The following is a 144179-nucleotide window of genomic DNA, read 5'->3' as shown; positions in this document are numbered from 1 at the left end:
TGTCCCTCACTCAGCAGCCGGTGATTGGCTTTTTTTCCCCCTCACGCTGTCAGCGCGAGGAGAAAAAAAGAAAAAAGAAAAAAAAAAAAAAAAAAGATTACCAAGCTTTGTTTTGATCACGTGATCAGCTGTCATTGGCTCTCAGCTGATCACGTGGTAAGGGGTTGGGACCGGCCCCTTACTTAGATCCGTGATCACCTGAGTCTCAGTGACTCGGTGACCAGAGCGCGCACGGGGCCCGCCCACAAAGGGGAGGACGTCTATTGATGTCCTCCCGGCAATTGGGGTCCGCGCTGTAGCCGTCATTCGACTAAAGTGCGGGCCCCTAGTGGTTAAATATGAAAGTCAATAAATCGATCAGCTCTTGGACGGAGTATAGGGAGCTGCTGGAATGGGCTAAAAAAAAAAAAAAAAAAAAAAAAAAAGGGGAGAGGTATGCGATCCTGCAATGAAGTACGTCTTCGCAGTCACAGACCTCCCAACCTACTGCCAGGTCTCCCATAGGGAGAGGTATACACCATTATCTCAAAGAATGACTTCTTTTCTTTTTTGCTGGGATCTCTGGGAGCCTTGTGTCACCCGGACAGGAGAGCAGGTACAGGCATTGGTTCATAGGAGATTTACCTTTTCCCCCCTGTGTCCGTTTCCTCGCTTTCATTACATGGAATGCACAGTGACCCATGGATGGGCATCACTGATTTCAAATTGAGGTAAATACAGATCCATGCAGAAGTTCTCCACACAATCAGATATTCAATGCTCCCTGCACATGCTCCATGCATACTAGCACATGATGACATTGCCTTGCAGGATTTTTTTTATTTTATTTTTTTAAGCACCAGCAGTTTATAGTTTGTAATGTCCAAAGCTCACTGAAAGGCACAATGATAAACAATTTAATCCTATGTGAATGACGACAGAACAAACCTGTTCATTGTAATCCTGAGGCATGTAACCAGTTCTGAAATAGGCCACCGCAACCTCGTATCTATCCCTAAAAATGACATTACACTCTTGTTAGCCAGATATGAATATCCATCATTGACAATTACTTACACCAATCCATTCTAAAAGGCATTATACATGAGGCATCTCATGTAACTGTAATCATTATTTCTATTACTATCCATAGATGGTCTTCTTCAATAAAATAAGATTGAACTAAAAAGGCTATTCATTTTATTTCTAAGATTTATTTATTTTTGCAAATCAGCGTGTAAAGCATTGCAACCGCAAATCGCAGGTGCAATGCTAAGCTCCCGCAAAGTCTTCAATTTAAACCAAGGTATGGGCTTTCAGTTAGAGTTGAAGGAAGTGTCAGTGCTCCATTGAGAAATACAAGTCCTGGTGGCAGTAGTTCATACATTCACATTTCTCGCACAGCCACACAAATTTCAATAGTGACAGGGGTTGCAGGGGAGAAGAACCCCCACACGCTGTCACAGGGTGGAGTTAAAGATTTAGGCAGCTCCCTATCCCCTTTTACAATGATCATTTAGATTAGTGTTATTTGAATAACCAAATATTATTTAAAACACAGATACTTACACATATAGGCGCTTCTTTTCATCTAAGGATCCCCTTTCATAGACATCTGTAAGACGCCTTCTGATGACTTTGATGTTTCTAAAAAGCAAAAATTATGTTTAATAAAAAAAATAAAAGGGAAGAGGAAGGAAATTAGAGATTTGTCAAGTATTTGTATTGCTGTGCATGCAGGCCTCAAATGCACGTAGCTCTGCAACACAGCACAGGCCTGGTTGGCAAGGAAGGAGACCTGTTTTTGCTCTGCTGCAGTTAAAAATCGGAGTTCCACCCACATGTTTCACTCCTCACCATGCAGCACGAATGTGATCCTAAAAATTAAATTGGCAATTTATTTTTATTTTTTTCTGTTCACTTAGCCAATTTAGGCCTATATCCATTTCACTTCCTCCTCTAGGGAGATCTTGGTCAGCTTGGCACGGCGTCTATAAAAATTCTTGGCCAGCTTGGCATCGCATGGCTTCAGTAACATTTAACATTGGCAGCTATGGAAAATCTTGGTCAGCTTGGCATGGCTGGGTCATGCCAAGCTGACCAAAATTGCACTGCACATGCGCAAGATCAACAGGTGCATGCTGGGTAGCCAGCATGCTCGGAATCCAGGAAGGAGGACACTGTGGCTTCAGATGCCCACACTGGAGATGGCCGCGCGATGCAGAAACTTCACAAAGTAAGAAAACAATGCTGCACAGATAGAAAACTGGGCATAGTTTGCAGCATACCTTTGTTACATTGCATGAGGCATGAGTATTCTAGGGGTATTTTTATCTTAAAAGTCAGATTTCGGACGGAACTCCCCTTTAAGTAACGCTTAAAAAAAAAAACACAACATATCAGCTGTGAAATATTACCTGCTCCACAGTTCATTCTCAATGCATCGGTGATCAAAAATGTTCCTCTGCATATTCTCAACCAATAACATGACAACAGCCCTGTGAAAAAAATAAAAATAAAAATAAATAATTTAAATGCAACTTTATATGAATCTGAACACGTATGTGATGAGGCTCCGATGGAAGAATTTACATGCTAGTTCTGGGGCAGAGAAACCAAACCTGCTCATATTGAGTGACTGCCCTAAATCCATTAGGAGTCACATGTGGGGGGAAAAGCCTTCAATCACAGCCTAATCACACAATGACAGAACTGGGATCCAATTCCTCACACACAGATTCTGCAGCCTGAGTGCAGGACAATACAGCTGAATTATTCACAATTCTCCTTCATGTGTGCATTGTGTGAGCACAGCACTCCCCTAGATCTAGCCGGTGGATAGAGCACAGGGGCCTGGCCGGGGGCAGCAGAGGGAAACTGGATAGGAGAGACGCAAAGGTGTAGGTGTACAGGGGGGCGCATTGGCCCCCTGAAGCATAGGTCCGGGTTGCAATTGCGACCCTTGCAACCCCTTTAGCTGCGCCCCTGGCCATAATGGAGATCTCAGTTTTGGGTGGACAGGCCCACTGAAGCATGGGTCCGGGTTGCAATTGCGACCCTTGCAACCCCTGTAGCTACGCCCCTGGCCATAATGCAGATCTCAGTTTTGGGTAGACAGATCCTTTAGCATTACAAGGCATAGAGAAGACACTTACTTCTGCGAGTCGTACAGTTCCCAGGCCTTTGCAATACCGCGGGATATCCCGAGGGACGGGTTGTTTGACAGAACTGGGATGCAACTCAGATTGCAGGACAATACAGCTGAATTTGTTCACAATTCTCCTTCATGTGTGCATTGTGTGAGCACATCACTCCCCTAGATCTAGCCGGTGGATAGAGCATAGTGGCCTGGCCAGGGGCAGCAGAGGGAAACTGGATAGGAGAGGCGCAAAAGGTGTAGGTGTACAGGGGCAATCCCTTGCGACCCTTGCAACCCCTGTAGCTACGCCCCTGGCCATAATGCAGATCTCAGTTTTGGGTAGACAGATGCTTTAGCATTACAAGGCATAGAGAAGACACTTACTTCTGTGAGTCATACAGTTCCCAGGCCTTTGCAATACCGCGGGATATCCCGAGGGACGGGTTGTTTGACAGAATTTTACAGGCTTCCTCCGACTTGCCCAGTGTCCTCAGGACATGTCTAAAAAAAAAAAAAAAAAAAAAAAAGAAGAAAAAAAAAATAACTGTCACATTGTGCATAACAGCACATTATGGCTAAAAGCTCCAGGGGTCCATTATTTGTTTTATTTTATTTTTTAAGTCCACAGTTGGCTGCACACTATACAATCTGATCATTTAATCACCAAATTGACCAAAAACTGTGTAGTATGAGGGCCTACCTAAAATATTTAATATATATATATATATATATATATATATATATATATAGTTGTGGGTACATTAAAGCGGATGTTCTGCCAAAAAAAATATTAAAAGCCAGCAGATACAAATACTGCAGCTGCTGACTTACCTGTCCTGGAGTCCAGCGCTGTCCGTAGCAGAGGACGAGCGATCGCGCGTCACCCTGCTGCTCCCCCCTCCATCCACGCTGAGGGAACCAGGAAGTCAAGCGCTCCGGCTTCACTGCCCGGTTCCCTACGGCGCATGCGCGAGTCGCGCTGCGCCCGCCGATTGATCCCAGCACACAACGGGGGGGGGGGATGTGATGCAATGCCCAACCTTTTGCCCGTGAATGCCGGGCCGGAAGTGGGTGCAAATACCTGTCTTTAGACAGGTATCTGCACCCCCCTCCCCCTGAAAGGTGTCAAATGTGACACCGGAGGGGGGGAGGGTGCCGATCAGCGCGACTTCACTTTAGGGTGGAGAACTGCTTTAACTACTGCATGCCCCATGCCTTTTTTTTTTTTTTTAACGCTGAACTCCAAAAAAACAGCTAAGTACAGCATTAAAATGTCACATATGTGAGCAATCCACCATGTAAAAACATAGTTGTATTAAATACAATGATCTGATCTAATCTTACCTGCTGAAGGGTTTATACACCTCTGGCAGACAGCACAGCAAGAGTGTGGCCCCACTTACTTTAAGGAATACACCGGTGTCACCTCCTTCCCCAGAGCCTGCACTCTGGATAGTGAAGAAACAGCTACACACCAATAAGTCACCAACCCTGCCCTCTCCTCCTGTCAGCAGGTGTAGGTTTTTGAGCCCCAATTAGCTCCTAGTGCTGCCCCTCAGGGATGCCAGATTCAGGTACTCATGTTAGATGCATGTAAAAATACATTTCATTTATTTAGGAACACAGAATTAAACTGTTCATTTGTAGCCGTTTGGTGTTCAGCTTTATGACACTTGACCACACAAGAAAGGAAATGCAAGAAATGTGCAAAAAAAAATAAAAAATAAAAAAAGCTTTCCCATGACATAAAAATACACCGTCATGCATGTAACCTTAGGCAGGCCATGCACTATACAGTGCGATTGTATAATCTTTTTTTTTGGAGTTACCAAAACTATGTAATGTGTGCACAAACCTATTCAATTCGTATTAAACTAGGTAGGCTCTTGCAGTACACAGGTGATGATAAAAATTGAACACTGTATGGTCATCATTCTTTATGAAGGCTTAGTTGGGGGTGTTCTGTCGAGAAGTGCCCCCCATCCAATAGTGCCCGCATATGCGCAGGACGGCGGCGCACTCCAGCCGAGTTGCCGATCAGCTAGAGTGACGTGCCTGGGCACAAGCGCACATCGTAGGAGGGATCTCTCGCTGGGAGATACCATTTCACGGCCACAATTGAAACCTATACAAACAGCGGGGGGAGACCCATAGTTCTCACGTTGTACCTCGCTGTTGCAGGGCGGCTTTACAGTGTGCTGATGGTCCGGTTTCCCCGCTGTTTGTATAGGTTTAAATTGTGGCTGTGAAACGGTATCTCCCATCGAGAGATCCCTCCTATGATGTGCGCATGCGCCATGATTACATCAGCCCCGCTGATTGGCAAATCAGCAGTTGTGCTAGGACGTACGGCGCATGCACAGTTAGTCTCGGGCACCATCGATGGATGGGGGGGCACTTTGACAGAACAGGGGCAAAAACAGTAGCCACTTCCCATGTACCCTCTCCAGGGATATGCAATTAGCGGACCTCCAGCTGTTGCAAAACTACAAGTCCCATCATGCCTCTGGGTGTCATGCTTGTGGCTGTCAGAGTCTTGCTATGCCTCATGGGAATTGTAGTTCTGCAACAGCTGGAGGTCCGCTAATTGCATATCCCCGCTCTATGCCCTTTCTTACTGATGAACAGCAGGCGTCCGCGAGGAGAGGCCTCCAAAACTAGCAGCGATGGTATTGATCTCGATCTGCTTCAGCGCCGTTGCCCCATCTTCTTTGCAGTCAAACATATAATCCGATCTATTGATGCCTAAAAACACAGACTAAGAAACATAAAAAGAGACAAGATTTAGCTACACAAAGTGAGAAATGAATAGACTGCCACATATGCAAGTTTTAGAAATTGGTAACATACCTGCGCCAGACCCTCGTCCAGCACGTGTCTGTAGACTTTAAAAAGCCGTTCGATAAAATCGTCCACTTTCATGGCACTGGAATACACATTGGATAAGAAAATGAAAAAAAAAAAAGTAAAAAAAAAAAAAAAAAAAAAACAACATGCCTTTTATTCCATTATCCAATAAGTGAAAGGCAATGTACAAAAGATCAGCAGACTTCAGCATCCAATCAGTATTAGGCTATAATTATTTTTACAAATGACTAAAGGTGACAATGAAAAGATGTTATGTTAATTAAATACTTTCAATAAAAATCTATTGTTAAAAAAAAAAAAAAAAATATGAGCTATAATTATTTTGAATTTAGGTACCAACGATCCGTTTGGATCTTACAAGCTGCTGTACTGGGTATACAATATGATCATACAGTTGTGAGCTCCATTCATTTTCTAAAATGACAGCAAGCCGCAACAAAGTCATATATGGAAAAAAAAAAAAAAAAGTCACGTTCCCAATAACAGATCACGTGTAGCGCGGTCACTGGTTACATACATGTGCCCGCCCTAATGCACACATTTGCATTTGTGGGTGAGTGCAGGACAGCGAAGTTGCTTTCCATTCCCCCCCCCCCCCCCCCCCCCACATTATAATTTTATATATTTATTTTCTTACCAGTTAAAGTGTTACTAAACTCAAAGGAGCCTGCATTCCCTGTATCTGGTCTCCCTCAATACACAGAACATGGAAATTCAATAGTTTTAGTGAATATAAACTCCTAGATACCTTTTCTCATCAGCAGTATATAGCAGTCTTGTGACTTCTATCAGTGTCTGGTTAAAGCTTATAGGAGGAGTTTTCATTGTACTCAGACTATTCTAGGAGGTTGTATGACCCCTGACCCTCTGGGCAGTGCCGATTGGCTCTGTGCTGATCACATGTACTCTCCCAAAAAAAAAAAAAAAACAACAACACACCAAACTGTGCATGTGCAGAGTGCATCCAAGGCTCTGTTTCATCAGTAGATGGATTGGGGACAGTGAAAGAAGGGGAGAAGGCAAGATCAAGCAGCCTGATTAATGCCCATTTTCAGCCTCACCATCTCTCATCAATGCAGCAAATCACTGAGCCGTCATCTCCTGTGTACTCGGCTCTCAGTCAGCAGTCACACACAGTACCTCCTCCGCCATCGGCATTGGACCAGCTCCTGTGATAGACAGAACTCTGGTACAATCCTGGTGGTGAAGGTGGGACTGTGTGTGACTGCCGAGTGAGAGCCAAGTAAACAGGAGATGACGGCTCGGTGAATTCTGGTGGTGCCCATAACGATCCCCCTCCTTGGTACACTATTGGCGTATATAACATGCACCCGTGATTTGCCCCCTATTTTCAAGGAGGAAAAGTGCATGTGATACGCCAATAAATACGGTAATTGGTTGTCTGAGAGCTTCACGTGACTAGGCTGGCAAGGCCGCTGACCTCGTAGATTAGTATAAGAGTTGTCACACTGTGATGAAGACTGCTGCAAAAACTTATAAAATAAAATAAAAAGGGGAGCACAGAAACTTTTTGAAGAACCCTTTGTGAATGGAGGAGCAAACCTGACCTGCCATAGTCCTCACAGAGACCCTCCCAGGGGTGGACTGACCATTTGTGCACTCGCCACTAGGGGGCCCCATCAGGGTTGCCAGCCTCAGTAAAACCAGGGACAGTATGTACAAATCTGTGTTTTTTTTATATCTGTCCCTGAAATATCCCTTACTGACATCCTTTTGGTCTAAAAATCCCAAGATTATAGCTGCCCCATAATCTCCTATTGCACAGGGCCCCATAATCTCCTATTGCCTGGGGGCCCCATAATCTCCTATTGCCTGGGGGCCCCATAATCTCCTATTGCCTGGGGGCCCCATAATCTCCTATTGCCTGGGGGCCCCATAATCTCCTATTGCCTGGGGGCCCCATAATCTCCTAATGCCTTGGGGCCCCATAATCTCCTATTGCCTGGGGGGCCCCATAATCTCCTATTGCCTGGGGGGCCCCATAATCTCCTATTGCCTGGGGGGCCCCATAATATCCTATTGCCTGGGGGCCCCATAATCTCCTATTGCCCGGGGGCCCCATGAGTTGTCAGTCCGCCCTTGGACCCTCCACCATCATTCATTATAAGAAGGTAGAATTTGATGTACCTGGTGAGCGTCTGTTCCAGGAACGTTGGGTTCTGACTGAGCCGATCCACCAGGAGATTAAAGTCTTCCTGTACAGACTTGGCTTGTTCAAAGAGAGATCTGGGCACTGGAGACGGGAGCAGAGTAAAAGGGGCAAAGTTCACAACCTAAGAAAAAAAAAACTATCAATAATTCAAGAACATATCACAAACTCATTTGTATCCCAACCTACAGCAATCACATTCCAGCCCTTATGCCGCGTACACACGGTAATTTTTCGGCATGAAAAAAAAACGTTGTTTTTCAAAATGATCGTGTGTGGGCTTCACATCATTTTTCAGGTTCTGAAAAACGACAAAAAAAATAAATTCGAACATGCTGCATTTTTTTAACGTCGTTTTAAACTACCGTATTTATCGGCGTATATCGCGCACTTTTTTCCCCTTAAAATAAGGCGCGATATACGCCAATAGCCGCTTCCCGCGCTCAGTTTGAATGGAGCCGCCGTCATATACCGAGTGCAGTACACTCGGGTACATTCGGCTAGGCTCGGCTTCGCTCGTGCTCACGCATAAACGTCACAGAGCGTGAGCACGAGCGAAGCCGAGCCTGGCCGAATGTAGCCGAGTGTACTGCACATTGGTATATGTCGGCGGAGGCGTTCGAACTGAGCGCGGGAAGCGGGGATTCGACTTGAGGCGCGCTGGAGAAGCCGGGGAGGACACCATCGAGGCCGCAGACGGACACCAAAACTGTAAGTAATAAAATCTTATAACATTTTTTTTTTACAGGAATTTCGGGGCAACTTTAGGGGTGCACGCTATACCCCAATAAATACGGTATGTCGTTTTTCGGATTGTAAAAAAATTATCGTGTGTGGGCTAAGACGACGAAAAAAAAACGTGCATGCTCAGAAGCAAGTTATGAGACGGGAGCGCTCGTTCTGGTAAAACTACCGTTCATAATGGAGTAATAAGCACATTCATCACGCTGTAACAGACAGAAAAGCGCGAATCGTCTTTTACTAACATGAAATCAGCTAAAGCAGCCCCAAGGCGAATGGAACTTCCCCTTTAAGTGCCGTCGTACGTGTTGTACGTCACCGCGCTTTGCTAGATCATTTTTTAAAAACGATGGTGTGTGGGCAACGTCGTTTTAATGATGAAGTTGGGAAAACTTTGTTTTTTTAGACATGCTGAAAAACAACGTTTTCTTTCATGCTGAAAAATGATCGTGTGTACGCGGCATTATGGTCAAAGTGTCATTTAGCTATAAAATAAAGATAAAAACAGCAACAAATTATTTCTGTAACAAGGTTTGAATTTCAACGCGTTACGTTACTAGACGCGACTTTCACTTCAACATGTATCTTTGCAATTCATTTCATTACAAATCGAAATTCATATAAAAAAAAATTCGTATATATAAAAAAAAAAAAAAAAATCGTTATTCAGATGTAGCTGAATTTCCAACTCACAGTAAGAGATTGAATTGTAATAAACTCCAACTACATAAAAAATGAAATTAAATAACGCACAGGAATAACGAATTGGAGAAATCTGAAAATAAATTTGGATTCCAAATGGAAAGATGTTGCAAAAAAATAAATAAAAGTGAAATAATATATGACTATAAAGAATGTAAGACTATAAAGCACCTAGAGGCGATACAGTATGCATATGTAGCGCTATACAAGTCATTCATTCATTCATTCATTCATTCATTCAATGTAGCCGTCTGAAAATGTAATCAATTTAAAACAAAATAAAGAAAAATAATATACTAACTCAATCTTAAAGGAAAACATTTTTTTGCCTAAAATGAATGTCTGCAAGGTAGACAGACAGAATAGTGTAATGATTCTATTAAAAAACGAGTAAATACCTGATAAATTCCTTCATCTATATCACCTCTGGCGTTCTAGTTTCTGTTCTCTCATTCACTTCCTGGTTTGCATCGCTCGTTCATGTAAGAACTACATTTCCCAGTATGCATTGCGGCACGCCCAGTAATTCACACCTCCTTGAAGTCTCTAACACGTAGAGAGCGTCCTGCCGCACAAATGTAGTTCCCAGGAGGGGGTGAGCACGTTACTGACCACCCCAGTAAAGCCTCCCTTCACGGTGGTCAGTAAAATCAGACAAGCAGGAAGTGAACAGAACAGAGAAGAAATAGAGCAACTTCTGAGCAAAAACTAACAATGAGGAAGTGAAAAGAGGAATGTCTGCAGGTAAAGGATGCTTATTATGAAAAAAAAAAAAAATTCCTTTACAACCCCTTTAAATATTCTAAAACTATTTTTGAAAAACAAATCAAATGTAACGAATATGACAAAACTAAATTATTTAACGAACAAATCCTAAACTAAACTAAATGTTTCCATCATGCACATCTCAATTTGCTCTCATAAAGGCTACAGACGTCACTTACATCAGAAGAGTTCGGAGTCTCTTTTGTCCTCATAAGAACGCCCTGCAACAAGGCGGAATCCACAGCGATGGGCGCCACCTCCTCTAGCAGCTGCGCGTTGCTGAATACATCCTCCCATAAACCAGACATTTTGGAACTGCAAACCACAAAATAAATACATATATAAATAAAATGAATCATTAATGGCAACAAGATACCAGTACTTGTGCAGAATAAAATAAATAAAACATGGTTATTCATCCCTCTGTTTAATCTGCACTCCGATTTGGGGGGGGGGGGGGTCTCATGCAAATTACAAGGGGCCACTGTTTATGTGCCAATTTGAGCTTCCGTACACCAGTACCCACTATTAGGCCCCTTGAGGGTGCACGGAGTGTCCGTTCAGGTCCGCCTAAAAAACGGACAAACTAAAACCGACAAGCTAAAAACCTGAACGGTCCACCCGTGTGAAAGGGGTCTTAGAGATCTGCTTTTGCATCTGACTTTTTTGATCTTCTACGTTACAGTTCTTCTTCAATATCTCATAACTGCATATATACACACATTTATTAAAGTGATTATAAAGTCTCTTAAAATTAAACATATTATACTTACCTGCTCTGTGCAGTTGGTTTTGCACAGAGCAGCCTGGATCCTCCTCTTCTCGGGTCCCTCTTTAGAGCTCCTGGACCCTCCTTCATGTTGGGTGCCCTCAAAGCAAGCAGCTTGCTATGGGGGCACCAGAGCCAAGTCACAGCTCCCTGTGTCCATTCAGACACTGAGCCATGGCCCACTCCCGCCCCCTTACTATTCTCATTGGCTAACTGACTTTGATTTACAGCGGCGGGAGCCAATGGCAACACGCTGCTGTCTCACCCCATGAGGGGAGTCCCAGGCAACCGAGACATTCCTACAACAGCGCTGAAACTAGATGGGGCGCAGGCAAGTATTAAGGGGGCTGATGCACACTGAAGGTTTTTTATCTTAATGTATTAAGATAAAAAAATCTGACTTTACAATCACTTTAAGTCATCATTAAGGATTTCATTATCTAATAAATCCTTAGATCAGGGGTGGCAAACAAGGCCCGCGGGCCGAATCCGGCCCGCCAAGCCTTGTCATGTGGCCCGCCAGCCTCCACCGCTTGTTCCAGTGCCGCCCGCTCTGTGGCCTGTTGATGATCAGGCCGCACAGCGGGAGGTAAGCGGCCTGGACAGGGTTAACACAGTTCGCGGCCGTCGCTCACCTAGCGCTATGCGGCCGTGCCTGTGTCATCTCCGGGCTGCGGCGCAACTACGTTAGCGGCTGATTGGCTGAGCTGTATGTCTCTCTCACACACAGCTCAGCCTCAGAATCAACACTGACAGTTCGGCTCGGACACTGCTCCTCCTCTTCCCGCCTCTCTGCACTGTGTGGCCCGCTCACATCCCCGGGAAAATGTGAAGGAAGATGCAGGCAGCCCACCCGTCATGGGACGGGTGATCTGTCTATCAAAGTGCCCAGGCAAGGGGGAGTGTCTATACATGACGAGGTGCAGCGGGGAACACACAGCTATTCAAATGAAAGCTGTTATGTTCCGCCAGCGCTGATCAACTAGATGTCGGCAGCGGCGGGGGGGGGGGGGACTTGGCTTTCTCTTAGGGGACACAAGGCTGCATCAGGGACAAGGCTGCATCTAGCGACATGGCTGCATCTAGCGACATGGCTGCATCTAGCGACAAGGCTGAATCTAGGGACAAGGCTGCATCTAGGGACAAGGCTGCATCTAGGGACAAGGCTGCATCTAGGGACAAGGCTGCATCTAGGGACAAGGCTGCATCTAGGGACAAGGCTGCATCTAGGGACAAGGCTGCATCTAGGGACAAGGCTGCATCTAGGGACAAGGCTGCATCTAGGGACAAGGCTGCATCTAGCTACATGGCTGCATCTAGGGACAAGGCTGCATCTAGGGACAAGGCTGCATCTAGGGACATGGCTGCATCTAGCTACAAGGCTGCATCTAGGGACAAGGCTGCATCTAGGGACAAGGCTGCATCTAGGGACAAGGCTGCATCTAGGGACAAGGCTGCATCTAGGGACAAGGCTGAATCTAGGGACAAGGCTGAATCTAGGGACATGGCTGCATCAAGGGACAAGGCTGAATCTAGCGACATGGCTGAATCTAGCGACATGGCTGCATCTAGGGACAAGGCTGCATCTAGGGACAAGGCTGCATCTAGAGACATGGCTGCATCTAGAGACATGGCTGCATCTAGAGACATGGCTGCATCTAGAGACATGGCTGCATCTAGCGACATGGCTGCATCTAGGGACAAGGCTGCATCTAGAGACAAGGCTGCATCTAGAGACAAGGCTGCATCTAGAGACATGGCTGCATCTAGAGACATGGCTGCATCTAGAGACATGGCTGCATCTAGAGACATGGCTGCATCTAGAGACATGGCTGCATCTAGAGACATGGCTGCATCTAGAGACATGGCTGCATCTAGAGACATGGCTGCATCTAGCGACAAGGCTGCATCTAGGGACAAGGCTGCATCTAGGGACAAGGCTGCATCTAGGGACAAGGCTGCATCTAGGGACAAGGCTGCATCTAGGGACAAGGCTGGATTTAAAAAAAAGTATCGGTATTCGGTATCGGCGAGTACATGAAAAAAAAAAGTATCGGTACTTGTACTCGGTCCTAAAAAAGCGGTATCGGGACAACCCCACTTGTATATCAAGTCAAAATGTATTTATACAATTTTCTTGTCTTGCAAAACGCTCTCAAATCAAGTTACTCTCATACCAAGGTTTTACTATATTTATTAAAACAAAGATGTGTCCGTCACTTTCACTGATGTTGGTTGATCTTTTATCGTTACCCATGATCCCTACCCACTGATATCACCATCACCTTGTTAATACAGGAGTTCCTCTTCAAATAAAATCGAACAGTTCTCTTTTGATTGATGGTCTCTTGAAAGCTCAGTTCAGTTCAAGCATTTAAAGGGCCCAGAATCAAGTAGAATTGCGCGATATTTGCGGGGGAGCAGGGCAACGATTTTTCCCTGCGCCCCCGCAAATATTTTGCGCTGCCCTCGATTCACGGAATTCAGTAGCTCCGTGAATTGCAAAGGGCGCGCCGGCAAATTTGCCCGGCGTAAGCGCGCGCAAGTTAAATGATCCCGCCTGGGGGGCGGGAATCATTTAAATTAGGCGTGCTCCCGCGCCGAGCGTACAGCGCATGCTCCGTCGGGAAACTTTCCCGACGTGCATTGCGGCAAATGACGTCGCAAGGACGTCATTTGCTTCTAAGTGAACGTGAATGGCGTCCAGCGCCATTCACGTTTCACTTACGCAAACACCGTGAAATTCAAATTTCACGGCGCGGGAAGGCCGGCTATACTTTAGCATTGGCTGCCCCTACTATTAGAAGGGGCAGCCTTGCGCTAAAAGTAGCCATACGGAAACTCCGTACCTGGCTTGCGCGGGGCCCGCGCAAGCTTGTGAATCAGTGGTAGTATGCAATTTGCATACTACACGCCGATACACAATGGGAGCGCCCCCCTAGCGGCCCCCGCAAGAATGCAGCCTAAAATCTGCGAGGCATAAGAGCCTTATGCCTCGCAGATTTTAGCCTGCAGTCGGTGTAACGAGGTTCCTGAATCAGGAGCACTCGTTACACCGGAGCAAGTAAGCAATTGCGCTGCGTAACCTATGGTTGCGCGGGCGCAAGTGCTTCTTGAATCTGGGCCAAGGATCAGACAATGGCCCTATGTGTAAAAATGTCCAGCCTTGGCAAGGAAGGTGATGGAACATATGACCAGTACTACCAAGACCGACAGCTAGCCAACAGATGACGTTGTTCCACCAATGTCCCCCCCAAACCCGGACATTATGGCATTTATGTTGCAAGCTTATACAATTATTTTTGGTAAGCGGATAGTGAAGATCAGAAAGCAAAATATTAGACTGTTTTTATAACCTTTTTGCACAAAGCTGTTCACAAAATTGAATAGGAGCTTTAACCACTTAAGACCCGGACCATTATGCAGGTAAAAGGACCTGGCCAGTTTTTGCGATTCGGCACTGCGTCGCTTTAACTGACAATTGCGCAGTCGTGCGACGTGGCTCCCAAACAAAATTGGCGTCCTTTTTTCCCCACAAATAGAGCTTTCTTTTGGTGGTTTTTGATCACCTCTGCGGTTTTTATTTTTTGCCATTAAACAAAAATAAAGCGACAATTTTGAAAAAAAAATGCAACATTTTTTACTTTTTGCTATAATATATATCACGAAAAAAAAAATATATAAAAAAACATTTTTTTCTCAGTTTAGGCCGATACGTATTCTTCTACTTATTTTTGGTAAACAAAAAAAACACAACGGAATAAGCGTTTGATTGGTTTGCGCAAAAGTTATAGCGTTTACAAACTAGGGGATAGTTTTAAAGGCATTTTTATTATTTTTTTTTTATTATTTTTTTTACTAGTAATGGCGGCGATCAGCGATTTTTTTTCGTGACTGCGACATTATGGCGGACACATCAGACACTTGACACATTTTTTGGGACCATTGTCATTTTCACAGCGAAAAGTGCTATAAAAATGCACCGACTACTGTGAAAATGACAATGGCAGTGAAGGGGTTAACCACTAGGGGGCGCTAAGGGGTAAAGTGTGCCCAAGGGAGTGATTCTTACTGTAGGGGGGTGTGGCTGGACGTGTGACGTCACTGATCGTCGTTCACTATAACAGGGAACAGACGATCTGTGACAGTGCCACAGAGAAGAACGGGGAAGGTGTGTTTACACACACACACACACACACACCTCTCCCTGTTCTTCAGCTCCTGTGACCGAACGCGGGACACCGGCGGCGTGCGGGTCCTGCGGGCGAGTTCACGGAGCTCCGGACTGGGTCGCGAGTTTACCGCCGGCGGCGCGTGCGCGACCCACGGTTGGACACTTAAAGGGCAACGTACCTGTACGTGCCTGTGCCCAGCCGTGCCATTCTGACGTATATCGGCGTTAGGCGGTCCTTAAGTGGTTAAAGCTTTGTGTTTTTTCACCTTAATGCATCCTATAACTAGACCCCAAAGTAGCTTTCCCCAAATGCCCACTTATGACCGGGGACAAGTGCTATATTGATTAGAAAGAAATCAGAGGGATCTATAAGCTAAATACTGAAAAGGATTAAATCAATCATCACTCCATTCTAAGTGGATATCACAGGCCAGTGGCTGCTTTGTGTTTGAACTCGCACATTCCTCAGATCCCCGGAGCCGTAAAACCAAAAGCAGGAGCAACAAATCTTTTATTGAACCTATGTATCTCTTATTTCTATACGCTATGATGACTTCTATGATGTACGCTGGGGAAAAAAAAATATTTGATCCCCTGCAGATTCTGAAAGTTCGCCCACTTACAAAGAAATGAAGGGTCTATAATTTTTATCATAGGTGTATTTTAAATGATAGAGACAAAATAACAAAAAATCCAGAATAAAACCGATACAAATGTTATAAATTGAGTTGCAGTTCAGTGAGTAAAATAAGTATTTGATCCCCAAACAAAACATGACTTGGTACTTGGAGAAACCCTTGTTGTGTGCTGTGAACAAGGTTCTTCGCCAAAAACAGTGGGCCGGATTCAGATACATTGCAGTATCTGCCGGCGCGGCGTAACGTATGTCAGATACAGTACGCCGCCGTAACTTGGGGCGCAAGCTCCGTATGCAGAAAAAACTTGCGCCCTTAGTTACGGCGGCGTAACGTATATGTGGCGGCGTAAGCCCACCTAATTCAAATGGGGGGATGGTGTGGGCGTGTTTTATGCAAATTCACTGTGACCCCATGTACTTGACGTATTTTACGAACGGCGCATGCGCCGCTCTTGAAAAAATCCCAGAGCGCATGCTCGAAATTACGCCGCAAGTCGTCATTGCTTTAGATGTGAACTTTACTTACATACAGCCCTATTCGCGAACGACTTACGCAAACGACGTAAAATTTTCAAAACTCGGCGCGGGAACGACGTCCATACTTAACATTAGCTACGCCTCATATAGCAGGGGTAACTTTACGCCGGAAAAAGCCTAACGTAAACGACGTAAAAAAAAAGCGCCGGCCGGACGTACGTTTCTCATGATCATCCTCACCCCATGAGGCCAAATCTTGCATGGCGTTCCAAAATGAGTTGTCGTTAGGAGAACCTTCTTTAAATTGACTAATCTGTGTACCAGAGGAGCTACATACTGTAGCCAGTCTTTGGGAGTCAGAATTATTGGCCCGGATTCAGGTAGATTTGCCCCTTATTTGCGCAGGGCAGCGTTTTTGCCCTGCGCCCCGGAAACTTACTGCGCTACCCGCGATTCACGGAGCAGTAGCTCCGTAAATTGCGTGTGCGCTGTGTAAACTTGCCCTGCGTAAGGGCGCCTAATGTAAATGATCCCGTAGGGGGCGGGAATCATTTAAATTAGGCGCGCTCCCGCTCCCGCGCCGAGCGTAGAGCACATGCTCCGTCGGGAAACTTTCCCGACGTGCATTGCGGCAAATGACGTCATTTGCTTCAAAGTGAACGTGAATGGCGTCCAGCGCCATTCACGAATCACTTACGCAAACAACGTAGATTTCAAATGTCGCGACGCGGGAACGACGGGTATCCTTTAGCATTGGCTGCGCGTGCTATTACGATGTGCAACCTTACGCGAAACCCGACGTACGCAAACTACGTAAATTGCGTACGCAGGGCTCGCGCAACGTTGTGAATCAGTGTTAGTATGCAATTTGCATACTATACACAGATCACAATGGGAGCGCCCCCTAGCGGTCATCGCTAAAATGCAGCCTAAGATATGCGTGGCATAAGAGCCTTATGCCACGCAGATTTTAGGCTGCAGTCTGCGTTACAATGTTCCTGAATCAGGAGCATTCGTAACGCCGGGGCAAGTAAGCAATTGCGCTGTGTAACCTATGGTTACACAGGCGCAATTGCTTCTTGAATCTGGGCCACTGTTGGTAAGTGGGGGGGAATCAAATACTTATTTCACTCACTGAACTGCAACTCCATTTATAACATTTGTATCGTGTTTTTTCAGGATTTTTGGTTGATATTCTGTCTCTATCATTTAAAATACACTTATGATAAAAAAAAATACTGTGAAGAGGCGAGACAAATCCTTTTCAGGGCTGTCCAGGTCATGGGTGCACCACCCTGTCTTACAAGCACATGGCTGGAGTTGGTCTTTTCACTGCTTACCGACCAACCACCATCATAATACTGCGGCAGGTTGGCTCTCCTGGGCAAATCGCCATAGCTGTACGGCGGCCCTTTATATAGCATTAGCTGCAATGTCTGCCGGGCACCCACGATTGCTTCTGAGAGAAACAGAACGGGGATCTGTCCATGTAAACAGACGAGAGAGAGAGTTAGAAACACTCCCTAGGTAACACATTTAACCCTTTGATCGCCCCCTAGTGTTAACCCCTTGCCTGCCAGTGACAACGCTGTATAAATGTCAATGGTCCGAAAAAAAGTGTCAAAAGAGTCCGACCTGTTCGTCACAATCCTGCAAATATATATATATATATATATATATATATATATATATATATATATATATATATATATATATATATATATATATATATATATATATATATATATATATATATATATATATATATATATATATATTTATTTATATATTTTTTTTTTTTGGATTGGTTTGCGCAAAAGTTGTAGCGTCTACAAAATAAGGGATGGTTTTATGGCATTTTTATTATTATTTTTTACTACTAATGGCGGTGATCTGCGTTTTTTCTTTTATATATATATATATATATATATATATATAAAAGAAAAAACGCAGATCACCGCCATTAGTAGGAAAAAAGAAAAAGAAAAATAATAATAAAAATGCCATAAAACCATCCCTTAGTTTATAGATGCTACAACTTTTGCGCAAACCAATCAATAAACGCTTATTGCATTTTTTTTTCCAAAAATATATAGAAGAATACATATTGGCCTAAACTGATGAAAACTTTTTTTTTTAAATAGCAAAAAGTAAAAAAATATAGATTTTTTTTCCCAAAATTTACTTTTTTTTTTTTTTTTTTTATTTTTTTTTTTAGTTAAAGCGGTTGTAAACCCGCGATTAATTTTTTTTTTTTTCACCTGAAAGGCAAAAGCCATAATGAGCTAGTATGCACCGCATATTAGCTCATTATGAAATACTTACCTCGGAACGAGGTGAGAGGAACTTACCTGGTCCACGCCGAGCGAGATGTCATCTTGCGTGTCTTCCGGGTATCGCCGCTCAAGCTCTGTGATTGGCTGGAGCGGCGATGACGTCACTCCCGCTCGTGCGCGCACTAGACTTCAATTCGGCGAGGTCCGGCAGCTGCCGGTACTTTAGCCGAGGATCCCCGCTGCGCATGCGCCACTGCAATCAGCGGCGCATTTGGGGGGGGAATATCTCCTAAACTAGGTTTAGGACATATTCTTTATACCTACAGATAAGCCTTATTATAGGCTTACCTGTAGGTAAAAGTCAAAAATGTGGGTTTACAACCACTTTAATAGCACAAACCGCAGAGGTGATAAAATACCACCAAAAGAAAGCTCTATTTGTGGGGGGGGGGGGGGAATGGACATAAATTTTGCTTGGGTACAGCGTCGCAACGACTGCGCAATTGTCAGTTAAAGCAAAAAATGGCCTGGTCATTAAGAGGGCAAATCCTTTCCGGGGCTGATGTGGTTAAGAAGTGTCTGTAATCATTAACTCACATAACAGACCAGAGTTTATTGTTACAATACTATATAATCCAGGAATATATTTCAGCTTAACTCCAAGCAACGACCCAGAAGGTGAAGGGGTGTCAGAGTCCAAGTATGCCATAGTGTGAAGGGGGGAGTCATTATGATTGGCTGCATACGGGTGGAGGGGGGCTGGGATTACAACAGACTCCATAAAGGAAGAACAATGGCGTCATATCTGGGGATTAGCAGTTGGCAAGACACCCGCCGTGTCCAAAACTAAAATTACCTGATTTTTTTATTTTTTAAATGCTGCTGCATAAAGCACAGTGTATTCCTATGCTAAAACATTAAAGAGGTTGTAACCCCAAAAAACAAACACACTTTAACCACTACTACAGGGCACATTCAACCCCTTTCTACCCAGGCCAATTTTAAGCTTTCGCACTTTGACAATTGCGCAGTCATGCAACGTTGTACCCGAAATATTTTTATTTTATTATTTTTTTTGAGACAGACAGAGCTTTCTTTTGGTGGTATTTAATCACCCCTGGGGTGTTTTTTTTTTTGCTAAAATAAAAAAAACAAAAAAAAAGTTTTCATTGTAAAATTTTGTAAATAAGTAATTTTTCTTCTTCGCTGATGTGCACTGATGAGGTGGCACCAATATGCAGCACTGATGGGGCTGCACTGATAACTGCCATTTCCTGTGTACCCAACACACCAATGATCACCACGTGCCTCCGTGGGCATACATGCGCAGCAAGAATGGGGGGGGGGGGGGGGCATCATATAACATCCTCCCAGAATGAGAGTGCTCCTGCCGACCGGTCATTTCACTATATGGCAGGTGGGAAGCAGTTAAAGCAGGTTAAACAGCATACTGCTTGTGCTGTCTAATCTGCCCCTTTCTATGCTGTAAAACAGGGGTAGGCAACCTGTGGCACTCCAGCTGTAGTGGAACTACATTTCCCATGAGGCATTGCAAGGTTGGCAGTTACAATTACTCCCAGAGGCATGATGGGACTTGTAGTTCTGCAACAGCTGGAGTGCCACAGGTTGCCTACCCCTGCTGTAAAAAAACTGGTTTATCCTGCCTGTTTCTGTGTCCCCCTCTGTAAACTGACCACGGTAATCATGGCTTCCGATGCATGACACCGTGGTCAGTTTATGTGCTTCTGTCATTCCGCAGTCTCTGCTCTTTCCCCCTTCTTCCTGCCTGTCAGCTCCTGTGTGTGCGATCTCCTCCCCTCCTGCCGCTATTAGCATCAGGCAGTAAATTCAGTGTTGCCGAATGCCCGTTTTGAAGCCTGCGGGCCTCGGGGAAGCTTGTACATGCTCTGCCGTTTTAAAATGTCACATATTGCATCCAACGCTGTATCCTGGCCTAGGCCAACAAGGCCCAGGCCTAGTGCAGCACGGAAAGAGTCCCCGCCGACTTGTGCTAGACTTTTAGTGTAACGCAAGCTGCTTCTAGTTTTGACTGTCCCATCAGCCTGGACCACAAACCTTCCTCACTGTGCTATATGTTTTCTGATGCACCATTGGCATGGTTATATCTTCTTAGTCCTCTCCATAAATTATCAGGAATTTCTGCTTAAAGTAGAACTATAGGCAACACTTTTTAATTCATTCAGGAAGTGAGAGGAAATCTATGCAAATTAAGGGAATCCATTACCTCCCCCCCCCCCAGGCCCTGAGGACTAGAGTCCCCACTCGGAAATTTTAAACAGAAAGGGGAGTGGCATTGACAGAAAGGGGTGGGTCATATTTAAATTAGGGGTGCACGAGTTTAGTCAGGCCTAGGGCAGCACAAAACCTAAATACACCACTGATTGCATCACCGAGAGATCCCACATTCCTCCCCGCTATGCCTGTGCAGCTTGCATGGAGGGTCACCGCTGGATGGAGGTAGGGAGCGGACTGTGCGCCGTAACAGGAGGGCAGAGAGTGGCCCGGCTAGTGATGTCTAGGGGTTGGGGGGTGAACATGGCGGGCTGTGCTGGGTTTTAAGCATATCAGAGCTCCCTCCTCACACTCGTCACAACCGATGTGCCTTTTGCCACTTCATGCTAGAAAAGGTTCTGGAGCTTATTTATCGAGCATAGGGCAGACCATTCAATTGACCTATGTGCGTTGTGCTAAAATGCACCAAAAAATAAAAACGCACAGGAAAGCTGGTTCCCCCTACATTAGTTGTGACTGGGGCCTTAGGACACACGGGTGTATTGGGTCCTATAACAAAATACAGACGCATTTTGGCACCCGGGAGCCACAGGTGTGGATACAGCAGATGTACGCAGCTCTGAGTGTAACGCCCTGGTGCCCAACCTGTGACCCGGGGGCTGCATGGAGACACTAATCTGTGTTTCACTATTGTCCTGGTATAGTGATTTCTATTAGTCTCATGTAATATGTCCCCAGTCTATGACTGTCTCCTGAAGCATGTCCCATTCTCCAACAACTTCTACAGCATGTTCTCAGTCTCACGTGCTACGCGTGCAGTCTCTACCCACCTCACGTGCCCCGTCCGCAGTCCCTGACCACCTCACGTGCCCCGTCCGCAGTCCCTGACCACCTCACGTGCCCCGTCCGCAGTCCCTGACCACCTCACGTGCCCCGTCCGCAGTCCCTGACCACCTCACGTAGTCCCTGACCACCTCACGTGCCACGTCCGCAGTCCCTGACCACCTCACTGCCACGTCCGCAGTCTCTGCCTACCTCACGTGCCACGTCCGCAGTCCCTGACCACCTCACGTAGTCCCTGACCACCTCACGTGCCACGTCCGCAGTCCCTGACCACCTCACTGCCACGTCCGCAGTCTCTGCCTACCTCACGTGCCACGTCCGCAGTCCCTGACCACCTCACGTGCCACGTCCGCAGTCCCTGCCCACCTCACGTGCCACCTCTGTAGTCTCTGACCACCTTCCCTGCCCCTTCTGCTGTCCCTGACCACCTCCCGTGCCCCCTCTGACCACCTCCCTTGCCCCCTCTGCAGTCCCTGACCACCTCACGTGTTGTGCCATTGACCCATTGCCATAGAAACATTTGTAAAGGGGAGGGGTTAGTAAGATGACCACGTCCTTGTGGGGGACACCAGAAATATTTCTGCACCCAGGCGTCTGTGTCCTAGGATCAGCCCTGAGCCCCCCCTGCACCAAAAATGTATGTGGTCTTGTGGGAGAAGGCGGGGCCTGTCACCATGGCAATCTGATGTTATGCACAAAGTGGATCAGGGATCTTTCTGCATCCCACTGAAATGAATGGGCTGCCATACACGCAGGGGGTTGCACCTGTGACTGCGTTCTCACTATAGCAATGCGTGAGCGCGTACAAAGCGGTGCGATTTTTTGCATGCATTTACAAAATGCGAAAAAAGTGTGATGCCATTCATTGTCAACGATCCCCCCAAACGCCACAACACTTTTTTTTATTTTAAGCGCAGTTAAAACATGCACAGCTCAGACGCATGACGACATGTAGGGCTGCCATTGGAACGAATGAGTGACAAGGCGCAGAAAACACATGATGCAATTTTGTGCGCATTCACAAAACACTGCAGTGTGAATACAGCCGTATATATACATGCAACATTCATTGAGCCATATATATATATATATATATATATATATATATATACACACACACACATTGGTGATCACCCCAATGAAATACACCAACAAGTTCTTATCATTTATAAACAGTGAGAGGGGCTGAGCTGTGCACTGGGGAAGGGATACGTCATATTCATATACAGTGCACAGCCACTGCATTGTGTGTCACCGCTATCTTATAATTATCAATCTTAGAAGTTAGAACTCACCTTCCGATCTTCAGATCTCTTACCCACAGCTCAGCTCACATGCACAGCCTCAAAGCACCTGGGCGGAGCTCAACTTACCCCCACTTCCTGATTGGACTTGAAAGGGAGGCTTGGAACGCACGTTGCCGAGACAAGAAACGCTCTTTCATCATGACTGTGCAGTAACCAGCCCGAGCCGCTGGGTGGGTGTGGTTAGAATGTGACATGCGGCCAATCAGGGGAGGAAATTCTCCTATGGACAGGAAAAGAGAGATGATCGTCCCATTCATGTGTGCAGATTATTATTTATTTTTTATTTGGGGAGATTCTTATCTCTGGCAGTGGAGGAAGATTACTGTGTACAATGTAGATTGTTTGGCAAATCTTTATGAAAACAGTGCGCTATAAATCCTGTATAATAATATAAATCTTGTATAATAATATAAATCCTGTATAATAATATAAATCCTGTATAATAATACAAACCCTGTATAATAATATAAATCCTGTATAATAATATAAATCCTGTATAATAATATAAATCTTGTATAATAATACAAATCCTGTATAATAATATAAACCTTGTATAATAATATAAACATTGTATAATAATATAAACCCTGTATAATAATATAAATCCTGTATAATAATATAAACATTGTATAATAATATAAACATTGTATAATAATATAAATCCTGTATAATAATATAAACGTTGTATAATAATATAAATCCTGTAAAAATAATATAAATCTTGTAAAATAATATAAACCTTGTATAATAATATAAATAATGTATAATAATCTAAATCTTGTATAATAATACAAATCCTGTATAATAATATAAACCTTGTATAATAATATAAACATTGTATAATAATATAAACCCTGTATAATAATATAAACATTGTATAATAATATAAATCCTGTATAATAATATAAACCTTGTATAATAATATAAATCCTGTATAATAATATAAATCCTGTATAATAATATAAATCTTGTATAATAATACAAATCCTGTATAATAATATAAACCTTGTATAATAATATAAACATTGTATAATAATATAAACCCTGTATAATAATATAAATCCTGTATAATAATATAAACATTGTATAATAATATAAACATTGTATAATAATATAAATCCTGTATAATAATATAAACCTTGTATAATAATATAAATCCTGTAAAAATAATATAAATCTTGTAAAATAATATAAACCTTGTATAATAATATAAATAATGTATAATAATCTAAATCTTGTATAATAATACAAATCCTGTATAATAATATAAATCCTGTAAAATAATATAAATCCTGTATAACCACTTCCATACCGGGCACTTACGCACTGTCCTGCCCAAGCCAATTTTCAGCTTTCAGCGCTGTCGCACTTTGAATGACAATTGCGCAGTCATGCTACACTGTACCCAAACAATTTTGTTATCATTTTGTTCCCACAAATAGAGCTTTCTTTTGGTGGTATTTGATCACCTCTGCTATTTTAATTTTTTTGCGTAACAACTAAAAAAAAACCGTAAATTTTGAAAAAAATTAAGGGGCAGATCCACAAAAGAATTACGCCGGTGTATCTATTGATACGCCGGCGTAATTTTAAATTTCCCGCGTCGTATCTTTGTTTTGTATCTACAAAACAAGATACGATGGCATCTGGAATCGATCTGACAGGCGTACGTCTTAGTACGCCGTCGGATCTTAGGTGCATTTTTTTCGCCGGCCGCTAGGTGGCGTTTCCGTCGAATTCTGCGTCGAGTATGCAAATTAGCTAGTTACGGCGATCCACGAACGTACGTCCGGCCGGCGCATTTTTTTACGTCGTTTGCGTTTCGCCTTTTTCCGGCGTATAGTTAAAGCTGCTATATGGTGGTGTACTCAATGTTAAGTATGGCCGTTGTTCCCGCGGCGAAATTTGAATTTTTTACGTCGTTTGCGTAAGTTGTTCGCGAATAGGCATTTGCGTAGAATGACGTCACTGTCGGAAGCATTGGCTTTTTCTGGTTTAATTTCGAGCATGCGCACTGGGATACCCCCACAGCCGGCGCATGCGCCGTTAAAAAAAAACGTTGTTTGCGTCGGGTCACGATGTAGTTACATAAAACACGCCCCCATCACAGCCATTTGAATTCCGCGCCCTTGCGCCGCCAAAGATACACTACGCCGCCGAAACTTACGGCGCAAATTCTTTGAGGATTCAAAAAAAAATAATAAGTTACGGCGGCGTAGTGTATCTTAGATACGCTGCGCCCAGGGGAAAGATGCGCGGAGGTACATGAATCTGCCCCTAAGTTTTTATTTTTTTCTGTTAATTCTTTTGTAAATAAGTACGTTTTCTTCTTCAATTACAGACACTGATATGGCGGCACTGATGGGCACTGATAGACAGCACTGATGGGCACTGATAGGCAGCGCTGGTATGCGGCACTGATGGGCACTCTTAGGCGGCACTGGTGGGCACTCATAGGCGGCACTGATGGGCACTCATAGGCGGCACTGATGGGCACTCATAGGCGGCATTGATGGGCACTTATGGGCGGCACTTATGGGTGGCACTGATGGGTACTTATGGGTGGCACAGATTGGCACTGATAGGTGGGCACTGGGCATGGATGGGTACTGAGAGGTGGTACTGATGGACACTGAGGGGTGGCACTGATGGCATTGCTGGGCATCACTTTTTTATCCCATATTATGCCAGTCAGTGCCCATGTTGCCAGTCAGTGCCCATTTGTGGGCACTGATTGTCATCTATTGTTCTCTTTTTTTTTCTTGTTTTTATATTGTTGCCCCCTTCCCTGGTGGTCCAGTGTGGGCTTCCCTGGTGGTCCATTGTGGGCATCCGAGGGGGGGGGGGCTGCGCTGATAAAAAATCAGCACGAACCACCCCTGTCAGGAGAGCCGCCGATCGGCTCTCCTCTACTCGCGTCTGTCAGACGCGAGTGAGGAACAGCCGATCAATGGCTCTTCCTGTTTACATCGTGATAAGCCGTGATTGGACACGGCTGATCACGTGGTAAAGAGCCTCCGCCGGAGGCTCTTTACCGAGATGCGGGGTGTCAGTCTGAGCACGCTTTGTGCCCCCACGGGCGCGCGCCGGCATGTTATCCTGCTGGACGTCAATAGATGTGTCAGACGTGTAGAATTTTGAGGAAAATAATACATTTAATCCATTTTGGAATAAGGCTTTAAGGTATAAAATGTGGAAAAAGTGAAGCGCTATGAATACTTTCCGGATGCACGGTACATTTTTTTAAGGTGGGCACATACAGTGGGGATCGAAAGTTTGGGCACCCCAGGTAAAAATTTGTATTAATTATGAACAACGAAGCCAAGGAAAGATGGAAAAATCTTTTGCAGACGCCATTTTTTTGTTTTCTGTAATTCTGAAAGTGTAAATGATGGAAATAAAATCTAACTTTTTTTGACATATTATAAGAATGTCTAATCTGTAATTTGATGCCTTTTGAAGATTTTTCCATTTTTCCTTGGCTTCGTTATGCACATTAATACAAATTTTTACCTGGGGTGCCCAAACTTTCGATCCCCACTGTATATAGTGGAATATTTATACAGCAGTAAATGTGACTGTTCATTGGTGGTGAATCAATCACTGTTAAAACACATGTGTGTATATATATATAGTGTGACAACAGGCAGGTTAAATTCCCTGATTGCGTCCAAGATGCCGTATATATATCTCCTAGGTTCAGGCTTTATGCCAGTTTATACCTCTAGGGGGAGTGCTGGGAGTCCTGCTGGGAGGACTTGATGAGCCCAGCTGAATTAGGTGGGCTCATTAGGTCCTCTACAAAAACTCCCAGCATGCTAAGAGAGATGCTTCAACCTGGAAGCAGATCTGTGTGGATAGGCTGGGGAGTGTGGGCTCTGTGCGGTGAGACAAAGCCTGTGTGGCTATTGCTAAGAACTTAAACAGCAGGGAGTCAGGGACTGGGGCAGCACAAGGCTGTGCCCAATTGTTAGTTAGGGACACCAACGTGTATAGCGAGCAGCAGGGCCGCCAGCAAGGGGGTATAGGCAGTACAACTGTAAGGGGCCCGGAGGTCCCCAGGGGCCTGGATGGCAACCCCTTATTTATTTTTTAGGGGTCCGGAGGTTCCCAGGGGCCTGGAGGCCCACAGGGCCCCAGATGGCAACCCCCCCCCCCCCCCCTTTTTTTTTTTGTTTTATTTCTTTTTTTTATATATATATATATATGCCCTGGGCCCTGGATGGCAACCCCCCTTTTTTTATAAAAATGTATTTATATATATATATATATATATATATATATATATATATATAATATTTTTTTAAAAGCGCTGAGAGGGCCCCATGTGGCAAACCCCCCCTTTCTTTTTCTTTTTTATAAATGTTTTTTTTTTTTTGTTTTTTTTATATATATATATATATATATATATATATATATATATATATATATATATATATATATATATATTATACACATTTTTTTTTTTATTAAAGGGCCCCGGATGGCTACCTCCCTTTTTATTATATATTTTTCTTTTTCCTTTTTTTTTTTGTCAATTTCTCTGTCAATTCGCAGCAGCCCCCCCCCCCCCCCCGCTTCTCAATTTCAGGCGGCAGCATCCCCCCGGTTCTCTGCTCCAGGAGGGGCCCATGCCTGAAGCTGTGTAAGGGGCCCCATAATTCCTGATGGCCAAGTTGATCAGGATTTATTTTTGTATTTCTTTTGTTTTCTGTCATATTTATTTTTGTATATAGTTCAAATAAAACTGCACCTTTTTGTTTTCCACCTGCCTTTGTCTGCTGTGCCCAAATTTTGGTGTGCTGAACCCATCTAGGTGGTCACACACACCCACTGCTGTGCTAACCCCCTCACACTAATTATATATATATATATATATATATATATATATATATATATATATATATATATATATATATATATATATATAAACACTCACTTTTTTACCCTGAAAATAAAGGGTAAACTGTGCCTGTGTGTTATACGCAGGGGGCTGTGTGAAAGTTATTTTCCTGAAACTTCCCTCTTAAAGTGTGTAGGATTTTTTTTTTGGGGGGGGGAGGGATATAATGAAAGTGTTTAACCCCTTATCGACCACTCGTCATTATATGGCGGCACTTTGAAGAGGAATATCGTTGTTGTGGTAGCAGCTTGCTGCCATAACCCAGGTATCCTCTTCTTCAGTGAGCGGTCCGCTTTCAGATAAAAGTGGTCTCTGCGGCAGATTCGCCACAAGATCACTTTTATCGGCGAGAGGTACACTCCGGAGCCTCCGGAGATTGGGTCCTGTCCCCTCTGTGGACCCCCCAACCGTCTCCATAGCATTGTAAGGTGGATGCATTGTTAAAACATAATTTCCATCCATAGCTCCCCTTTTTTTTTTTTTTCAGTGATATTATTTAGTAAATCAGCTTCACACTGTGTACTGAAAACCATTGATTAGCATGATTAGTGCAATTAATAATGTGACCAGTAGATGGCAGTAAAAACAAATCGGATTGGCATATGACAACAGGCTACATTTACAAAGTGTGCTAGACCACCCCGCTGTACTTGGGAAATATCATTTGTATGAACAATCTTTCCATTAACTTTAAAGCCTAACAGAACTTTTCGTTTAAATCAACCAAGACTTTCAGTTCCGTAAAATAAAAAGGTGTGCAAACTCTGAGGTCCCGTACACACGAGCGGTTTTCCCGTCTGATGTTTTTTTCGACAGATTTCCTCTCCAGCCTGTCTTGTATACACACGGTCACACAAAATTCCAGTGAACTTTTGACTGCCAAGAACGTGGTGATGTAAAAGGCTACGACAAGCCAAGAAAATTAAATTCTATGCTTCCGAGCGTGCATGTTTTTTCCGTCGGAAAAGCATACAGACGAATGGTTTTCCCACTAGGATTTTTTTCCGGCAGTTTTCCTGTGGGGAAAAAGTCACATACGGTCAGAATTCCCGACGAAAAGCTCTCATTTCAGTTTTTCAGACGGGAAAACTGGTCGTGTGTACGGGCCATTACAGTTTCTTTCCTTTAGAAAGCAGCCACACCCTGAGTGTATATATAGCCTGTCCCCTGCCACCATGCTGTAGAGAAGGACCCTTGTGTGGAAATAGTGGTCCCTATGCAAAAATCTAACACACCCCTTGCTGAGTCTAAAGCCTGAAAAGTAAAACTAATGGAGCCATCACATGTAAGGACTAAGCTGCAATAAAGTACTTTACAAACATTTTAGACTATTGTGAAACATGCTTTAAAAAAAAAAACAATGCAGTTAATCGTTTTTTTATTTATTAACAACATACAAAGTGCATTAATATAAAAAAATAAATCAAATTAATATTTGGTGTCAATGCTTGCCTTTTAGGGCTCCTTCACACATGTGGCCAAGGGGGCATTAAAAAAAGGTGACTGATCTGTGGTTTTACTGCCCCCAAACTGTCCACATAATCAATGAAATGCAGCGGCACAGATTGCGGTGCTGCAATAATTTTTTTTTTCGTGGCTGACGCAAAAATAAACAGGATGTCCCTTCATACCAGGCCCATCGAGTCTGAAAGCAGTAGGTGTTGCAACCCAGTGGCGGCTGGTGCTATTTTTTTTTTTTTTGGGGCAGGCAGCAAACAATCCAATCGTCATCAAACCCCCCCCCCCCCCCCCTGGTCGGTCTGTCACCAGCCCTGCACTTACATTTATGTAAGGCCCCTTTAACACTGGGGCGGGAGGCGCAGTGGCGGTAAAGCGTCGCTATACCGTCGGATTTGCCGTGGGATTAGGCCACTAGCAGTGCGGTATTAACCCCCGCTAGCAGGCGATAAAGGGTTAATACCGCCCGCAATGCCCCTCTGCAGAGGCAAATTGCGGGCGGTATTGCCGCGGTTTCCCATTGTTTTAAATGGGAAGGAGCTGTATACACGCCGCTCCTCTCACCGCTCCAAAGATGCTGCTGGCAGGAGATTTTTTTCTCTCCGGCCAGCGCATTTCCTCAGTGTGAAAGCCCTCGGGCTTTCACATTGAGTATGCAGTGCAGGAGTTTTTCAGGTGGTATTTAGGCGCTATTTTTAGCGCTGTGATAGACAGGGGGATGTAGTGGCGCTTGCAAATACTAAAAACCGACAATAATTTAAAACAATAAAATATTCTAAACAATGATTCCTAAAGTATGAGAGTGAGTCCGTCCTCTACTGGGGTAAAAATGTGTAACACTCGAGGTCTATGCCCAAAGAATACCATCCAACATCAATAATTAGATGTGGAAGGAACTGCGAGTGAATAAATAATGAAATCCAATGGATAAAAGTGCCTGACTGGCCGCACAGTGTACATGGGATAATAATCCTTTTTTAAAAAATATGTGTCATAAATCCTTAAAGTGCTTGATGAAAAACACGTGCAAAGTGCTAATAATTAAAACAATAATAGCAGTGAATGAAAGCTCCAGCTCTCCTGGAATGTACTTTTATTTTATGATTGCTATCTAATTGCATAGCTCTTTACTTGTGATGCCGGCGCTATAAAAATCATGTCCACACCAGCTGCCCTCTATCCTATGATTAAGCGACGTAGGGCTGTCGCGATACGCGTGAGGAGGACACAGAGGGCTTGCTGGTGAAGTCACCTGCTTTGCGGCCGCAGAGCGGTGACACTCGATTGTACACACGCTGTTTAACACAGCAATGTTTGTGAGTGTATTCGTTTTTCTTTATTAAACTGATATCCTGTGGTTTTATGCTATGGAGGCATTCCTGTGTTTCTTTTTGAGAGCCTGAATGGGGAGGAGTGTGAGCCGTCTTTGGATCCTGGATTGTATTTATGTGACTGCAGAGCAGCTCCTGTTACAGGCTTGGTAAAAGCCTCAAGAAGGTAAGAGGCTGGTAAAAATAATCCCCACACTGAGGAAAATCGGGCTGGTTTGATTCACAGACATATGAGCACAATGTAACAAGTCTTCATTGAATGAGCACAATGTAACAAGTCTTCACTGAATTAACCACTGATCATCTGAATTGTTGAATGGAGCACAGATGCACTTTGCACTTTGGACTTTATTTTTAATATTTCATTATCACTTGATTGTGCACTGGATATAGTTTTATTCACTATCACTAATCCTGCAGTGATATTGTACTATCTGTTTTTGGACTATTATTTATGATTTTTTTATTTTTTTATTTTATATTTTATTTTATTTTTTATTTTATTATTATATTATTATATCTTTTTCATTGCACAGAAAAACAACAGTTTTATGATTGAACCGTTTAGGTTTTTAGGACACTTGCATTTTTGGACTTCTTTTCAGTTGTTGCTTTTTCCTGCATGTGTTTGCTAATTAGTAATTAACCACTACTTTCCAGGAGAGCTGGAGCTTTCATTCACTGCTATTATTGTTTTAATTATTAGCACTTTGCACGTGTTTTTCATCAAGCACTTTAAGGATTTATGACACATATTTTTTAAAAAAGGATTATTATCCCATGTACACTGTGCGGCCAGTCAGGCACTTTTATCCATTGGATTTCATTATTTATTCACTCGCAGTTCCTTCCACATCTAATTATTGATGTTGGATGGTATTCTTTGGGCATAGACCTCGAGTGTTACACATTTTTACCCCAGTAGAGGACGGACTCACTCTCATACTTTAGGAATCATTGTTTAGAATATTTTATTGTTTTAAATTATTGTCGGTTTTTAGTATTTGCAAGCGCCACTACATCCCCCTGTCTATCATATGCTGTCAGTGCGTGAGCACTATTAGTTGTGGCTGCTGCTTGATTGTAACTTTTAATTTATTTGTACCACTATATATATTTTTTCCCGGGTAAGGCTGGTTTGCGCATTAGTTCCCCCCTTGTTTTATTTTTAGCGCTGTACCGCCTGAAAAACTCCTCAGTGTGAAAGGGGTCTAAGGGGAAGCACTTCCTCTGGGCGGCGTCTCCTCCTCCTGGTGTTTCATGGTGTCTTTCCCTGTGTCTCCTCCCTCCCTCCTCCTCGACGGCCAATAGGATCGCATCTCCTCTTGGCCAATGGGGTGAAGGGTCTCAGGACCCCGCTTCCTGATTGGCAGGGAGGAGAATAAGGAAGACAATAGTGAATATTAATTTGCTATTTTCACACAACAGGGTGTGCTTGCGGTGCAGTGATCTGCGCCCCAAGCACACCCTTTTTTAAGCCTATTAGAAAAAAAACACACCCCATTGGAATTCATGCATCCAGCACCCTGCAAGTAGATTAGGGGGCCGCACGCATGAATTAGGGGGCCGGATGCATGAATTAGGGAGGCGGCGGCCCTGCGCCCTGCATTACAGGCCACGACTGACCTGAAGTATTGGCTGCTTCCCCCTGATTAGTCCAGAAAACTCTGGAAATTAGTGGGCCAAAAGAGTCTACTCAGCAGCTAAATATTCATACAGCCCTGGACAATCCCTAGGGAGGGTCACCCAGATGGTATCTGGGAGTCTGTATAAATACCCTGGGACCGAGACCAATGAGGTCTTTTTCCATAGAAGGAGATCACAGCCTAAAGTTTTATTTTTTATACTGGCTTTTTATTTTTATCTTGGTATTTTGAGCTGGAGTTCTGCTTTAATGTGGCCACAGCTGATACTTATAAGAAAAAAACTTCATTTCTTATACCCCACTGTCACAGATCCAGCAAGATATTTCTGCGGAGATCACTCAGCTGCTTGTCTTTTCGGACATGCGCCACAATCCAGTTCATTCCTATAGACGTCTGAGTATGAGCTTTGTTTTTATCTTTAATGACAGGTTCACTTTTAGGTTACATATAATATTTTGTATGCCTAATGGTACAAATTCTTCTATGCTATACTGTCCACCAGTAAGCTCTCCCTCTGTTTCAGCTTTGTCGCTGCTTCCAGGGACTGGTGGCGGACCACCTGCACCGTCCAGAACAAAGAAGCATGGCATTTGCACTTGCCAGGCTACCATCAGAATGTCAGTGCAGCTATGTCAGGCATGTGTCCCTCAGCCCTCAGTTGTTCTATAGTCTTGATTTACTCCCAAAGCTTTTAAAAGAGATAAGGCCCTTGTTATAGGTCAGATTTTAAAACCCCCAGCATGGGGGGGGGGGGGGGAGCCAGATAAGATGCCAACACTTTGTCCGTGTTGTTCTTTAGCAGCATAATCCCAGGAGATCAAAGCCACATAGGTTACCAATGAGCTCTATGGAAATACATCATCGAGGGAGATTTAGGGATTGGTGGAGAGGGAGGCTGACAGGTGAGATGTGACAGCTGAGAGGAGGATATGAACAAGGGCGATTCACATTGGTGTTCTTGTTAGAATAAGACCTCTTTCACATTGAGGCGTGGAGCCGCGGTGACGGTATAGCCGCGCTATTTGTAGCGCCGCTATACCGTCGTATTTACCGCGATATTCGGGCGCTAGCGGTGAGGTTTTAACCCCCGCTAGCGGCCGAAAAAGGGTTAATACAGCGGTGTTACCATTGATTTCAATGGGAAGGCGCGGTATAGGAGCGGTGAACACACCGCTCCTATACCGCAGTAAAGATGCGGCTAGCAGGACTTTTGGAGCGCTCCTGCTAGCACACCGATTCAGTGTGAAAGCCTTCAGGCTTTCACATTGAACACTACAGGGCAGGTTTTTTCATGCGGTATAGCAGCGAAATTTTTAGCGCTGTACCGCATGAAAAACGCCTCAATGTGAAAGGGGCCTAAGGATCGCTTTATAGCAGACGTGCTGCTAATAGCTCCTGAATCTGGCAGTCGTTCACCATATAGGCTGGCAGGACAGTGGCTTAGTGGTTAACACTTCTGCCTTGCAGCACTAGGGTTCATGGTCCAAATCCTGTCCAGGACACTATCTGCATGGAGTTTGCATGCTCTCCATGTGCTTGCATGGATTCCCCCCCCCACTCCAATGACATGTTGGCAGCTCAGTCTCAGTGCCAGTGTTCTGCCAAGATGTGTCCCCCTGGCGGATTATGCCCGCCCTGGACTGCGCAGGTGCAGCGCTCTAGCTCTGAAAATTACCGAACATTAAGAGCTGGGCATGAGCTGTAGACTGCGCCTGCGCAATGAATAGGGCATAGTGACAGTCAATGCTGCACGCTGCGGATGCTTGCTCCACTCTGCAAGGGGGGCGGGTGTATTACAACTATATCGTGTAAGGGGCGGATGCCACAAAGTCGCCTATCAACAGTGAAAAACTCGCCCTAATTTTCATACACCCGCCCCCCCCCTATCAGACGATATAATAGTAATACACAGGCCACGGGGGGGGGGGGGCGTGTGTATTAATATTTTATTGTCTGCAAGGGGGGCGGGTGTATGAAAAGAAGGGCGAGTTTTGCACTGTTAGGCGACTTTGTGGCATCCGCCCCTTACAAAATATAATTGTAATACACCCGCCCCCCCCTTGCAGAGTGGAGCGAGCTTCGGCAGCGTGTGGCGCAATATTGTGCTCAGTGCGCATGCGCAGTGTCCAGGCGATTGAGAGGTGTGTTGAGGTTCGATAATTTACGTAGGTCTGCTGCACCTGCGCAGGACAGAGCGGGCAAAATCCACCGAGGGACAATTCTCGGCAGGACACCGGCTCTACTGCAGGAGGGAGAAGAAAGCTGAACCATCGCTCCAGACTTCTGATAGGACTGACATTGCAGTTACTCCTGTCGAAGAGTGGCATGAACGGCCAAATTGCAATTGCACCCCCCCCCAACACAGCACCCCCCATGCACTTGGGGCCCCTGGGCAGTGCCCAGGTGTGCCCATTCATTAAGATGGCCCTGTGTGAGGTAGTATCCAACATGTTTTTGGGGGTCCAAAACCACTCCCTTCCGGGTTTGCCAACTGTCAATAAATTTACGAACAGTTTGTAAAATCTGTAATTTTTGCATCTGTTCATTAATTGTTCGTTAAGGACATGCAGTCTACGGGCCAGATCCACAGACGAAGTACGCCGGCGTATCTACTGATACGCCGGTGTACTTTCAAATTTCCCGCGTCGTATCGTTGTTTTGAATCCTCAAAACAAGATATGACGGCTTCTGGGTTGGATCCGACAGGTGTACGTCTTCGGATCTAAGATGCAATACTTCGGCGTCCGCTGGGTGGCGCTTTATGTGTCGGGTATGCAAATTAGTGATTTACGACGATCCACGAATGTACGCGCGGCCGTCGCATTTTCGAACGTCGTCTGTAGTCGGCTTTTTCCGGCGTATAGTTAAAGCTGGTATTTTTCGGCGTATACATAGAATTGCCATGTTAAGTATGGCCGTCGAAATTTGCGTAAGTCGTCCGTGAATAGGGATGGACGTAACTCACGTCTAAGTTCAAAAAATGACGTAGTTGCGACGTCATTTAGCACAATGCACGGCGGGAAATTTAGGAACGACGCATGCGCATTTCATTCGGCGCGGGGAAGCGCTTCATTTAAATGAAACCCGCCCCCAACCCGCCCAATTTGAAATACACCGCCAGAAATACACTACGCCGCCGTAACTTACGGAGCGAAATCGCTGAGGATTCGAAAATGCGCCGGGTTACGGACGGCGGCGTAGTGTATCTCTGATACGCTGCGCCATTCTACATGTATGTGGATCTGGCCCTGCATGTCTATAGTAGGTTTTCATGGACAAATGCAAAAAATGATGGATTTTACAAATTGTTCATAAATTTGCTGACCGTTGGCAACCCTGCCCTCTTTATCAGGACTATAAAAAAACATATGGACAACTCCATGTCACTACAATATCATTCCAGTATCCCCTCCTTCAGGTCATAGTTAAAACCAAAAACCCAACAGCCAAAGGCGTTATGCCTTGTACACGCCATCGTTTTTCCTGACATGTAAAAAGCCTTAGGGCCAGATCCACAGAAAAAGTACGCCGGAGTATCTGCTGATACTCCGGCTTACTTTCAAATTTGCCGCGTCGTATCTTTATTTGTCATTCACAAACAAAGATACGACGGCTTTTGGCTAAGATCCGACAGGCGTACGGCTTCGTACGCCTTCGGATCTTAGGTGTAATTTTCCGGCGGCCGCTGGGTGGAGTTTGCGTCATTTTCCAGCGTCGGGTATGCAAATTAGCTGATTACGGCACTCCACGAAGATACGCGCGTTCATCGCAATCTCTTACGTCGTCGCTAGTCGGTTTTTCCCGTCCGGGTACATGAAAGTACATTACGCACCTCGCCGTTCAAAAAACACGTCGGGGCGCCGTAATTTCGCTCAAAGCACGGCGGGAAATTTCCAAACGGAGCATGCGCAGAACGTTCAGCGCGGGAACGCGCCTAATTTAAATGGTACACGCCCCATTTGAATTAGGCGGGCTTGCGCCGGACGGCTTTACGCTACGCCGCCGCAAGTTTACAGGCAAGTGCTTTGTGAATCAAGCACTTTCGCCGAAAACTTGCGGCGGCGTAACGTAAAGGGGATACGTTACGCCGCCTTAGATATTCGTGAATCTGGCCCTTAGTTTTTCCCGACGTGATTCCTCTCCAGCCTGACTTGCATACACACGTTCATGCAAAAAAACGTCTGACCAAAGCGCAATGACTTACAACACGTACCACAGGACTATAAAGGGGAAGTTCCTTTCAAATGGCACCACCCTTTAGGCTGCTTTTTGGGCTGCATACTTGATTCTGAGCATGCAAGTTTTTTTCCCCTCGGAAAAGCATACACATGACTGTTTTTCGCTATGAGAAAAAGACTGACGGGAAACACGACGAGAACAAAGAGAGCTGGTTTCAATTTTTTTGCGGCAGTTTTTTCGTTGAGAAAACTGCTAGGGAGCATACGCACGACCGGTTTTCTCGACCAATATACATTGGTCTTGTGTACAAGACATCAGTGGCGGCCCGTCCATAGGGGGTGCCCGGGCGCCCCCCCCCCCCCCCTCCTGTAGTCATAAAAAAAATCAGAAAAAAAAACGGGCCCTTTTAAGGCTTTTAAAAATTCGTTTTGCAGCGCCGCGCAAATAACATACACTCATGCATTGCATGAGTGTATGTTATTGTGGCCAGCCTATTCAGATAACCGGACATTGGGCGCCGATTATCTGAATAAGAACAGCTGGTTGGCTGTGCGGAAGTGCCTATCAGAGCCAGCGGCTTTCCCAGTACAGCCCTTCAGCTCCCGGATGTCCTATCATCGAAACGTAGTGGGCTACATCCCTTGGATAAGACTGACGGCCGTCTCAGCCAATTAGGTTCACTGATTCTGGTTATCAGTAACCCGATTGGCTGAAGCGTCATCGAGGGCGGCAGAAGACATCGAGGGAACGTGGAAGGAGGGTGGCGAACCCCAGAAAGGTAAGTGCCGGGCGGGGGGGGGGGGCAATCTGACTGGCAGCATTTTACAGGGCACAGTGGGGACAATTGATGTGGCACAGTGGGGGACAATTGATGTGGGCACAGTGGGGGACAATTGATGTGGGCACAGTGGGGGACAATTGATGTGGGCACAGTGGTGACAATTGATGTGGGCACAGTGGGGACAATTGATGGCATGGCACAGTGGCTGCGTTTGGCATGGCACTGTGGTGACAATTGATGGGGCACAGTGGTGACAATTGATGGCACAGTGGCTGTATTTGATGGGCACAGTGGCTGCCTTTGATGGGCACAGTGGCTGCCTTTGATGGGCACAGTGGCTGCCTTTGATGGGCACAGTGAGGCTGCAATTGTCTTTTTTTTATTTTTTCATTTGTTTGTGCCCCCCTAAAAATTTTGAGCACCAGCCCCACTGCAAGAAATTATACAAATCCTCAGACAAATGTAAATCAGAATAATAACACATACCATTTCAGCTCATCAATTGAATTAATAGTAATAATGTAATACTGAAAGTTGCTTAGGCAATGGGCAATGCAACGGGAAAGGTTAAAACATTTCCTTTGTCTCCTCCAGAGAAAATATCATTGTCTGGAACAAGATGAAGGGAGGAAACGTGATCTGAGCCATCGTCATCAGCATCCCTGTGTTAGTATAACATGGACCTCTCTGGAAAGGGTAAGCCACAATTCATGTTCTGGATGACTTGCATAACACCCTCAATTAGTACCTCTAGAACAATGTATGCTGTTCACGGCACCCCTGCCGTACTCTAATTCAACCTTTTAGCTGCCACAAGATCTTGCAGTGACCTCTTTTAAAGGTAATAATCTTCTCTCAGTCAGTTTATATCCACTTGTCAAGGTCTACCAGAGCGTCTGTTGAACTTTCCGATTCAGAAGTCTACATAGGAACATTCCACCAGTGTATTTCCTGGATTAAAGCTTGGCATGCACTACCGTTTTTCCCCAAAAATAAGCCCGGGTCTTATATTAATTTTGGCAACAAAAGACACAGTAGGGCTTATTTTCGGGGTAGGTCTTATCATGCCATGTGCTGTCTTTTCTTTCCCTGCCTGTCAGGAATCCCCTATGTAAAAGTGCTTGTAAAATACTAGAATCCACTCCATTACATTATCACACATTCAGGGATGGACTGGCCATTGGGACTAACGGGAGTTTCCCCGGTGGGCCGATGGCTCAGTGGGACGGCTTCAGTGACAGCAGACCGCCGCCCCCCTCCGCTCCTCTGTCTCTCCCTTCCCGCAGCACTCACCTCCTCTCCCTCCCTGCAGCGCTCACCTGGGGGGAACAGAGAAGCAGGGGGAGGACCAGAGGAGCGGGGGGGGTGACAGAGGAGCATGGGGGAGGGGACAGACAGCTGACTCAACAGCTATGGCCTGGGAGTTTCTCACTTCTGCCTAATCTTGTCCCCTAAGGGGGGCACCAAACTGATTCTTTGCCCCGGGTGAAATAATGTCTAGCTTCCCCACTGGTACTGCCTATAAGAGTACCAGTACCAGCCGTTCTACTCTAATAAAGTAGAACGGCTAGTGAAGGGGGAGAGGGGGCTTGGGTGGCCGGGAGTTGTCCAGCCGCCATGGGAGAGACCTGTCAAAGTGGGCCAGTCTGGATGAAGTCCAGGGCCAACTTTTTGTCCCAGTCCAGCCCTGCACACAATGCAAATAGTGTATGTTTCTGCAATCCAACCGTGCCGCATACCTTCTTATAACACCACTGGGCCCGCCGGAGCTCTGCAGAGGGAAGGGGGCCGGAGATCCCCCTGCTAACAGCTTGGAGAGGGGGAGATCAGCTGAGCGCAGCTCGCCACTTCCTTAGCCCACCAGAGCTCTGCAGAAGGAAGGAGCCTGAGATCCCACCGCTGACAGCTTGGAGAAGGTGAGATCAGCTGAGCACAGCTCGCCACTTTCTTAGCCCACCGGAGCTCTGCAGAGGGAAGGGGCCTGAGATCCCCCTGCTAACAGCTTGGAGAGGGGGAGATCAGCTGAGCGCAGCTCGCCACTTCCTTAGCCCACCGGAGCTCTGCAGAGGGAAGGGGCCTGAGATCCTGCCGCTGACAGCTTGGAGAAGGTTAGATCAGCTGAGCACAGCTCGCCACTTTCTTAGCCTGCCGCTTCCTTAGCCTGCCTCTTTTTTTGCCTGCCAGACCTCTCCTCCCCGCTCCAAGTACTGCAGGGGGAGGCAAATCCTGCCCGTTGACAGCTGGGAGGAGAGAAGCAGAAGATCAGCTGATCGCCGAACGGCTATTCTGAAGGTATTTGGCACAATTAGATCCAAACCCACACAGTCCACACTATACATTATTGCAACAGAGTGGATTCCAGTAAATCCAGCAATTTTTTTTGCAACTTAGGATCCATGGGAAAGCAAAAGTTGACTTCCTTGGTACGCTAGATTCGCTCATGTGAATGCTTGCCAGTAAATTCCCAGCAAAGAAGAGTGTATATCGGTCCCCTAAACCAAAAAACCCAAGGCGAGTTTGCCTTCAGATGACCTCTGGTATCCCAGTAGGATCCAATAATGTTCCTGCTTTTATGAAGTTATGGAGAAAGAATCCCACCCCCAGTGTTGTCATCAACCTAATACGGAAGTAGTCAACTTCTTTATCAGACTACAAACCTGCAGTTTCAATTTTACGGGGAACAAGTGCATTTATGTATAGGTTTGTGTGTCTATCACATTTTGGCAGTTTTAGTCTGGTGAAAGGCAAAGAATGTGGGCAAATATTGACAGTGTTACCTCTTGCTGGTGAAAAGCTGTTTCGGACTTTACAAGGAACCATTACCCCCTGAAAGAATATTCCCATAATATCCTATACTAACCATAGGAAGGGCGAGGGCAGCTCTGGATAAGATGAGTGTGTGGGGGATTTCTGTATATCAGCCTCTGCAAACTATCTTCTACCTTCCACCTCATATTTTATGAAAGAAGTTGAAAAATCTCTTCCCTGTCTCTCACCAAAGCTGAAATGAGCATCCAATACAATGGTGGAGGCTATTTTCCAATCCCCTCATACCTTCTGAAGGTAAGCACGATGAGGCCCCACTTTAGGGTGAAAGGCTGTTTTCTGATCAACTATAAATATAGACCAGGGGTCTCCAAACTTTCTAAGCAAAGGGCCAGTTTACTGTCCTTCAGACTTTAGGGTGCCGGACGATGGCCATTGGGAGTAGAAAATGTCCCAGCATCAGTGGGGGAAAAATAATGCCCCATCATTTGATGCAGTGGGCGTAATTGTGCCCCATTATTGATGCCAGTGGGAGGAACTGTACCCCATCATTGGTGTTTTTAGGCTCCATTGTTGGCGTCGTTGGGAGGAATTGTACTCCTACATGGGCATTAGTTGGGGGGAATTAAGCCTGAGGCCCTGTACACACGATCAGTCCAAACTGATGAAAACGGACTGAAGTTCGCTTAACCGATGAAGCTGACTGATGGTCTGATGTGCCTACACACCATCAGTTAAAAAACCGATCGAGTCCAACGCAGTGACGTAAAACACAACGACGTGCAGAGAAAAATGAAGTTCAATGCTTCCAAGCATGCGTCGACTTGATTCTGAGCATGCCCGGGTTTGGAACCGATGCTTTTGCGTACTAACCATCGGTTTTGACCTATCGGTCAGGCGTCCATCGGTCCAATTTTAAAGCAAGTTCTCTGTTTTTGGACCGAAGAACAACAGACTGATGGGGCCCACACACGGTCGGTTTGGACTGATGAAACTGAACTTCAGTCCGTTTCGTGTACAGGGCCTGATTGTTGGTATCAGTGCATGAAATAGTGCCCCAAGGGCCATATAAAAGCATGCAAAGGGCCGCATCAGGCCCCCAGGCCGCAGTTTGGAGACCACTGCTATAGACCATCAAAAGTTGACATTGAGCAGTCTCACCTCTCAGAGTAGTACCTTAAATAGGAAAGACTGTTACAAGAGAGCCACTGCTGGTAAATGGGAGGCTCTTGTTGGCAGTGCCCAACTTTTAAAAAGTTCAATCAGTGGGGAAAGTGGGGTTTGAAGAAGCAGAGTAATTAAATATTTCAGACTTACTGAAAGTTTTGGGGGACAGCTACTCCACAAATGAATCGCGGCAATAACAATGGTCTAGTGCTGCTATTTTGGTAGGGCATCCAAAAGCTCAACTTCTTCCTATACTGATGGCAAGGAGCTCTTTCCATCTAATGGTAAGCCTTATTAGAAAAGTAATGTAAAGTTTATCAACTTTACAGTACTGTGCTAATAATAATAATGACTGTAATCTAGCAGAAGAGAACAATGAGATCATAGCTATGTTGTTTCAGAAGGCTTTGTCATTTCTCTTTATAAAGACTTTCTTGTTTCGAAGATTTGTAGAGATACTATTTGTAGCAGGACAGAGAATTGAAGATTATGCTTGGATTTATAAATAGTCGGCCAGCTGGTGCTGTCCGTAGCCCGAGACAATGCTATTGTCTTTTTATAAGCACTTACCACCGTGTTAGAACTACATAAAGAAAATCTAGTCATGTTGGTATCATTTGTATAGTATTTGGGCCAGATTCACATAGATGGGCGTACTTTTGGGCGGGCGTAACGTATTTGATTTACGTTACGCCGCCGCAAGTTTTTCAGGCAAGTGCTTTATTCACAAAGCACTTGCCTGTAAAGTTGTGGCGGCGTAGCGTAAAACACCCGACGGAATTCAAATTCGGCGGGTAGGGGGCGTGTTTCATTTAAATGAAGCGCGTCCCCGCGCCGAACGAACTGCGCATGCGCCGTCCCTAAAAAATCCCGGCGTGCATTGCTCTAAATGACGTCGCTGGTTTTGACGTGGACGTAAATGGCGTCCAGCCCCATTCACGGACGAATTACGCAAACAACGTAAAATTTCAAAATTTTGACGCAGGAACGACGGCCATACTTAACATAGGATATGCCACCTAGGGGGCAGCTTTATCTTTACACCGGCAAAGCTCTTACGGAAACAGCGTATATTTACTGCGACGGGCAAGCGTACGTTCATGAATCGGCGTATCTACTAATTTGCATATTTTACGCCGAACTCAATGGAAGCGTCACATAGCGGCCAGCGGAAATATTGCACACTAAGATACGACGGCGCAGGCCGTCGTATCTTAGGTAGGTTTAAGTGTATCTCAGTTTGAGCATACACTTAAACATGCAAAAGGCTTCGATTGCGAGTTACGTCGGTGTATCTACTGATACGCCGGCGTAACTCTTTGTGAATCTGGCCCCTTGTGTCTGTTCTGTCCATGGAATAGTAAAATTATAGCAATGGAGGTCATATGGTGCACAGGTTTCTTGGAAAAACTGGCATTTTAAAATTGTTTCCAGTGATGCACTTTTGTTCTGATAGAAAAAATAATTTGGACATTTTTTCAAGTTAGATAGGGGGTAGGAAAGCATGGGGTGCAGTTAGTTGTGGCCTAAACAGGAAGCCATTTTTAATGGCACCCACAAGGCATTGTGGGAGGCCCAAGGTACTGACCTTACTGTAGCTGCTAAGCTAACGCTAACCATACACCGTAATGACGCGTACACACGATCTGATTTTCCGTCAGAAAAACCTTGGATGGTTTTTCCGACGGAATTTCGCTCAAGCTTGGCTTGCATACACACGATCACACAAAGGGTCTCTGAACTTTCATCCATCAAGAACGCGGTGACGTACAACACTACGACGAGCCGAGAAAATGAAGTTCAATGCTTCCGAGTTTTGCACGTCGGAATTGCTACAGACGATAGGAATTTTTTCCGTTGGAAAATTTGAGAACCAGCTCTCAATTTTTTTTGTTGGTGGAAATTCCGACAGCAAAAGTCCGATGGAGCATACACACGTCGGAATTTCCATTCAAAAGCTCACATCGGACTTTTGCAGTCGGAATTTCCGATTGTGTGTGCCGGGCATTAGAATTCTCTTGCAGGGCTGGATGAAAGAAATCATTTGGTTTCGCCTACTGTGCTAAACGGTGTAGATGGACCAATCTCTCCTGTCGGGCTATCAAATTCTGACAGCCTGCACCTGCAGCTGTCAGTATATCTAACTGGACAGTGGGTGCATCTGATTGGAGGCAGCTGCTGTTTGCGTGATAATTTTCCGCCCAGCTTTTTCAATTTTCAGATTGAAGACAGGAGGGTGTCGTCAGGGCCATTCATGGCTCGAGTTTATCAGGAACCAGCTGAAATTCGCTCTGTGTATGGCCAGTTTAGGAATTTAGAGAGGGTTTTGCCCAGGTTTGCCTGCTTGGTAACAAGCGAAAAGTGTTGAACTCTAGACATGTGCATTTGTTTTCGTCTGAATGTATTTTTGTCTGAATTTCGGGTGTTTTCATTATCGTTTTAACAAACGAAAACTAACGAGCAGAATCCGAAATCTGAAAGTTCCAACATTAAAAAAAAAAAGGTTTATTTTAATTTTCGTTGCTACAACAGTTTGATATAGATAGGAGATTCAACATGACGCTGACAATAGCAATCTGTGTCTATTGAACCTGCGGTTAAATGTGCCTAACCTAACTCTATTAGTCCAAGATTATTCTACATAGAGACAGTGTTGGGGTAGACCATTTGACATGAACTACGAAGATTCGACGAAGCAGCGAAAAACATACAAACGTCGAATCTGTCATTGAAGGCTTATGGTGTCCGTCGAAAGTTCTAAGAAGACTCGACAACGTACATTTTCGGTCAAATGCTTGGCCCATAGGCTATAGAAGAATTCTCATGTTGGTTGACTAGTACTAATAATGTATAAATATACCGTATTTATCGGGGTATTGCGCGCTCCGGCGTATAGCGTGCACCCCTAATTTTGACCCTAAAATCCTGTAAAAAAACATTTTACTACTTACAGTTTTGGTGTCTTGCCCGGTGTCCATCGGCGGCCTCGTCCGGTCCGGCGTCCGTCTGCGGCCTCGGTGGTGTCCTCCCGGCTTCTCCCACGCTGTCTTCATGTCAAATCCCCGCGCTCAGTTTGAAGCCTCCGCCGACGTATACCGAGTGCAGTACATTTGGGTATATTCGGCCAGGCCCGGCTTCTCACGCATAAACTTTGCAAAGCGTGACTACGAGCGAAGCCGAGCCTGGCCGAATGTACCCGAGTGTACTGCGCTCGGTATATGTCCGCACAGGCATTCAAACACGGCGCGGGAAGCGGGTATTGGCGTATATCCCGCACCCACGATTTTGCCCTGATTTTCAGGTCAAAAAAGTGCGCATATACGCCAATAAATACGGTAGTTATTGCTAGTGTCATACAACATTAGAATCCTACTATAGCTTGTGGGCGGAACATTCGATCGAAAATGTACGATTGCGGCGTCGTACAGTTTAGCTGCTCCGTCTAATCTTCTTAGAACATTCGACGGACACCATAAGCCTTCAATGACAGATTCAACCTTAATTCGGATTTTCGCAAAATAAATGAAAACTAATTTCGGGAGTAACTAAATGTATTTTTCGGACGGGGGGATTGAGTAGGTAAGAGTTAGAACCCCTTAAGCTTTTACTGCTGTCTATATCTCTTTTGGTAGATTGATCCCGAGAACCATTGTCTCTGACCCAGAAAGTGATGAGAAATCCAAAATATTGGAGTTGCCACCAGACTAAGAGGTAAGAGAAAATCTTTCAAAACCTGTTCAAGTGACAGCTGTCTCTTCTATGTTTCAAACCTCCAAGTCAGATTTGAATCTGAGAAGGCTGAGAATGTAGTAAGTAGTACTGACATTAGGTTTAATTTTAGGACTTCTGTTCTGAGTCTGAAGTAGGTGAGCTTGGGATTTTCCATTCTGCATGATACCATGATAAACATGCGTTCTCATTATTCAATTAGGTCTAGATGCCAGTGGAGTGGACTGGTGCCTGGGTGAAAAACCTAAATACAGCTCTGTTTTCTGTATGTACCGTATTTATCGGCGTATAACACGCACCCTAACTTTAAGAGGGAAGTTTCAGGGAAAAAACCTTCCAAAGCCCCCTGCGTATAACACGCAGGCACAGTTTACCCTCTATTTTCAGGGTAAAAAAGTGAGCGTTATACGCCAATAAATACAGTAGTTCAAAGTTTGACTTTTAATGCAGAGTGGAGTGTACCCTTACATATCTGGTTTGGTAAAAGTTGGGAATGAGTGCCTGTGGTTTCTTCTGCTGATCTCCGAGTAATTTCTTTGTCCTGTAGTGATGTAGGGGTCGGAGGTTGAAACCACAGTACACAGCGGGGGACACTAGCCTCCATTTCTCCCAGAAGTGTCAGGTGCTGAAATGTCTGATGCCAGGTGTAGTGCTTCAAAGGAGGGAAATTGGAGATACAAGCTGCCGGAGAGGTAAGTATAACTTTTTTTTTTTTTTTGTTACTATGATGAGCATCCCTTTTTTCTTGGTTCCGGGACCATGCTGGCCCGGAGCAACTGAAGCTATGGCGGGGCCCCAGTGATCTACTGGGTCCCCCACATTCTGAGAGGAGGTCCCAAGCGAGTTGTGCTGTTCGGTGGGGAGTCGGTCTGAGGAGAGCCCGGAGGCTGGCGATCCGACAGGGCTTTGACAAGCCATCGGGGATCAAGGTGACCGGACATTGAGAGTTTGTCTGTTGGCAACCTGTCAGTCGGTGACCATTTGAAAGACTACCTGAGGGAGATTCAGGCACTAAATGTACTAAGGAGGATTTACCTCACGATCTACATTCTGGAGAAGGGGCCGGTGGCAGAGGTTCCGTTCTGACCTTTATTTCTACTAAGTCTGTGGCAGAGACTTATTCGCTCCTCAAGTTTTCCGAGTGATACTCTGGCTGCCAGGTCGGTGTGAGAGGCCTGTCCAGGTGCACTATACCCACTCCGGCCTGGAGTGGCGACGAAGTAAAAGTGCCGCTGGAAGCAGGACTGCTTCTATATTGTTCAAGCCTGAATCTGCTACTCTCCTCCTCCTTTTCACCCATCTTCTTCCTATCCTACCTCAAGTTACTGTTTTGCCGTGTTGGGTGAAATAAAGCTACAAAAAGACACCTGCTGCTTGGACATTCCGTCATTGCTCTCATCATCATTACCCCTAGACCAGTGGTTCTCAAACTTTTAGTGCCGTGACCCCTTGATACAATTTTCCAAGTTGTGGGGACCCCTAACAGTAAAATTTTCGTAGCGTGCGTTGTCAGCACCCAAGGCAAGAAAAGTAATTTGCACCCCTGACCCACGGAAATTTTGCGCTCCCTGAGTCCCCTCCACTCGTACAGTATTAAAACCTCATATGGTACATTTTAGGATGTACTACTCTTTCTCTTTGTTCTGCTTTCTTTACCTTTTATCTCTCGCTATCCTAATTTCTTGTTTTTTCCCCCATCCCTCTCTAGCTGTCTTTCTTGTTTTTTCTCTTATTCTTTCTCTCCCTTTTTTCTTTCTTCCTCCTCCTCTTTTCCTCTCCCTTCCATGTATTCTCTATTTTTCTTTCTTCTCTTACTCCTTGGGAGGGGGGGGGTGGGGGGTGGGATGAGGGGTTGGTCTGGGGGGGGGGGGGGTGTTCTGATCTGCCGACTTAGGTGCTCTTGATTAAGGTCATCTGCTGATCTGAGAACTGTAGTGGGGACTTTTAATGGCAACTATAATCACAGGTAGTGTTACTCACTGTGTCTCTGACTTTGTGGTGTCTCGTAGCAGTGACACCTATGCTGAAATCAGAAGATAGGGTCTCCTCCAGCCCCTCCCACCTGACAATCCTCACCGGTCAGCGGACCTCTAGCCTCTGCCCCCCAACCATGCCGTGAACTGAATGGGCGGCTGAGTGGGCGGCCGTGGGCTCCAGGAACATCCCAGCTGGGTGGCCACAGGCAGTGGCGTCTCCAGCTTTCATATTTAGGGGGGGCACATGGGGGGACAGGGACAAAAGTAGGGGGGCCAACTATAAAATGCAATTATATATATATATATGTATATATATATATATATATATATATATATATATATATATATATATATATATCCTGGGGCCCTTTACTACGATCCCACTATGGGCCCTTTCACATGTTCTGCAGTGAGCTCCCTTCCTACTATACTGGGGCCCCCCAGGGTGGCAGAAAACAAGAGATATATGTCACCAGCACACCAAGAAAATATAAGGGTCCAAAGCAGTGGGAGAACTCTCAGGTTTGCAAAGGTTGTCTTGCCACCGGGCCCTGGTGTTCTGCCACAGTGGGGATCCCCAGCTGTCCTGTCCCTGCTATTTACAGAGCTGGTCTGGCGTCTGTCTCCTTGGCAGCGGCGGCAGTCTATTAGGACCTAGTGCTGGTGACATTATGGGTGCATGCATGGGAAGGCTGGCACTATTGGTTATAGAGAGCCGAGCCCCCAGCTGGTCACCTAGCAGCAGTAATGCTGTATAACCTTCTCTGTTGACATGCTGATCGGCATGTGATCCAGGTAATGCTCCCAGTCAGATCTAATAAACACAGTATTTATTAGCATCAAGAGTACAACCACATAAATATAATCAACCGTATGATCAGCAGCCATGTGGGCTCTATGCCTGTAAAGTGTGGGCTTTGATCAATAAAATCACTGATATTTATGACTAGGATTTGACTAAGAGCATCACCTGGATTGCATCCCGATCAGCATGTCAGAGAAGGTTCCACTGCTGCTAAGCAACCTGCAGGGAGCTCAACTGTCTACAACCAATAGAGATGGGCTCGGGTGTGTTTGAAATCCCACATGCCCGATCACACCAGGAAGCCGACATAGTGCTAATCAGGGCTGGACTGGGGCAAAAATTTGGCCCTGGACTTCATCCAGACTGGCCCACTTTGACAGGTCTCTCCCATGGCGGCCAACAACTCCCGCACCCCCCCCACCCAAGCCCCCTCTCCCCCTTCACTAGCCACTAGCCGTTCTACTTTATTAGAGTAGAATGGCTGGTACTGGTACTCTTATAGGCAGACCAGTGCGGAAGCTAGACATTATTTCACCCGGGGCAAAGAATCAGTTTGGTGCCCCCCCTTATGGGACAAGATTAGAAAGAAGTGAGAAACTCCCAGGCCATAGCTGTTGAGTCAGCTGTCTGTCCCCTCCCCCATGCTCCTCTGGTCCTCCCCCTGCTTATTTGTCCCCCCAGGTGAGCGGTGTGGGGAGGGAGAGGAGGTGAGTGCTGTGGGAAGGGAGAGACAGAGGAGCAGAGGGAGGTGGCGGTCTGCTATCACTGAAGCCGGCCCACTGAGCCATCAGCCCACCGGGAAACTCCCAGTAGTCCCAATGGCCAGTCCATCCCTGGTGCTAATCAATGTATGGGCTGCCTAAGAGCTAAGACCAGCCATAGACAGTTTAAATCTCAGCTGGTTCAGCAGAAACTGGCTGAGATTTGAACCATTAATGAGCAGATTCTCTTATAATTATCACTAGTGGTTGCTGTATAGTCACTATTGATAATCACTGTTTGTCGGGAGAATATAATTGCTGGGCAGGAGGGATATTCCCCTGTCACCAATGTCTGTGTTGATGGGGGAATCATGCAAGTTTCTTTCCTGCAATTTGTGGATGCAGGAAAGAAATTTGCACCGTATATTATCTGCCTAAGTGAAAGTGAAAGTAAATTGTGAATGTTTTGAAAGAACAGGAGAGGGGGAGGGAGACAGATGAGGGGGAGGGAGACAGATGGGGGGGAGAGAAGGGATGGAGATAATGTAGTTCAGTGATTACAGTGTACTGCAGTCTGCAGTGCACACACTTAAACACGGCCCAGGCTAGAATATCTGGTTGTGTGAGCGCTCGCATTATGCAGTGTCGGCGAGCACAGAGAGGGGGAGGAATCCCTCGCAGAGCTGACTGGGGACGCTCCCTCTCGGGGAGCAAAATACAAAAATTGCAAAAAAAAAAAAAAAAAAAAAAAATTTTTTTTTTTTTGGGGGGGCACATGGTGGGGCACAGCATGATGTTGGGGGGGGTCAGGGCCCCCTCTGGCCCCCCCCTAGGGACGCCTCTGGCCACAGGCTCCAGAGACAGCCCTGCTGGGCAGCTGCAGAAAGGCTGGGAGAGTGGTGCGGGCTTCAGGAACAGCCCAGGATTTGGTGACCCCTGGCAAATCATCATTTGACCGCCGAGGGGGTCCCGACCCCCAGGTTGAGAACCACTGCCCTAGACGCTCACAGAGGTAACACGCCATCCCTATTCTAACCAGTGGCTCGTACACTTGGACCATGGGATATTGTATTGGTGTCTTTAACTGTCCAGCATCCACCAAATTATAATTTCTGAGTGTTCTAAAAGCAGCACCTAAAGACATTACGCCTTTTTGCTGCACTGCTAGATGGATGATAAGACCCCATCCCCAGTAATATCCCTTAACATGTCTGAGTCTATTTTAAGATAATCGGAAGAAAAACAAACCTAAACCGGTGGATTAGAGTAGAATTTTTCTTCCTAGGCCTCGGCCTGCACAATTAGCAGCACCTCTGTATCGGCCTGGCCCCCTGGTATCCCACGCATGCTAATCTACAACAACTGAACCTTTTGTACTGATGCTGCCACCGGCCTGTGGAATCCGGACATGTGCTGACTCTTGTCAAAATAACTCCTGGACGATGGCAAGGGATTTGACTCCTGTCAAGGCCGCCTCAGAAGACTTTAGACTGAGCCCCTTCTGTTACATCTTCTCTGCATTGTCACCGAGAAGCGGGATGGATTAACTAAGTGGCTCTTCTCCAGCCTTTGAAGTGGCAAGGAACCATATGAAGTGGTGCGATCAACTCTGCCCCCCCTGGGGTGGATGGAGGGCTACGTTTGTGGCGTATGAATGAAAAGTGAAGTAAATTGCGGTTATCTCTGTCAGCAGTTCACAGTCATTAATATTTCTAATAAATCGCACCAAGCCGCAGATGGCTGCCTCCTAATTGGGGGTTTAAGGCGCTCTAACCTCAAACATTTTCATTGTCTAATCATGTTACAGAAAATGAAGACTATATACACTGGCCCAGATTCAAGAAGCAATTGCGTCTGCGTAACCATAGTAACGCAGCGCAATTGCTTACTTGCGCAGGCGTAACGACATCTCCTGATTCAGAGAGCTCGTTACGCCGACTGCAGCCTAAGATATGCGTGGCATAAGGCTCTTATGCCCTCATATCTTAGGCTGCACTCTTACGCAGGCCGCAAGGTGGCGTTCCGGTAGTGGTCAGCGTATAGTATGCAAATTGCATACTAACGCCGATTCACTACCCTACGCGAGCCCTGCGTACGCAGTTTATGTACGTCGGTTTTTGCGTAAGGCTGCCCCTTCTAATAGCAGGGGCAGCCAATGCTAAAGTATACCCGTCGTTCCCGTGCTGCGAAATTTGAAATTTACGTCGTTTGCGTAAGTGAATCGTGAATGGCGCTGGACGCCATTCACCTTCACTTTGAAGCAAATGACGTCCTTGCGACGTCATTTACCGCAAAGCACGTCGGGAAAGTTTCCCGACGGAGCATGCGCCCTACGCTCGGCGCGGGAACGCGCCTAATTTAAATGGTTCCCGCTGCCCTACGGGATCATTTAAATTGCGCGCGCTTACGCCGGTCATTTTGCCAGAGCGCCAACGCAATTTACGGAGCTACTGCTCCGTGAATCGCGGGTAGCACAGAAAATTTGCGGGGGGTGCAGGGCAAAAACGGTGCCCTGCGCCTACGTAAAAAAAGCGCAAGGCTACCTGAGGGCCACTGTGAATTATTGTTGCAATTTTTCTCTAAAGCCCAATTCCAGACGACACTGTTTAAAATTAAAAAAGGCCTCTAGCGCCTATTTAAAAATAAAAAAAGCAGTTCAGGATGCAATACTAACCTTCAATCTGGAGTTTTCCCCTACATACTGTACTTCTTTATGGACACAAGATGCCCTCAGTTTTTAAGGTTAAAGTGGATGTAAACCCTCTATACACCCAGTGAAGTGAACAGCCTCAGATGATACACAGAAGTGAACCAAATCGCCCTACATACGTTTTACATGTATATCTGCTGTCTTCACATTATTTATATACTGTTTAGAAAGTTGAGCTTGTGTTAGGAGATTTACTCTTCCTGGTTAACGCAGAGTGTGATGTCTGGGCATACAGCCAAGATAGCTAAAATTGCTGATTGGAGGAATGGCACACACCCCCTCTCCTCATAGGCAGAGACTCTCAGAGGTGTTTTGTAACAGGGCTAGCTCCCTGCTAATTCTATTTTACCAACCTCCCCTGACAGAAATTTCAGGCTGCTTTTATCTGATGTGTCAGAGAATTTGTCAGGAGTTATCAGGCTGATAACAGAGGAATGGTTCAGGAGAGAGCTACGGGACTTGGCTCTTTGAAGAGAGATAACAAAATACTGCAGATATATGTGCCCAGCTCAAATTTCATGAATCAGGTTTACATCCACTTTAAGGCCCCTTTCACACCAGCGGACTAATTGGGTCCCCCTGTCTGTTTTGTTGTCGGATCAACCATTGTTCTCTATGGGGTGTCTGCTGTCACCCGCTGACATTCAATCCAATACGCTAAAAACTGACGATACGTTTGCCATCCATTCAGGGGAGCAGATTGGATGACAGTCGGACGCAAATGGACATGCAGTCCGTTTCCATCCGACCGCTCCATAAAGAACAGCGAGCATGTCATCCGCCTGCTCAGTGGGGATCAGCAGAGAAACCCCCTCCCCCCGCTGAGCAGGTGGATCCGCTTAGACGGATTCTTCCCCGTGGGAAAAGGGCCCAACTGACACCCAGTTCAACCTGGAAGACACAAATTACACAGCATGTTAAAGCGGATGTGCCACGGGAACAAAATATTAAAAGCCAGCAGCTACAAATACTGCAGCTGCTGACTTTTAATATTAGGACACTTACCTGTCCTGGAGTCCAGCGCCGATCGCAGCAGAGCACGAGCGATCGCTCGTCACTCTGCTGCTCCCCCCGCCATCCACGCTGAGGGAATCAGGAAGTGAAGCGCTGCGGCTTCACTGCCCGGTTCCCTACGGCGCATGCGCGAGTCGCGCTGCGCCCGCCGATTGGCTCACACGCTGTGTGCTGGGAGCCGAGTGTTCCCAGCACACAACGGGCGACAGACGGGATGTGACGGAATGCCCGTCTTTCGCCCGTAGCGTGTGGCCGGAAGTGGGTGCAAATACCTGTCTTTAGACAGGTGTCTGCACCCCCCTCCCCCCTGAAAGGTGTCAAATGTGACACCGGAGGGGGGGAGGGTTCCGATCAGCGGGACTCCACTTTAGGGTGGAGGACCGCTTTAAGGAAAAAATTAAACAGCACATTACTATCAATGGGTAGTGCCAATAAACGTGACCCATTAAAGTGTATAGGGCTGTGCCAAACCCATGGGCAGGGCTGCTGTTAGAAATCACAGGGCCCCATACAGCTTACCTGGCAGGGCCCCCCTCAAATATATAAAAACAAATTTTTCACTAAAAATATACTAAAATCATTACTTTACACAAAGATATCAGAGAAGCTGTGTGAATTAGCCCTTTTTAAAACATTTTTTTTTTTTTACATTTTTGAGCAAAAACATTTCATAAATATATGTTTTTATTAAATAATGTTTTGAATAAAAGATATTTAAAAATTTTTACAAATTATTTCTTTTAAAGAATTTTTTTTCCAAGAATTTTAAATATACTAAAATCATTCTTAGCGGACACAAAGATAACAGACAAGCTGTGTGAATTAGCCATTTTTTTATTTGTTTTTATACATTTTTGAACAAAAACATTTCATAAAGTTTTGAAAAAAAAAATTGTTTTTGAAAAAAAAAAAATATTTTACAATTCTTACTAATTATTTATTTTACAATTTTTTTTTTTTTACAAGAATTTTATAAAATTTTACAAGGGATTAAAACAATACAGGGTTACAAATTTGTTAGCAGCTGAAAGTCGGCGGGAGGGAGAGAAACCGGTTTCCAGCTGCTGCAGAGAGTCACATAGGGCATCCAGTAATTGCCCCTTCCATCCGACCGCGCTGATTCCCTCTGCTGTTTGGGCCCCCCTGTGTGCCCGGGCCCCCTACAAGAGGACTGGTGGTCCTCCCCTATCAGCAGCCCTGGACAAGGCAATCAGCTTAACACAAGTACACGCAGCCCCCTCCATCCGACCGCGCTGATTTCCCCTGCTGTTTGGGCCTCCCTGTGTGCCCGGGCCCCCCGGTGAGCCAGGGCCCCCTACAAGAGGACTGGTGGTCCCCCCCTATCAGCAGCCCTGCTAGTAATTACCCCCTGCCCCATCAATCACCCCTCCTGTAGATAACCTCCTTCCTCCTGCTGCCGTGCCCCTCGTGTGACTCCTACTGGTTACTACAGGGTATGGGGCATAGGGTGCACCCTGTGTGGCGCAGATTCCCCCTGTTTAGACTCCTGATATTTCACCAAAGCATCTGAAAGCTGATGGGAGGGAGCAGAGAAGCCGACTTTCAGCTATTGCATAGAGAACCATACAGGGGATCGGTTCCTGTAGTTTCCCCATCCCTCTCTCCACCGCACTGGTCACCCAATTCTGTCCATGATCCAATTCCTTCTTGTGCCTGTGCCCCCCCGCTACACTGATGCATCCTGGGACCCATACAGGAGGACCAGTGGTACCCCCTTATGAGCAGCCCTAGCTACAGCTCACTGGGGTAGATTCACGTAGGGACGCGCAATGATACAGTGGCGCAGCGTATCGTATTTACGCTACGCCGCCGTAACTTACATGAGCAAGTGCAGTATTCACAAAGCACTTGCTCGGTAAGTTGAGGCGGCGTAGCGTAAATGGGGCCGGCGTAAGCGCGCGTAATTCAAATGTGGAAGGGGGGGCGTGTTTTATGTAAATGTATGATGACCTGACGTGATTGACGTTTTTTACGGACGGCGCATGCCCTATTCGCGAACGACTTATGCAAACGACGTAAAAAATTCTAATTTCGAAGCGGGAACGACGTCCATACTTAACATTGGCTGCGCCTCCTAATAGCAGGAACAACCTTATGCCGAAAAAGCCTAACGTAAACGGCGTAAATACATTGCGACGGGCGTACGTACGTTTGTGAATCAGCGTATCAAGGTAATTAACATATTCTACACCGACAACAACGGAAGCGCCCCTAGCGGCCAGCGTCAGAATGCACCCTAAGATACGACGGCGTAAGAGACTTATGCCAGACGTATCTTAGGCAAATGTCGGCGTATCTAGCTTTCTGAATACAGAAAATAGATACGCCGGCGCAGATTTGAATTTACGCGGCGTATCTATGGATACGCCGGCGTAAATTCTCTCTGAGTCTACCCCACTGTACATTAGTGATGTTAATAGGAAGAATGTTCCTTATATTTGGGGTCAGTGGGAAGAATTCTCTCCTTACAGATCGCTAAAAAGATCAATGGTATCTGTGGTTACTTATCTGAGGGGCAGAAATTGGTCATTGCTCAAGGAACCCCTAGAAAATTCTGGAGGAACCTTTTGGGTTCCGCAAAATCCTTCTTTAGAAAGGCTGACCTAAACCATCCAATTTATTTGTATCCAATTAGACAGACCCTGGTACAACATACTAGATCATCTAAGCCCTGGTACACACAGGTGCGCGGCTTTGAAATCGCATGAATTCAGCACAATTTCAAAGCCGCAGATTAGTGCAATTTGCACCACCAATTTCATTGCGGCTTGCGACTTCATTTAACAGAAGTCTATGCAAGTCGCTATGAAATCAGCAAAAAGTAGTGCGACATAAGTCGTGGCGATATGAACGGTTAAATTGCCAGCAATGGAGTGCGACTAGTCATGCGATTTGGAACTGTCAAATCGCATGACAAAATCGCACCGGTGTGAATGGGGGCTAAAGGATTCTTACAGATTGTAATGTGTGCGATACGTTTTGGAGCTGTTACAGCAGACGGTCCCGCTGCCGCAGAGGGATACATTGTCTGGAATGTTCCCCAGTTGCAGTAACACGAGTCATTATTCAATAAACGAACTTAACAAAGACCTCGATGGAGGCTTGCTCAACGTTTTTTGCCTCTTAGAATAACACAAAGCAGAACTTCATTTATCTGAACAAGCAGACTTGGCACCTGTCGGGAGCATGACAGCTACACAAACATGATCTCACCCGTGACTTTAATGTATTCCCCTTAGGCTGGCTCTTATTCTAAGGCAGATTGTACTTGTTTGATAGCGTTCATGTCCCCAGCTGCTGTGGGACTACATGTCTCAGCCTTGCAGTACAGTTGGAATGATTAGCTCTGCGGCTAGCCATATGTGGGTACAATTTTGATTTATTTTATTTCTCAATTTTATGTTGGTTACAGACTATGAACTAGATGATAATATTCCACAAAATGCTAGGTGGCAGGAGCTGCTTGCGTCCTAGCCACCAAGTACACTAGGCGGCAGGGCCTACCTGCTTCCTAACAGCCTAGGGTGCAGGAGCCACTTGCATCCTAGCAACCTAGGAGTCACCTGCGTCCTAGCCACCAACAATGATGGGTATCAGGGGCTGCCTGCATTTTAGCAACCTATGGTGCTTGGTGGCAGGAGTCACCTGCATCCTAGCAAACTAGGTGGCAGGGGTCATCTCTTTCTTGGCAACTATGGATGCTAAACCGCAAGTGCCACCTGCATTCTACCAACCTAGGATGCTAAGCGTCAGGAGTTGCCTGCGTCCTAGCATGCAAGGATGACAGGAATCAGGGGCTGACTGCATTCTAGCAACCTATTGTGTTTAGTGGCATGAACCACCAGTGTCCTAGCAACCAAGGATGCTAGATGTCAGGGGCCACACTTGCGTCTTAGCAACCTAGGTTGCTAAGGAGCAGGACTCCTCTGCATTCTAGCAACCTAGGATGCTAAGCAGCAGGAGTCGACTGTATCGTAGCTGTCAATAACAATAAGCCTTAGGGGCTGTCCACATTCTAGCAACCTATGGTACTTGGGGGCAGGAGTCATCTGCATCCTAGCAACCAAGTCATTTGTGTCTAAGCAACCTTGGGTGCTAATCAGCAAGAGCCATCTGCATTCTACCAACCTAGGATGCTTGGTGGCACGAGTTATCTGCATCCTAGCCATCAAAGACGCTAGGTGGCAGGGGCCTCCTGTGTTCTAACAACCTATGTAATAGGTGGCAGGAGCTGACTGTGTCCTAGCAACCCAGGTGTCCCCACTGGACAATTTGCCCTCTATTCCTATTCTAGGGTCATCCTACACTTATCAGATTTTCTCTCACTTTCTTCCCTTATGACACTAGTCCCCAGAACAAATAGAGATTTTGGGCCAGATTCTCGTAGTTTGGCGTAACTTTGTGCGGGCGTAACGTAACCTATTTACATTATGCCTCCGCAACTTAGACGTGCTGTATTCTCAAAGCACTTGCTCCGTAAGTTGCGGCGGCGTAGCGTAAATAGGCCGGCATAAGCCTGCCTAATTTAAATTTGGAACAGGGGGGCGTGTTTTATGTAAATGTTCTGTGACCCGACGTGATTGACGTTTTTCACGAATGGCGCATGCGCCGTCCGTGGAAATCTCCCAGTGTGCATTACTCCTAATACGCCGCAAGGACGTATTGGTTTTCACGGGAACGTAAATTACGTCCAGCCCCATTCACGGACGAATTACGCAAACAACGTAAAATTTTCAAATTTCGTCGCGGGAACGGCCATACTTAACATTGGTACGCCGCACTTACGCCACCATATAGCAGGGGTAACTTTACGCCGGGAAAAGCCGTATCTGTACTGCGTCGGCCGGGCGTACGTTCGTGAATTCGCGTATCTAGCTGATTTACATATTTCGATGCGTAAATCAGCGTACACGCCCCTAGCGGCCAGCGTAAATATGCAGTTACGATCCGACGGCATAAGAGACTTACGCCGGTCGGATCTAATAGAAATCTATGCGTAACTGATTCTAAGAATCAGGCGCATAGATACGACCGGCCAGACTCAGAGATACGACGGCGTATCTGGAGATACGCCGTCGTATCTCTTTTGAGAATCTGGCCCTGAATCTCCATGGCGGGGAACATAAGAACCTGAACCTTTTCTAGTCCTTTTTTAAAGAATAGAAAATCACCCATGTATTACTACAGACAAGCAAGTGAACAGTTAAATGTCTGTTTCTGATGAGTATAGGGAAAAGTCGCACTCGGCGACACCTTGTCATTTAAATGTACTGACAGAACCAGCAATAATGAGTCAGTAAATAACCCCCAGCTGACACCTGTCACTTTGCTGCACTTGTCCTGTGTCTGGTGTCTCCTGGGTACAGGATCACTTGATGGACAGGGAAAAAGCTGACAGACAGGAGGATGACCTCCGAGTGAGCGATGGAACATTCAGTGCACTATGGCACATCTTGATGGATCATTGCATGGTGGGAGAAAGGAATTGCAATAAAGTGTATAGTTTGCTTTTCTGATCAGTCTGAATAAAATAATGCATTGACACATAACTTTATTTTGATAAATGTTTAACATATAGATGAAAAAGCCACAAGATAGCGCAGATTAGAACCACTTTGACGGAATTTGAAAGCATGTGGGCCTCGGCGGACTCCCTACCCCATGCGGTCTCAGCACTATATGGGATGCTGGGGGATGCGTCACCTTCCTCTGCACCCCATTTTATAAGGGAATGGGAGAGGGACTTACACATTGAATTTACCAGGGAACAGCTTCATCACTTACCATTTTACTCACTCGAGCTCTGTGGACTCCAAGACCCAAGAAAATAATTATAAACTACTGTCACGGTGGTATAGCGTGCCCACTACGCTTGCAAAGATTTTTCCTACTGCCTCTGAGGTGTGCTGGAGGGGATGCGGACAGAAAGGCACGTTCCTCCACATTTGGTGGAAGTGCCCGGTGCTCTGGCCGTTCTGGAATATGGTTGGCAAACGCATCTCTGAGGGCCTGGGTGTGGATATCCCAGCTCTGCCTCAACATTTTCTGCTCCATGTCCCCCCCGTGCCACTGTCTCGTTATAAAAGAAGTGCTCTCGCCCACCTCCTCAATGCAGCTAAACGTCTCATACCAATTCATTGGAAAAGCTTGCATATCCCTAGCGAGCAGGACTGGTTGGGGAAGGTGGGGGAGATCATGGAGGCAGAAAGCTGGCTCGCAGACTGTAGGGACACCCGTGAACGATTCAACACAACTTGGGTAGAATGGAAGGCTCACATCCACGATACTGCCACGTTCTCGTCTAGTTTAGAGGAGGCTCTGCTTGCCCTGGCGAACCCCTCCTTTGGGAGACTCGTCCAGGCGCACCGTCAGTCGACTAACCAGGAGGCCTCCTGACTACGGATACATCTCACCTATGGCGTTGGTGAGGGCTGGTTCGTATGCTTCCGTTTCTTCTGCTTTCTTCCCTTCTATTTTCTCTCTTTCTCGCTTTCCTTTTATCACTCTAACTGAGTGAGTGAGAAACTTATATAGCGCAACACATGCGAACTGAATCGCCTCTGGGCACTTGGTATCCATTCCCTGGGCCCTCAGAAGAGATGGGTCTTGATCTTTCTCCTGAAGGCCAGGTGGTTTACCTCCAATCGGATGCTGGTTGGTAGAGCGTTCCATAGTCTGGGTCCTTGGACCGCAAATCTTCGTTCTCCTTTGGACTTGTATCTGGCTTTGGGTATCTGGAGTAGATTTTGGTTGGTGGATCGCAGAATGCGATTGGTGTTGTGAGCTTTTAGTTTCTCGCATAGATATTGGGGGGCATTTCCCAGAATACACTTATGCGTTAGACAGAGAGCTTTGAAAGTGATTCTGTGTTTTACGGGCAACCAATGAAGGGATCTCAACAAAGGTGAGATTGATTCCCATGTTTTTTTCCCAGTCACGAGTCGAGCGGCCGTATTTTGAACGACTTGTAGACAAGTGATTTGGTATTTTGGGAGTCCAAGATAGAGGGCATTTGCGTAGTCCAGTCTGGAGTTGATAAGTGTCCCCACCACGACTGCTATGTCTTTTTTTGTGATAAAGGGAGTGAGTCTGCGTAGAAGGCACAGCAGATGGTGCGATCCGATGACTACTGACCCTATTTGTGCATCCATTGTCATGAAGGTGTCAAAGATGACTCCGAGATTTTAGACTTTGGTGCTAGGGGTGATGGTTTGACCCAGAATGGGCGGGGGCGTCCATGTTGTTGCGGGATGAATCTTCCGATTGGCCTGAAACAGGAGAAGTTCTGTATTTGAGCCATTGAGTTTAAGGTAACTCTTTGTCATCCACTTTTCTATCAAAGAAAGGCATTTCTCTAGTCCGAGATAATGATCCTTTTTGTTGCAGATGCGGAAATATAGTTGTGTGTCATCTGCATAAGAGTGGTACAGTAACTTCTGATTGCTGATAACTCCCTTGTCTCTTCTCTCTCTTTGTGTTAGTCTACTGTTTGTTTTTTGTAAGTCATGTTTAATGTTATGCCGGCTTGTGATGCTTAGGTGTCCAGCCTTGTTTCGGGCTATCGGGATGGTCTTTGAGTGTTTTTTTTTTTTTCTTTGACTGCCCCTGGCGCCTTTGGCTGTACCAAGACACATATAAGTATTATTATGGGAGTTCTACTAGCATTTGTATAAGAGCTGGGGCTTGAGGCTATCCCACTTCCCACTAGTCTGGGGGGGATGCCTGCCCAATTGGACCGAATGTCCGGGGCGGGCGGGATGCCCCTTTGCCCATTTCTATTTTGAGCCCCATCCCTGATGTAATGCTTGAGTGTGCCCGGACTATGTTATATATGTTTTTTTCACAATTGCTCCCCTCCCGGCATCCCTTCCCTTTCCTGCCATTTCTCTCTCCCCCCCCCCCCCCCCCCGCTTGTTTTGGTTATGTTGTGCTGTTCAACTGTCAATGTATTTTGAATTTAAAATAAAATACAATTATATAAAAAAAAAGAAAACATATAGATGAAAATTCTAGTACAGAAACTAATTTACCATGGAGTGGTTTGCTACCTCCCGTGCGCCCCTAATGGACGGGCCATCAATGATCCCAAGACACTTTTATACTTTGCCATTTTATGTAATTTATGCTATTTATAACTATATAACATAAAAATAACTTGTAGCAGTGTATGTTTTTTAATTGCCTTACTTAAAAGGCCTACTTCAGATCACGTATCAGCATTTCATTGGGCTTGAGGTCAGGACTCCCAACACCACTATTCTAAAATATGGAATCTCTCATGTTTGAGCTACTGTATTATTGAGCTACGCCCGTGTTTTTATTCATATCATATTGCATAATTGAACTCCTTTTTAGAGTTAATAATGTTTAATCAAAACTGTAAATGACTTTTGTCAGTACTTTTTGACAAATATTTTCAGTCTCCTGTAAAATTGAGTGTGCATCATTATCATGTGTGCTTTGCTAGTATATACAGGCCCGGATTTCCCACAAGGCCACCGAGGCCAGGCCTCGGGGCGGCAGGGCACAGAGGGGCGGCAGCGGCATGGAGTCCCCCCGACGGCCGGAACATACAGTTAAGGGTGGTAAGTTGCTTTCTAGCAGGACTAAATGTAGTGTGGGGGAATCTACTCGCTCGTTAACAAGTGATTGTGGCGATGTCGCTGAAATCACTGGTAAAATGTGTGCTGCCGTCCACATACCTCTCTCTTCGTTCTCCCCCTAGCTGCCGAGTCTGTCTCCTGTCCCTCCCCCCCCCGATGTACACAGTGAGAGGGGTGAGTTGTGCTCTTCCCATCTCAGCTGTGACAGGAGTTCTAGCGCAGTGCTAGGACTCCTGTTATGGAGGTGACAGGGTCAATAAAGAGAACCTGTCACCTCCAATTGCTATCACACAGGTAATTGTTTTCTCCTGTGTGATAGCAATAAAGTTAGGTAAAAAAAAAAAAATAAGAAATAATAATTACATTAATAAAATTAAAAAGAAATTAAAAAGTAAAGAATAAGAAAAATAATAATAAAAAAAAAAGAAAAGTATACAAAAAAAAAACGACAAGCTACAAATAAAAAAAAAAAAAAAAAAGTAATAAAAAAGTAAAAAAATAAATAAAAAATATTTGAACTAACCGTGTCGCCCTGGTTACCATTCTCCGTTGATTTGGGGGGGGGGGGTGGTTTGGTTGGCAGGGAGGGGGTGCATTGCGGAACCTGGCCTTGGGGCAGCAGGGAGAGCAAATCCGGCCCTGAGTATATACGTACATATATAAATATATATATATATATATATATATATATATCCAAAGTCAGAGCGGCAACAGCTGAACTCAACCACATGTGCATGTTGCCACAGTTGCAGTGAGATTACAAAGAGCCATGATGGGGTTAAACATGTGCCGCTTGGTCCTCTTCAAAGGCACTTAAAGACAGCACCGAAGAGGATTGCCAGGAATGTAGACATTACGCTTCTAATTAAGAACTGCAAGAGGCCCTCGCAGGCCCCTGTACAATGTGCTGTAAATCAAATGTGTGCTGACTTGGCTTAGCAGGTTGGTCGGATGTATATTTAACAGATTAAAGGTGGACACAGACGGGGTATAGCGATTCTTCCTTTTGATGCAGCAAACAGGTTTACAAAGATCCAAAACATTTCTTTAAAGGGTCGCTCCACTTTCGTAGGGAAAAAAAAATAGCAAATACAAAAATATACTCCCAATAGGGAGACCTAGCAGCTGTCCTCATTAGAGCCCTGCAGGTGCAGCAGCTGGTTGATAATTATGAAACCACACCCATTTGATTCACACAGGGATTTTTTCCAGAATAATAAAAGGTAGGAATCTGCAACAAAGTTTGTTAAAATCCCTGCAATGTACATAGATCACCCAGAGGGAAATGCTAGCTCTTTAACCACTTAAGCCCCGGGACCATTATGCAGCTAAAGGACCAGGCCCCTTTTTGCGATTCGGCACTGCGTCGCTTTAACTGACAATTGCGCGGTCGTGCGACGTGGCTCCCAAACAAAATTGACGTCCTTTTTTTCCCACAAATAGAGCTTTCTTTTGGTGGTATTTGATCATCTCTGCGGTTTTTATTTTTCGCGCTATAAACCAAAATAGAGTGAAAATTTTGAAAAAAATGCAATATTTTTTGCTAAAATAAAATCCCCCAAAAATATCTAAAAAACATTTTTTTTCCTCCGTTTAGGCCGATACGTATTCTTCTACAAATTTTTGATAAAAAAACGCAATAAGCGTTTATTGATTGGTTTGTGCAAAAGTTATAGCGTCTACAAAATAGGGGATAGTTTTATGTAATTTTTTTTTTTTACTACTAATGGCGGCGATCTGCGATTTTGATTGTGACTGCGACATTATGGCGGACACATCGGACACTTTTGACAAATTTTTGGGACCATTGTCATTTTTACAGCGATCAGTGCTATCAAAATGCACTGGTTACTGTGAAAATGACACTGGCAGTGAAGGGGTTAACCTGTAGGGGGCGCTGTAGGGGTTAAGTGTGCCCTAGTTTGTGATTCTTACTGTAGGGGGGCGTGGCTGGGTGTGTGACGTCACTGATCGTCGTTTCCTATGACGGGGAACAGACGATCAGTTACAAGCCACGGAGAAGAACGGGGAAAGGTTTGTTTACACTCACCTCTCCCCGTTCTTCAGCCCTGTGACGCGATCGGGTCCCTCGGGCGTGGTCACGGAGCTTCGGACCGGGTCGCGAGCGCACCGTCGGAGGCGAGCTCGCGACCCATGGCTGGGTTCTTAAAGGGGACGTACATGTACACCCTTGTGCCCAGCCATGCCATTCTGTCGACGTATATCGTCGCGCGGGGGTCCACAAGCGGTTAAATGTTCCCATTTATACAGCAAACCTAAATTAACTTTCATGAACACTGCAGCTCAAAAACACCAGTTTTACAGGCATTTAACTTTTTTATTTTTTTTCTCTGCCCCTAAATGCCCCGTCATGTTAACCATGCACACATAGGGCTAAATTCAGCAAGCATTTACGTTGGCGTATCTCCAGATACGCCGCCGTAATTTCAAATCTGCGTCGGCGTATCGTTACGCCGATTCTCCAAGGCAGATACGTCTAAAAAAAAAAATAGGCTTCCTCCGCCGACGTAACTTGAATGCGGCGGCGTATAATTGTGTGCAATATTACGTTGGCCGCGAGGGGCGCTTCCGTTGTTTTCGGCGTAGAATATGCAAATTACCTAGATACGCCGATTCACAAACGTACGTACGGCCGGCGCAATTTATTTACGTAGTTTACGTTAGGCTTTTTCGGCGTAAGGTTGTTCCTGCTATTAGGAGGCGCAGCCAATGTTAAGTATGGACGTCGTTCCCGCTTCGAAATTTGAATTTTTTACGTCGTTTGCGTAAGTCGTTCGCGAATAGGGCTGGACGTAATTTACGTTCACGTCGAAACCAATACGTCGTTGCGCCGTACTTGGGAGCAATGCACACTGGGATATGTACGCGGACGGCGCAAAACGTCAATCACGTCAGGTCATCATAGATTTACATAAAACACGCCCCCCCCTTCCACATTTGAATTACGCGCGCTTACGCCGGACCCATTTACGCTACGCCGCCGCAACTTATGGAGCAAGTGCTTTGTGAATACTGCACTTGCTCTGGTAAGTTACGTCGGCGTGGCGTAAATACAATACGCTGCGCCGCCGTAACTATGCGCGCCCCTACCTGAATCTAGCCCACAGCTAGTTTAGAAACGGGAGAGTTTAACGGCAGAAAAAAAAATCGCTTGCATGTTCTGAAGAGGAGCGTTTGGGCTGATAAAATCGGTCGCATGTTAATACATTCTAATGGCCAGAATAATTTAATATTCTGCCCAATAGAATGAATCGATGTCAAGCATTCAGAAATGCGCATGCAAAAATGCAGCTTTTCGCACATTTTTTTCTGCTGTTTTTTTTTTTAATAAGGAGAAAAGGCATCTAAAGGAATACAGTGTGTATGAACCCTAAAAATATCTTACCTTTTTAGTTGTTTTTTTGGGCGTGTTTATACAGAGGACTCTATAGGCAGCTTGAATTTGTTGCTGTGACTATCTCTGTATTTTTATTTCAGTCTCTTTATCTACCAGATTGGCAACTGCAGAGATGACATTTCAGGGTCCTAGACAGTGTACTGTTTTCAGTTAGTCACACTTGACTAGAATTGCACTGAAAAAGAGGAACAGTAAGGCCCCTTTCAGACTGGGGCGGGAGCTGCGGTGACGGTATAACGCAGCTAAAAATAGCGGCGCTCTACCGCGGGGATTGCTGCAGGAATCGGCCGCTAGCGGTGCGGTATTAACCCAGCTAGCGGCCGATAAAGGGTTAATACCGCCCGCAATGCGCCTCTATAGAGGCGCATTGCGGGCGGTATTGCCACGGTTTCCCATTGTTTTCAATGGGAAGGAGCCGTGAAGCCGCTCCTCTCACCGCTCCAAAGATGCTGCTGACAGGAGATTTTTTTTGTCTCCCGCCAGTGCATCGCCTCAGTGTGAAAGCCCTCGGGCAGTGCAGTGAAGGACTAAGCCTGTCCCTGGTTTTGTCCCTGGATTGGATTTGAACAGGGGCTGGGGCAATTTCAAAGACAATCCAATAAGTGCAGAATAAAAAAATAAAAAAAACTGAATTACACACCCCCACTACGCCGCTCCTACTAGCTTAGGGGGGGTGTATTTTTTTCCATTATCTGTACCCCTTTCTGATGATGATGTGCTGGTCAGAGCGGAGGGAATATTTCTTCAGTTTCGGGCGCATGCCCATTCAGCTCCGCTTGCATGTTCTTTTGCCTTGGCTCAAGTCCCAGCCAGTCACCTGCCTGCTTTTCTCCTTGCCTTCCCTGGTGGAGTGATCTTCCTCTGCTCCCCACCCAGTAGAGAGTAATGCCGCGTACACACGATCATTTTTCGGCATAAAAAAAAAACGAAGGGCCAGATTCACGAAAAATTACGGCGGCGTAACGTATGTCCTTTACGTTACTCCACCGCAAGTTTTCATCGTAAGTGCTTGATTCACAAAGCACTTGCGTGTAAACTTGCGGCGGCGTAGCGTAAAGCTGTCCGGCGCAAGCCCGCCTAATTCAAATGGGGCGGGGACCATTTAAATTAGGCGCGTTCCCGCGCCGGACGTACTGCGCATGTTCCGTTTTGAAATTTCCCGCCGTGCTTTGCGCAAAATTACGTCGCCCCGACGTAATGTTTTGAACGGCGACGTGCGTAACGTACTTTCGTATTCCCGGACGACTTGCGCAAAAAAAAATTGAAATTCGACGCGGGAACGACAGCCATACTTTAACATGGGCTGTCTATTGTTACACCACCTAAATAGCAGCCGAAACTTTGGCGTAAGGGCGCGAAATTCAAATGACTAAGATGTGGGCGTGTTTTATGTTAATTCATCTTGACCCCACGTACATGACGTTTTTTTTTTGAACGGCACATGCACCGTCCATGGGGGTATCCCAGTGCGCATGCTCGAAATCACGTCGCAAATAGTCAATGCTTTCAATTTGAACGTAATTTACGCAAAGCCCTATTCGCGAACGTTTTACGTAAACGACAGAAAATTCTACGCTGTCCATACTTAACATTGCGTACGCCTCATAGACCCAGGGGTAACGTTACGCTCGGACGTACGTTCTGAGAATCGACGTATCTAGCTAATTTGCATACTCTACGCGGAAATCAACGGAAGCGCCACCTAGAGGCCAGCGTAAATATGCACCTAAGATCCGATGGCGTACTAAGACGTACGTCAGTCGGATCTAGCCCACATTCAGGCGTATCTTGTTTTGTGAATACAAAACAAAGATACGCTGTCGCATCGTAGAACTTACGCAGCGTATCAATAGATACACTGCCGTAAGTTCTTTGTGGATCTGGGCCGCTGTCTGCAACTGCCTCCATTCTCTTCTATTGAAAAGCACCACAACCACACATTAAAGCAGTTAAATACCACTGGGCGTTTTTTTCTTTCTTTCTGCAAGGTAAAGTCATAATGTGCTAGTATGCATCGCATACTTGCACAATATGTGAAACTTACCTTACTTACTTATGGCGTTTACAGTGCATTTACGGTGCAGTTGCAAAGCATCAAAAGTGATTATTTCCCATTTTAGCCTAATAAAAAAATAAAAAAACAACACAAAGGGTGTTTGAGAAGTGTTGCCTGACACAACATGACTGCCTGTACAACACATCCTAAATGCTCATTAATGCTACAGGTTCGTTAGCCCCCATGACAAGTCCCTATTGTCCACATTGGAAGCAGTCAAAACGATTTTGAAAGTAGTTCCTGCACTATTTTTACAAGTTCAGGTGCGACTTGCATAGACATCTGTGTATGAAATCGCACTGAAATTAATATGATTTTAATGACGCAATCGGTGTGACCGGGGTGTTAATGTGCTTTTAGGCTGTTTTTTAAAATTTAACGCAAGTGTGAAAGAGCCCTTTGGGCCCTTAAGGCTAAAATTATCATTTTTGATGCTTTGTAACCGCACCTGAAAAGCACTGTGCATGCCATAGGCACATTTACAGTGTGTTTATGGAGCCTTGTGGTGCGTTTCAACAGTAGTGAATGGAGGCAGCTGCAAAGCGTTAACACCTGCCAAACTTTGCAGGAAGCGTTATTTTTACCTCACCGTGAAGCACCGCTAACGTTGCAATGTGAACATACGCTCCCTTTCTTAACAATTTTGTGCGGCATTGATACGCGTTCAGGAAGCGTTAAAAAACACGACCCAAACGCCTATTTTCAACACCTGTGTGAAAGAGCCCTCATGCGCCCCGTGTGAATGAGGCCTAAAAACTTCCAGATCCTGTTAGGGCTCTTTCACACAGTTGTTGAATTCTAAAGGAAGCCTTAACACGCATTGCACAGGCATTGCACTCCTCAACTGCTAAAATGGGAAATTATCACTTTTGGCGCTTTTCAACCACACCTTAAATGCACTGTAAGGCTCCATTCACACCTAGGCGTTTTTACGCCTGTAGCGCGACGCGCACAAACGCCAGAGGGACGAAAAGTAATGAAAGGCAATGGGGATGGTTCACATCTGAACGCCTAAACGCCTGTAGCTCAAAAAAGTTCCGGACCCTTTTTTGTCGCTCCTAGCGCGCGATATGCGTTGAAGTCAATGTAAAACGCCTGATACGCGCGTATTGCGCGTAAACACGCGCTTGTACAAGCGTTTTGACGCCTGTGTTGCTGAAATCCGGAAGAGGTATATTCACCCAGGAAGAGGAATAAAAAATTCCTAGGAGAGCAACAAGTGATGTCAGGGATGATCTTTTTTCTTATTGGCTAATATGGAAAAAGACAAAGTACAAAAACGTCGAACGCCACTGTGCGAAAACGCGCGCATACGCGCGACAAAAACGTCGGTAAAAATCGCCTGTAAAAACGCCTGTACGCCCTACGCCTAGGTGTGAATGGAGCCTAAATGCCATAGATGCGTTTTACAGCGCGCATGTGGTGCATTTTAATATAAGTAAATGGAGGTGTTTGGGAATCCCCAACGCCTGCTGAACCCTGCAGGTAGCGTTACTTTCGCCTTGACGTAGCAACCCTAATGCCGCGTACAGACGGTTGTTTTATGCGATGTAAAAAAACAACGCTTTTAAAAACGTCAATTTCATTGACCGTGTGTGGGGGAAAACGTTGCTTTATGTCTTGTAAAAAACGACAAAAAAAAATTGAAGCATGCTTCAATTTTATGTGTCGTTTTTCAAAACGTCGTTTTTTGTGTCACAGAAATTGACCGTGTGTAGCAAAAAACGACGTTTAAAACAACGTTTTTGAACCCGCGCATGCCCAGAAGCAAGTTATGAAGCTAGCTTCAATGGAAAAGAGTGCTGAACGTAACCGCGCTTTGCTAGAGCATTTTGAAAAAACGATGGTGTGTAGGCAACGTCGTTTTTGAAAATTGAAGTTTCAAAAACGTCGTTTTTTACTTCACAGAAAACGTCGTTTTTTTACATCGCATAAAACTACCGTCTGTACGCGGCATGACACTGCAAGGTGAGCACCTCCATCTTTTAATAATTTTAAGTGGCATTGATAGTCGGCCAGGAAGTGTAAAAACGCGACCCAACCAGCCTATTTTCAACGACTGTGTGAAAGCCTTTAAAAAAAACTTTTTACGTTCACTTCTGTTTGAGACAATTAGGCCGGCCATACAGCAGGAACCAGCCAAGATTTGAACCGTTAATGGGCAGGCTGAATGTACCAAGTTGATTGATCGATACTCTTGCAACTATCGCTAGCGGTTGCTATAGCCGCAAGCGACAACCACTGTCTTCTCCCAGCAGGGACAGCTTCCCCCCGCTAGGAAAAGGCAATGGCCCAGCAGGAGTGATTCCCACATCAGCACTGTCAGTATTGATGGGGGACTCAAACAAATTTTTTAGAGATTTTTGCAGTTTATGGCCGGCCTTATACCATTCTGTTGAATAAAGTGATCTTGAGGATTACAGTTTTCCTCCATTGTGGAGACATTTGTCCTCACTTCCTGTTCCAGTGACATGATAGAACATGAGGAGAAATGCCCTTAATGGGGACAGAGGGGCAGATTCACGTAGAAATCTGTTACACTGCGGCGGCGTAACGTATCCCATTTACGTTACACCACCGCAGGTTTACAGCGTAAGTGCCTGATTCACAAAGCACTTACCTGTAAACTTGCGGCGGCGTAGAGTAAATCCGCTCGGCGCAAGCCCGCCTAATTCAAATGGGGCGGCCACCATTTAAATTAGGCGCGTTCCCGCGCCGAACGTACTGCGCATGCTCCGTCCCTAAAATTTCCTGACGTGCATTGCGCTAAATGATGTCGCAAGGACGTCGCGTTCAGCGCCATTCACGGACGACTTACGCAAACAACGTGAAATTCTAAAATTCAACACGGGAACGACGGCCATACTTAACATTGCTTAGACCACCTAGAGGGCATGCTTAGTTTTACGCGACGCATCTCTACGGAAACAACGTAAATTTAGATCGACGGGCAAAGCGGACGTTCGTGAATCGGCGTAACTAGTCATTTGCATATTCTACGCCGTGCGCAATGGAATCGCCACCTAGCGGCCGGCCTAGAATTGCAGCCTAAGATCCGACGGTGTAACACAAGTTACACCTGTCGGATCTTAGGGCTATCTATGCGTAACCTGATTCTATGAATCGGGCGCATAGATACGACAATCGTATCTCAGAGATACGACGGCGTATCAGGAGATACGCCGTCGTATCTCTTTTGTGAATCTGGCCCAGAGACCGCAATCAAAACTTGACAGGGGTTATAAAACGTCCACACCCGGCTAAAAAGAAAAGATCTTTGAGGAAATTCTCCTCACTTTCCATCCCTGCAGCCTGACAGAAAGTGAGGGAAAATTGCCCCAGGGCACAGACTGCAATGAAAAACGTGACAGCGATTGTAACCTCACTTCACTCTGAGGAAAAAAATATATTTTTTTTTTTGATGATCTTTGTCTCTGAGGAATTTAAAGCTTTATTTCCTATGCCCAATTTTTTGGGAGATAAAGTTTCATTTTAATGACTGGAATTTGCAGATCATAAACACACATTAGCTGTACATTAGGCCACAAGACATTTATGGCTATAAAAGCGTATATTGCCAAATGAGCCTGGGGTCCGTCATACACGGAGGCACGTAGCAGTCAGCATTGCTGGTGGCTGTGGTGAAGTGTGTCGCCCCCCCCCCCCCTTTCCAACCAACAATTTGTGAGGTAAAAATAACCTCCTAAGCAGCGATAAGGTCGGGAGTTTGCCTTTTGTGTCGGTCTGGGCTGAGGGGGCCAATGGAGCTGTATGTATCTGACACATGGGAATTTCTCACATATCTGCCCTCTACAGTGACCTTCAGCCACACAATAAAAAGAGACTTCAGTGTATCTCAGGCACAGCCTCTCGGTCCTGTAGCCAAGGTTGGTAGCAGTGTGCTTGTCTGTGTGCTATGTACTAACCCCTGGAATAATGGCATTGCCCGGCGCTGACAGACAAAACTGAGCTGGCGCACTTTTTACATAGGTGCGTACTGTCCTGGATTTGCAGGAATTTTTCTACATCTTGCCTCTCTGCGTCTGGACGTTTTTTAGCTCTGGGTTTTTGTAGCTGAGCAACTAAAATGTAAAATTGTCTTTTTTTTTTTAGATTTATTTTAAGTTCCGCTCTTTTCTTTTCCCCTTTAACTTTCTTCCACAAACAGCATTTAACTGAGAAAAAAAAGTATCAATTTCAAAAACATTTCATAACCGCTTTTGTAGCATGCCAAGATAGTACCCAAGACAAATTAATTACAGTAAATATGTGTGCATGGAATGTGTGATTTTTTTATATTTTTTTGGAAAGTAGCTACTAACAAGGGGACCAGCTTGTTTTATATTCATTCACAAGTCGCAACAAGAACCAGGCTCTATTTTACCACTTCTCATATGAATATAACTGGTTTGTGTTCTGCAGCTTTCTATCTGTAATTTTTTGTACCCTTTTCCCACTTGACCCCAGTAAATATTTTTTCAAACATTTATTTAACAACGGTAGGAAGAGCAGGGATGTGTACTGATCCATAGCAACCAATTAGAAATATTTTTTTTTTCTAGGCTGTTTGCTTTAAGATGCAGGCAAATTTTTTGGATCTTATACACACAATTTTTTTTTTCATTCCATTACAATAATTATTATTATGATTGTTAATATATTGATTATTATACAGGATAAAGGGTAAGGAGGGCTATGCGAGCGTACATTCTAATTATGCCTGAAAACTGGCCATGTTGTGTTTGTGTTTTTGTTTTTTTACATTTTTAACAACATTTTAAATGATCTTAGTATTTAAAATTGTATACCTTTTTTTTATTATTATTATTGTATAACTTCTTTAATTGTATAACCTTTATATATATATATATATATATATATATATATATATATATATATATATATATATATATATATATATATATATATATATATATATATATAATTTTATACAGACAATTATTTTATTTTTTTAAATAAAAGTTTTTTATTGAAGATAAAGTAGTTTACATATTCAGACAAAAGTACTGGGGTACACTAGTTCAAAACATTAATAACAGTTGTGTGTAGATACACATGGAAACAAAAATAACTGGTCTTTAGGCTGCATTCACACCTTTGCGTATTTACGCCTGACGCCCGACGCTCGTGCCGCTGGAGGGGTGATTTTACATTCTTGTCTATGGAGATGGTTCACATCTCACGCCGTACGCCTGCCGCCTGAAAACAAGTCCCGGACCCTTTTTTTCAGGCGGCTTTCGGCGTTCGGCATAGACATCAATGTAAAATGTTTTGTAAAAAAAAAAGGTTAAAACATCTCGTTTTGTTGCGGCAAATCGCGGTACAATACGCCGCTATTTGTCGCGGCAAAATACGCTGTGTTATAGTGTGAATGCAGCCTAAATGTAACTTGGGCAGGAAGGTACAATAGTGCATGTACTCTATCAGTCTAAACACTTGCAAATAGTATTGTCCATAAACCGGTAGAGTAGGTAAGGGGAGATGTAAAGCAAAGGGGAGAAAGGGGGGAAAAAAACAAGAAAAATCAGTAAATCAATAATTAAAGACAATTCATATTTAACTAATTAAAGTTTACTTATATTTAAATATATTATATTTTGACAGCTATTCGTATTTTGCTCCCTGAATATTAAGGAAAGATAATTTGTTTGCAACATATAACTTTGTATGGATAATTATCACTGGTCAGTGGTATTTTTTTTCATGTTCATATTTTTATATAAATTATATTTTTTATATAAATCAATTCTGTATAAAGTTACAGAAAATTTTAAATACAAAAAATTCTATAGGGAATGTATAGGGAAAGCAGACAATGGAATCAGTAGGTATAAAAAAATGGCTGCGTGTATTCCGCAATAGGGAACTGTTTCCTTCTAACACTTTTTCTATCATTTGTAAAGAGAGATAAACAAGCCATCCTGGAACACAGCAAGTGTGTCCATGCCTTTGCACAGCCTCCCCTGCTTAGATGTAATATTATGTAATACTTCCTGGCAGTCTATTGCAATTAAACTTTCCTAGTTATTTATGTCTATGCAAGTTACTTGTGCCAAATCATTATTTTAGTTATTATTATGGATTTTTTTTCCAGATCCTTTTTATACTATAATTTATTCCATGTTTACAATCTAAAACAAATCAACAGCAATTAATGTAATCTGCAAAATACTTCAATTATGTTAATAAATGTTTCAGTTCTAATACATGCTCCTAAATCATTATTTTTATTATTGATTATTTTTTTCAGATCCCTTTTATAGTATAATATATATTTTAATGTGTACAATCTAAAAAAAATGAACAGTGATTATTGTAGTCTGCAAAATACTTTAGTTATGGTAATATAATATTATAATAGCTGTTGGTGTTAATTATTTTAGCTGCTCGCAAAATCAAAAATATAGGTGGCTTATATTTGTTTTAAGAGCTTTTTACATAGTTACTGTATTTATTGGCGTATAAGACTCACTTTTTCCCCTGAAAATAGAGGGTAAACTGTGCCTGCGTGTTATACGCAGGGGGCTATGGAAAGTTTTTTTCCTGAAACTTCCCTCTTAAAGTTAGGGTGCGCGTTATACGCCTGTGCGTGTTATACACCGATAAATACGGTACATAATTACATAGTTAGTCAGGTTGAAAAAGTCCATCCAGTTCAACTGTAAAAATAAATAAAATAAAAAATTTCATACAATCCCATATACCCAATTCTATACCCACAGTTGATCCAGAGGAAGGTGAAAAATTTAAAAAAAAATCTTTGGAACTATCATACAACTTTGACAAAAATCTGTGCGTTATTTTTTAACCAAGCAAACCCAGTATTTTTTTTTTTTAATTGATATTTGTTTTTGGATAGATTTTATTCAAATTTTTTGGTTATAAAGCTGTAAACAAATTTAGGCCTTTAGTCAATAGAACGGAGCCGTAGCCAACTATTTTTTTTTTATTAACTTATTATAAAGAAAAAAAGGGGAAATTTTGAGCGCTATGGCCAAAAAGTATTCTAAAAAAAAGAAGAAAAAAGCTTCTGACACAATACTTAGGTAATAAGTATATCAAAGTGAGTAACAAAACCATGCAGCGCTATAAATATTAGCTAAGTGTTCAAAAGTATGCGCATAAAAATACTAGAAATTATACACACAAAAATGTTTTATTTTATTTATTATAGTCAGATTGCCAAAAGATAGAATCGTATTGAATATTAAGGGTTCTTGCGACACTTTGGCATATTAAAAGAATAGTCAAGAAATATTCAATACAAATTTATTGAAAAATAAAAAAATAAATAAAAAAATAGTCATTCTGTTCATTAGATTGGAGAACACCATTTAAGCTCCAGTTGAAAATAATTCCAACAAAAATACAAATATATTATAAAATATTACTTTTTTATTTTTTTATACATGAAAATCAATCAGTATTTGTCAGCGGCAATTTGGATGTGTTGGAATGAAAGTTTTAAATTAAGCTTGTTTTCTCAGGTAGTTGCAGCGCCTTCATCTAAATGTCATATACTAAATATACAATATACTAAATATAATCACAAGGGGTGGCATTCCATGAACTGCAAATTGTCAGCTACTTTGAGCCCTACAGTACTTGGAACAACCGGGTGGGTAGACTACCATGTAGTTTGTTAGGTGGTATCCTTCTTTGAGTACTTAAAAGGTTACATAAAGCTAAACTTGAGGCAGGGTTTTTTTTTTAAACACAAATTAATGTAGTAATTTTTTTTTATAAAAAAATGTTAAATACAACCTTAGGTTGTACGCTCCTTGAGGGCAGGGACTGATTTGAATGTACAATGTATATGTAAAGCATTGCGTAACTATATAAGTACCTGAAATAAAAAAAATAATAATAATGAAACGTACTTTAATTGCAAGTAATATACTATCTGATGTAAGCCTTCTTTAGCCCCATGTACAGCACTGGTAGATGGGTGGATTGTTCTTGCATTCATACATGCCGAGCAAAAAGATTTCCTAATCAGTTAAACTGCTTCTCCTTCAATATCAAATCACAGGTTGGGAGCAGGGCGTGGCCTAACTGTGTTGCCTAACTGTAGCAGAGAAGTCAGGTCATCAGGCTCTCTGCAAGCAGGTTCTCAGCACACCGGGCCAACTATCTTTAAGTCTAAATTCACACCTTTGTGGTGCATTAACACAAAGAGCGCTAAAGTGGGTTACTTAGCACCATAGGCATGCGTGGGGGTATGCCAGGTGTGCCTGGGCACACCCTAATCACTGCATGCGGTGCTGATTTCCCCTATTGCCTGGGCTCCCCCACCCCCCATGTTGCTCTCCCAGAATAGAAAGTCAAGGAAGGGGCTAGTAAATATGTAATTTACCGACCCTTTCCTTTTCTAAATGAACACAGTGGACATACTCACTCACATTGTTTAATGTTGAGGATGTTCTGACACTCATTAGAACTGAAGAATTGGCTCATACAGAACATTTTAAACATCACAGAACAAGTCCAAATTTGGTTACCTACAACTAGTTGTTTTGCCCAAGATTGATCCACCTATAAACAAGGTGGTGGTAGCTTGTGGACATTCAGAAATGTATAATTTTGACAGGATCAAGAAATTATCCTGTTATATCTGTGGGTCCCTTGATGGTGATTACCCCAAAGATTCAGCAGGTTGGCTTAGCAGTTTATAGGTATCTGAAACCGGATGGGATGTGGGATCTGGGACCAAACAGAGATCCTCAAAGGGAGTATTAGGGCAATCGTTCCTTGACAAGATAGGGTGGTAAGAACATGCATAAGCTGTTGTAGCTGCCAACAAAACAGCTCCCGAATGACCGATGGAGCTTTTATCTCCCTACCAAACAATAAACGTCAAAGTCGAAAAACGCTACAAAGTATACGTTTTTTGAATCTCACATCTCTTAACCCTGGTAGAAAAGTAGGGTTGTCAATCACTGGTTATAATCGAGAGAAGGCAGAGTCTGAGATGACGCCATCCAGAAGACCCCCAGAATAGTTCCTATAAGGTGATGGCCACTGAGCACGTGCAAACTGGAAGGTTCACGCCAGGATAGACATTGTAGGAATGTCTGTGGAAGATTAATGATCAAGCCACTGTTTGAGGCCGTTGTCTCTACACCAGGAGAGTGCTCTACCAAGGTGAACGGCATAAAAAAAACACCTCCGTTTCGAATGACCTAAAACATACACAGTGCACTTGGAAGACCGTGTGATCTTTCCCAATGTAGGGCATAAGCAGCAGCTCTTTTATGATGAACCCAAACTAGAACGTGCCACCTTGAATGCAGGCAAGGGACAGACTGGTAGGTATACTCTCGGAGAACTATGAAAAGGTTGCTGTCACTTTTCCTCCTCTTTCCACAGATCCAACTCAATACAGACTAGATATGAAACCACCATAATGCCTTAAAAAAAACAGCGGCACTTGTTTTTATTAGGGTTGTCCCGATACCAGTATCGGTATCGGGACCGATACCGAGTATTTGCGGGAGTACTCGTACTCCCGCAAATACCCCCGATACTGAAATAGAATACTTGTTCCCCCCGCCGCCGCCACAAACCCGAGATTGGACGGATGATCTATCCAATCCCACGCAAGGGGGAATGTCTATACGTGGCGGGGATACAGCTATTCAAACGAAAGCTGTAATGTTCCCCGTACGCTGATTAACGGCGGCACGTGCGGCATCATCAAGGTATGTAGGACATGACTGCATTATGTGGGGGACATGGCTGCATTATGTGGGGGACATGGCTGCATTATGTGGGGGACATGGCTGGAATATGTGGGGGACATGGCTGCAATATGTGGGGGACATGGCTGTAATATGTGGGGGACATGGCTGTAATATGTGGGGGACATGGCTGTAATATGTGGGGGACATGGCTGCATTATGTGGGGGACATGGCTGCAATATGTGGGGGACATGGCTGCAATATGTGGGGGACATGGCTGTAATATGTGGGGGACATGGCTGCATTATGTGGGGGACATGGCTGCATTATGTGGGGGACATGGCTGCATTATGTGGGGGACATGGCTGCATTATGTGGGGGACATTGCTGCATTATGTGGGGGACATGGCTGGAATATGTGGGGGACATGGCTGGAATATGTGGGGGACATGGCTGCATATGGGGGGGACATGGCTGCATATGTGGGGGGACATGGCTGCATTTGGGGACACATTTAAAAAAAGTATCGGTATTCGGTATCGGCGAGTACATAAAAAAAAGTATCGGTACTTGTACTCGGTCCTAAAAAAGTGGTATCGGGACAACCCTAGTTTTTATGTATATCAAGATGGATTATTTTTCACTCAAAATGATCATTTGATTTGGTGATGCTGTCGTGTGCCCTTTTTAAGTGTGTTTTTTATTGATATGTCCAGTTTAAGGTATAGCCCCAAGTTATAGTAAAAGGTGATTGTCTTGACCTGTTTGGGGTATACTATATAATAATGTATATAATTAGGATTGGGGGCAGTCAGCACCTGTTATGTGATTGCACAGGGCACATTGTAGATGCCTTGTGAGCACAGAGGACAAGGTCAGGGCACACTATATAGTGGACATAAACAATGAGTTTAACCTCAGGGTTGAGCTTGGCTTCCCTGACAAGTGTGGGATTGGGTTACACAATCAGGAACATGTCAAGGAGCTGAGGTCATGTATGTGTCCCCAGCGTCTTGCTGTTTTAAAGAAATGTTTTTATTGTGTTGGATTACTAAGACACTTACATTGTTGTCTTTAACTCTGAGCCAACAGCTGCAGGCTCTAGAGGTTTCAGCAGCTTCAGTATCGGAGGTGCTGCTTCTGGTGTAACGGCTTGACAAAAACAAGTTTTATGATGGCCATGAACAAGTAGAATTTTGTTCAAAAAATTTCATTTTAAGAATGTTCGTTCAACTTTCTGATCGTCAGTGGGGTCATATTATCATCTGCTTTTTGAACAAAATTTACCAAAATTCTAACATTGAACATACGATAAAGTCTATTTATTGCTGTATTGGATTTCAAATGATAAACATAATGATAAACATTGCATGTACATATGAGAATTTGTGTGCAAATTTTTGTATGAATGTACTTTCAGTAAAAAATCTACTAGTATATGGCAAGCCTTATGCCCTGTACACACGGTCGGTCAATCCGATGAGAACGGTCTGATGGATTTTTCCATCAGTTAACCGATGAAGCTGACTGATGGTCTGTCATGCCTACACACCATCAGTTAAAAAAACGATCGTGTCAGAACGCGGTGACGTAAAACACAACGACGTGCTGAAAAATATGAAGTTCAATGCTTCCAAGCATGCGTCGACATTTTAACCGATGGACGTGCCTACAAACGATCGTTTTTTTTTCTATCGGTTGGGTATCCATCAGTTAATTTTAAAACAAGTTTCACATTTTTTAACCAATGGATAAATAACTGATGGGGCGCACACACGATTGGTTCGTTCTCATCGGATTGACCGATCGTGTGTACGCGGCATTAGTCTTTTATGAACTTTTTAGAAGCCAGTATAGGTCCGAATTACATTAAATGTGCACTAATATGGCTACAATCACCTAAAGCAGTGGTCTCGTAACTCCAGCCCTTTACTTGCCCTTTGGACACTATTCCATCCAATGACTCCAGCAATGGGACAGAATTCCTTCTAACAACACCAATGATGGGGCACTATTCCTTCCAATGACACCAAGAATTGGGCACAATTCCTCCCAATGATACCAACGATTGGGGCACAATTCCTCCCAGTGACACCAATGATGGGGCACTATTCCTCCCAATTACACCAACAATGAGACACTATTCCTCCCAATGATACCAACGATGGGGCATGATTCTCCCCTTATACCAAAGATGGGGCCTTATTTACTCCCAATGACGGCAATATATTTTCTACTCCCACTTGCCCGAGTCTGGTCCCCTAAAGTCTGAAGGCCCTTTGTTTAGACACTTTAGAGACCCCTGACCTGAAGCATTCAAATACATCGCAGCTTACTAGTCCTTAGATGTCGTGGCTGCATTCACTTTCATTTTTCAGGCTTTCTTTGCATTATTTTCACCTGGCGATCCTGTCAGTAACACACTTTTGCTCTAGGTTGACAACACTCACCCTTCTGTATCAGGGCAACAGAATCAATATAGGACTAGGCAATCCCTCTTCTTGACTGTATAAATAAGCTGAGGAATATCCTGCATTATATAATAATGGTGTAATAATTCCCTCTTTTTTAGGGGTGAGGGGCACTCTGGACGTTTCTATTTCTGGTCCTTTTTCATCTCGCTTCGTCTTCCATCATGTCTTCTCTCCTGGATATGACCGAGTTTGGGGAGGCTGCTGACTACTTGCGGAAAAGTGACGGTGAACTTATGAAGATTCAGACCATCGCTTTCGATGGTAAGTGTCAGACACACACAGCTAGATAAGTGTGAGGATACTGTATAATAATTTAATGAAAAGGTGTAAAAGGCAGGGATCAGCTATTGAGAGTGATATTTTTACATAAGAATCGTAAGGGGAGTTTCTACTTTTCATTGCTGGCTTCTCCTCCTGAACATACCACTTGACTGGCTGTCTTGTGCCTCCTGATCTGCATTCTTATTTCGAATAAATCCTGAACGTATAAAGGTCAGTGAATCAACATTACAGCCAGTCAACCAGTTTTTACAGATGGATGCGTCTTCTGGATTTAAGCCTAACTCCATCTTTGGCCCAAACTAACTATTTAACTTATAGCAAAGCTGGACTTGGGCTTTAAATTTTTCTAGTGAGGAGTGGGCTCCAAATCACAGATACCTGCACCTGACCTTTTAAATTCGTACAGGGTGCTGACCAGGGCTCAAGTCCTGCGGGAACGCGTGGGAACGGAGTTCCTGCACTTTTTTCACAGCAGGAACTCAGTTCCCTTTGCAGGACTAGAGCAGCCGAGCCGCCCGAGCCAATCCTTCACTAAGCGGAGATGTCCAGCTTGAGTCACTGTCAGGGGCAGGCGAACTTTAGTAATCCTTTATGTTACTGGCAGCTTCCTGTATATGGATTTATTGGGTAGTGTGCGGGTATTCCGTCACTTCCTCGATGCCGCAATGTCTCCTGGGAACTTTTGTCATTGTTCCCAGGAGACATTGCAGGGGTCAGCTGCGAGTTATCGCGGGATTTAGAAAGAACTTGCGGTTTAGTAATTATGCATATGAGCGTATCCATTTTTATTTTTTTGGTGGGGGAGTGGATCTTGGGTGGGACTTCCCACACTTTTTTCTCCAGGACTTAACCCCTCGTGCTGACTCATTATTCCAAAGGCTCCTTGGGTTTGAAATATTATTAGACACACCACATTAATGTATATCTATCTATCTATCTATCTATCTATCTATCTATCTATCTATCTATCTATCTATCTATCTATCTATCTATCTATCTATCTATCTATCTATCTATCTATCTATCTATCTATCTATCCATCCATCCATCCATCCATCCATCCATCCATCCATCCATCCATTCCACTTCATGCCCAACTTGCATTGGTAGGAAATGGGAGAAGCATTTTGCACCACTCTGTGCAGGTAAGACAAGGTGTGAAGGAGGTGCTTGTTGCCTGGCACCATTTGTATACTACAAAAGAGGAGCATAGTCATGAAGAACGTCTCTTGTTTCTCACTTGGCCAAAAATTGAGCAGTATTCAGGTCAACCTTACAGCAAAAGCAGGTCCCAGCACCTGCCCGAACCACATCTCATGTAAATCGGTCTCTAAATCTTAAAAGGCCCTTGTGCCACTTCACATTCCGCACAAACGGTGTGTCTGTCCCTGCATACCCCTTTAGATGAGGTCAAGACTAGGGATGAGCTTGGGCGCATTCAAATCTAGGTCTAAGCCTGCCTGGAAGCTGTCACCTGTACCAGGCCATTCATCTTGGGCCAGGCAATTCCCCACCCCGTATCTACATGTATATTACGGGGCATGTGTATGTGTGGCTGCCGGGCGGGGAATGTCTCGTCTGCTTATGGTTGGAACAGTGCATATGACAGCTTTCTGGAATGCTCTCTCATGTTGGACTAGGATCTGAACATGCCTGATCTCATCTCTAGTCAAAAACCAGGTGATGATTTGCATTTCTTTCTCCGTTAGGTGCACTTTGGTGGTGACCAATTAGTCAAGTTGCTCACCAAAAACACAAGTGGCTCACTGCTTTTAGTGTGTCAGTATCAAACTGCAGATGGGACCCAAAGGTGACTGGTAGATTTATGTCAAACCACCATTTTCCATCCGTCTGGCGGATCGGATGAAAACTGTCTCTACGGTCGTCTTCATCTGATTCCCCATAGAGTAGAGCCTGAATGGTCCGCCCTTGTGAAAGGGGCCTTATTGTCTATTTTAAACACTAAGGGCCATATTCTTATAGATCTCCGGCGGCGTAACGTATGTCCTTTACGTTACTCCGCCGCAAGTTTAACTGGCAAGTGCCTGATTCCCAAACCACTTACCTGTAAACTTGCGGCGGCGTAGCGTAAAGTCCACCCACACAAGCACTCCTAATTCAAATGATCCTGGTAGGGGGCGTGGATCATTTAAATTAGGCGCGCTCCCACGCCGATCGTAATGCACATGCTCCGTCGGGTAAATTACCCGACGTGCATTGCGCTAAATGATGTCTCACGGACGTCCATTTGTTTTGAAGGTAACGTAAATGGCGTCCAGCGCCATTCACGGACGACTTGCGCAAACGACGTTAAATTTTCAAATTTCGACACGGGAACGACGCCCATACTTAACATTGAGTACGCCACCTAGGGGGCATGTTTATCTTTACGCCGCGTATCGCTTACGGAAACAACGTAAAATCACTACGACGGGCAAGCGTACGTTAGAGAATCGACGTGACTAGTCATTTGCATATTCTACGCTGACCGCAAAGGAAACGCCACCTAGCGGTCAGCGTAGATATTGCAGCCTAAGATACAACGGCGCTGGCCGTCGTATCTTAGGCACGTTTAAGTGTATCTCAGTTTGAGAATACACTTAAACATAGGACGGCCTTAGAATCGGACTTACGTCGGCGAGTTGCAGTTGTGGGGCAGCCCGATTTTACTTGAACGAGTCGCGTTCAGCTAGCAGCACTGTTTGCGAAACATCGTAGCTGTGGCATGTACAATTCTCTGTACAGCTGCCTTTGCAGCTTAGGGAGAACAGTTAGAGGGGCAGCAATGGTTTAATCTTGTTTTTTACCATCCCTCCCCAACCACAAGTCTAAACTAAGCCCTAATATTAAATTAGGATCCTTTAACTTTGGCCTGTTTTAGGTGTTCAAGTTTATAAATTACAGCTGAATAGTGATATATTAACCAAAAAAAAATAAAATGCAATGAGTTTATTTAAACAATACAAGTGTAATATGTAGTACTCCAAGATTATATTTTTCTATCTTTTTAGGTAAGAAGAAAGCCTGGATTCCAGATGAGAAGGAAGCTTATGTTGAGGTGGAAATAAAGGATTCTTCAGGTGGCAATGTCACAGTGGAAACTAAAGACAAGAAGGTGAATAAATATTTTCTATTCAGTGTGCTGCATAATTCTTCTCTGTCTACTTTATGTTTTGGACAGCGCATGGAATTTTGAACCTCCTGTCAGTTTGTGCCTCATTGGAGAGATTTCTCTTTACTTCCTGTCCCAAAGACACAACAGGAAGTTAGAAGAAATCTCTTCAATGTAAAGTGAATTTCCCTTTTAGACAGTTGCCACTGGAACAGTTTTCTCCATTGGAAGTTTTGATCTCATCTCCTTTGACAACACTAACATTTCAGATTTCCCCAAATTTTCATGGCTCGGCATAGTGTGATGATTCAGCCTACATATTATTTTGATTCCATGTTTTTTTTCAGACTCTCACTGTGAAGGAAGATGATATTCAGCAGATGAACCCTCCAAAATTCGACATGATTGAAGACATGGCGATGTTGACCCACCTAAATGAGGCCTCTGTGTTATCCAACCTGAGGCGTCGCTATGCCAACTGGATGATTTATGTAAGAGACTTAGAAAGTTCTTTCAAATGTACTGGTTAATTGAGCCCACTAATAGAAGCCATTTTGTTGCCTCTCAGTGTGTTTTTTTTTGCCAATGCAAAGTTCTGAGACTCCACCGGTGTAAATGTAATGGGTGTCTTCAACCACATGGCACACACAGGGGCAGATCTGGATCACAACTACATCAACATGAGCGGACTGGTCTCTCTTCCCCAGGTGGTACACTACCCCACTGAAAATAAGCACTACTCATGGCATGTTCCTTATTACTTTTCTTTCAGGCTGGGTTCACAACATTGCGAATTTTATAAGGCTTCCCCACATCAAATTCCCAATAGCAGGAGATTTTGACCGGCTCTCTATGGAGCTCACCCATCTCTGCATCGACTCTGATGTGAATTTGAACATGAGCCATTAGTGTCTTTCGCAGGGGTCAAGTCCTGGGGAAAAAAGTGTGGGAACTCCCACCCACTATCCACTCCCCCACCAAAAAAAAAAATGATACGCTCATATGCATAATTACTAAACTGCATGTTTTTTCTAGATCCCGCGATAACTCGCGGCAGACCTCCGCAATGTCTCCTGGAAACAATGACAAAAGCTCCCAGGAGACATTGTGGCATCGAGGAAGTGATGGAATACCCGCACACTACCTGATGAATCCATAAACAGGAAGCGGCCAGTAACATAAAGGATTACTAAGGTTCGCCTGCCCCTGACAGTGACTCGAGCTGGGCATCGCCACTTAGTGAAGGATTGGCTCGGCTGCTCTAGTCCTGCAAAGGGAACTGAGTTCCTGCTGTGAAAAAAGTGCAGGAACTCCGTTCCCACGCGTTCCCGCAGGACTTGAGCCCTGGTCTTTCGGTCCGTTTCATGCCTGAATTCAGCCAAAAATCTGACCTGAAACGGTGAACCAGAACGCACCGGACCCCTGCTTGGAGCCGCATGCGGCGATGGTGTGAACCCAGCCTCACTTGCCAACAAGTGCCCTATCATCTCTTAGTCTTCTCACCACCCACCTCTTGCTCAGTTGTCTTATGCAATTATCTCTATCTTACACAAGCAAAATAATGGCTCCAAGCAAACCACATGCACACCCTTAATATGGATGGGATGCACTAGACATCATCATGGCCCAATGCACGGCGCACCTGGCTAAACATTACCTACACTCTGGGACAATCCAGATGACAATGATGGAAGAACTTGGGACCACCAAACCACAAAGACAAACAAAGTCACTAACATTTGACACCAAGGCATATACTTCCTACATGAAAATGCATACACTATTACAAACTGAAAAATAAAAGTCTGTCCTGGGAGTAATTTACCCCTACACCCAGGGCCGATCCGCCCTATAGGCTCACTATGCAAGCCACTTGGGGCCCCACAAAGCTGTGAAGGGCCCCCCGAATTACTAGAGGCCCCATCTGGTGAGAAGTATTTTTCAGCCCCTCACCCCGCTTCTCAACTCGCTGGCTGCATGGGAGAAGAGGTAAGAAGTCAACACACCTCCCGATTCTCACTTTAATGTAAGATGTAATTTCTGACAGCAGAAACCCCCCAACCCCCGCCCCCCCCCCCCCCCCCGCTTCTCAACTTTAATGTGACAAGTCATTTTGCTTAGGGCCCCAGGGAGGTCAGGATCAGCACTGCCTACACAAACACAAATGATCAGTGTTGATGAATGGTCTGTCAGGTTAATTGCAACTTTTGATTGGTTAAGGATAAAAAAAGAATTTGAGATATTTTTGAGCCACATGCTCATGGTTCTCCTGACATATCCAGGTGCCCACAACCCTCCTTCCCCATAGGTATATGTTCGTAAAAAGATCTTTCTTGAAGGTCGTTCAACAGTCCATACACAATTTTCCACTTTTTATAGTTTATAGGCAACAAAAGAAAGTTTCTTTCAAGTGCAGGGACTTTTTCTTACATTTTAAATGATCCTTTTTTGCATTTTAGGTACATCTCACAGATCTGTGCCTTAGTGACATCTACAAAAAAACATTCCCACAGCTGGGTAGCCGTTCTCGCGGCTTTATTTAGACTTGTGTAAAGAAAGGGAGCTTGTTTCATGCCGTTTGTGTGACTGATGATGTTCTAAGATGATAAATATCTCACTAAATTCACCGTGAAACAGACGCATTGAAGTTCTTGGAACTGATCTGTAGGCGCTTTATAGTTTATGAGCGCAGCTGTCGCCTAGCTCATGTCTGTCTTTTTTTTCTTCTCAGACGTACTCCGGGTTGTTCTGTGTCACTGTGAACCCATACAAATGGCTTCCTGTGTACACACCCACCGTAGTTGCTGCTTATAGAGGCAAGAGACGCTCAGAGGCTCCTCCCCATATCTACGCCATCGCTGACAACGCATACAATGACATGGTGCGGAGTAGGTATCCAGGAAAACAATGAGCTATACTTTGTTGCTTTCTCCACTGTCTGATGAACATTGAAACATTTTAAACTTCCCAATTTAAAAAATTCCCTAGACTGATCAATATATGGGCAAATTTAAGTTGGGTTTTGGTAAGCCTTGTCTCCTTGAAAGTTCAGGAATCCAGGCTCGTTCTCTAAGATAGGGACAGTGGACAAATTTGTCTGTTTATTGTTTTGGCTCTCATTACGTTGGAACCCCAGGCAATTTTTTATGGCTTTGGATAGAGTGGGTATAAGATCGAACCTCTGTTGCATTCTTTTTTTGTCTGTGAGTGACCCATTGGGTAGCTTCCTGCCCAGGTGACCAATACCTGTGATACCAGATGTGATTGGAAATCTACCCAGCAGACAATAAAAACCAGACAGAAGATCTATTCCTTGTCCACACTACTAAAAAAAACTGTCCGTGTGCCCAATAAAAAGATTTTGCTTAATCTCCTGTCCAGGAGATCAGTGTCTCCAGAGCGGGGAGTTTAGGTGTTTCTGGTGAAGGGTACTATTAATGTTACAGCATATAATGACATTTTAGACAATTGTGCACTTCCAATCTTGTGATAACAGTATGGTGAAAATGGTGAAATCCCTTTTCTGTTCCATCATGACTATGCTCCTGTGTACAAAGCCAGCTCCACAAAAACATAGGGCTAGATTCACATAGATCAGCGGATCTTTAGATCCGCGTGATCTATGTGATTTAAGATACGCTGAGGCAAGTTTGAGAGGCAAGTGGGTAATTCACAAACCACTTACCTCCAAACTTGCGGCGGCGGATCATAAATCCCCCGGCGGAATTAAAAAATTCCGCGGCTAGGGGGAGTGTACTATTTAAATCAGGCGTGTCCCCGCGCCGATTTAAATGAGCATGCACAGTCCGTGAATTTTCCCGGCGTGCATTGCTCCCACTGACGTCGCTAGGACGTTAGTGGTTTTGACGCTTACGTTAATGACGTCCATCCATATTACAGAACGATTTACGCAAACGACGTGAAAAAAAAAAAATTGACGCGGGAACGACGGCTATACTTAACATTGGCTGCGCCTCATAGAAGCAGGGGTAAGTATACGCCGGAAAACCGCTACGGAAACGTCGTAAAACCACTGCGTCGGGCCCACGTACGTTCGTGAATTGGCGTATCTCGCTGATTTACATATTATTCAGAGTAAATCAGCGGGAACGCCCCCGCGCCATTTTTAAATTGCAGATAAGATCCGACGGTGTAACACAGTTACACCTGTCGGATCTTAGCCATATCTATGCGTAACTGATTCTCTGAATCAGTCGCATAGATACGACTGGCCTAAGTCAGAGATACGAAAGAGTATCTGGAGATACACCGTCGTATCTCCCTGTGAATCTGGCCCAATGTTTGGTGTGGAGGAACTTAAGTGGTCTGTACAGAGGCCTGACCTCAATCCTACTGAACACCCATGAAATGAATTGGAATGCTGATTGTGAGCCAGTTTTTTTCATCCAACATAAGCACTTGATCTCACAAATGCTCTCTGGCTGAATGGGTACACATTTCTACAGATACTCTTGTGTAAAGCTTTCCTAGAGGAGAGTAGGCAATTGTAGATGGAAGAGAGGAAGGTGTGGACTCTACATGAATGTCCATGGTTTTGGAATGGGATGTTCAGCAAGCTCATATAGGTGTAATGGCTGGGTGTCAACAAACATGTGTCCATATAGTGTAGTCTCATCGAGGGCTTTGAACCCATGTCTGCTAAGTACTGATCACAAATGATATTTATTTTAACAAACATTTTCTCGAATATATTACAAATTTCATAAGCACCAAAGTCTGTGAAATTGCTGATTTTTTTTTTTTTTTGCTGTATTTTAGATCGTGAAAACCAGTCTATGCTGATCACGTAAGTAATTTTTGGAGAAATACGTATATAATTACTATAAAATATGCTTTGTAAAATGAGTAATAAATGTATGCCCTCTTTCTGGAAATATTAGAAAATATATTTTGAGCAATAGCACTTATCATCCTTTGTCAATAAGCTCTTTTTCACTGACTAACTTATACATTTGCCATAAAATTAAATGTAGGAAGTTAAAATTGTTGGTAGGAGGTAAACTGTATTGATTGCAATGATTTAGACATTTTGTATGGTGATATTTTTGATAGAATAAAATAAAGAATAAAAAAAAATGTAATGTGGCTAAGAAGCTAATTGAGGTAGGGACTCTTGTTCTGTGACCAATATTCAAAATAAATTGAGAGAAGAAAGAACTTGGTCTAAAGCAGTAGTTCTCAACCATCTGGCTCTAGCCCACTGCCGGGGCGTAGCTTCCCCTCTCTAGGGGCTTAAGCTAGCTGCAGATCCCCTAAGCTCCCACAATGCTTCCCAGCTCCTATAGTGCTACACAACCTCCCAATTTGGCCTGCAGTGTCCCTCAACCTCTCACAGTATCCCCAGGCTCCCTAAGAGCCGTCAGTCCCCAGAGTACTTGTCTCCCACATTGCCCCTAAAAAATAAAAACAACCCGCTGGAGAGACCTCCAGCCCCATCCAAAGACCCCATCCCTCACAGTTGCCCCCAGCTCCCTCCAGAAACCTCAACCCCTACTTGGCTACCAAGTCTGCTGCAGAGTTCCCTAACCCTCTCCAGAACAACCAATAGCAACCCCCAGGCCCTTCCATTCTTTTATGTATATGTATAAACTTTTTATTTTACTGTTAGGGCATGGAAGGTTTGGGAAGAATATACAGGTCCTTGGTCTCAAGAAGGTTGAGAACCATTGGTCTAGACTAGAGCATATTACTTACATTTACTTTTTTAAGTCCCACCTATTTTCCAGTGCATAGTAATTTACAGTGAAACAAATCCGTTATTTTTTATTTTTTTACATTTTTAAAAACTTTTAACTGCGTAGCATAAAGCTGCATGGAATCAGGAGATCTCAATACTGCTCTGTCCATGGTACAGCAGCTATGCAAAATGGTATTATCATTGCACTGTAAGGCCGGCCATACACGGTTCGAACCAGCCGAGATTTGAACCTTTAATGGGCAAGCTGAATGCACACCCCACCGGGAAGAGGCAATTGCTCGGCAGGAGGGATTTCCCTGTCAGCACTGTCTACGTTGATGGGAAAATCGTGCAATTTTATTTCCTGCAGCCTAATATTCACAGCCTAAAATGTTAATTTCTGTGCATTAAGTGCGCAGAAAAAGTTGACTTAATAGAGAAACGGGTACACCCTTTCTTCCTTGGCTCATACTCCCCTTACCTTTGCTCCCCTAACACTTTGCCTGCTGGAGCGTTGTGATAGATCTGGAGATTCTAAGTATAGGGGAGCATGGAAGCCTCTCTTCTGCCTATGATTCAGTTCTGAGTGCCCCAGAGGGTCCTTAGTCCCAACTAAGCTTCAACCAAAGCTGAGTATGAGCAGGGGACTGGTGGGCCAGTAGGTAAACCTAGTTCTCTTTAATCAATCCGTGCCTGCAAATGTAACACTGGCCAATTAGAATTATGTTACCAAGACCTGTATGTGTGTTACAAATAAATCAAATTTGCAATGGACATTCAATAACGAAAAAGCTGCTAATGACAGCCCAGCCAATCAGCGCTGCTTTATAAATTTGGCCCTAATACTGTCTCAAGGATTATAAAGTGATAGTAAAAATGTAGCTCTTGATCCTCCTAAATTTTTAATACTGGACAGTTTAATTCAGGCATCAACTCCAACATTCCTTATTTTAGACAATGGACTCAGAGTGATAGATTCACATACATATATATATTTGCAGACGACAAAAGCTAAATTAAGAAGCACACCAGGCACCGCGCACATCACAGAAGCACACCATGACCTAATTAGGTAAAGCAGAGATCTGGTATTAAAATGCCTGGCTATTCTCCTTTGGTGGCAATCCCTCTATCATTGTCCATAGCCTTTGTTATCTGGGACTGTAATAAGTCAGTCTATTCATAGCAGTGAAATCACTTGAGAACAATTGGTCAGCGCAGATATAGAGCATTAGAGTTTATCAGCATTGTCAGTCCCTGTAACTCTACACTCATACTGAGCTTTGTAGCAAAGCATCACCATTTCATACACACTTGACTGTATTTAGATGCAAGAACAGGGCTGACAATGGAATTCTTAAATTCTTTGTATTAAAAAATGCCGTTTTGCATTGTATATCCAGGTTTTGGGACTGTAATTTGTACATTGTATTTGCACATTTAAGGCTTGTTATTCCACCTATGTACATGTGACGTGACTATTCATTTTTTTTACTACATTTACTTTACAGAGTAGTAGACTCTCCCTCTAGTGGCTAACTTTTTATTAAGCAGTTGGCCAGCACCTCCACAGAACAGTTAAGATGACCCTATTAGTCCTAACTAGCTCTTGTTTGAAAAGTCTTTTGGGAATGGGGCTTATCTGAGGCTACTGAATGCAAAAATAGTTTTAAATGCATGATATCAATCTGGGGTCTCCAAACTACGCCACATCCAGCATGCTAGAAGACTTTATCCAAGTCCGCATTACCTGTCTGTGAAAATACCCCAGCTGGTTGGCAGTGGCTTGTGTATCATAATATGGGAACTGGCACATCCACAGCCAGCCATGTCACCTTGGTGGGCTCTCCTGGATGTTAAGGAGGACTCTTATGGGCTCTCCTGGATGTAAGGGAGGACTCTGGGGGGCCTCTTTATAAAAAAAAAATCAGCCCATGAAATCCACAACGTAGCCATGTATTGAAAAGCTTGGAGACCACTGATTTATATAAAGAGAAAATAAAGCATTATAAACTATAATTTTCCAGTTTTTTCTTTTGAATGCTTTGCTTTATGTTTGCTGGGAAACTCTTTTACTCAAGGTCTTCTTAATTTCATCTCTTTGTTTATCATATACTGAATGTACGGTATATGCTTGAACATTTCAGCCAGTTTCTAAATTAGATGTTATGAATATACATTTTACATGTCTCCCAACAATTTAATGTCTACAGTTGGAGCAACTTTAGGTTCCACCCTAAGTTCCTTCCTAAGAAGCCCAAACTCCAAATGTTTAAAGAATGTATTGTAGATTTCAAAACCATATATATAATTTCTTCAAGATAGTAGCATTTAGGTTTTATGCATTTTCATTGTGGTTTGAGTCCAGTGTTATATATCATCACCGGTACAACCTAATGATACTGAATTACTCTTCCTCCATTTATCATCTACCATCTTTCCGTTACCCCAAGTGGAGAATCCGGTGCAGGCAAAACTGTTAACACGAAACGTGTAATTCAGTACTTTGCCATTGTGGCAGCCCTTGGTGAAGGGATCGGGAAGAAGAGTGTAAGAACGTGCCTTTGGCAGCGCTTCCCTTGCCGTGATTTTCCCATTTATTTTTGTACCCATTTATTTTTGTACCCCTATTACTATCTTCTTTTGCTTTTTTGACTTCTTGCTTTCAAACTGGCTTTCTACCCTTTAACTTTAACTAGAGTATCAATATACAGTACATGTTAATAAAACAAGGCTTGTACTAGCAATTTTGGTGACGACCACAAGGGTTGATCTGTTGAAAGTATTTTATAGGCTTTATAAGTGGATGCAGATCTATAGACTGACTTGCCTTTGCAAAGTTCACAAAATGTGGTCTGGTGTGCTAAAAGATTTATAAATCCCCAAATTTTGTAAATGGCGATAACTCCTGTTGGGGAAATGTCCTGTTACTTCCTGCCCTATAGACACAACAGGGAGTGAAAGAAAAATCTCTCCAAAGTGAGAGAAATCACTTTTTATTTAGGGCAAGATCTCCTCTCTATTCATGTTCTGGTAACTTGAAATTTTGAAATTCTGCCTCGCTGTCAGTCTCCATGACAACAGTCACCAGCACAAGTAGAAGGGACGCAGACATAAAAACCTGACAAGGATCCTTCCCTACTCAATCCAAAACGTAAAAAAATAAATTTGGGCTTTAAATATACTTTAGCTACAGCTCTGACAGTTTTGTGTTTCATGTACTGAAGTGTGGCTTTTGATCAGCCAGTCTGATAAAAAAAAAAAAAAAAACTGATTCTACACAATCAAGGTGGGTGGGGGAATCTTTCTGCTGTGCTACTGTTGTTTGGCAGTGGGACCCCTCCTCCGCTCGAATACACTGATCAGCGCCGCAGCCAATTGGCTGCAAGCACTGGTTAAGCCCAAAAATATACTGATAGTCTCATTTGAGAGAAGTATGGAAATGGCCATACATGGATTGAAATTCAGCTGGCTCCTGTTGAACTGGCTGAATTATAATCCATGTATGGCCAGTTTAAAAAAAGATACATAGAGTAACAGTGAGGGTGCTGCAGGGGAGGCGGTTGGGGGCGCTTAAAATGCGGTTCAACCGCATGTTTTTAACGCCATCCAACCGCAGGTCTAAATGAGCCCTTACACTGCCACATCTAATTTATGGTCATACACCAGGTGGCTCCAGCTTCACACAAAGACCTTATGGAGCTTGAAACTTTCTACCTCCTGATGTTGCAATACTAGTCTTCTCTCTTTCCCAACTGGCACTAAAATATTTTTACGTACTTTTTAAATACTTGCTTTTCATTTTCTCTGTATTCCTATTAGCTTTTTTTGTAATCCTGTTTTTTTTTTTTTTTTTAAGACCATCTGCTTTATTCTTAAATCATCTGGATTTAACAGCCTTTCATTCATATTTTCTTTCATTTTATTTTAATCGCTATCCCTTTTTTTAGTTTTTGTGCAATTGATTCTCTTTGGCTTTTGCTTTATACCGCGTATTTGGTTTTTCTTCTTCTTCTAATTGAATTATGGTTTAAACATTTCCCTTTTGCTTCTTTACAATTTTTAATGATTTTGTTTTTTATCCTTGATTTTGTTCCTTCCGCATTTTGGCAGCTTAATACAAAGCTATACATTACTTGGCAGCTCCTAAATACCTATTCATTGACAGTTTTAAGTGGTTTGGTGTCCTGAATAACCATCGATAAATTAATGTCACAAGATTGATAATTATTTTTTTTTTGCTTTCTTTTACATTTTGTAGCAAGCTCCAGCCACCAAAACTGGGGTAAGTGGTATATTTTAATATATGCATGTACGCATACTACAGTAAAACCGCTTTTTATTTATTTTGCAGTACAAAGTGCACAGGGATTATAGAGCCTAAAAAAATGCACAATGTTACTTATAATTTGAATAATGGTTGAAAAGGGCAAGTGTGTCATAGTAGAAATAAACTAATGTATTTATTTTATTTATTTATTAATTTATTTATTATTTTATATTGTGTAAGATGTATTTCAGTAAAATTATTAGTATTTAGTAAAAATTGATTTTTAATAAAATATTTTGTGTTTTAGTACAATGTATTTTTAGTAAAATATTTATTATTTAGTAAAATTTGCACTGCCCAACTGCCAAGCACCTTTATGACAGTGAACTTGTAACTTGGAAGGAAGATCTGTTTAGCTGCAAACTTAAAAATGAGTAGAAACATAGAATTGTGATGGCCCGGATGGCAACCCCCCTTTTGTTTTATTTCTTTTTTATAAAAAATAAATAAAAAAATTATATACTTTTTTTTATTTTTTTATTAAAGGACCCAGAGGTCCCCATGGCCCTGGATGGCTACCCCCCCCCCTTTTTTTTATAAAAAAAAAATTATATATATTTTTTGGTTTTTGTAAGGGGCCCGGAGGTCCCCAGGGAAACCCAATTTTTTTATTTTTTTGATCATCAGCACCCAAAGCCCCCTGACCTCAATTCACGGCGGCAGCACCCGCTTCTGAATTCGCGGCAGCCCCCCCGCTTCTCAATTTGAGGCGGCAGCACCCCCCACCCCCCCCCGGTTCTCTGCTCCAGGGGGCCCATGCCTAAAGCTGTGTAAGGGGCCCCATAATTCCTGATTGCGACCCTGCAGACATTGGTGGAGGACCGTGGGTTACAGAAACCTTCCCGTGGGCACGACCGATCTGTTTGCCCTTTAAGGGATGTTCGCTTATGCCTCACCAGGAGATTGGCCACCTCATGGCGACTGCATCTACGCTCCTAGCAAACAGATTTGTGTACATGGGAACCATAGCATAACCGTACAAAATTATGGCTCACTGAGCCATGGTCATGGTAGAGTATGGCATTTAACCAGTGGATGTGCAGATACATGCAAACAGCGATGGCTTCTCTACACCTGTCATGACTTTGTACATTCTGAGCGGCCACCGCTGTTCCCATACAATTGTCCGAATCTGCTGATTTATGCCGCTGAAATCTGGTGCATGCCCTTTATCGCCTGTGTGAAGGGCCAAAAAGGTACAACTTAAAGTGCTGCCTGTTTTTCCATTAGGGGGAATCCTATTAGGGTTAACCTGATTTTATTCAGTAGCCCAGACTTTCAGATTTTTTTTTTTTTTGTTTTATACTATGAAGTTGCTGTACAAATGCATTGAAACTGTGTTTATTGCCATTCTTGCTGAAAAAAGTGCAGGGCAACCTGCTTGAACTGTTCCTGGTTGTCCCTGCCTTGTGCATGTTTTCTTGTACTTGGACGTTTAAAAGATTTTGTAAGTTTGCCCACTTACAAAGAAATGAAGGGTCTATAATTGTTAGCATAAGTATATTTTAAATGATAGAGACAGAATATCAACCAAAAACCCGGAAAAAACATATGATACAAATGTTATAAATTGAGTTGCAGTTCAGTGAGTAAAAGAGGTATTTGATCCCCAAGCAAAACATGACTTAGTATTTGGCGGAGAAACCCTTGTTGGCAAACACACAGGTAAGATGTTTCTTGTAGTTGGTGACCAGATTTGCACACATCTCAGGAGGGATTTTGGTCCACTCTTCTTTACAGATCTTCTCCAAATCCTTCAGGTTTCTTGGCTGTCGCTTGGCAACACGAAGTTTCAGCTCCCTCCAAAAAGTTTTGATAGGATTAGGGTCTGGAGACTGGCTAGGCCACTCCATGACCTTTGTTGCCTTGACTGTGTGTTTTGGGTCATTGTCATGCTGGAAGACCCATCCATGACCCATCTTCAGTGGTCTGGCTGATTGAAGAAGGTTGTCATCCAAGAATTTACAATACATAGCCCCATCCATCGGCTCCTCAATGCGGCAAAGTCAGCCTGTACCTTTAGAAGAGAAACAGCCCCAAAGCATAATGTTTTCACCTCCGTGCTTGACTTGTAGAGATGGTGGGCCAGATTCACAGAATAAGTACGCCGGAGCATCTGCTGATACTTCGGCGTACTTTCAAATTTGCCGCGTCGTATCTTTATTTGGAATTCTCAAACAAAGATACGACGGCATTTGGCTAAGATCCGACAGGCGTACGGCGTACGTCGAATTTAAAAAAAAATTTTTTTTGCGGAAGTCGTTCGGGAATATGAAAGTATGTAACGCATGTCGCCGTTCAAAAAATTACATCGGGGCGATGTCATTTCGCGCAAAGCACGGAGGGAAATTTCAAAACGGAGCATGCGCAGTACGTTCGGCGCGGGAACGCGCCTAATTTAAATAGAACACGCCCCATTTGAATGAGGCGGGCTTGCGCCGGACGGCTTTACGCTACGCCGCCACAAGTTTACAGGCAAGTGCTTTGTGAATCAAGCACTTACGCTGAAAACTTGCAGCGGCGTAACGTAAAGGGGATACGTTACGCCGCTGTAAATATTCGTGAATCTGGCCCATTGTTTTCACCTCCGTGCTTGACTTGTAGGGATGGTGTTCTTAGGGTTATAGTCAGCATTTTTCTTCCTCCAAACACAGCTAGTCGAGTTAACGCCAAAGAGCTGCAGGGGTTCAAATAATTATTTTTGCCACTGTATATACATAATACATTATTTTAATATTTTTTTTATGTGAAATAAATAAATAGATTTCTCAATAACATATTTGTGAAATACAATCTATCTATTGTATATTCAGGGCACCCTAGAAGACCAAATTATTGAAGCTAATCCAGCGATGGAAGCCTTCGGCAATGCCAAGACCCTGAGAAATGATAATTCCTCCCGATTTGTAAGTTGTTACAAAAATTTGACATATCATAATTTGTTGTTGGAGTAATAATTTGCCTTTTATGAATGATTAAGCGCTATGTTATGTTGTTAACCTATTGTGTTATTTAAAGTATATGCTGGTGGTTTGTGTTTGTTACCATGTTACAAAGTATTCTTTCTCATAGGGGAAGTTTATTCGAATTCAATTTGGACCTACTGGAAAACTGGCTTCATCTGACATTGACATCTGTAAGTTTCTCAGCAAACCTATTCTGGTCAGAAAGTACAAAGGTCTGCCATTGCATTGATGCATTTCTAGACGAGCTGATACTCTCTCCTCATTAGGGATGAGCAGAGTGATTCTAGCAAAATTATGCTGCAAAATGACTGATTTTGCTGTTGCAAGAGGCCACTGCCAAGAATATTCAAAGTGTATTAAAACCCACAAACAAAAATTACATTTATACTAGGGCTGTTACTGATCAAACATTTTCTGTTCGATTAATCGTTTTTTTTTTTTAATCGATTAATCGATTAATTTCGATTAATTATAACGCACATACAGATCCAACTACTTTCAGCTGATCTCCTTGGATATAAAATCGATGTAGCTATATAAACTGTAAAAATGGTGTGAGTAATACCAAGCGGTATCAAAAGCAGTCATAAAAACATGTAGCTAAGTATGATACTGGTATAAAAATGTGTACAACGATCCCACTGCTGAATCCAGATGAGGAGAGGTTAACATCAGTCCGTCGGCATGTAGATGTCCCATGAAGGGAACTATCACAACTCCCAGTGGATGGTTGTAGAATCCCAGGTTGATAGAGGGAAGTGATAGAGGGAAGTGTAGCATGCAGATATGAAGGCACAGCAAAGGAGCCCTTCAGATGGACACGGCAAGCCCCGCCGGTGTCCGTGACGTCACCGGATCTCCGACGGAACTCTCCCTGAAGGCCCAGAAGCCGGCGGAGAGGTGAGTACCAATCAAAATAATTTTAATCGATCAAAAAGATTTTGATCGATCAAAAAAAATTAAAGATTAATCGATTAATTAAAAGTTAATTTGCACAGCCCTAATTTATACATATTTCATACTCATATAGCAGCTGTTTTTTTTAAATAATAATAAAAAAAATACTTCAGGATCAGCGAGTATATATTTTTTTAACTTGAATCGATATAAAAAAAATGCTTTTATTAGTATATTTAACAAACCAAAACTAGGAGCAACTTAGAGACGTTCGCTGTTCGTGTTTACATTTTTTTCGCAGTTGTAAAATTGCTTTCACTTCATAATGTTATATGATAATAGCATAACAAATATTTTCATTTATGCTTTTAGACCTTCTGGAAAAATCAAGAGTAATTTTCCAGCAGCCTGGAGAAAGAAGCTACCATATTTATTACCAGATCCTGTCTGGGAAAAAGCCAGAGCTTCAAGGTAACATAACCTAAAATCTGCCCATACATACAAACCATGAGCCACCTGATCGAATTTTTTGGTGAAGCGATCCTGGTCTATGAGATGGCATATCAATATGAATTGATCATTGAACAAACCATCCAAGCTTCTGGATTCTGTGTGGAACAGATGCAGCTCGCATGCATTTGCTAAGAGAATAGTGTTTGGGGAGAGAAGCCAGTTTAATTTCAAATTCACCAAACAATGGGCTTATAATATAATATAATATATATTTTTTAGCCAGATATATGAATATTTTACACATATGACATTGGAAATATTTTTTATATTTTCATATGCAACTTTTTTTTGCAAGCTTTCATTGCTCACTTTAGCTCCTCTGTTGAAACATGTCTGGTGTTTTCAGAGCCCAGTATGATAAGGTGAAATTAAAATACACAAGTGAATGAGTCAAAGCAGTGACATCTTCCTCCTCCTTTCCTCTCCGTGCTTGTCTATGCAGTTGGCTCCAAATAAAGTTTCAGTCAGAAACTGTAAGGCCTCGTACACACGACCGAACATGTCCGCTGAAACTGGTCCGTCGGACCAGTTTCAGCAGACATGTTCGGTCGTGTGTAGGGCCGACCGGACAATTATCCGGCCGACCAGACAGGTTTCCAGCGGACAACTGTTTCTTAGCATGCTAAGAAACATGTCCGCTGGAAGCCTGTCCGCCGGACATGTCCTATGGTCAGTACGACTCATCGGACATGTCCGCTGGCCCGAGAACCCGCACATCGCGTCAAAGTGATTCGACGCATGCGTGGAAGCATTGAACTTCCGGCTTCGCATGTCGCCGCGTCATCGTCGCCATCACGTCACCGCGTCATCACCACGTATTCTTTCCGTGCGGAATTTGGTCTGATGGTGTGTACAGCCATCAGACCAAATGATCCCAGCGGACATGTCCGATGAAAACGGTCCACGGACCGTTTTCATCGGACATGTTGGGTCGTCTGTACGAGGCCTAAATGGAAAATGTCTTCTGTTATGCTCTCTTTAAAACTTCTATAGTGCTCTGGGAATCCTGTGTCATGGCATACTCTGTATTTATATATACACTTTATGGCTATCAATTTGTGGACATCTGACCATCACCCTTATATGAGCTTGTTGGTTGTTGGACATCCCATTCCAAGTCTATGGGTACTAATATAGAGCTGCCCCCCATTTGCTGCTATAACAACCTCAACTACTGTGTGTGTACATGGCATAAGTGTGTGCCTGGATAAGGGGGGGTGAAGAAAGAGAGGATTCTAAGGGCTTCTATGGGGGTGGCGCTACATAAGTAACCCTCTACACATCCAAAATCCTCTGAATTTCCAGAAGCTAGTCTCAGGCCTCATACAGTACACACGACCGAGTTTCTCTGCAAAAAACAGCAAGAAACTTGCTGGGAGATATTTTTTTGTCGAGGAAACTGGTCGTGTGTACATTTTTGTCTCGGAAACTGTCGAGAAACTCGACGAGCCAAAAAGAGAGCAAGTTCTCTATTTCCTCGAGGGGAATGGAGAAACTTGCCTTGTCGAGTTCCTCGACAGCCTAACAAGGAACTCGACGAGGAAAACGATGTGTTTCGCCCGTCGAGTTCCTCGGTCGTGTGTACGAGGCTTCATTGTTTAGGTACAGAGTCTACCAGGGATGTTCTTGCTTGTTCTCACATAATAAAATATAATATTTAACTCACTATAAAGTTAAAAGAGCTGAAGGTAACAAGACTATGGCCTGTAGACTGACGGAGGCCGTGTTCAGAATACCCCAACAAGAACCTCAGATGTCTATGAAGTGACATTATGTAAAATGGATATATTTTGTCTAATTCCCTGCAAATGTTTTATTACAGATATGCTGCTGCTGTCCACCAACCCGTACGACTATCACTTCTGTTCACAAGGTGTAACAACTGTGGATAACGTTGACGATGGGGAAGAGCTTATGGGCACTGATGTATGTGATCTAAATTAGTCTATCAATATATCTCATCAAACCATGAAAGAAATTCATATCAGATGTATTACAATGAGTAACAAAGTATTTTCTCACTCAGTTAACATTTGCCATTGCATGTGAATGTAGACAAATATTGCTTTAGTTACAGCTGACTGCTTTTCTGTGCTAATATTTAATGGGAACAAGTTAGTAGTTTTATGCAAAAATTGTGGCTCAGAAGGGTAGGGAAGGCAGACTCTGTGGGGTTGATTTACTACAAGAGCAGTTGCTCCAGAGCTTAGCAAATGAGCAGAAGCTCTGCTGACTTCCATTATCCAATCATGTGCAAGCAAAAATGCTGTTATTTTTATTTTCCTTGCACATGTATTCTTTGCAAAGTGAAGCTTTAGACCTTCAGTTTTGACGGCTCCTATGGAGCGTCGAATGTCAGCGGAGACATGTCCGCTGACATCCGATCTGTTAAAATCGGACAGATGGCGATACGTCCCCCTCCGTCCATGGCGGATCGGGTGAGATCTGATGAAAACGGACATGCTGTCCGTTTTCATCAGATCTCCCCAAAGAAGGCAGCGGCGCTGCACAAGCCCCTCCCCGCTCAGTAAGCAGAGAGGGACTTGTTATCCGCCGGCTCAGCGGAGAGATCTCCCGCTGAGCCGTAGAGTCCGCCTGTGTGGAAGAGGCCTTACCTCATTTACTAAGCTCTGGAGCAACTGCAAAGTGCACATTATTTATGCCTTTAGTAAATCAACCCCTGTGCCTTCTGCCACATCATGGGAACTCAAGACACACACTGATCAAAGGGCACGCTGACCCAGACTGCACCACAGGGTATTTAAATATACAGTATGTATACTCTTGCCTTATTACAAAAATTCTGTAGCTGAAAGTCAGTTTCTCCCCTCTCCAGCATTGGAATTGGCATGCACTCCTATGTCATTACTTATGATACAGGACCAGTAGTGAACGCTGGTGCTGCATGGTACGTGATGACATTTGCAAGAAGGGTGGCAACAGGGCCAGCAAAAATAGCGGCTTTGAAGGACCGGTCATCACAACCTAAGCCTTCAGGGGTGGGGGGACTGGGATTAGGGTAAATATTCCTCTGTTCCTAGATCATCCTCTATTAAAATAAGCCTTTTTTTAAATGTATGCTAACAGTTATGCCGCGTACACACAACCATTTTTAATGGTCTAGAAAAAAAAAACTTTTTTTCAACCCGATTATTGTTAAACCGGCCTTGCCTACACACGATCCTGAAAAAAAAATGCTCTAGCAAAGCGCGGTGACGTACAACACGTACGACGGCACTATAAAGGGGAAGTTCTATTCGGATGACGCCACCCTTGGGGCTGCTTTTGCTGATTTTGTGTTAGTAAAAGACGATTTGCGCTTTTCAGTCTGTTACAGTGTGATGAATGTGCTATCTCGAACGCTAGTTTTACCAGAACGAGCGCTCCCGTCTCATAACTTGCTTCTGAGCATGCACGTTTTTTTCACGTCGTTAAAGCCCACACACAACCAATTTTTATGACGTTAAGAACGACAACGTGAAAATTTAGAGCATGTTCTAAATTTTTAATGGACATTTTTTACGTCGTAAAAAATGCTCTGGAGCCCACACACGATCGTTTTTAATGACATTAAAAAAAAAAAAACATTTTTTACATCCCGAAAAACCGCCATGTGTACGCGGCATTAGACTTTGATTTGTGATATTCTGAGATATTGAAAGGCAGTTGATACAATTTCTTTAGCATTTTTCTTAAGAGCCAGTGACACAGATCATCTGTACAGACTTTGTGCATGACCCACTGGGTCATAAGTTGAGATGAGGCGTATTTGGATCCTAGTCTGAACCCTCTTGAGCAAGCCCATCAGGAATCTGTCTCTGTACTGGGCCAATCATATCTGTCCGAGACATTCCCCACCCCACAGCCGCATGTATACCCAACCCTTGTATACTTTATGATTGGCCCATGCAGATGATAGCTTCCTGGCGGGCTTGTGCATGTTGGTTCAGATCCTAGCCCGAAGACGCCAAAACTCATCAAAAGTTATAACCAAGTGATATCAGGCAGAAAACATCTCTATCAGTTCCTACATTACCAGCACTAAGGAACAGGAATTATTCTACCATTTCCTCTTGACTTGATTTGGACTTGAACTGAAGTGGTGTCTGACCCCAGGTGGAAATTTCAGGATATTGTAACTCTTCATCTACATCTATCTTTAGGGGTCCCAAAATTGTTTTTACATAGAGGCCCTTTTATTAGTGTATCCACAACTGAACTGGATAATCACCAGTGACAGCTTGAGTTTTTACCAAAAATATTGACTGCCTTAAACCAAATCAGAAATCAACTGACAAGGCCTGGAAAAATATTGTCACTGACTTCTAATGAATAAAATTTATTATTATTATTATACAGGATTTATATTGCGCAGCGCTTTACAACATTATGACAAACAGTTCCGCTACAATACAATTTAACACAGGAGGAATCAGAGGGCCTTGCTCATTAGAGCTTACAATCTAAAAGATTGCATTTATATAAGTATTGCTAGGTTTTTATTGGGTCTGTACATTGTAACTAATTTCAACGTCCAGACGCGTTAACTTATGTCATCTTGCATGTCCTATGTTCTCTCTTTCCCAGCATGCCATGGATATCCTGGGTTTCAGCCCAGAGGAGAAGACTGGCAGCTATAAAATAGTTGGCGCCGTCATGCATTTTGGGAACATGAAGTTCAAGCAGAAGCAGAGGGAGGAGCAGGCTGAAGCGGACGGCACTGAAAGTAAGTGAATGCGAATGTATTGTGATGGTACACCCACCAGACCCCCAAATGGGTAATGCTATCTTACATTTTATGGCCAGAATCAAATTACTTCTAATTTGTTCCCATTTCCAGGTGCTGACAAGGCAGCCTATCTAACAGGAATCAGCTCAGCTGATCTCATTAAAGGTCTGCTCCATCCCAGAGTAAAGGTTGGGAATGAATATGTGACCAAAGGTCAAAATGTGGAGCAGGTAAGTCAAGAGAGATGCAAATGAATATGTATTTACTTTGAAACTTTCAGGGGTGCAGCTAAAGGATGATTACCCGTCCGGCCTGCTCTGGCATCCCTTTAAATAGTTCTGGGGGGGGATGAGAAGAATTGGCAATCATGTGGCAACTGCGGCATTTATTGCATTGAGAGTGTGCAATGAATGCTCTATCATCACATAAACATCAACCACTCAGTGATGCATTTGTGCGACGTGTGGGCGTTATGTCTGTTGGGCGCTCGAAATATAACACCTCAGCAGAGTACGGCAACATAATTCTACAAGTGAAAGCCCAATTCTAGGCAAAAAAAAATATTTTTTTTCATTTAGGATAGAATGTGGAAGGGTTACAACCTCTGTATTTTTTTTTTTTTTTTTTTTTGCAGTGCCCTAAATTTCTCGTCATTTAGACAGAGCAGCAAGTGAGAAAAAATATTTTATTTCCCTGTCTAATTGGCAGATGTCAGACAGAGCTAGAAGTAAAATAAAATTCCCCAATGGGTACACAGAGAGCAAGAAAAACATATTTAGACTCTTTTTTTACTTTCTGTGCAGGTGAAAGGTGACAATAAGACCCCTTTCACACTGAAGCGTTTTTACAGCATTTTAGCGTTAAAAATAGCGCTATTAAAACGCTCATAAAAGGCTCTCCATGCATCTCAATGGACCCTTTCACACTAAGGCCCCTTTCACATTGAGGAGTTTTTCAGGCGGTACAGCGCTAAAAATAGCGCTGCTATACCGCCTGAAAAACTCCTTCACTGCAGACTCAATGTGAAAGCCTGGCGGCAGACAAAAAAATCTCCTGTCAGCAGCATCTTTGGAGCGGTGAGAGGAGCGGCATGTATACCGTTCCTTCCCATTGAAAACAATGGGAAACCGCGGCAATACCGCCCGCAATGCGCCTTGCGGACGGTATTAACCCTTTATCGGCCGCTAGCGGGGGTTAATACCGCACCGCTAGCGGCTGATTCCCGCGGCAATCCCAGCGGTATAGCGCCGCTATTTTTAGCGGCGTTATACCGCCACCGCGGCTCCCGCCCCAGTCTGAAAGGGGCCTTAGTCCTGCAAGCAGCATCTTTGGAGCAGCTTTTGGGCGCTGAAAAAAAAAATGCTCCAAAAACGCCCCTCTCCATTGAAATGAATTGAAAGCGCTGTAAAAAAAAAGCCTTGCCCTTTTACACTGAGGCGTTGCACTGGCGGGGTGTTGAGAAAAATCCTGCAAGCAGCATCTTTGGAGCAGCTTTTGGGCGCTGAAAAAAACGCTCCAAAAACGCCCCTCTCCATTGAAATGAATTGAAAGCGCTGTAAAAACGCTTTGCCCTTTCACACTGAGGCGTTGTACTGGCGGGGTGTTGAGAAAAATCCTGCAAGCAGCATCTTTGGAGCAGCTTTTGGGCGCTGAAAAAAACGCTCCAAAAACGCCCCTCTCCATTGAAATGAATTGAAAGCGCTGTAAAAACGCCTTGCCCTTTCACACTGAGGCACTGCAAAAACGCCCTAAAACGTTAGGGTCTTAGTGGTGCTTTACCAGCGTTTTTCGGGTGCTGGCAGTGTGAAAGGGCTCTGAAAGCACTCGGTCTTTCACAGTAGGATTGCAGATGAGGCTTCTTTTAGGAGCTTTACAGGCTTTTTTTTTAACTCCAAAGCGCCTAAAAATCGCTTGAATAACGCCCGAAAAACGCCCCAGTGTGAAAGGGGTCTAAGGAATTGAGAGAAAATCTTATAAATGGACACACAGACAATATTTAAAACATGTTGATTGGTGAGGAAATTGCCAGACATGTATGCTAAGTCCAGAAGCTGATTTTAATTAACTCCTTCGTGCCAACCGCATCCTGGTCCTTTAAAAGTTCTAAAAACTGTCAGGCAGAGGCTGGCATCTGGGTCATGTGACTGCTTTGATTGTCTGTCACGGCTGATGCACCTGCAGTGTTCTTATAAAATTAATGCAGGGTCTCGTTTCTTTTAAAAGTTTTAAACCCATTGGGAGTATTTCACCAAAACATTTTTGTTGCAGAGGATGCCTAAAATATGACCTGTATGCTGACGTCTTAAGAGTTCCTTCACTGGAACTAAGAGGCCAAGCCCAACCCTTGAAAAACAACCCCACGCCATAATCCCCCCTCCACCAAATAATTTGGACCAGTGCACAAACCAAGGTCCATAAAGACATGGATGAGTGAGCAGGGGTGTATTTAGGTTTTGTGCTGCCCTAGGCCTGGTGAAACTTGCGCACCCCCTACTTACTATATACGATGCACCCCTTCCTTTTTAAGACCCGTCCTGTCATTTTCATGGGATGAGGACAGAGGGATGCAGTGGGATGATGACAGAGGGACAGAGTGGGATGAGGACAGGGGGACAGGGTGGGATGAGGACAGGGGGACAGGGTGGGATGAGGACAGGGGGACAGGGTGGGATGAGGACAGGGTGGGATGAGCACAGAGGGACAGGGTGGAATGAGGATAGGGTGGGATGAGGACAGGGGGACAAGGCGGGATGAGCACAGGGGGACAGGGTGGCATAAGCACAGGGGGACAGGGTGGGATGAGCACAGGGGGACAGCTTTTTCGCCGCCCCCCCGCAAAGTGCCGCCCTAGGTCTGGGCCTTGTCGGCCTAGGCCATAATACATCTCTGTGAGTGAGTTTGGGGTGGAGGAACTTGACTGGCCTGCACAAAGTCCTGACTGCAACCCGATAGAACACCTTTGGGATGAATTAGAGTGGAGACTGTGAGCCAGGCCTTCTCGTCCACATCAGTGCCTGACCTGAGCCACATTTTTAAGCGTTTTATCTGCGTTTTGCAGCGTTTTTATGACGTTAGAGCATCTTTACAGCTGAAAAACTCATCTCAGAACTCCCTAGTTTTGGGGGTTTTTTTACAGCCAAAAAACACCCCAGCCAAAAACAGTTGATAACAGCCTATGCGTGCCTGGACACAAAGGATTACATGATGTAGAGTTTATTGACTGTAGAAAAACATGTCTGAAGCCAAAAACAGCTGCCGTAAAAACGTCCAAAAGCGTCCAGTGTGCCTTACAATCAAACTACCGTATCTACTTCTGTTAAGCGAAAACAGCGACACACTGATCAAGATTTGGCCAGTCCCTGCTGAACTGGCCACATTTTTGATCAGTGTATGGACAGCTTTGCTGTTTAGCACTCACCATCTGTTACACATAGACAAATAAAAAGCTGGATTTTTTTTTTTTTTTACCATTGTGAGTATTTTTACTTTATATTTCCAGGTGGTATTTTCAGTTGGTGCCTTGGCAAAGGCTACTTATGATCGGATGTTCAAGTGGCTTGTTAGCCGAATTAATAAGACACTGGATACCAAGCTGGCTAGACAGTTCTTCATAGGAGTACTGGACATCGCTGGCTTTGAAATATTTGAGGTACAGAATATTTCTATACTTGCATGCACTTAGTTATATATATTTCCTCCATGACTGTTTCACACATAAGACCAAAATCAGATTTTTGACCTTAGTACGATCAGTTTAAACTGTTTTAGTCTTGAGCCACTAGCACAACCTCTGCAGTGTCCAAGGGCCATTTCTACTATTTATTAGGGCTGTTACTGATCAAAAATTTTCTGTTCGATTAATCTTTTTTTTTTTTTTTATCGATTAATCGACTAATTTCGATTAATCATAACGCACATACAGATCCAACTACTTTTAGCTGATCTCCTTGGCTGATTCCCAGTGAAGCTACCAAACACTGGAAAAATGGATACAAAAAAACACACAAAGGCAGCGCTCAATGGGAATAGCATTAAAACTTTTATAGTCTTCAAGTAGGTAACCAAATAAATATTGCACTGGAGATAAAATCGATGTAGCTACATAGAAACATGTAGCTAAGTATGATACTGGTATAAAAATGTGTACAACGATACCACTGCTGAATCCAGATGAGGAGAGGTTAACATCAGTCCGTCGGCATGTAGATGTCCCATGAAGGGAACTATCACAACTCTCAGTGGATGGTTGTAGAATCCCAGGTTGATAGAGGGAAGTGATAGAAGGAAGTGTAACAGCCCTTGCGTGTGGCAGATAGTAAGGTCCCGCCGGCATGCAGATATGAAGGCACAGCAAAGGAGTCCTTCAGATGGACATGGCAAGCCCCGCCGGTGTCCGTGACGTAACAACAAAATAATTTAAATCGATCAAAAAGATTTCGATCGATCAAAAAAATTAAAGATTAATCGATTAATTAAAAGGTAATTTGCACAGCCCTACTATTTATACCTCACCCAGCCAGCAGCATTTAGTGGCAAAGGCAAACGGGTTGTTCGATTTGCAAGTGAAATTGCATTTTGATAGGGAATTTGCACCAGAGCTTAGTGAAGGAGGTGAAGCTCTGCTGACTTCCATCATCCAATCATTTGCTTTTTTTTTTTTCTTGCAAGTGATTCAGTAATCTTTGCAAAGTGAAAATGAAACTTCACCACATTCACTAAGTTTTGGGGCAAATCCCCTTGCCAATATGACTTTTGACATATGGAAAACGTTTTACAGCCAGCTAAAATAATCCAAAAAGCGATAAAAACGGAAAATGGGTCCATAATGCTTTCTGTGTTTTCTTCTCCAGTATAACAGCTTTGAGCAGCTCTGCATCAACTTCACCAATGAGAAACTGCAACAGTTTTTCAACCACCACATGTTTGTACTGGAGCAGGAAGAGTACAAGAAGGAAGGAATCGAATGGGTCTTCATTGATTTTGGCCTAGACTTACAGGCTTGCATTGACCTCATAGAAAAGGTAATTGGGTAGATAAAGTGGGGAGCCAATAAATCAAGGTCTAATTGGACATCACCAACTCTTGATGTCGGGACATGACACACCAAGGGCACTTGCTGTCTGCTCACCTGTGTTCCGTTTGTCCTCTGAATGTGATTACATTTACGGACAGAGTCATAAACACATGCAGTAGTCTTATTATGTTAGATGTTGGCTTTGAACAACTATGTGCACTATTGGGCTTTTTTTTCCTGTGGGGTCCAGTGAACCCTACAAGCCTTGCCCACTCTGCAGGGCCATCTTAATGGCATCCTGGGCCCCTGGGCAAAGTAATACTATGGGGCCCCTACAAACTTGCCCCAATATACACACCTACTCTAAAGAATCAAAGTACAATATTTCTACTTTACAGCGTGTCACTTGCTACTGTCACCTGCCACCAGATTCAGCATGTCACTTGCCACCCGTCACCTGTCACCAGATTCAGGGTGTCACTTGCCCACCGTCACCTGCCTCCAGATTCAGTGTGTCACTTGCCACCCGTCCCCTGTCACCAGATTCAGCGTGTCACTTGCCCACTGTCACCTTCCTCCAGATTCAGCGTGTCACTTGCCACCATCACCTGTCTCCAGATTAGCGTGTCACTTACCACCGGTCCCTTGTCACTAGATTATTCAATGTGTCACTTGCCACCTATATCCTGTCTCTCTCTCCCCCTCTTCAGCTGGGCAGTGCAGTTTCCCTTTTAGGATTTCTGGAGCTTGCCAGTCCTCAGGACTACATGTTCCATGATCCTCCTTTGTGCTCCTTTTTTTTGGCCAATATAAAGGAAAGGGCTCTGCTCCCGAGTACAGCAGCATGAGGAGGAGAGGGGGGAGAAAAGCGCACAGCTGCTCTCTCCACAGACACAGCCGCTCTCCCCACTACTGACAGGAGCAGGGGGATAGGCAAGAAATACAACCCTCTTCTGACAGCGGCGGCTCGAGGGGGGAGGGGCAGCACAGTTTCTTCTGCTCAGCCCAACTCCCTTGCCCCACTACTAGTGCTATATGTGCCGCTCTGATGGGACCCCAGGTGAACATGGGGCCCCCGGGCAGTGCCCAGGGGTGCCCGCTCAGTAAGACGGCCCTGCCACTCTGTCTTATACAACCGATAGCATATTAATGAAATACTGTAAACCCAGCTGGGGTAAAATGAATAGTTTGGCCATTTGCATTTTATATTTTTGTTTCATTGTTATTGCTTATTCAGTTATACTTTTAAGAGACAAAATCTCAATTCTAATCTGTTTTTATTCTTTTCTAGCCAATGGGAATCCTTTCTATTCTGGAAGAAGAGTGCATGTTTCCTAAGGCATCAGACATGACCTTTAAAGCCAAGCTTTATGACAACCACTTGGGGAAATCTCCCAACTTCCAAAAGCCAAAAGTAGACAAGAAACGCAGATACGAGCCTCACTTTGAGCTGGTCCATTATGCTGGTGTGGTGAGTGTTCTTTAGCTTCATTTTTCAAGTTGGACTCCAGCACTACTTATTTTACTGTAAGGACATATCTTGGGTTATGATTTACTTAAACATGTCATACCTCTACCACTCTCCTTGCTGTTGTGGGTATGTTTTATACTGTATTTTCTGGCCTTTCCTCTTCCATGCAGTATGACTAACTAGGTTCCTAAGCCACTCATTAGCGATTTGGCGATTATTCTAGTGATTATTAATTCATCCCCTGTGGTCCTAAGCACTACATGAGATGTCATAATGGAGTTAGTGGTGGGAATTACTAATAGCAAGAACACTGCAGCAATTATTATTATTATAATACAGGATTTATATAGTGCCAACAGTTTGCGCAGCGCTTTACAACATCGGAATACAGTACAGTTACAATACCATTTAATACAGGAGGGATCAGAGGGCCCTGCTCGTTAGAGTTTACAATCTAGAAGGGAGGGTCAAGTGGAACAAATGGTAGTAGCTGTGGGGAATGATCAGATGGACAAGATGAAAATACAGTTGTTAGGTGTGGGCAGGGCCGATCCTAGGGTCACAGGCACCTGGGTGTAGAAATATTTCTGGCCCCCCAACATGGGCATCGTCATTTTACCAACTCCTCCCCTTTACAAATGTTTCTATGGCAATGACTAAATCACAGAGATTCTCCCCCACAAAGTCTTCATTAACCTGGGATCCTTACATGATCTCTTAACAATAAACAAAATAGAGGAAAAGAAGCAGAGTGCTTTATTGGGACCTGGAGGGGGGCCTCTGTGATGGACACAGAGAGGGCTTCTGTTAGAGAGTCTGATAGATGTTTGGCTCCCCCACCTCTGCAGGCGCCTGGGTGCAATGCACCCTGTGCACCCTGCCTAGGATCGGCCCTGGGTGTGGGTAGGATAGGCTTCTCTGAAGAGAAGGGTTTTCAGGGATTGGCTAAAAGCTAATAGAGTAGGAGATAAGCGGACAGATTGGGGTAAGGCGTTCCATAGGCTTAGAGAGACTCTGGAAAAGTCCTGTAGACAGGCATGGTAGGAGGTGATGAGACAGCTATAGAGCAGGAGGTCTTGCGAAGAACAAAGAGACAGATTAGGTTGGTATTTTGAGACTAAGTCAGTGATGTAGCTGGGGGCAGAGTTGTGGATGGCTCTGTAGGTAGTCGTTACTCGTTGGTATTTTGAATTTAATTTGTTGGGTGAGCGGAAGCCAGTGGAGGTATTGACAGAGAGGAGTAGCAGACTGAGGCCCCGTACACACGTCCGAGGAACTCGACGGGCAAAACTCATCGTTTTGCTCGTCGAGTTCTGTGTGAAGCCGCCGAGGATCTCGGCGAGCCAACTTTCCTCATTGAACAACGAGGAAATAGAGAACATGTTCTCTATTTGGCTCGACGAGGAACTCGTCGGCTTTCTCGGCCGAAAGTGTACACACGCCGGGTTTCTCGGCAGAATTCAGCTCCGATCGAGTTTCTGGCTGAATTCTGCCGAGAAACTCGGTCGTGTGTACGGGGCCATAGAGCAATTAGTAAGGTGGATGAGTCTGGCAACAGCATTCATGATGGATTGAAGGGGGGATAGAGTATGCAGCGGTAACCCAATGAGGAGGGAGTTGCAGTAATCAAGGCGAGAGATGACCAGGGAGTGAATTAAGAGTTTTGTGGTGTCATTGGTTAGAAAGGGGCGTTTTTTGGAAATTAGGTTAGCCTGTTGGGGTATGGGTAAATTTCAGGTTGACTTCAAACTTTAAAATTAAGATTATCTTAAACTGACAGCAGACTTGTTTGAACAGGTGCCCTATAACATCATGGGATGGCTGGACAAGAATAAGGATCCTCTAAATGAAACTGTGGTCGGAGTATTCCAGAAGGCCTCCAACAAGCTAGTGGCCAGCCTGTATGAGAATTACATCAGTTCCTACAGTTCAGGTACACAACTTTCTAGGATTATCACATAAAAAATTCATCTATGAATCATCTTTTTTTGTCTGTCCCATTGTGGACTTCCCCTGCATGGAAACCCCCATCAAGTGTTATGGAAAAATGGCTTATCTGTTTACATGTTTTGTGACTTTCAGATGTAGACTTGAGCCTAGTACACACTATTAGGTAGATTCACAAAGAGTTAGGCCGGCTTATCAGTAGATAAGCCGACCTAACTCAGAATCTACGCCGACCTAAGTTTAAGCGTATGCTCAAACAGAGATACGCTTAAACCTATCTAAGATACGACGGCTTGCGCCGTCCTATCTTAGATTGCAATATTTTGGATGGCCGCTAGGTGGCGCTTCCATTGCGGTCGGCGTAGAATATGTAAATGAGGGGATACACCAATTCACGAACGTATGCCAGGCCGACGCAGTACTTTTACGCCGTTTACGTAAGAGATAGGCTGCGTAAAGTTAGAGCTAGGCTCTAGTGGAATAGTAATGTCAAGTATGGCCGCCGTTCCCGCCGCGAAATTCGAAATGTTTACGTCGTTTGCGTAAGTCGTCCGCGAATCGGGATTTACGTCGTTTACGTCCACGTCGAAATCAATAGGCCCGTATGGCGTACTTAGCCGCAATGCGCACTGGGAAATGTAGGCGCCCGGCGCATGCGCAGTAGCCAAAAAACGTCAAAAACGTGAGGTCAAGCCTCATTACCATTAAACACGCCCCCCTCCAACCCATTTGAATTAGGCGCCCTTACGCCTGCCGCGTTTACAGTACGCCGCCCTAAGTAAGGAGGTAAGTGCCTTGAGAATCATGTACTTGCCTCTCTTACTTAAGGCGGCGTAGTGTAAACACGCTAGGCTACGCCGTCTTAAAATTGCGCGCCCGTACCTGAATCTACCCATATTAGTTTTGTTTCATTCAACCCAGAGGGCTGAACGGAAAAAAAAAATGAAGAGCTTCGGAGGAGCCGCTTTACTAACTATGCAATGTTAGTACAGCAATTTCCACCACTGAGCTATTGTGTTCTGACACCCCACCCCGCCGGAACACCCCAGTCAGCACTCTCAGCCATTGGCTGAGAGCACTGATCAGATGCTGATCGACAGACCTTTTTTTTTTTTTTGGTCGTACCCTTTTACCCCCTCGGAGAACACCCCAGCCATCAGCTGAGAGCCCTTATCGGATGCTGATCGGCAGACCTTTTCCGGTCATGCCCCTTCAACTGAAACCAGCCTAATGGCCGCTTCTGTCGTACCGGCTGCCATACACACGGGCCAGCTGTGTAAATGTTAGAACTGGATGGACAGAAATAAAATGGCTCTCTTAAATTTAACAAATCTGTATATTTAGCTGTTTGCCAGGAGTTTGGGTTTAAGAGGTTCATTGATGTAAAAGGACAGCAGGATTCTGAGATATCCCCAAGGTCCAGTTTGCATGCTGTCATTCTAATTATTATCATGAATACAGTAAGAATCCGCATTCACCTTGTTAGAAGTAAACATCTGCTCATAAAAATGATTTAAACTTCACATTTAAATTTTTTGAAGATAAAATAATTTTTGGTACTGTAGGCGAGCATAAGACGGGCGTGAAGGAAAAACGCAAGAAGGCGGCTTCATTCCAGACTGTGTCTCAGCTTCACAAGGTAAATAACAGTTTCTTCATCTAATATTGTGTGTTAATGTGGAACTGCAGAAAACTTTTTTTTGGATAGGGTTATATATTGGTATTTGTGTCCCCCTTAGGCACCATATTCCTATACTTATACTGGTGTACTGTTGCAAACATGACAAAAGAGGGACAAATTGGGATTGGTGTACTAAAGGAAAATAGACTGTGCGCTTTGCAAGTGTATTTGCTCTCTTCAAGGGCTTTTGCTTCAGATCTTAGTAAATGAGGGGAAGCTTCACTTTGCAAAGAATACCCAAAAGCATTCAAAATAAAGTTGAATTGCTATAGGTGTAGGACATTTGCATACCTTATGAAGCCTGACAGGAATACTCCCAGGACGTTGCTAAGTGAGGCCTAGTCATAACTGCTCACCATGACCTCCACCATCACAGGAGTGAACTCTCAAATGCTGAGCTCAGAGCAGGGCCGGCCCTACCATGGGACCCGATGGTACCATTGTACCAGGCAGCACGCCCGCCATCCCATTCCGCCAGCTCCGCTCTCCGCTCCACTGTGGGGCTAATTGCATGAATAGAGCCAGAACAGGTCCTCTTTATACTCCTATATACATGTATAGAGCCATGATAGGTCCACTTTAGTTATCATGATATAAAATAATGGATGTGGGGGCATCTTGGTGGGCGTAATTTTTTTTTGGGGGGGGGCGGCAGCATTTCATTCTTGGTACCAGGCAGCACAATGTCTTGGGCCGGCACTGGCTCAGAGCTACTGCATCAGGGGAGAGAAAGAGTATGTGAGGGGGTTTGAATCAGAGAAAGAGCTCACTGCTGTGATGGTGGCGGTGAGCAGTTATGACTAGGCCTCACTTAGCAAAGTCCTGGGAGTATTCCAGTCAGGCTTCATAATGTATGTTAATGGCCTACACCTATAGCAAGGGTATTATTCATCTTTAGTCAGAGCTTACCTGCAGTAACAGCTTACCTGCATAGACCGTTTTTTTGTAAAGGTAGACTACTCTTTTAGAGTGACCCCAAGCAATATCCTTATTTTCCAAAAAATAATCCATACACATCCACTACTTAATGGCTGTGTAATCTATTTTTCATTAGGTGGTTTCTGACTGTTTTTCTGCCTCCTTGTAACATCCTCCACGAGCTTCTGAACCTGTCCTTTTCCCCATTAGTTCCGTTTATTCATAAGGAGCAGTATATGCTAGTTGCGATCACATACACTGCTCTATGCAAACTACAAATCCCATAGTCCATCCCAGGAGTGAACAGGTGGCTACGTTCCTACATAGAAGATCATATAAGAACGTGTTGTTGTTTTTTATATATATATATATATATATATATATATATATATATATATATATATATATATATATATATATAAAAAATTACATATTTTTTAATTAGGGATACATTAGACCCATAGGGAGGACATCTAAGAAGCGAAGCGAAGCAGAGGCATTTAGTTCACAAAGAGGCCATTTTATGGAGTGGTGACCTTCAATTTACAAGTTTGAGTTACCAGTTTTGTTCAGACTGGCACAAAAGTGGTCGCCTTGTTTTTTCCTGAAACTACATCACTGTAAAGTGTCTCCTCTGTACAGTATTGTCTCCTTGAGTGTGAAGCCGTTAAGACTTGCAGTGATGTTTAGTTAAAGCCATTTCTTGAACATCACTTTAAGTCTGTACTGCTTCCCGCTCTGCACACCAGCTGGAAGACAGACGGGTCGAGCTGTAAGATGTGGTAAGAATCTTGTTCTCTGGATCCAGTGCACACACTTTGGATACCACTGACTGGCAGGGCATGCCGGCTATATGTCATTACCTAACAGCTGCTACAAATTTTCGTCCAAGGTCATGGAGTCACGTGATATGTCTGTCAACTCAAACACACTTTAGGCAACACAGAGTTTCTGTAAGAAGACCCATGGTGTTCTCCATGGCAGTCAAGGTTTTCTCTGCCTTGTCTTCAGGCTGGAGAATAAAAGTAGAATCTTTTAAGGTGCCATGGGCAACACAAGCAGAAAACAAAAAAAAAAACAACAACTTATTTTTATCCAATATACTACCCAACTCCAACCCATTTTTTTTAGTAAAGTGGGGAAAGATTGGATCCTTTTTTCAGATTTCTAAATCTCCATTTTTATGTCCCAGTTTAAGAGATTTTTTCCCTTTTTCCTGTCCCAGCGACACCCTTAAAGAAGTAACACCAGAGATTGTTTATCCTGGGCATATCTGGGTGACTTTGGGGATCAGGAATAATTATTTTCCCTGATGGAGAAAAATGTATTATGCTTTATAAAGGTTTTCAAACCCTATAGTCTTTTTCTCATCATAACTATATAAATAAATGCACATCTGGGTGCCTTTCGGCTGTAACTGAATCCCATCTTAGGCCACATATGTAAGACAGTGCTGGCAGAAAGACAACACAGAACAGGGCTTGGGAAGACACAATTTATGGATTTCCGATATAAAGAAATACACAGGAAAATGAATGGTATCGTTTTAGTTCCGTTTTTACCTTTTTTTTAGATTCATTCAATTCAATCAAGTAACATCAACCTATTAATAAAAGTAGAAAAAATGCTAAACACCCAGTTTTATACTGAAATGTAAAAAGCCATTTGAATTAAATGTATATACCCAATGCATTTTATATACCCAATGCAAAAATATATATATATTATTGTGTAAGACAGAACTTTGCTAACTTTTATGTGTTTTTGCTGTGCAGGAGAATCTTAATAAACTGATGACTAATCTGCGGTCCACCCAGCCTCATTTTGTCAGATGCATCATCCCTAATGAGAGCAAAACTCCAGGTAACCTCAGGCTTTTTTTTTTATAAAAAAAAGAGCGGGAAGTGCAATAAAACACTGTATTTGATCATCTTAAAACAAATCAAATAATGCACTGACATGCATCATGAAAGGAATAAGCCTTGTATGTATCACGGGAGCCAGGCTGGCGTAACTGCTTGACCAGAAATCTAGGAGATAATTCACACATTGAGATTGATTTGATAAAGGCAAATAGGCTGTTCACTTTGCATTAAAATATTTAGGATTATAATCTTTAAAAAACTGACACACAGTACTTTATATTTTGCTACAATAGAGGGGATGCCAGTTATTTATAAATCTGACTTTGCAACAACTTTAAATGTAAAATTTCAATGTAAAAGTCAGGTTTTTCCCCATCCCTTATACATCCCAAAGGTCCCTTTTGTTCCATTAACATGATGGCTACAAGGTGGTTTAAGAGGTGACAGGAGCAGGACCAAGTTTGGTGTTTCTATTGTGGTTGTGATATGCAAATAATATCTGGCAAGGATTTTCTGAACTTTCTCAACATGCTTCGGCATTTTTCATAATATACTTACTTTGATACATTCAGGTTTATGAAAGATTTCTAATTTACAGAAGAAGAGGGGGAAGGGGGTGGATAATGAAAAAAATATGTTTATGCTGAAATCAGGTGTACTGTACACTTGAAAGGAGAACTTCTTCTTCTGTGGCTGGTCCGATGATATGGTTAGGAAGAAGTTGGCTGCATGTCCTGGCTCCAAGCACTTTCCCAAGACAAGCAGCGGCAAGAGGAATGCAGCGGTAAAAGGGCGTGTCAGCCTTTCATCCCTCTTGTTGCCGCTTGACTTTGGAAAGTGCTTGCTGCAGAAACAAGTGGCCATTATGAAGCAGCTTTATCCTTCCTAGCTATATTTTCGGACTGGGTGCTGGAATAATGGGAGCGCCCAGTCCGATCTCATAACTGGGGGAAGCAACTAGCTGCAACATGTGAAAAAGTACTGCATGTCCCAGTGGGAAGAAAAATGTAATGAGAGTTCTTTCATGAACATGATGGTTTGCAGTATTATTTATAGTACTGTCCCTTTCCCCAGGTGTCATGGATCCATTCATGGTCCTTCACCAGCTGAGGTGTAATGGTGTCCTTGAAGGTATTAGAATTTGCCGTAAGGGATATCCCAACAGGCTCCTGTATGCAGAATTTAAGCAGAGGTGAGTGAAAGACAACACACTGATCCACGCACAGGTCAGTCCTGTCAATTAGACTCCAAGCCCAGCCACAATGGGTAGGAAGCTGTAGACACAGGAGTGCCTAAGCATACTCACATGCTAGAAAGTACACTGTTATTTTTTTGGGGTCATTTGAGGATTAAATAAGTTAACATTTCAGGGCACTGCTAGGGCACATTTATATATTTTAAATGTTTTCTTTAAAATAGTAAATCCTCACTCTTTGAGTTTAGAGTCTTTGTCATAGTACCAGTTAGTACAGCTGGTTTATAACAAAGACAGCAATCAGTACAATATTTTTACACCAAACACAAAGTATTTTGTAATTACATGTATAACTCGATTTGCCTTCTTTGTTCACAGGTATCGGATCCTCAATCCCAATGCCATCCCAGACGACAAATTTGTAGACAGCAGAAAAGCCACAGAAAAACTACTGGGGTCTCTGGACATTGACCATAACCAGTACAAGTTTGGACACACTAAGGTACTTTTCCTCTGCTTCACTGTTAAAGAAAGAACACTGGCTTAAAGTGAACCTGTCACTATCATAAAATAATATAATAGCAGACACCATAAGATTGTTGTAGACATCTGCTACTTAGGAAAGCTGCAGTAAAAAAAGGCTTTACACTCCCAGCCCAACCAGAGAAGTGAGCTTATCACCCTTCTGCATCCCAAATATCATAAGAACAACCTGTTTGACTTCTATATTGACAGGGGCTTATATAATAGAGCAGGGGTCTCCAGACTTTCTAAAGGGCCAGTTTACTGTTTTTCAGGCTTTAGGGGGCTGGACTGCGGCCAGTGGAAGTAAACTATGCCCCATCATTGGGTTTGGTGGGGGGGGATTGTGTCTCATTGTTGGTATGAGTGGGAGGAATAATGCCCCATCAATGGTATCAGTGGGAGGAATATTGCCCCGTTGTTGGTGCCACTGGGAGGAATAGTGCCCCATCATTGGTGCCAGTAGGAGGAATGGTGCACTGTCGATGGTGTCAGCTGGAGGAAAAGTGTCCCAAGGGTCTTATAAAGGCACGCAAAGGGCCACATCTGTTTTGGAGACCACTGTTATAGAGCAATGTGCCAGAGCCTTTTATAAACCTCTTTCAATTACCACCAGTAGTTCATATTTTGTTGGCATCCTCTGCCCTGGTGTTTGTTCGAGTTTCTGGTCGGGCTGGTTTTCGACGAGAAACTCGAACGTCTGTATGCTAAGAAACCCGCGCTTGCTCAGATTAAAGTATGAGACAGGAGTAAAAGTAGCATTTGTAATGGAGATAACATATTTTTAAAGCTGTAACAGACTGAAATGTGCAAAATCGTCTCTTACCAAACTTTTATTTAACACGCAAACACATGAAGTTAGCAAAAGCAGCCCCAAGAGTTTAGCCAGTGGAATCGAACTTCCCCTGCCGTTGTATGTGTTGTATGTCACCGCGTTTGAGAACGAGGAGATTTTGGCTTGACTGTGTGTACGCAAAGCAAGCTTGTCGAGTTCCTGGACAAGCCTAACAAGGAACTCGACTAGGAAAACGATGTGTTTCGCCCGTCGAGTTTCTTGGTCGTTTGTACGAGGCTTCAGAGGGGAATGTCGGCTTTTAGAATGCTACAACTCATCAGACAGCAAGGTTCTGTACTTACCAAAAGGGTCTAATGTATACATTACTTATCATCTCTTCTCCTTTCCCAACTACTCCACCATCAACCACTTACTTCTCCCAGTCCCCTCTTATATACCTCTTTACCTAACCTAGGAGGACCCCCAGTGACCAACCTGGGTGCTACTGCTGATGGGCAGAAAAAGAGCTCTTGCCTATACCTCTTCTACAATTCAAAGACTGCCAGCATTTTTTCCCCCTAAGTAATGTTCTATTTACCAAAGAAAAAAATGTCTGTTGCAAAGTCCCTCCTAAAAAAGGAAACAAATTAAACTCTAATTTTATCTAAATGGATACAGATATTATTTACTAACATCTTTAAGTCATTTCTGGTAATTACATGTAAAATATATGTGGCAACATTTTCCTTGCCTAGGTCTTCTTCAAAGCTGGTCTGCTTGGTCAACTGGAAGAGATGCGAGATGAGCGTCTGGCCAAGATCATCACCATGTTGCAAGCCAGAAGTCGAGGTAGACTCATGAGGATTGAGTACCACAAGATCATTGCTAGAAGGTACATGTGGCATTACACCTTCACTTTCAAACTGAAGAATTTCAAGACTGAAGATGTACTACAGTACAGTAAAGCTAATTCTGCCACAGTCTGCCAGGTCTGAACATTATACTTTGTATCTTTGCAGGGATGCATTGTTGGTTATCCAGTGGAACATAAGAGCCTTCAATGCTGTTAAGAACTGGTCATGGATGAAACTGTTTTTCAAGATTAAACCACTACTGAAATCAGCCCAGACAGAAAAGGAAATGGCCAACATGAAGGAGGAATTCCTGAGGCTGAAAGAGGCTCTGGAGAAGTCTGAAGCTAAGAGGAAAGAGCTGGAAGAGAAACAGGTTACTCTGGTCCAAGAGAAGAATGACCTGGGTTTGCAACTTCAAGCCGTAAGTCGTTCTCACCATTTCTTTTACATTAAACCTTTAATACAAAAGAATAGACAAGTGTATCAAACTGTCACAGTCAATGGTCATGAGGCAAAAAACTTCAACTTCACTTTCTTTTAAGGCTGTTTGAGTGTTTGCACCTGATTATGCACTTTAGGTGCAACACAGCTTTGTAATACCAGAGCTCCAGCAGCGCCTGGACTATGTTCCTATGACACAACTGATCATTGGATTTGTGGTGGGAATAACCCAGGCATTTGGAATCAGTCCAGCAATGGGGTTTCCCACTGGTTAATAGAAAAGCGTTAATTTATTACTTGTACATTTTACAATAGATGTGCCATGTCTTATTTCCTTAAATACATTTTTTTCACTATACCAAATGATCAGCCCACCCAAATATTATTACTCTAACATTGTGAGATGTCTTTTTTATTATACCTAATATCTTCTTATCTACTATCTACTACAGTTTTGTGTTTTTTCCCCTCCACTTTCGCATATACCAACGAGAGTGGTAGCCCTCAAATGGGCACTAAGACTTCACCTATAGTGTTCTGGAGAGATATACCAAGTTGTCAGATATTTAAATTTTCCAGCATCTACTATAAGTGGCCTGACTTTTTAAATTCCACTTGTTTGGTTGCAGGAGCAAGACAATCTTGCCGATGCAGAAGAGCGATGCGACTTGCTGATCAAGACTAAGATCCAGCTGGAGGCCAAAGCAAAAGAACTGAGTGAGAGGGTGGAAGACGAAGAAGAGATGAACTCAGACTTGACTTCCAAGAAACGAAAACTGGAAGATGAGTGTGCGGAACTAAAGAAGGACATTGATGACTTGGAAATTACACTGGCCAAAGTAGAGAAGGAGAAACACGCCACAGAAAACAAGGCAAGTAAAGAACTAAGCTTTATATATTTTGGACAGAGTGGGGAAGATAAAGATTCTGTCAGGTTTTTATTTGTACCCATGACGCCCATTCAAGAAATGGTAATAGGAAACAGCTGCATTAAAAAAATGATCAGATATTCCTACCCTTCCCCACTCTACTAAAAATGTGTACTTTTGTTTTTGCCTGTATTCCTAGTGGAGGGATTTTCTATCACTTCCTATCCGGACAAGAAGTGAGAGGAAATATCCGGTGAAAGGACATGGATGCCAGTAAAAACCTGACAAAGGCTTAAGTTGGGCTTTTATACCCTTGAGCTAACTCCAACAATGTACAATAATTCATAGCAAAAAGTCTCTGTGCCTTGATACCTCCATTATTTCTATATTTGTTGTCTCACCTCAGGTGAAGAACCTTGTTGAAGAGATGGCAGCTTTGGATGAGATCATCGCCAGGCTGACAAAAGAGAAGAAAGCTCTGCAGGAAGCTCACCAACAAGCTCTGGATGACTTGCAGGGAGAAGAAGACAAAGTCAACACTCTAACCAAAGCCAAAGCTAAGCTAGAGCAACAAGTAGATGATGTAAGTTATGTTTTCATATGATTTAAATATTTCTAGCATAATATTAGTTTGGAATCTAGAGCTATGGTTCTCAACTTTATTAAGACAAGACCCTTGTAAATTCTTACCTACGAATAGGTGTCACTATAGGAGTATTGGCAGACTTGGTGGCCCTGTAAGGGGTGAGGCTTCTGGAGGGAGCTGAGAGCAACTGTGTGGAATGAGGTCTCTGTAGGGGGCTGCGGGTCTCTGCAGAAATCTGGGGGTTTTGCAGCAGCAATAGGGGACACTGGAGGGCACTTCAGGGGCTGGGGAGCACTGTGGGAGGTACAGTAGTTGGTGGCACTATGAGGGGCATTGTGTGAACTTAGGGCTCTTAGGGGGCACTGTGAGGAGTTGAAGTGCACTGTGGGCCACTATGGGAGGTAAGGGGATCTACAGCTAGCTGGGTCACAGCCCAATAAATGAGAACCACTGATCTAGATCTAAAATGTAAAAAAAAGTATTACTAAACTTTCATATTGTATTGTTAATACCTGTAGCTGGAAGGATCCCTAGAACAAGAGAAGAAACTCCGTATGGATCTAGAACGTGCAAAGCGAAAGCTAGAGGGAGATCTAAAGCTCACCCAGGAGTCTGTGATGGACCTGGAAAATGATAAGCAGCAGCTGGAGGAGAAACTTAAGAAGTGAGTAGCAGATTGTAGGGATAGGGAAAGACGTTAAATAATCCTGATAAAAAAAAATGTATATTCAGAAGTAGACCTTTGTATCTTCAAGAGATATCTCTTGCAAATATTCTGTGAATTTCTATTGACCAGGCCACTGTGAATGAGGAGATGATTTAAGGCACTATTGCTAGGTAGAGTTGAAATAGTATATGGTAAGTACTTCCATCAGGATTTACTGAGGAATATCGTGACATAACTCAACCTATAAGCACTGGGACATTCCTCAAGCCCCAAACTAAGTAAATTAAAGGTGGCTTACCCTGTCTTACTTTTCCCCTTTTGTGGTCTCCGCAATGTCTCTCCACAATCGAGGACGGTGATGATAGTTCTCCCTGGAGTGAATTTGTTTGTGTCTGGTCTATACTGTATATGTAGATGGTTTGTTTTTCTGTCAAGTCTGTCCAGTCCTGAAGAAGCGGAAATCAATGAAACACATTGACTGGTGTTGGAATTTAATCATGCGTTTTCATAATATATTTTGTTTGAATGTATTTGATTGCAAATCAAACACATTTTTAAAATAGGATTTATAATAAAGCACTGTAGCTGGTTTTATATACACACAAATAAAAGGGGTTCTATTAATGTATTTCTGGGATAATCACAGTAAATCCCATTTTTTTTTTATTCTGTGTTTAGTTTTTGTATATTTTTATGTGGAATAATAACCCCAGAAAGATACCACAAAAATATTTGTGGCATATTCCCCAGTATATTTAATTAAGATGTTCTATATTTATTCTATTGTGATGTTCTCAGTCTACATAGAACTAAATTGTTGTTTTGGTTTTCCTTTTTTCTACCACAGGAAGGATTTTGAAATAAGCCAGCTAAATTCCAGAATTGAAGATGAACAAATGATGTCTGCCCAGTTACAGAAGAAAATCAAAGAGCTACAGGTGATACAGAGGAGATCCATTTTTAAACTTGTTTATTTGCTTTGATCAGTTTATGTAGTGCCCCCCATGTTGCAGAACTTCAGAGTACATAGAACCATTCACATCAATCCTGGCCTTCAAAAGATCTCAGTCTTACATCGCTTACACGGCCATACAAACTCACACACTTAAAATAGGGAAAAACTTTGTTCTCTCTCTTTATAATGAAGAGGAATTAGAACATCTGTCAGATTTTCTTGTTCAATATTTTTTGTTGAAAGTAGGTAGAACATTACACAAGAATCAAAAGGGAAGAATGATACAGGCATTTAGATCATCTATACATATTCATAGAAAAGATGACAGATTCATACGTTCAGTACCATTGTACATAGATACTGGATGACAACTGTTTATCAAGAGGAATAGGAAAAAGGGGAAGGGTAGGTTCCCCATATTGTGTAAATAACGTAAATATCCATTACACACCAATTTGCAAGAAGTACAGACATTGGATAAGAACTCATGGGGTAAATACATAAGGTCATAATCACACATCCTGAGTAGAGAAAAAAAAAAAAAAAAGAAGAGTATGAAGGTCAAGAAAGGGAGATAGACAGAGGATGAAGGCCAGTAAGCCAGCAAAAGAGGGAGAGGGAGAGAGGGATCAGGAAAAGGGATCTGTCAGATTTAAATTGCTGTCTGTGTACTTGTTAGAAAAATTCACCCTCTCTGTGTCTTGGCGACCGTTATGACGAAAAGTTAAAAACATCCCATATTTTCCTTACTCTATCCAGAATAAAAAATAAATACATTTCCTTCAGTTCTACTTTAAGCTGGCCATACAATTGTTCTTCAGAGCATTCGATGATACCATCATGAAGTTAAAACATTTTCCAATGCAAAATTTTTTTGGGATTGCCATGCCAATATATATATATATTGTATACAAATGCAATAAAATTAATTCCCAGGTGAGGACTACATTAACAGTTTCAATCAGATAAGAAACAAGAAAAATTATGTTCAGATTTTCTCGGCTATATAGTCGAAAACTGTTATTGATTTGTTCCCATTAGAAAATCAAAAACAATTTTTTTTTTCGCAATGAAAATTTACTGGTGTATGGCTAGCTTTATGCTGGTCTTGAGCAGAATATGATCGCCCTATCACAGTGTGTTTCTGTTGTGAGAGGGACCTAAACATATAAACTACCGTATATGCAGATAGTTTCCATAGGGGCTGTTCGCCCATTACTCCAGTTCCAAAAGACAAGACCAACCACTAAGGCCTGGTTTCATCTATGCATTTTTAGTGCTTTTTGCATTTTTCAGATTTGTACTGCAGAACTTGTTCCATGGGAAGCCACGTTAAATTGACTGTATTGCAAATCTGCAAAAAGCACAAAAAATGCATAGGTGTGAACCAGGCCTTAGGCCTCTTTCACACGGGTGGCCAGGAAGGTGCAGGGGAAACTAATGTTTGAACCATGATTTTATAGTCCACCTAAAGCCTATAGCACAGTCGATGAGGGCTATGCACATGCTGCTGCTGCAATGCTTTGCACCTTGGCAAATTTAAGGTAGCACCGCTTGTCAAACTTTGTCATTCAAGTCAATTTGGGCAAGCCATAACTGCACCTCTTTAAACGCCTGAGAGTGGCTATTAAGCCACACTTTGAAAAACGTTCGATGAGAATTGCTTTTCAGAGAATGGGCTAGCATAAACGTATTCATGTACATTTGAAGCATGCAGTGGGATATGCATTATAGAGATATAAAAAGAGATCAAATAGATGAAATGTTATGTTTATAGTACAGGTTAGTAGTCATTTGAAGAAGGATCTGGTCTGGCCGTTGGAAGCAGCAAGTGTTTATTGAAAATCTATGAATACAGAAAGCAATTATCAGCTTGCAGAATTGTCTTTTGCATAGTGTGCATAGCAACAGTCCAGAGCCAACTCATCGGCTCAAATATCAAACAGGCAAGGTGGAAAATAGTCATGTGTTACCACTATACACACCATCATGTGACTATTTTAATTGCCCTTGTAATTGCCTAAGTGCTGAAATCTGTCACATGCTGCATGCCGAGTTTAGATTTATAACACGCCCACTATACAAAGGGCAAGCTCTTGAAAGTATATTATGTGTAAGGGCAGTTTGTATTGGTTGCTTTGGGCATGGTACATCAATCAGCATGTTGTTGCATTAAGTCCATTGTCCAAATGTCTGTGTTGCCCCCATTAACCTGACTACATGGGACATCCAGATAAAAAAAAATTCCATGCGCTAAGGCACAGCTACAAAGCATATGCCAAGGATCCGCATCCTGACCCCATGCAGACTAAGAGGCCTAAGCATGGCAGCTGTGCCCTTTATCTTTCAACTATCTGCTCACATTACATTTAAAAAAAAGTAAGGACACTTTTTTTTTTCACAACCCTTTTGAGAGGGACAGAGTTGTCCTCATTGTTTCCAAACTTAAAGTAAATCTCCAGCCAAAATAGTTTCTTAAGGAAAACCTGTGCTGGATGAAATATGGAGTCTGCCATGCAAGATCTTGAATTCTGAAAATAATAGCTACCTGGCTGAAGAATTTAAGCCATTCACTCAAAGTCCTTGAATAGAACAAGAATGCAGAAAAGGAAATTTTGCTTTAGGCCCCTTTTACACATATACGACTTGTCCCCACGATTTGTGATGGCAAAGTAGCATGACAAGTCGTTTCCCATGATTTCCAATGACAACTATTCATATTAGTACGACTTCAAGTTGTTCCGACTTCAAAGTAGTCCCTGCACTACTTTGGTCTGATTTTGATGCCACTTACACAGGCATTCCCTAAAATCGCAGGCGCAAATTGCGGCAAAATCGCGCAACTTTGAAGTCACAGTAATGTGAAAGGAGCCTTAGGCCGGGTACACACGATAGGATTTTTCCGCGGATACGGTCCGCCGGACCGTATCCGCGGATAAATCCTCTGCGGATTTTAATCCGATGGAGTGTACACACCATCGGATTGAAATCCACGCCGAATTCCCATCGCGGTGACGTGTCGCGCCGTCGCCACGATGATGACGCGGCAAAGTGCGCGACGCTGTCATATAAGGATATCCACACATGCGTCGAATCATTACGACGCATGCGAGGGATGGGTTCGGACGGATCGATCCGGTCAATCTGTACAGACCACCGGATCGATCCGCAAGATTTCTTAGCATGTTAGGACATTTTTAACCGCTGGAAATCGGTCGGCCCGAAAAATATCCGCAGATAAATATCCGCTGGATCGTACACACCACGGATCAATTTCAGCGGATCGATCCTCTCGTGTGTACGGGACCTAAGGCCCCTTCCACACGGGGACAGATCTGCTTGCAATGGTCCGCCAGCTCAGTGGGAGATCTCTCCGCTGAGCCGGCGAATGACAGGTCCCTCTCTGCTCACTGAGAGGGGAGGGGCTTTTCCAGCGGCGCTGTCTCCTATGGAGAGATCGGACGAAAACGGACAGCGTGTCCGTTTTCATCAGATCTCATTCGATCCGCTATGGACGTATGGCGACGTATGATTTTAGCGGAATGGGATGGATGTCAGCGCTGACATCAGACGCTCCATAGAGAACACTGGAGCGGCCATTCAGGTCCGCCGAAAAAAATGACAGGCGGACCTGAACAGTGTGAAAGGGGCCTAACTTGGATTTCAATGGCTGCAGGCTTCTTCCAGGTCAGTGATTTAAAATGTACTAAAGTCTGAGAATTTGCCATGACTGCCAGGTAATTAGTATATTCAGTAAAAGGTCAGTAGTAACAACCCTCATATTTCTTGGCACAGTTGACAATATTAATTCAGTATCCACCATCCTGTTCAATGAGTGGCTGCTCTAATGAGCTTCAGTTAGTAATGGCTGCTTCTTCTGACACACAGGCCCGCATAGAGGAGCTGGAAGAGGAGTTGGAAGCAGAGAGGGCCACCAGAGCGAAGGTGGAGAAACAGCGATCCGAGGTGGCTAAAGAGCTGGAAGAACTGAGTGAGCGGCTGGAAGAAGCTGGCGGAGCCACCTCGGTGCAGATCGAGATGAACAAGAAGCGAGAAGCTGAATTCCTGAAGATGCGCAGAGACCTGGAGGAAGCCACACTGCACCACGAAGCCACAGCGGCTGGCCTGCGGAAGAAACACGCAGACACCGTGGCCGAGTTGGGTGAGCAGATTGACAGCCTACAGAGGGTGAAACAAAAACTGGAGAAGGAAAAGAGTGAGATGAGAATGGAGCTGGATGACCTGTCTTCAAATATTGAGCAACTCATCAAAAATAAGGTGAGTAATTCTCTTCTATAATACCTGAACATTCCCCTGTGTGGGACCTGAAGATTCAGACATGTTGACCTGTGTCTATGAATGTGAACACTGTATTTTGTCTCACAGGGCAACGCTGAAAAGTTGTGTCGGACTTATGAGGATCAGCTGAGTGAGGCCAAAAGTAAGGTGGATGAACTGCAGCGCCAGTTAGCTGATATGTCCCTTCACAGAGCCAGGCTGCAAACTGAGAATGGTATGTTCGGTTATAGATTGTCCACCTTCATGCCAAACATTTTTCTTTTGGAAAGCTGTCCACAGACATTACACTGAGGTTGAACAGCAGAACTGGATCATTCACAAGACAATATGGGTAGTAGCCTAAGGCCTGGGGAATGTCTAGGGGGCCTAGATACAACTTTCATGCTCCTGCAGAAACCAGGGTATTAAAGGACTTGATCAAAGCTATGCAAAGTGGAGTACAAAGACAAGTGTGAGGAGTACAATGTCAAGCATGGTGGTGGGAGTGTCATGGTCTAAAGGCTGCATGAGTGCTGCTGACACTAACGGGCTACAGTTCATTGAGGGAACCATGAATGGCAACATGTACTGCGACATACTGAAGCAGAGCATGATCCCCTACTTTCGGAGACTGGGCCGCAGGGCAGTATTCAAACATAATAACGACCCCAAACACACCTCCAAGATGGCCACTGCCTTGCTAAAGAAGCTGAGGGTAAAGGTGATGGACTGGCCAAGCATGACCTAAACCCTATTGAGCGACTGTGGCGCATGCTCAAATGTAAGGTAAAGGAGCGCAAGGTCTCTAACATTCACCAGCTCCGTGATGTTGTCATAAAGGAGTGGAAAAGGACTCCAGTGCCAACCTGTGAAGCTCTGGTGAACTCCATGCACAAGAGGGTTAAGGCAGTGCTGGAAAATGATGGTGGCCACACAAAATATTGACACTTTGGGCCCAATTTGAACATTTTCACTTAGGGGTGTACTCCCTTGTGTTGCCAGCGGTTTAGACATTAATGGCTGTGTGTTGAGTTATTTTGAGGGGACAGCAAATTTACACTGTTATACAAGCTGTACACTCACTACTTTACATTGTAGCAAAGTGTCATTTCTTCAGTGTTGTCACATAAAAAGATAGAATACATTTTACAAAAATGTGAGGGGTGTACTCACATTTGTGAGATACTGTATTAATTGGCTGTTACAGGGCAATACAGTTATTAGAGGCACAGTTATAGATGAGGTCCCATGTGGTTGAGAAGGTAGAAGGTAAATGCATAGAATTTTATAATTTGCACATGATACGGCCGATATGACCTACAAATAAGTTATAGATGTATTTATTTACACTTAATTATTATTTAGCACTTGTTAAATTATGTTTTTTCATTTGTTTGGTTAGGAGAGCTATCTCGCATGCTGGAAGAGAAGGAATCTCTTGTCAACCAACTGAGCAGAGGCAAAGCCTCCTTCACGCAGAGCATTGAAGAACTGAAGCGGCAGTTAGAAGAGGAGACAAAGGTGAGTCAGTGATCTTCAACGTTCAGTTTGTGTCTAATAGATGGTATTTTATGACTTAAAGCCATAACAAACCCAAACCAAAAATGTAATATATTGCAGGATACCAATCATTGTGCTGGCTGCATTGTTTTTGTTTTTTTTGTTTTTTTTTAAGTCTTCTTCTAGTTTTTTTCCCCTCCGTGATCTGGCCAGTAACACACCTCCTGTATTGGAGTGTCTCCACTCTGGATGAATGAGAACAGGGAGCACAGCATATAGCAGCATTGTCAGTCTGGGGGAGGGGAGTGTTAGATATTTAAATACACACCAAAATGTAAGCCAAACTCCAGCTCACATTTTATAATCTGAGCAACAGTTTTTTTTTTTTCTTTTGCGATAAAGGTTTTTCATTAATAAATAACTGATCATTGTAAGGGCCCCTGCCAGTTTTATATGGTTTGTCTCACCCCTGTAAACTCATACACTTGGAAGAGCGATTGTGCTATTGAAAAACAGACCTAAGGTCTGTACACACAATCAGAAAATTGTACTAAAAATACCGCTTTCAAAGTGATCGTACGATAATCTGATCATTAGTACAGAGTTTTTGAGAGCCGATCACGACTGTTCATCTGATATTATCTGATCAGACAAGCACAAAAAATGTTCTCGTATGATACCAGATTGTATGATTTTAATTTAATCAGTACAGTTGTCATTCGAATTTTTGTAACTTTAGTAAACTAAAGTTTAGTAAACTTTAGTAAAAAAAATACCCCCCAAAAAAACGGACAATCATTCATCCGATAATCTCATTGTGTGTATCAGTCACTAGTTGAAAATAGAGGAAAGAAAGCCTAAAAAAGAAAAACTAAACGAATGTAGCCATCGGATATAAGAATTGGTAAGCTTCAATATAATAAATGTTTGCTTTTGAGTTTAATACAACTTAAAAAGGTGTCTGTGACATAAAGTCACTCTTCATGGAACCAACATCCAACTTTACATGAGCTGTGCCCCTTTTCTTGGACTTTAGGCTATGACAACGAGCAAAGGGTTATAACAATTCTTACTTCTCTTCCAGTCTAAAAATGCTTTAGCACATGCATTACAAGCTTCCCGCCATGACTGTGACCTCATGCGAGAACAATATGAAGAAGAACAGGAAGCCAAAGCTGAACTACAGAGGTCTCTATCAAAAGCAAATGCAGAGGTAGCGCAGTGGAGGAACAAGTATGAAACTGATGCCATTCAGAGGACAGAAGAACTGGAAGATGCCAAGTAAGCAAAGTTCAGATACTGGTCGCATTGGTGACTCCTATCTTTTTTTTTCATCCTGTTCATCCATTTTGTAATTCCTCTTTTCTAGGAAGAAGCTGGCAGCACGGTTACAGGATGCTGAGGAGGCAGTGGAATCTGCTAATGCCAAGTGTTCCTCACTGGAGAAGACCAAGCATCGACTTCAGACTGAGATTGAAGACCTAGTCATTGATTTGGAACGTGCCAACTCTGCCGCCGCAGCCCTGGACAAGAAACAGAGGAACTTTGACCGGATCCTTTCGGAGTGGAAGCAGAAATATGAGGAGACACAGGCCGAGCTTGAGGCTTCACAAAAGGAGTCCCGTAGCCTGAGCACTGAGCTCTTCAAACTGAAGAACGCATACGAGGAGTCTCTAGATAATCTGGAGACCATGAAGCGCGAGAACAAAAATCTTCAAGGTAAATGGCACTTGGAGACAAGCAAAAAATTAAACTGCTGCCCAATTGTCCACTCCGTGGATTAGTCACACTATTGCAACAGTAATGCATTTTTCACATAATTACAATAAAAACAAAGTTTATGCATTTTTGCTCATATCCAGCAGGAAATAATATATTTGAGTACAATAGGGATCAGTAAATGGCCACAGTTGTTCAGGTGTCTTTTAAAGTACAATTTTCAGTCCTATCGATTCAGATCCTGGCAGGTGCCCTACAATTAATGTTATTGGCAAATGTTGCATTGGATTGCTTTGCTTTTGTGGACTCTGACCCTAAATGGTTCTTTTTATGTGTTACACATCAAAATGCAGAAAAACGACTTGCTTCTAAATTTTTACAAATCATGAACATGCATTAATAACTTAATTTAATTAACACACACACACACACCCACAGTCAGCATATATTCAAACCGTATCTATTGCTTGGCACCCTATCGTTGGCCCTCATAATTTGCTTTGTTGGTTAGGCTTGCATAGCCCAGTGTGAAGCTGTAGCTCCCTAAAGGCCAAGACAGGCTTTCTAACCCATGTGTGTTATGTTTAATTTCTCCCATTCCAGAGGAAATTGCTGATCTCACTGATCAAATCGGTGCCAGTGGTAAAATGATCCATGAACTGGAAAAGGTAAAGAAGGCTCTTGAAAGTGAGAAGACCGACATCCAGGCAGCTCTAGAGGAGGCAGAGGTAGGAGACCAGTAGATGCAAGCTGGGGGAAAGAGGCTTAATATATACTGATGTGTGTTCTAGTGGCATACTGTACATTGCCTTTTCTAATCTTGGCGGTCATTTTCTGCTCCTTTGAAATTTAGGGGGCTCTTGAACACGAGGAGAGCAAGACCCTAAGAATACAGCTAGAACTCTCACAAATTAAGGCAGATGTGGACAGGAAGATAGCAGAAAAAGATGAAGAAATTGAAAACCTCAGGTGAGACTGGTTTGTGTTATAATGAAAATAAATGGGACTTCGTACTATGTAGATCAGGGATAAGCAATTAGCGGACCTCCAGATGTTGCCAAACTACAAGTCCCATGAGGCATAGCGAGACTCTGACAGCATCAAGCATGACACCCAGAGGCAGAGGCATGATGGGACTTGTAGTTTGGCAACAGCTGGAGGTCCGCTAATTGCTTATCCCCGATGTAGATGCATTCTTGAGATGCAAACAGTGAGAGGTAAAGCATTAAATGAGAAGTTACTTCCCATGTATACATGTATATCATAAGGGTGGAGGTATCGCAGTATGTAGATGCTCTTTTCAATGTTCCTTTAAACAAGAACAATTTTGCATAAAAAACAAATTTAAGAAAATAGAACGTTTTAAAGAATATAATTTAAACTATTTCTAGTAATTAAGAAAGACACTGAAACATTTATTTTATGGCATTACCTAATTTTCCTGCTAAATACATTATTTCCTGAAGACGTAACCACCAGCGTGCCATGGAGTCCATGCAGGCAAGTCTAGACGCAGAGGCTAAAGCCAGGAACGAGGCCATCCGACTCAAAAAGAAGATGGAAGGCGATCTGAACGAGATGGAGATCCAACTTAATCATGCCAATAGGCAGGCTGCAGAGTCTCAGAAAATGGTCCGACACCTGCAATCCCAGATGAAGGTTTGTTCTTCTTGACGTTATCCACAATGGAGGAAGAGCCAAGTAACCATTGTGGACAGAACTCATATGTTGATATATTAATTCCAGGACTTGCAAATCGAACTGGATGACACTCTCCGACACAATGATGATCTAAAAGAACAAGCTGCAGCCCTTGAGAGACGTAATAACTTGTTACTGGCTGAGGTGGAGGAACTGAGGGCAGCACTGGAGCAAGCCGAGAGAGGAAGGAAACTGGCAGAGCAAGAACTACTAGAAGCCACCGAGAGGGTCAACCTTCTACACTCTCAGGTCTGTAAATAATGTCTCTGTAAACTTATGTTTAAAGTCACATTTGACCTTGAACTTACTGTATGTAAAGTCTTGGTCATTAAGCTGAACAATGATTACTGAGCAATATACTGGACTAATAGGGTCATCAAGTTTAGAAATATTTGTTTAAGATGGTCTCAATTTTTCATGACAGCAGCGTGGTGGGAATTCATTAGTTATATGAGTGATATTGTAGAAAAAGATATGCTATCCTAAAGCAGTCATCCTTTGTATCCTGGCTAAACGTGGCATAGGCTGACATACTGTAGTGCAACTGTGCATCAGCCTCCCTGTGTATTACACCCAATAACTGTATCTTAAGATTGTGGCTGTTAGTTAGGCTTGTGATGTCAAAACTGTTGTGCAGAGTATTGAAATAATGCGCTGGAAGCTTCTTGTATATAGAAATACGCTTTACTTTTATGGAGGATTGCAGCACATGTCTTTAATGGAAACAGGAACTGAACAACAAACAAAGTGCACACTGAACATAGACAGAACATCCTGTGATTACATTACACACTATAATACTGCAACCTGGTGCATAGATAGGTATAATGCATACAGTATTTCAATTTTATTAGAAACCGTGTTGTTGTTTCAACAAGAACTACCTGAAAAGAGTTAAATAAGTTAGAAGTGCCAGAAATCACTTAAAGTGAATCTATAGCCAATATTTTGTTTTATTTGGGTAGAATAGGGACCCCCCCCCCCTGCCAAGCTAATATTTGCTGTCTGGTTACCATTGGGGACATTTTTATTTTCCAATTATTTTTTATTGAAGAGGTTTAGACAAAACAAAGTACAAATGCGTACAGGTAAATATCAAGCAATGGTGTCACATCAGAAGAGAACAAAACCACATCATACAATATCTATGTGATATTAAAGTGGTAGTCCTCAACCAACTGCGCCCTGAGGGGTAGGATGATGGTGTACAGAAAGCACAGGGAGCGATGGTTGGGGGTCATCCATATGCTTTGGGTAATTTGGGGATTATAGTCTCGCAAAGTGTATTGCAGATCTACTATGCATGTATTGTTCTTAAAAGGCTATGAAATCAGGTTCTATAAAACTGAACAAAGTTCCCAGTACCAAACAAGAGAACACCATGCTTCCATACTTAGTCCAGGTTAGAAAAAACCTCTAAAGCCTGAACCAAAGCATTCATAGGGAATTAGTATAATATTGGTGAAAATTAAACTTTTTCATCTTTTTCCAGAAACACAACAAGAAAATAAAAAGGAAATGATCCTCCTATACAGTTGTCCCTGGGATGGGTTTTTCCATTGGTAGATTTCCCCTCGCCTCTTGTTCTGGCAACAACTTTTTTTTTTTTCCCCACACTTTTATTCGATCTACAAATAGAGGGGTGAATCTCCCCAATGGGGACACAGACATAAACTAGACAGAAGGTCTAAACCTTTCACACTCAAGTATTGCCTAAAGATACCTTTCATACCCTGAGCAAACAAATTTCCATTGTGGAAAGAATGCCACGTTGTGTCAGATATTAAACCGGCAAAAGGTTGCTACTTTGGGTCAAATATAGAGATTACATTAAACAATTCCATGATTTAAACAATGGAAAAATGGGAATCTTCCAAAGCACTTGACCAGTAGGGGTGGCTGGGTGTGTTTTTTATAGTATTGTGTGTAGGGTAAAAGGTGTAACTTAGATGTAGAGGAAACAACTGGCTGTTCTTATATATGCAATGTGGTACCATTTAGCTCACCGATATAAAATGTTGACCTTTTCCTCCTTTAGAACACTGGACTTATTAACCAGAAGAAGAAACTGGACGCGGACATCTCTCAGTTAAGCACTGAAGTGGAGGAAGCAGTTCAGGAATGTCGGAATGCAGAAGAAAAGGCCAAGAAAGCCATTACTGATGTAAGAAACCAATTCAACTCTCTACTTCCATAGAATCATTGTGGGAAAGGCTGGAAAATGAACCTAAAATTTATCATATGGAACAAAGGAAGGAACAGTGGACATGGTTACTAAAACCTTTTGTTTGCAACCATGTTTCATCTACAGAAAAATTGATATGGCTAGTTTAGTCCAAGTAATGAAATATTAAATTGCACCTGATTTGGACAACCATTTGAAAAGTCACTCAAAGGGCATGGCAGCATCTTGCTTTTCAATTCAGTGATATTAACAAAACTTAAGACGGTTCTACTTACATTTTTATAAACTGGGGTTTTACCATTCTCACCTATGTGACTCTTTCCCACTATCAGTCCATAGCGCTCTCCTTTTCTCATCTCACTAGAGCAGCCCACCGATGATGATTCTTTTTTTTTTTTTTTTTTCTTTCGTTCAACCCATTGGTGATTAAAAAAATAAAAGAAAGAGCGACCACTCCACCATCCACACACTCGAGGTGGCCGGGGAAATCCTACCCCACTGAGCCTTTGTATTCTGACAGCAGGGAAGACTTCCCCACCATCAGAATTTACTTATCAGTGCTGCCAGCATCACTGATTGAGCAGAAAGTTGTAAAAAAGTCGATCGGTAGATTTTTTTCTTTTCCTTAGACCTCTTTCACATGGGACGGATCAGTGATGATCCACCCCGTGAACCTCTGCTTGCTCAGCAGGGATCGCTCCGCTGAGCCGGCAGATGACAGGGCGGTCCCCGCACACTGCAGGGACCGCCCTGTCTTTTCTACGCTCTCCTCTATGGGCGGATCGGATGAACACAGACCGTCTGTCCGTGTTCACCCGATCCGATGACGGATGGAAAAATAGGGTTTTCCTCCGTCTGCAGAATCGGAGGATTGTGGAACCGGGTGAGATCGGATGTCAGCGGATGTTCATCCGCTGACACCCGCAATCTCATAGGGACCAATGTATGTCCCCTTTTCATCCGTACACAGATGGATGAAAAAGCGGACATACGGTCCGCCCGTGTGAAAGAGCCCTTAGAGATGGTCTTACTTAACATTCTGATAAAACTTTGTGTATTAGTACTGCTTGGACCTTGAAGAAGGGAATGCAAAGTTTGTCTTGAAAAACTGGATGTTCGTTCTAAGAAACAAAGAAAAAAAAAAAATACAACCGACAGCGCTCAATGGTTTCTGTTGCAAGCACACCAATATGGCTCAAGTATAAACTGGGATCAAGCATTGGTTTAAATAGATTGTTCATGTCACCCTTTCCAGGCAGCCATGATGGCAGAGGAGCTGAAGAAGGAGCAGGACACCAGTTCCCACTTAGAGAGAATGAAGAAGAACATGGAGCAAACAATCAAAGACCTGCAAATGCGTCTTGATGAGGCTGAACAAATTGCTTTGAAAGGAGGGAAGAAACAGATCCAAAAGCTAGAAGCAAAGGTTTGTCACTCGATCTTTCTCTGCTTTATTTCCATAATGTTTGTCAGTGGTCTCTAACCTGCGGCCCAGGGGCCGGATGCGGCCCTTGGGACACAATTTCCCCCACTGATATGAGGCACTATTCTTCCCACTGACAGCAATGATGAGGAGTTATTCCTCTACTGACACCAAAGATGGTACATTTTCATCTCACTGACATCAATGGGGCATTATTCTATAGATTTATATTTCATTTTTTTACTCCCATGGGCCACAGTTTGGCCCCTTCCAAGGTCTAAAGGGCAGTAAACTGGCCCTTTGTTTAGAAAGATTGGAGACCCCTGATCTATGTCATCCTCCTATTCATATGACATAAGTATATACTACTTACAGTATCTAAATTGTCAACCCACTCAACGGGGATATTTTAATAATTGATGGAGCTTGGTGGGCTGAACCAGCCTCTGGTTTCTTATACACTATATTTTTGATACTCCAACAGTGATATCTCTCTACCATATTTTCTGACTCTGATCCTTTCCAATTGAAATGTTTGCATGTTCTAGCTCCTCCTGTTACTTATGTACTTCATAATATGTAGAATGTAACATTTATGGCACACTTCACACGTCTGTAACCATGACTATTTACAATAATGATCTTTAACTATACTTTTCATATTACAAGATATGGTTCAATATCAGGTCGGTACAAAATGGTTATTTGCTCTCTATTTTGCTTTTCTGAGGTTCACACACCGCAGCCCCCATTTAATGTCCTATTCATAAAACAGACGTGCAGCCTCTGGTACCCCATGGTGTTCTCTCTTGTTAATGCAGCAAAGAGCTCCTGATTGGAGGAGACAATCATCTGAGTTTAACAGGTCACATGGGCATCTTCTCCTAGATTTAATTTTTTTATTTCTCCAAACAACTTTTATTCCTTGTTATTCCACCAACTTTGGACTTCCAAATGCACAGTTGTACAGCATCTTGCTGCGTTTTATTAGACCCCTTTTACACTGGGGCGGTTTTCAGGTGCTTTAGCGCTAGAAATAGCCTCTGCCAAGTGCCTGAAAACCGCCTCCCATTCATTCAAGTGTGACTTTTCACACCTGGGCGGTGTGCTTGCAGTGCTGACAAGTGTTCTAATCCATCTTCACTCTATCCAAAACAAAAGAAAACGTTTGCCTTTTAGTTATACTTTAATGAAGTAAGTTCTAAATGCTCTTCAGTGTTTGGTATCTGTGTTCACATCATTACTGATATTATTACAGGTTAGAGAGCTGGAAGGGGAGCTGGAGATTGAGCAGAAGAAAAACGCTGAAACTCAGAAAGGAATTCGAAAGTACGAACGGAGGATAAAGGAACTCACCTATCAGGTAAAAACTTAATAGGAAACTTATAAAAATAAAAAGTTCTGCCTAAGGCCCCTTTCACATGGGCTGTCCAATCAGTTCGGACCTTGCACTCTCCCCTATTGAACGTCGGATATCACCAGACACATGTCTGCTGACATCCGCAGCTATCCGATCCTGCCTGCAAAATACAAATGGACGGTGGTCCTATTTTCCATCCGTCTGGCGGATTGGATGAAAATGGACTGGCAGCGCATTTTCTCCTGATTTCCCCATAGAGTTGAGCGGGACTGTGTCCGTCTCAGTTTTGCGCGGTGAGTGGAGACGGACCTGTCATCTGCCAGATCAGGGAATGATCCCCCCGCTGAGAAGTTGATGTCATTGAATCAGTGTGACAGCATAAAAACACCCTGATCCTTCTTCCTAAACCTAAAGTGAGATACTTATGAAGGAGGACAGCCATAGCAGTCCCACTCTTGGAAACGCTTGTCTGGCTTCAAATCATTGACCCAAAATGACCTATAGTTGTTCTGGGTCAGTAATTCAACAGCATTACAGACAAAGCATCAGAATGGCAGCCAGGAATTATTTTCAAAAAAGCAAGGTCAGCCTTCATTAATCTTTCTTGCCAAATTCCCTTTAAACTCAACCTTACCCCCGACTTTACGCCGACACTAGAAAAAAAAACTGATTGTTCCAAAGCGGTTGTCCTAATTACAGCTGATCTCAGATCAGAGGAGATCATTGCTTTCTTCAGAACAGGAAATGTGAAAAGCTTCTTCTAAAATGAGGTTTAGCTTCTTTGGCAAAAGGTACTCCATAAAGACCATAAAAGAAGATCAGACATTCTAAAGCATATTTACAGTGAAATAATTTTTGTCCTCATTACAGACTGAAGAAGACCGGAAGAATTTGGCACGAATGCAGGACCTGATAGACAAACTCCAGATGAAAGTCAAGAGCTACAAGCGCCAGTCGGAGGAGGCTGTAAGTATAAACATGCCTACATAAAAGCTAAAAGAGATATTTTGTATAAAGTTAAAGCCTGGAAGGTTTGGTGCATGTTTTCACCACTTTTCTACTGCATTTCACCAATTTTTTGGGCAGTGACATTCAAAGAGATCAAAAAATGTGCCAGTTTGGTGGAATGGCGCCCTCCATAACGTGCAAATATACACAACATACTTGTACAAGATGGAAGAGTTGCCTCCTAGTTTGCTCTTCTCCAGTGTTGACAGATCCGAATTCACTGTCCTTGCCCCATTGCCATTTATATCTTCCAGAGCCGCATCTTCTTCATTCAGCCATTGGGTGGCCATTGTTTAACTCTTTCAAATGCGCACTGGAGTTACTGTCCTAGCATCTGGATCCAGTCTCAAAAGCTTACAGATTCCCTAAATTGCAGTGAAAATTGTTGGTGCTAAATAAAACCTGTATTATAAATAATAATAATAGTATGAGGCCAGGAATGGACCAGCCTTGTACACTGTACTGTACATGCACCACAGGCAGAATACCCACACAAAAAACTTTGCTAAGAAAAAAAAAATCTGAAAAAAAATATTTTACTTACAGATCTTCCCCTCAGATCTAAAGCAACAGCACTTTCAAGTACACTTGTAGTGCAAAGTGGATTTCCCTTTAGTAAATCAACCCCATAGTAATCTGCAGTTTGACAGATCCGTTATGCACAGTGCAGGAGAAGGATGGGCATTGCAAAAGTACAGGGCAGGTGCTACCACTAGGCAAAACTAGTCAGCTGCCTAGGGCGCACGGCCACTGGTGTTCCTACTCTCTGCAACTGAGTCTCAGCATCAGCAGGCAGCCACCGCTCCGTTCGTATATAGTGTCTGAGGTGCAGCGGAGGACTGTGTCTTTGTCCCAACTCCTGAATGAATGGAAGCAGGCAAACATTCATTGATGGGCACTGGTGAGGCTGCATTTGATGGGTGCTTCATTTAAAAGGTGGGGTATACTCGGGCAGGACAAAGGGGGTGGAGCGGCAAAATTAGGTTTCGCCTAGGGTGACAAAAATCCTTGCACCCGCCCTGCAACAGTAGAGAAGGCTCCCCCGCCAGCTATGAAGCCCGAGGTAGGTGCCTCGGCCCAGCAGGTGTATGGTTAACAAAAAACACACCACTAGAATGGTCTATTGGGGACAGCGGGCAGTCAGTTTTATAGTCACCTCTACTTGTTGACAATACAGACCAGCAAGCAAGAGAAAGTCGAGATGGCTTCTTGTGTCCTCATCTATGAAAAATAAAAGTTTTGACTCCTCTTGACATCCCATTTCTCCTACAGTTTTATTTCTAAATGTAGAGACAGATGGCCAGAGTTGGAACAAAAATAGAACATTGATCACAATTTGTACCTTTTTAGGCTTTGTAGTGCACCTCTCTATAACCTTTCCGCCCTAGGCAAAGGCCCACAGGAGAAGATTTACAAGCTTTATTGAGCAAAGTTACAAGAGCAGGGGTACAAAAAGGTCCAGGGATTGCGTACTCCTCTATTGTGACCAACATGTGCTATATATGACATTGGTGATTTTATCTTCTAAAGAGGTTGGATCAAATCCTATGTGCCAACTTTCTGTTTATATGTGATAAATAGAGCTAAAAGTAACTATTAGTCCTGGAAATGCTACTCAGAATTTGTACTTTGTCATACATTTACCTTGACCACTGCAGTTTAATATTGTACTGATTACATTTTATTATTGATGGGATGTGGTGGCTCATTCATTTTTTAGTACAGACAATTCAGACTTGTGTCCACTATTCATAACAGGAGACCCAGGCCAACTCCAGCCTTGTAAAGTACAGGAAGGTCCAACATGAACTTGATGATGCAGAGGAGCGCGCTGATGTCGCAGAGGCGCAAGTCAATAAATTGCGTGCGCGGACTAGAGAAGTTGTTTCTACCAAGGTGATAACTGGGTAATGATGTACGTGTGTATTGCTTATTAATGTTAAAGCCATGTAGATTCTAACCCCACATCTGCTACAATACAATTATAGTATTCGCTTACACACCTCTGCAGGGTAATTTTTTTTTAAGCATACCAAAAAAAAAACGTAACCAACGAGAAAGCAATTTAAGTAGACACATTTGTTATGCACAATAAGGCTTCAAGGACCTGGGATCATGAAAGGGTGACCCTGTATGTAGGAGTCGCTTTAATCTTAAAAAAAAAAATAAAAAAAAAAAAAATTTCCCGGTCTTCGGGACTGGGCGTTCCTATTTGATTGACAGGCTTCCGACGGTCGCATACATCGCGTCACGAGTAGCCGAAAGAAGCCGAACGTCGGTGCGGCTCTATACAGAGCCTGCGCACCAACGTTCGGCTACTTTCGGAAAATCGTGACGCGATGTATGCGACCGTCGGAAGACTGTCAATCAAATAGGAACGCCCAGTCCCGCAGCCCATACCCAGAAGCGGCGGAGAAGATGCATCTCTAAAACGGTAAGTACTGCTTCGATTTAAAAAAAAACACCCGATTCTCTTTCACAAAATGAGCCTCAATCTAATGTTAAAAATTAACATTTCCGGGTGAACCTCCACTTTAATACATCAATAGATGTGTAACTTGTCAATCAAAACATTTAAAAGCCCCTAGCCGTAAGTTTTTAAGTATATGCCCAACATACAGGAATAGTATAATTTACAAAAAAGGAAAAAAACTGTCAATAGAATGAGAGGAAACAACGAACAATGTCATCCATTTGCTGCAGGCAGGATGAAGCATTTACAGAGTCTCCTCGCCCCCAGGGATCATTAAGACCCAGTACAGTTTTCCTTTGTAACAAGACACAAGGGTGAGAGGATGTAGCAGAGGGTTGAGCTGTACCTGACATATGTGAGCACATGAAAATTGTAAAAAGTATTCATAACCCTTAAAATGTTCCACATTTTGTCATGTTACAACAAAAACGTAAAATGTATGTTATTGGGATTTTACGTGATGGACCAACACAAAGTGGCACATAATTGTGAAGTGGAAGGAAAATGATAAATTGTTTTCAAACTTTTTTACAAATTAATATGTGAAAAGTGTGGTGTGCATTTGTATTCAGCCCCTTTACTCTGATACCCCTAAGGCCACTTTCACACTAAGGCGCTTTAGCTCTAAAAATGGCACTGCAAACCTACCAAGACATGGCCATCCACCTAAACTAACCGGGCAAGGAGAACATTCATCAAAGAAGCAGCCAAGAAGTCCATGTAACTCTGGAGGAGCTGCAAAGATCCACAGCTCAGGTGGGAGAATCTGTCCACAGGACAACTATTAGTCGTGTACTCCACAACTCTGCCCTTTTTGGACCAGTGGCAAGAAGAAGCCATTGTTGAAACAAAGCCATAAGAAGGCCCGTTTGCAAGAAACCATGTGGGGGACACAGCAAACATGTGGAAGAAGGTGCTCTGGTCAAATGAGACCAAAATTTATTTTTTTGCCTTAAAAAGCAAAAACGCTATGTGTGGCAGAAAACCAACACTGCACATCACCCTGAACACACCATCCCCACCGTGAAACATGGTGGTGGCAGCTTTTCTTTAACAGGGAAGCTGGTCAGAGTTGATGGGAAGATGGATGGAGCCAAATACAGGGCGATCTTAGAAGAAAACCTGTTAGAGTTTGCAAAAGACTTGGGGCGGAGGTTCACCTTCCAGAGGACAACAACCCTAAACATACAGCCAGAGCTACAATGGAATGGTTTAGATCAAAGCATTTTCATGTGTTAGAATGACCCAAAGTCCAGACCTAAATCTCATTGAGAATCTGTGGCAAGACTTGAAAATTGCTGCTCACAGACGCTCTCCATCCAATCTGAAAGAGCTTGAGATATTTTGCAAGGAAGAATGAGCAAAAATTTCACTCTAGATGTGTAAAGCTGGTAGAGACATCCCCAAAAAGACTTGCAGAGAAAGGAGGTTCTACAAAATATAAATGCACGCCACACTTTTCACATATTTGTAAAAAAAAAAAAAAAAAAAATTGGAAAACCATTTATCACTTTCCTTCCACTTCACAATTATGTGCCACTTTGTGTTGGTCCATTACATAAAATACATTTACATTTTTCGTTGTAACATGACAAAATGTGGAAAATGTATGCATTTTTTCATTTTTTGGAGAGAGTGTAGAAAATGATTAAGACCAGTGACTCCCCCCCCCCCCCCCCCCCCCCCGTATGTCCCATTTGAGCAGCTTCACTTGCTTTCCTACAGAGGAAGAACAACGATATCCAAAGTGATGAACAATGCCCTCAAAACCATTGTCCCCATTGATAAATATCCCCCTCACCCCCATTCCGGTGACAAATTTTTAATTCGCAAATAGCCACCAGTTGGTATAGGAGGGATAAACAGCAAAAAACAAAACAACAACCTTACATAAGTTTAACACTTCAACATGCCATGAAAAAATTGGATTTTTATACTCTCCGTAAAATCCATTTCTCTGGAAGGACACAGCATCCTTTGACAGTAGGATTATATCCGCTTCCTACTGTCAAAATTATGCTGTGTCCGTCCATGAACGGAAGAGAAAATAGGATTTTTGTACTCACCGTAAAATCCATTTCTCTGAGTTCATGGACGGACACAGCATCCTTTGACAGTAGGAAGCGCATATAACCCTACTGTCAAAGGATGCTGTGTCCGTCCATGAACAGAAGAGAAAGGAATATTTTTAGGTTCACATACTTTAAGTTGAGCTTTTATTTTTGGTGCGGTTGCCCCAAACTGATACAGAAATTTTGTTTTCTCTTTGCAGGGGGGGGTTTACTCCGTGTTAGGGAAACACAGACTGCAGGACTCGGCCCAGGTAAGCTGTAACCAACATTAACATTTACCAATGCCTTGTGATGAGGGATGAATAGGATATCACAAGCCCTAAACCCGCCAACACATTCTAGTTCAGGGATAGGCAATTTGCGGACCTCCAGCTGTTGCAAAACTACAAATCCCATGAGGCATAGCAAGACTCTGACAGCCACAAGCATGACACCCAGAGACAGAGGCATGATGGGACTTGTAGTTTTGCAACAGCTGGAGGTCCGCTAATTGCATATCCCTGTTCGAGTTGTTTAAACGTCTTATCAATTTACTAGGCAAGGTGAGGGCTTGTGAGATTGGATAGGAATTGAATGGATGGTTTACATTAGAGTTTTGGTAGCTCCAAGCTTGTAGAATGTGTGGCCAACTTAACATAACCTTGTCGACATATTATAGAGCCAATGTACTTTCTGGCTGCCCATGACTTGAAGGTGCAGTTTTGTTGCTCCCTCAGTCACTGCATGTACTCCACACAATCTACCCCGTCACACACCGTGGTTCCTTTAATGTAAAAGACAACTGTACCATTTATACCAGTTGTGCTTTAAAAAAACGTGAACATTTACACGCAAGTTATTACTTGCCTGCTTTGTGCAATGATTTTGCACACAGCAGCCCCTTTTCTGGGGTCCTCCTAGCCTTTGTGTGCCCCCATAGAAAGCTATTTGGTATAGGGGCACACTTGTGGGCTTGACGCTATGTGCATCTATTGACATACACAGCGTGGCGTGCCCACCTCCACAGCATTTGATTGACAGCAACACCACCAATGGCTCTCGCTGCTGCCTACAAGTCCTGTGAGGGGGAGAGAGATGCGCAGCACTTACGTTTTTTTTTTTTTACATTCATGAAGGTAAAAAACAAAAAAAAAAAAAACCTCTGTAGAGCAGCCACCCCCCCCCATCCCCAAAAATACTTGCTATAGCCCCATCATGATTTGGCTCTCCCAGAGGACTCTCCCTCCATGCTGGCAGATGCAGGAGCCATTGGCTCCCACTGCCGTCAATCACAGCGAGTGAGCCAATAAGGATAGCGATGGGGCAGGGCCAAACCATAGTTGTGTGTAAATTGACATGCAGGGCAGTGGCACAGGAGCGAGCCTCCTTGGGTGCCCCTACAGCAAGCTGCTCGTTATGGGGGCCCTCGGCAGGAGGGAGGGGCCAGGGGCTCTGAGAAGAGGAGGATCAGGGCTGCTCTGTGCAAAACCATTACACAGAGCAGGCAAGTACAACAGGTTTATTTTTAAATTGTCTTTCATATCACTTTAATCAAGTTTTAACCACTTTAAGTCTGACATGCGTTGTGCATAGTGCAATCTTTTTTATTTATTTTTTAGATTTCAAACAGTTATGGTAGCAGAATTATAACACATTACTGTAAAATTTACTGTAAAATTACAACTTTTTTTTTTCTATCCTGGCAGTTTGAAGAATGAGAAAGACTTGACAATCCCTCCAGACAGCTGCAACAGCTGGACCCGACTCTCCCGATTCTGCCTCCACCTCCCTCCCCATCCCTGAAGTTAAATAAAATCTATTGAGGCACAATGACTGGTGTTTGTTGTCTGAATATCCTCATAGTAAAGCAAGGAAACACTCAGAAGGGATTATTCTACATTTACCATTAAATTCGAAGTCCAGGCTACTACGGTCTAAGCTTAAACCTGCCCCCCCCCACCCATTCCAAGCCTTATAACTGTAAAAAGGAAAGATGTGTCTACTTACCCAATCTAAGGTCGCTCTGGTCCAGTCATATGATTGGCTCCCAGCCCCAGGTCAGGGGAGGGACAGTGGACAAAGGATGCCCCCTATAAGGCTATGCAGCCATGGTTGCTGCTGTCTTTTTTCTCTTGGAGCTGGCTGCTGGGGAAATCGCTCGACTAGGACTTAAAACTTTAAAATTGAATTTGAACCCCAAAAAAAAAAAAATTTTGGATAGAAGGCAATTTTTTTTCTGCTCCATCGCAGCGATCTCCCCTTCATGTCTGTACAGGAGATAAGAGTGTGGAGATCTCTCCAAAGTTTGGGAGATACATTCTAAGACTGTCGCCAAAACAAGAGTCTTTTGAAAGATCTTCCATTAACTCTTTCACTGGATTTTTTTTTTGTGAGGTCAGGCACTGATGTCGGACGAGATGGCCTGGCCCACAGTCTCCACTGTAAATTCATCCCAAAGGTGTTCTATCGGGTTGAGGTCAGTCAAGTGCCTCCACCCCAAACTCGCTAATCCATGTCTTTATGGACCTTGCTTTGTGCATTGGTGCGCAGTCATGTTGGAACAGGAAGGGGTCATCCCCAAAATGTCTTGGTATGCCGACGCCTTAAGTGTTCTCTTCACTGGAACCAAGGGGCCAAGCCCAACCCTTGAAAAACAACCCCACACCATAACCCTCCTCCAAATGATTTGGACCAGTACACAAAATAAGGTAAAGACATGGATGAGCGAGTTTGGGGTGGAGGAACTTGACTGACCTGCACAAACTCCTGACCCCAACTCAATAGAACACCTTTGGGGTGAATTAGAGCAGAGACTGGGCCAGACCTTCTTATCCAACATCAGTACCTGGTCAGGAAGCGGGTAAATCCTTCCGGGCCGGAAGTGGTTAAAGGGTAGAAGGGGTGCAGAGAAGTATGGGTGGGCAAACTCAATATTGAACCCTACGGGACGAAAGCTGGGATGCTATTAAAGTTCATGTACAGGTAAAGGCAGTAGTCCCAATAGTTTGTCAACCCCGGTCTTATGGAAAGAGACACATGAGAACTTTGGGGCAGGGTGAGCCGTAACATTGGACCGCAGAAGGTCTGGCTTCTTATAATAATTTTAATTATATATATATATATGGAATTATACATAATAAAAAAGTGTGAAACAATTGAAAATATATTTCATATTCTAGGTTCTTCAAAGTAGCCACCTTTTGCTTTGATTACTGCTTGGCACACTCTTGGCATTCTCTTGATAAGCTTCAAGAGGTAGTCACCTGGCGCAGCACCCCATCACTCTCCTTCTTGGTCAAATAGCCCTTACACAGCGTGGAGGTGTGTTTGGGGTCATTGCCCTGTTGAAAAATAAAGGATGGTCCAACTAAACGCAAACCGGGTGGAATAGCATGCCGCTGCAAGATGCTGTGGTAGCCATGCTGGTTCAGTATGCCTTCAATTTTGAATAAATCCCCAACAGTGTCACCAGCAAAGCACCCCCACACCATCACACCTCCTCCTCCGCCATGCTTCACGGTGGGAACCAGGCATGTAGAGTCCATCCGTTCACCTTTTCTGCGTCGCACAAAGACACAGGGGTTGGAACCAAAGATCTCAAGTTTGGACTCATCAGACCAAAGCACAGATTTCCACTGGTCTAATGTCCATTCC

The 144179-nt window shown here is 43.6% G+C and overlaps 2 protein-coding genes across 5 annotated transcripts in view; one reads left to right on the top strand and one right to left on the bottom strand.

Annotated features, from left to right (window-relative positions):
- Positions 1 to 23196, bottom strand: part of GSS (glutathione synthetase) — a 40548-nt gene extending 17352 nt beyond the window's left edge. The window contains exons 1-10 of one of the 2 annotated variants that reach the window (XM_040330653.1): positions 23089 to 23196; positions 10544 to 10679; positions 8135 to 8280; positions 5969 to 6044; positions 5737 to 5876; positions 3576 to 3619; positions 3135 to 3207; positions 2397 to 2477; positions 1549 to 1626; positions 928 to 994 (exon numbers count right to left, since the gene is read on the bottom strand). In XM_040330653.1, coding sequence (XP_040186587.1) covers positions 928 to 994; positions 1549 to 1626; positions 2397 to 2477; positions 3135 to 3207; positions 3576 to 3619; positions 5737 to 5876; positions 5969 to 6044; positions 8135 to 8280; positions 10544 to 10672 — 834 coding nt within the window. In that variant the 5' untranslated portion in view covers positions 10673 to 10679; positions 23089 to 23196. Of the gene's footprint in view, positions 1 to 927; positions 995 to 1548; positions 1627 to 2396; positions 2478 to 3134; positions 3208 to 3502; positions 3620 to 5736; positions 5877 to 5968; positions 6045 to 8134; positions 8281 to 10543; positions 10680 to 23088 lie in introns of both variants that reach the window. The other variant, XM_040330652.1, reaches the window with a different exon arrangement.
- Positions 23197 to 70165: 46969 nt separating this feature from the next.
- MYH7B (myosin heavy chain 7B) lies at positions 70166 to 142358 on the top strand. 3 transcript variants are annotated; one of them, XM_040330644.1, is made up of 44 exons: positions 70166 to 70251; positions 78639 to 78801; positions 81834 to 81937; positions 82282 to 82425; positions 84666 to 84822; positions 86714 to 86741; positions 90086 to 90182; positions 91894 to 91917; positions 94776 to 94868; positions 95035 to 95098; positions 96198 to 96296; positions 98161 to 98264; positions 100926 to 101064; positions 101179 to 101297; positions 104567 to 104716; positions 105918 to 106088; positions 107373 to 107552; positions 109350 to 109485; positions 111065 to 111138; positions 113874 to 113961; positions 115038 to 115155; positions 115537 to 115660; positions 117211 to 117347; positions 117475 to 117730; positions 118380 to 118622; positions 119026 to 119202; positions 119724 to 119869; positions 120720 to 120810; positions 124716 to 125105; positions 125214 to 125340; positions 126508 to 126626; positions 127690 to 127886; positions 127975 to 128324; positions 128928 to 129052; positions 129178 to 129293; positions 129791 to 129983; positions 130071 to 130274; positions 132064 to 132189; positions 133466 to 133636; positions 134892 to 134996; positions 135864 to 135959; positions 137760 to 137908; positions 140746 to 140797; positions 142232 to 142358. In XM_040330644.1, the coding sequence occupies exons 2-44, from the start codon at positions 78702 to 78704 to the stop codon at positions 142241 to 142243; spliced, it is 5895 nt and encodes a 1964-aa protein (XP_040186578.1). In that variant the 5' UTR covers positions 70166 to 70251; positions 78639 to 78701; the 3' UTR covers positions 142244 to 142358. The 3 variants fall into 3 exon arrangements, 2 of the variants coding, with proteins under 2 accessions (XP_040186578.1, XP_040186579.1); XR_005744476.1 differs by having other exon boundaries at positions 70167 to 70251; positions 137760 to 137916; positions 140747 to 140797; XM_040330645.1 differs by having other exon boundaries at positions 70167 to 70251; positions 137760 to 137897; positions 140747 to 140797.
- Positions 142359 to 144179: the final 1821 nt, after the last annotated feature.

This window comes from Rana temporaria, chromosome 12 (assembly GCF_905171775.1).
Source record: "Rana temporaria chromosome 12, aRanTem1.1, whole genome shotgun sequence".
NCBI classification, from domain to species: Eukaryota; Metazoa; Chordata; class Amphibia; order Anura; family Ranidae; genus Rana; species Rana temporaria.
Note: the sequence above shows the minus strand (reverse complement) of the source record. Positions and strands in the feature narration are given on the sequence as shown.

Bases quoted from the DNA above. Each gene is read 5' to 3' on its own strand.
- MYH7B (XM_040330644.1), top strand. From the start codon at position 78,702: ATGTCTTCTCTCCTGGATATGACCGAGTTTGGGGAGGCTGCTGACTAC. The intron at 78,802-81,833 runs GTAAGTGTCAGA...CTATCTTTTTAG, and splicing joins TCAGACCATCGCTTTCGATG to GTAAGAAGAAAGCCTGGATT. The intron at 120,811-124,715 runs GTGATACAGAGG...TCTGACACACAG, and splicing joins AGAAAATCAAAGAGCTACAG to GCCCGCATAGAGGAGCTGGA.